At 43.8% G+C, this 144,179-nt stretch overlaps 2 protein-coding genes across 2 annotated transcripts in view; both read left to right on the top strand.

The window, feature by feature from the left end:
- B4GALT5 (beta-1,4-galactosyltransferase 5) overlaps positions 1-4,002 on the top strand; it is a 20,221-nt gene extending 16,219 nt beyond the window's left edge. Inside the window, exon 6 of the mRNA XM_048497257.1 lies at positions 781-4,002. Coding sequence (XP_048353214.1) covers positions 781-928 — 148 coding nt within the window. The 3' untranslated portion in view covers positions 929-4,002. The remainder of the gene's footprint in view (positions 1-780) is intronic.
- A 79,084-nt stretch (positions 4,003-83,086) lies between these two features.
- PTGIS (prostaglandin I2 synthase) lies at positions 83,087-138,029 on the top strand. The gene is given in 12 exon segments (XM_048497897.1): positions 83,087-83,345; positions 93,386-93,509; positions 95,190-95,330; positions 95,333-95,363; positions 102,448-102,469; positions 102,624-102,767; positions 104,614-104,768; positions 112,519-112,700; positions 117,677-117,845; positions 119,581-119,762; positions 123,515-123,666; positions 137,175-138,029. Coding segments are annotated over 12 exon segments (1,578 nt in total). The 5' UTR covers positions 83,087-83,259; the 3' UTR covers positions 137,365-138,029.
- Positions 138,030-144,179: the final 6,150 nt, after the last annotated feature.

Genomic DNA, 144,179 nt, shown 5'->3' with positions numbered 1-144,179 from the left:
GTTTTAGAAGTTTTGTATATGTTGGGAGCTCCGAGGGGCAGCATATTAAATTCCGTAAATCAAATCAGTTTCTCCTCATTCCCTTCATCCCTTCAACTCTAAGGGGATTTCCCCTGTTGCGGTCTACAAGATCAGGACTCTCTGTGTGTCTAATCTGGTTTGGAAAGCAAATTCTCTCTGCTTAATAGTGCTTTAAGCTGTGACAGGATTTTCACTTTCCTAAACTAAACACCTAGCCCGTCAGCTGAAGGCTTGCATCTGCGTGCTGCTACAGGTTCTCTGTGCTTGCAAGAACATTAAATACTGGACAAGGCTTCCCACTCACTTTCCAAAAGGAAGAGCTGGACAGAGAATTAGGCATGGCCTCATTTCACATGGTCATGCATTGATTACCCAAGTTGTCCCCTATAAGGGAAGAGAGCAAATAGGAAAAATGGAAGGAGTGTAAAAATGTTTGTGCCCATAGGGATCAACCCACATATGGGAACCCACATGAATATCTTAAAATCAACTTTCATGTCACTAAGGCTAAGCAGACAATTGGCCATACTGTTGTTTTTATTGAGGTGCTTCTGAAAATATTCCTGTGGCATACAAAACAAATCTGCTGTGTTTGATCCTTTGTCCAAATCTCCATTTTATTTCTTGACTTCTTTTGCAAGTAGTGATGGGAGAAGTAGTTTTAGTGTCATTGAGTATTCTTGGAGTGTATTTCTGTAGGGATGGATTTCACCCCTCACCTTGGACTTAATGCCTCTGCTTCTTTCTCTCTTGAAACAGGTATGCACTGCTGAGGAAGTCCAAAGAGAGGCAGGGGCTGGACGGCCTCAACAACTTGAACTATTATCCAAATATTACGTACGACGCCTTGTATAAAAATATAACTGTCAACCTGACGCCGGAGCTGGCTCTGGTAACTGAGTACTAAGAGAAGAGCAAAACATGTTGCTACCTTGTTTTGTGGGATTCTCCTGGACAAGAAAAGTCTTATGTCTAATGAAGGATCACAGTATTTTGAAGAATAATACTGAAAAGCACGCACACAGATAGTCTGTGACTATGGCCCTCCTCAAACTGATGTTGTGCAGTGAGCTTGGACTTCACTTATTTCTGGGTTTTTGTTTGTACAAGAACAGCGGCTTGACCTTCTGCTTTGCCCCTGCATTCCATCTCCTTAAACAATCTCCAACACCAAACTGTACTCAGATGTGCTTTTCCTGCCCATTGAATCAGTTTGGCCGAAAAGGACCTTGGCTTCTTGACTTCGGGTGCCGGGAGCAATCCTGTAGGCAACGGGCCCTAACGAAAGATGAACTGCAACTTAACAATATCATTCTTCTACATCTGTGTCTACATGGGAGGGGGGGGGGATTGTTTCTGTTTTTTTTTTTCAAATTGACCTGCTTGAAGAGAAAATATATATATATATGTACAACAGAATCGCTTCTTAAAGAAGTGTAGGTGTAAATAAGCTGTATAAATTGCTTTCCTTTCTTCTTGAAATTCTTTTACAATTTGAAAGTGAAGGTTTACAACTTAACATGATTCTCATAGACTCCCAGCTGTGCAGGCGCTTCAGCACACCATGACGGCGCCCTTGTGAGTAAATTAGTTCAGTATTACTCACCTGGCTGGTTGCAGGATTAGGAGCTTGTTAAGATGTGATGCTTAACACCATAAAAGTCACAACAGAGCTTACTTTGGGGTAGGAAAAATGGTTTGGGGGGCGGGGGAGAATAGGGATTAAATTTATAAAAGAACAACACCCACACCCACCCACCCATCTTGCACCATTTTGTATTCAATGTAGCCTTTCTGGGCCTTTTTCTGACAGTTCAGCATATTCTGCCATAAGTCCCGTCGCGACAAACAAACACCTGTGGAATACGCGTCCACATCCCTTCTGCTTTGCCTTTGCAAGGGATGGTCTTTCCAGCAAGCTGTCCTAGCTTTTGCCTACTTTTGAATCCCTTCACATTCTCAGTTCAGTCTGAGTTTGGGAAGCCAGCTGCAAATTACTATAGATCATGATATCACTGTAGATTTTTTTTTTCCTCCCAAAAGCTATAGTGATTCCTGTAACTTAATTTTTGCGGGAGGGAGGGGTTTTATGAATAGTATTTTGATATTTATTGTGTATACAAAATTGTACACTGAATTAATTTAGGCGAAAGCTGTAGTTTAGAGCTCTTGGTTGTGGTAATTAACCAGAAGGAGTATTGCACAAACGTTGGGATAAGTTTATCCAGACTTCAGATTTATAAGCAGAAGAGTGAAGGGCATTGAGATGAGTTCAGGGGGAGGGGGAAATGTGAGCAATGGGCAGAAGTGCTTGGTCCATATTCTCCATCCAGTTTTTGTTTGAAGCTGTCATCTTAGATTTGTGCCTTTTTTCGTTTTGGTTTGTGTTTTGGTTTAAAACCGATCCATCTGTTTATACATTGCGTACAAGCCTTTTTTTTTTAAACTGGGTTCTATAATTCTGGTAAATGTGTCTTTTTTTGGATTGCTTTTTAATATATATTTATAGACAGATTGTGAGTACTTAACCTCAGAAGTACTTTGATTTCTTTTACTGCACTGTTGCCTTTGACTTCCTTAACTTGCATAGTTTACATTTAGTTTCTTGGTTTGATGGCTGTATGATCCCCCATATACATCTGTTGTGGGTGTGAGTGACCAGGCCTCCTTTCTTGTGTCTAAAAAGTTATAAAAATGTGTCCTCCTTGTGCATGTACATACATGCATGAGTTTGAAGACATGTGTAGAGCTTATCAGCCCATATGAAAGGACAGCAAGTCTGCCCCTGAGAATGCTGGTAGGTGTGTAAATTTGGTTAAAAGTATTTGAAATAAGTGTGCTTTAAAATACTTCGGAAGGGAACCCTTCATAGCTGCTGCAGAGCAGAGGTAAGGATTTGAGTGGGTTAATTTTTAATGACACACGTAGCAATAAAGACCACTAAATTTTGATTTTTCCCATATGGATGATGCCTATACATATACCCTTCTCTTCCTTTTCCCCTGGAAGTCCTAGAAAATTAGCAAAAAACCCCACATTTTTGTTTAATGGTGCTTCAGCTGAGGAATGTATTTCAAGCTGTCTGAATTTACCATCATGTACTTTTTGGATAAATTGTTCGACTAGAACAGGCTGTCTACCACTTCAGATCTCTCAAGCTTTTTAACATATGTAGCCATCAACCCCATTTCCTTGAATAACACGACAAGGAATTACCTCTGCTCAGAAATGCACTTACTAAAGATCGACATGGAAGGGTCAGTTAGATTTCCTAATCAATGGCACTCTTGGTTTATTTTGGCGTCCGGCCCCCCCATCACATTGCTTTCTTTCCCTCTTTAAAAATGTGGAATCTTTTTTAAAATGTGCACTGTTAATCTTATCAGCTAAGTCAAACGCTGTATAGTTAATGTAATTGTTCAGAAACATAACTGTCAAACGCATGTGATACGGTGTAAAAAAAATCATCTGTAAAGTGTACATAACTTTGGCAGCTGAAATTCAACAAGGCCACTGCCCCCCAGTCCCCATCAACACTGTCTGCTAACACTGCTGGAGGGGGGGTAAAACATGATAAATGCCTCTTTTTTTGTATGCGCCATGTGGGTCTTTATTTGCTACAACTGTTGAATATCCACCATTTTGGGGGCTTTTTTTTTTCCAAAAGAAAAACTCTTCTTGAAAGAGTTTACCAGCTGAGCAACCGCCACATATTTCCAAACGGCTCCTTTCACAGGGAACATTAACCAAACCACCCTTAACTCTGTTCCGCCCTGTTCTGTTTGAGCTTGCTCTTATGTTTTCTATGAGGTGCCAGGGGTACATTTTTGCACTGAAATCTAGTGTTTTAAAACACACACAATTTTCAGCAAAGCAATCCTTCGTGTCATTGCATTTATTTTCCCATGTGTTTGTACATTTTTGTATTTGTTAATTTATGAATGATTTTTTCAGTAAAAAGAATACATATTCAAGAACTGGGATATTTGAGTAATGTTGGTTTATTTACTTGAGGGGAAGTTGGCTTGTAAAAGACTCAAATGTACGATTAGTTCACAGCAAACTGAAGCAGCTTGCTTTTGAGGTAACTCTTGTTAGCTTCACTTTCTCCACACTCCCTCATTCCTTCAAGCAACAAATGACGAACCTCAGATTTTAACCATTTTAACCAATTTTTTCCTTGTGTGTTTGTGGGGGGGGGGGGCGCCATTCCTCATTGTTCAGGTAAGTTGCTTGAGTTTGTGACAGAGGCACAATGCTTATTGTCCTTCTGCTGTTTGCATCTTGCTAATGCTCTGAGACAGCAAAAGCCCAAAGGTATAAGGTCAGTGATGGCGGACGTATGGCACCCACGTCAAAGGTGGCACGCCAACATTCACCAACACCTGACTACAGTTATTCTCCCTGTTTGAGTCGGAGTCAGTTTTGTTTGATCATTCAATGTTTCTTTATATAAATCATAGCACCACACATGGCTGGACTATTTTTTTTTAATGAATGAAATAATTTTTCCTTTTGGGGGGAGAGGGGGGATATGGAAGCATGAATTTTTGACACACTGAGCCCGAAGGATTCACCATCATTGGCAGAGATTCTACCAACCAGCTAGAATTATTCTGATAAAATTAACAGGCCCTGCGGGCAGGAAATAGGTGTTGATTTTAAGATGCTGGGTGATTTATATCTTATGCCCTGGCTACATTTTAATAGAGAGCCAGAATATCCCTTAATAACCTAGGGGGCAAAAAATCCAAACTTCACATACACGCTACAAGGGTCAGTGCTATCAGTCACAGACCAGGAAAGGGATTTGGGCGTCTTAGTTGATAGTTCCATGGGAATGTCAACTCAATGTATGGCAGCTGTGAAAAAGACAAACTATGCTGGGGATCATTAGGAAAGGAATTGATAATAAAACTGCAAAGATTGTCACGCCCTTATATAAAGCAGTGGTGCAACCGCACTTGGAGTACTGTGTTCAGTTCTGGTCGCCACATCTCAAAAAGGATATTGAAGAGATAGAAAAAGTGCAGAGAAGGGCAACGAGAATGATTAAGGGACTGGAGCACCTTCCCTATGAGGAGAGGCTGCAGCATTTGGGACTCTAGTTTGGAGAGGAGATGTCTGAGGGGGGGATATGATTGAAGTCTATAAAATTATGCATGGGGTAGAAAATGTTGACTGAGAGAATTTTCTCTCTCACACAATACTAGAACCAGTGGGCATACATTGAAAATGCTGGGGGGAAGAATTAGGACTAATAAAAGGAAACACTTCTTCATGCAACGTGTGATTGGTGTTTGGAATATGCTGCCACAGGCGGTGGTGATGGCCACTAACCTGGATAGCTTTAAAAGGGGCTTGGACAGATTTATGAAGTCGATTTATGGCTACCAATCTTGATCCTCTTAGATCTGAGATTGCAAATGCATTAACGGACCAGGTGATTGGGAGCAACAGCCGCAGAAGTCCATTGCTTTCACATCCTGCATGTGAACTCCCAAAGGCACCTGGTGGGCCACTGTGAGTAGCAGAGAGCTGGACTAGATGGACTCTGGTCTGATCCAGCTGGCTTGTTCTTATGTTCTTAACCTAGAAACGAAGCAGGGTTGTACCTAGTTAGTATTTGGATAGAAAATCCCCAAGGAAGACCAGGATTGCTGCAGAGACAGGTAATGGAAAAACCACCTGTTCATCTCTTGCCTTGAAAACCCTATGTTGGATCACTGTTCATTTGTTGTGCCTTGATGGCACTTCATTATTATAATTATTAGATTTTAATGACTGCATTTGTGTTGTGTTTGGGAGACTGCCTAAGGCAGGTTCCCCCTGCAGAGGCAACATAGTTTTCTAATTATCTCTAATTAACTTTAGCTTAGACAATGCAGCTCCGTTCTGTCAGTAGTGACGCATTTCTCTGGCACGAGAAGTCCTTTCCTGACAGCCCTTGAATCTTGGGCAGGGTTTTAGTGCCAGAGGAAGGCACCACTGCTAAGGGAATGAACGTACGGGATCCAACTTCATATTTCTTTGCTCAAGCAAACAAGTTTTTTACTTTGAAGACTGCTAATGCTCAGCTTCCCCAGAACACTAGCAATTTTTCCTCTGCTGCCTCGTATTTACCTGCCATGCAGTTTTAAATCCATGATTTGGCTAATTGCACATTGAAAACCTGCATATTAATGGTGAAACTGCAGAAGGCACATCTCAAAAGTAACGTGAACAACAAAACCAGGCCTACCAAGGAACCCTTTCTCAGGAAAACTGTATCAGTTTCTAGTAATTAAATTGCAGTATTAAGAACATAAGAACAAGCCAGCTGGATCAGACCAAAGTCCATCTAGACCAGCTCTCTGCTACTCGCAGTGGCCCACCAGGTGCCTTTGGGAGCTCACATGCAGGATGTGAACGCAATGGCCTTCTGCGGCTGTTGCTCCCGATCACCTGGTCTGTTAAGGCATTTGCAATCTCAGATCAAGGAGGATCAAGATTGGTAGCCATAAATTGACTTCTCCTCCATAAATCTGTCCAAGCCCCTTTTAAAGCTATCCAGGTTAGTGTCCATCACCACCTCCTGTGGCAGCATATTCCAAACACCAATCACACGTTGCGTGAAGAAGTGTTTCCTTTTATTAGTCCTAATTCTTCCCCCCAGCATTTTCAATGAATGCCCCCTGGTTCTAGTATTCAAGAATCCTATGACATACTACATACTGTTTGTTCTGTGTATAGGTTATTCTTCCCCAATGAGCTCAGAGCAGATTACAGCAATATATCACATACATCAGTCAAATCAATTGCACATTCCTATGCTATCCCAGCACTATCAGATCTGAGAGTGAATATTCCAGTACTGCCTCCCATATCAAACATCTTCACATTTGCACCGGGGGAGGGGGGGAGGCCAGCTCAATGGATATTAATGGTATCTTCAACCATAGGCCTGGTGAAACAACTTCATCTTACAGGTCTTGCAGAACTGTGCTAGGTCTGTACTACCTTTGCCTGGTTTCACCCTCCCTGTCTCTCAAAATGGGTTGAGGATCCAAGCTTTTGACAAAACTGCCTTCAACACATATAATGAGTTTCATGTGATGATATGCTCACAGGTTGCAATACGCTGCACCTTGGATGTTTCGTAATTCCCTGTATACGTGTGGCAGGGAGTGTCAAACCAATGGCTGGATTTAATCTGGCACTGTTTACTGAATATGCCCATAGCTCTAATTCAAGGAAATGCTTTCACTTCGTTCAGTCAATTATGTTCCTAAAAACCACTTAACGTTTGGTAATGTGACCTGCCTTACGGAAGCTCTTTGTTCTAGTTAAGAAAACATAGGCAGTGACCCACTTGGATAAGAAAATGGCCATGTGACACATGACTGTGAGCTGGCACAGTGAACTCATTCTCAGACATCCACACACATCTCAGATCATTGCATCAATGGCTTCTAAGTTTGGCTAGTTTCCCTGGGCTAGAAAAGAATGAAGGGATTCTGTAACTAACTACAATGCTTGTACATTTGGTCTCTTGCTTAATCTGGTGCTCATGTTCATTTCTGTGACTTGGAGAACTGCAAAGGAGTCAAGGGATTAGCCTTGGTGTTCTGTGTAATACTCTCAAGAGCTTAACTAATCAGATTGTCTAGTGATGCGGGTGTAATTAGAAAGGATCTGGGAAGGAACTGTATGCACTTATAGAAACACAGAGATAGAAGGGGCCATTCAGGCCTTCTAGTCCAGCCCCCTGCTCAATCCTGGATACGTTTCTTGAAAACAAAAACCCTCCCCTCCTTTGCATGCCACCCCTCCCTCCGCAAGGGAGGGGTGGCCACCTCCCTTGCATGCCTCCCTTCACTCCCTCCCCTCCCTTGCATGCCACTCCTCCCCTCCCTCCACTAGGATGTGTGGGCCATGTCCAGATGCCGAGCCCCCTTCCCTCCCCTCCCCTCCCTTGCATGCCACCCTCACTCCCTCCCTTCCCTTGCATGCCACCCGTCACTCCTCTCCTCCTCAATCTTGTACCTTTCTATCCTGCATTGGTTAGGCCTCAAAGTACCATCAAGTCATTTCCAGCTTATGGCAATATTATGTGGCTGTAGCTTCCTTGATTGAGTCAATCCAGCTCCCACGGAGTCTTCCTCTTTTTCTGCCACATTCTACTTTTCCTAGCATTGTCACTTCCAGTGACTTTTGTCACTGGAAGTATAATAGCCTCAATTTGGTCTTTTTAGTTGCTAGGGCGAGTTCAGAGTTGACCTTGAACCCACCAATGTGTCTCTTTTGGCAGTTCACAAGATCCACAAAATTCCCTTGAAACGCCACATTTCAAATCAATTGACTTCCTCCTTGTCAGTTTTTCTTCATTGCGCAACGTAGTAATAGGGAATAGTATGGTATGAATTTTCCTGCTCTTTCCGATTTCTTGGGTGCAGTCTTCCTCCTGGCTGAGGATTGAGCCAAGAAACAAAAACTTTTAACCATTTCAGTCGCTTCGTTGACAGCTCTAAAGTTCTGGTTTCCTCAGTAGTCACCTCCTGATATTAATCTGTAATCCTGCTTTAGTACTTTTAAACAATTGTTTCAGCTGTTCACTTTTGTGGCAGTAATAGGGCATCATCTGCTTACCTCCAGCTGTTAATGTTCCTTGCACCAATTGTCCTGGCAGGTGAGGATGCTTCTTCTGATGACATCATGGAGGTACCACTGAAACCTCCATACCTACCAGGATTCTCAGGGAGACCTTTCCAGGGATTTGATTACCCTTGGGTAATGAGTGACCATGCTGCTGATTATTGGTTTCCCTCTTGTCCTTGGCCATATTTTCCTCAATTCCCCCCCTGGTGGCCACCTTATGCTCCTGTGGGGCAATCTTCATCTTTGGGTTTGGACTGCAACCTGGCACATACTGTTCATTCACAGGACAAGTGTCCTTACTCACCTGGTCCATGCTGTCTCCCATCTTTTCCTCCTCCTGGCCTCATCAGCCGATTTCCATCTGGGGACGATTTGTCTCCTTTGGCCTTGGTTGAGGGCTCTGTTCCCATCACCTGACAACAACTTGGGTCCTATCCCTGCGGACATTTCGCCTTCTGATTATTTGAGCTTATGCTCTGAGCATCTCATCAGGATGGTGAATACCCTTAAATTTACTTACCAACCTCAGAGGATATGGCCTTTGATGGCCAAAACATCTTTAATGAAAAGACTGATGATGGCCTTCACAGCATCAAAAAGGATTCGGCCATGGCTAAATCACTGGGTGTCACATCTCAGGCTGCTCCATTTTATAAGCTGAGGTGTTTTCCTAAGCACAGTTTTGTCCCAGGGCAATCTCTTTACCCTTACCAACCTTATGGCTACAGTGGTAATTTCCATCAATTCTATAATTCTCCAGGGGTCTCTAAAAGGTTCCCTCCATCCCAGAAGGGTAAGAGGGCATCTCACTTCCCATCCTCCTCCAGATCTAAACAAAAGCCAAAAGCAGGACTAGAACCTGGGGTTTTCTGTAATAGATTGTTTCCCTTTTTTATGTTTGTGATACTATCACCCCAGACTGTTGGGTTTTGCAAATAATAAAGAGTAGTTATTTCCTTGACTTCTCTTCCTGACTACTCTGAATCCTAGTTCTGTTCTGTTGACACCCCTCTACTGCTCTTGCAGGTAGTGGAGGCACTATTGAATATAGGAGCAATGCCCCAGAACATTTGGGAGGGGCTTTATGCTCACATTACTTTCTGAAAGACAAAATGTCTGGGGGAAAGCGACTGATACTTGATTTGAGGATGTTGAATAAGCATCTTAATATTCACAAATTCAGGATGTAAACTTTGCCAGATATTATCCCATTGCTATTCCCTTCCACATGGTTTGTCATATTGGATTTATGGGACACATATTTTCTTACTTCCATTCACCCTGGTTGCAGACATTTTCTCGGCTTTAAATGTGGGTCGTTTGTATAAGAGTATACTGTCCTACCATTTGGGTTGGCCACTGGTTCCCAAGTTTTTTCGAACTATGTCACAGTGGTTGTCTACCACCTTGATTTACAAGGCTGTACTGTTTTCCCCACCTGGATGACTGGTTACAGGTAGGGGAATCACCTGAACAGCTTCAGACCCAAGTGGTCACTGCACTGGGAAAATCCCATCTTATCCCAGTTCCGTGGCTGGCCTGTGTGCCTGCACAGAACACCACTCAATGAACAGCAGTTACAGGTAAGTTCAATGTTGTATTTTCTCCATATTCTGTCCTAACAGTGGACTCTTGTTCTGAGTTTTTTTGCACAGATTTTGTAGCACACCCATTAAAACCATTTAAAACCAACCGTAGATTTTCATGACTCACATAGTCAAAAGCTTTGCTGTAATCTGTAAAACACAAGTTGTTTTTTTATGAAATTATCTTGTAGCAGAGTTTGGATTTATACCCTGATTTTCGCTTCTGTAAAGAATCTCAGTGCGGCATATAAACTCCTCCCTTCTTTTCCTTTCATCTTCCCACCACAACAGACATCTTGTGGGGTAGGTTGGGCTAGGCTTAGGAGTGGGGAAACAAATCCAGTCTACCAGATAAGAGCTTATGTGGAGAAATGGAGAATTCAACCCTGTTCTCCAGATTAGAGTTTACTGCACTTAACCACTATCCCTGCTCCAGTCACCAACATAAATTTGCAATATGATTAGTGCCTCTGCTCTTTCTGAATCCAGCTTGAATATCTGACATTTCTCATTCCATATCTGTTAGCATTCCTTGCAAGATTTTCAGCATCACTTTATTTGTGTGAGAAATCAATATAATAGTCAGATAGTAGCTGCAGTCTTTGACATCTCCTGTTCGCAGAATTGGAATATAGATTGAGCATTTCCAATGTGTGGTCCATTGTTTTGTTTTCCACATTTGTTGGCATATTCTTGTTAAGATTTCGATGGGCTCAGTTTCTGTGGCTTGAAAAAGCTCTGTTAATATCCCATTTACTCCTGGTGTTTTGTTCCTTCCAATTGCTTTGAATGCTGCTTTCGCTCCACTTTCTAAAATTGCAGGTTCTTTTTCAAAAAGTTCTCCTTTGAAGGAATCTTTAGTTTTTTTCATCCTTTCATCTCCTCGGTGTAGCTCTGCGGTGTAGCTTTTCTTTATTTTGTCCTGTTCAGTTATTGTATTTCTGAGTTGATCTTCTGGCATGCCTAACTGTGCTTTAAATATATTCCTAGACAGTATATTTTGAACATGTAGGTTCTCTCCAATGTGAATGGTGTCAAATACTGCCCCCTGAACAATTTAATTGCACTGGGGAAGGCAATGGTAGACCACCCCATAAACATAGTCTGCCTAGTAAACATTGGGATGTGACATCACCCTCTGGGGAAGAGCAGAAGTGACTGAGGCTCCATCACCATCTCCTGTGCTTTTATAAGCGCAGGGTGGGATTGGGGGCATGGCCACACCCAAAGTGGCGGAGCCCCGCCCCCATGCTTATAAAAGCAAAGGAGAGGAGGACGGAGCCTCAGTTGCTTCTGCTCTCCCCAGAGGGGAGGGAAGAAGGGACTGCCAGGTGGGCTGGGGGGCAGAACTCCCCCCCCCAAGCCCTGTCCCCTGAGCACTTCCAAACTGCATCAGATCTGGGCCCCATAGAAACTGGTATTATTCACAGGTTTCACCCACACGCAGCCCCACGCCCCACAACTGTTTGAAATTATTTTTTCTCCTTCTCTTCTTTTTCCTCCTCCTCCTCCTCTCCTCCTCCTCTTATACTCTGCTCTCCCCACTGTAGCAGGCACTGAGTGGTTTTCATCACAAAATATACATCATAAAATATTGAACATAATATACACAATAACATGCAATATGCTCTAAAACCTGCATACATGGTGCATAATTAAATCCTGATGGAACTTCTGGATGACCCAACCCTACCCCCAAACCCACAAAACAACAGAAAAGAAAAACAAAAAGGAGAGAAAGGCAAGGGAGAAAGGGGGGAGAGTAAAGGCCAGCGATAATGGAACTGTAATAACCCATTACTATCCTCAACTATAGGCCTGGTGGAACAGTTCAAGACCCGCAGGGCCCTGATTCAATGGCTGAGGGATCCTGAATTAAGGTCTTGGTTACATGAGTGGGGTCAGCTGAAACCTCAGTGTTAATAAACAGACCATTAGAACCTGCTGAGACTTAACTGCCTTTCGCTGCAGTTATCCTTTAAGTATCCTTCAAGTGTGTCTCATGATGAGGTGATGAAAAACACTGTTAAATAATAAGTAAATTTGACTTAATTCGTGATCACTTTTCCATGGAAGAGGTGCGTCTGTTTATGCTTACTTGTGTTTGGCAGTTGAAACTTTTTACAACCTGAGCTGCTTTTTCCTGTGAATCTGTAGAAAGGAGGAAAGCTTGTACCCAATGAAGTCCAGACATACCAGCTGCTGGCAGCACAGGAAAATGGCTGCTCCTGTTTTGAGAATCTGTGACTCCACCGCCCACATTTACTTGCTCCACAAAGACTCTCCGGCCACTGCGTGCTCAAAATATTCTGTGGAGCTGTGGGCTGCTGGAAGGTTATGGAGCACAAGTTCTGTGCGCTCCCCTTATAATATACCCCAGAATCCTTTGCTCCATGAGGAGAAGCTGTGGTTCAGTGGTCGAACATCTGCCTTGAATACAGAAGGTCCCAGGTTCAATCCTTGGCATCTCCAGGTGTTTGATGATGTGAACAACCTGTACCTGAAGATCTAGGAGAGCTGTTGCAGTCTAAATAGACAATACTGCCTTTTATCGCCTGGATGGTCTGATTCAGTTTAAGGCAGCTACATGTGTACATGAGCAGGGACTTTGTGATTGATGGTCAGGGTTTTCTCAATAGTCGGAACTAACATGTATTGTGGTTAAGTAATTAGAATAAGCTAGGAACTGGTAGATCTGTTTGCAGATCTCTACTCTGCTATGGAAGTCCACTGTGTAACGTTGGGCCAATTGCACACTATCTCAGCCTAACCTACCTCATAGGGTTAACTGCGAGGATAAAGGGAGAAACAGACACACATGTAGTGCTGTCCTCTTCAGAGGAGGCTATTGAGCACAGAAGCCAGTCCCTTTTCTGTGAGTGATAATGCTCTTAAAAGCATGACCTCATTCCTCTTAAAAAGGATGCTGTCTACCATAATAGCACATAATTTCAGAGCCTTGGAGTTAGGTAATATCACATTTTCACCCAACTCTACAATATTCCGTGATCTGCATGTGGTGCATCTTTTTCTTGTTTGTTTTCTGTGAATTGCAAAGCTGGCTTTTAAAAAATAACTTCCTCTAACCCATTTCACTCATTAATAAACACGTGCAGCAAGCCACCTCGCGTGACTGAACACCTGGTGAGGAAACACCTTGTGCAACTGAACACCTGGTGGAGGGAAAGCAATACTGAGTACGTTGGCCCTGCCTTTTGGTCACACTTGAGGAAAGCGTTTGTGTGGGCATTTCTTCCCCAGGCTCAGCAGCACTATGCTCTGAACACTGCTGGTGCTGAGGAAGGGGGTGTACATAAGGGCAGTGCTTCCATATGTGGATGCCATGCTCACAAGCCAGCAAGTGGGAAGAGGATGAAAACAACATGCTTTTCCTCCCCACATGCTCTGACAATTTAGAAGGCAGAAGTTGTCTGTACACATTTTTTCTTCTTTTGCCATCAAGTCATGCATGGTTGGCCATTGCCTGCCTTCGCATCACGTCCCTGGTGTTACTAGGAGCTCTCTCGTTCAAATGCTTGCCAGAGCTGACCCTGGTTAGCTTCTGAGATCATTCTAGCCTGGGCTATCCAGGTCAGAGAACTCTTGATCTTTTGAAATATGTGCATCGATTGCAGCAGTGGTGTAGTGGTTAAGAGCAGGTGTACTCTAATCTGGAGGAACCGGGTTTGATTCCTCGCTGTGCCACCTGAGCTGTGGAGGCTTATCTGGGGAATTCAGATTAGCCTGTGCACTCCAACACAAGCCAGCTGGGTAACCTTGGGCTAGTCACAGTTCTTCTGAGCTCTCTTGGCCCCACCCACCTCACAGGGTGTTTGTTGTGAGAGAGGAAGGAAAAGGAGTTTGTAAGCCCCTTTGAGTCTCCTATAGGAGAGAAAGGGGGGATAAATATCTTCTTCTTCTTCTACTACTTCTACTTCTTCTTCTTCTTGTGTAACATTCAACATCTGTGATTCAAACTTCCCATTGATCCAAGTATGGGCCCCCATTTTAATTTGCAGAGTAAACATGTCATATCTTTGATGGTAGGCATTCGAATAAGGAGGCACAACAGTTTCGAGTGGGAGCACAGTTTAATCAGTCTGGTTCATTCTCTGTCTGGAACTGCAGTGACAGCAACTTCCTTTCTCCCTGTTGCTGCCCACACAAAGTCTTGGAGTGGACTAGGGCAATCTAAAACATTGGCAGGGATTAAAGGAACAGAGCTGTCCAAACACCACATGTGTGTTTACTCTTCTTGAGGCAAAGAGCGCTGAGGAAAAGCATGAGATCAATACTTCCCATTTGCAATAAGTGTATAGGAGTTTCAGTCTGACTTGGGGGCGAGGGGGGGGGGGGGAAGCTGCCGCTGCAATTGGGGTTGGAGCAAGGCATTTTGGTTACTGAAGCAAACAATTCAAATATTGTCTTCATCCACAGGAAATACATAAATAGGTCACCTTTAATGGTGCTAGAGGCAGCTCCCCCACACTGTCCTTTCATGAAAATATTCAGTTCGTGGAAACAAAATAGAGGGAGTTACATCTGGCATAAATCACACTAGTTGAAGTGTGTAAGCCCTTTGCTCACAAGCCCTTTGGTGCCCTGGACATCAATGTATTCTACCTGTAGCAACCTGGGAGAAGAGGGAGTCACTTCTATACTAACACAAGAGAGGTAGTCTGGGGCCATTTTAATTCTGGAGATGAGAAAATGCAAATGGCATTCTCCTTCTTCTGCTCATTTACATGCAATAGCTGTCGATGGAGAGGTTGCCAACCCCCTTTTTAAAGTGAGAGTTTCTGAGTAATGAAAAATATCCCAAACTAATTTCTCCCTCCACCCCAGCCTGGCATGTTACCAACATTGTTCTGGCCTGGAAACAGATCGTCAATTAGGAAGAGCACCAGAAATGAAGCTACAATATTTTCAATACTTTCCTCTGGGTCTTCTAGGGGATGCATGAGGTACTCATCATTCTCATATTACTTTTTGGAGATCGCTGTGCCATGTAGGCCCTGACAATTCAAGAAGTGCTTCTAACATCTCTTGAGGGGAGCTTTAGCTCATAACACTGTGTCCCCCCCCCCCCTTCATATTTGGGAAATAACACCTAGGGTTGGCACCGTGCATCTCAAACAATAAACATGGTCATTTAAACTTACATAGTTGTGGGATATAGCAGCCCTTTCCTTTCCTTTCCCTATAATCTGATGCCTCCATTCCTTTTGGTGGCTTGCAAAGCTCCAAGTGTACCACAGATGAAGCTAAGCAGGGTCAGCCTTAGTTAGCACTTAGATGGGAGACTAGAAAGGAATATCAGGGTCACTATACTGAGGAAGGCAGTGGCAACACACCTCTCAAGAGCCAGTGTAGTGTAGCAGTTAACAGCAGGTGGACGCTAATCTAAGAACCAGGTTTCATTCCCCATTCCCCCACAGGAATGGTGGACTCTTATCTGGTGAACCAGATTTGTTTCCCCACTCCTGCATTCCTGCTGGGTGACCTTGAGCTAATCACAGTTCTCTCAAAAGTCTCACAGTCCCACTGTTAGGTCTTGATCCTTGAATCAATAAACGGACTCTGGTTTGTTGATCAGTAGTGTTTATTGGAAAGGTAATGAAGCACCCAGTTTGCAAGAAACCAGCTCTGGCGAACCTGGCTTCTGCTGTCCCCTTTATTCAGAAATAATCCCCCCTCCCGTTTTCCCAAAGAACGTGAGAGTTACTTCGCAGCCTAGGTGCCCCAAGGTCAGCAACAGATAAAGATAAAGCCATCCTACAACCACAGAACAATGGAAACATCCCATTTCCCAAGGGAGTAGAGAGTGTCAGGGATAAGCCTAGTTATCTACTAAGCGTGTGAAGCCATAGAAGAAAGCTCAACGAAAGAATGTTTATAGCAATGGTAACATATTGCAAGCTAAGCACATATATCTCAAAGCACTTACCTTGACAGGAATGCCTTTCAATCACCCAGATACAATTAACGCCCATATAATACGTAGCCATTATATGGAGTTAGGAATGCACCTCAATCAATTCAGTGCAATCCCTGACGCCCACCTACCTCACAAGGTGTCTGTTGTGGGGAGAAGAAGGGAAAGAATTTTGTAAGTCTCTTTGCCACTCCTTACAGGACAGAAAGGCAGGGTATAAATCCAAACTCCTCTTCTCTTCTGTTTCTTGCCTTGAAAACCCTACCAGGTTGCCCTAAGTCATTGATGACCTGATGGCATTTAACATACACTCTATTATTATTATTATTATTATTATTATTATTATTATTATTATTATTATTATTATTATTATTATTATTATTATTATTATTATTGTAGATTTCACAGCTGCCAGATCTTTAGCTGGTTGTTGGCCTTCATTACAATTCGAGCCTCACCCAGAGGGCTAGGAAGTTGTAAAGTATCGACGTAGTATTCGTGCGGATCCCAGCAGGGGTGCCTTCTGAATTTGACAGATGTTACTTTTGTCAATTCGAAGATGTTTTAAGTGCTGCCCTAGTGTATTTGGGATGGCGCCCAGCGTGCCAATTACCACTGGGACGACCTCAGCTGGTTTGTGCCATAGACGCTGAAGCTCGATTTTCAAATCACAGTATCTAGTGACCTTCTTGTGTTCTTTTTCAATGACCCTGCTGTCACTGGGGACTGCTATGTCGATGATGCTCACTTTCTTGTCCTCGATCACGGTGATGTCTGGTGTATTGTGTTTCAACACTTTGTCCGTTTGGATTCGGAAGTCCCACAGGATCTCGACCTTCTCATTTTCCATTACTTTCTCCAGACAATGTTCCCACCAGTTCTTAGCTGTTCTTATGTTGTAATTCTTGCATAAATTCCTGCGGATCATCTTGGCCACTGAGTTGTGTCTCTGATTTATTATTATTATTATTATTATTATTATTATTATTATTATTATTATTATTGAAAGGTTGAGTCAGCCTTGAGTTGGCTACCTGAAACCGATGTCCATTGGGATCAAACTCAGGTTGTGAGCAGAGTTTCAACCACAGTACTGCAGCTTACCACTCTGCATCATGTGGTTCTAACTCCTTTGGCTTGGTTTTTTAAAAGACTTTTTCCCCGGGGTGATTTTGGAGGGCTGACTCTTATAGTTGTTTCCTTGTATATTTCTACACTGCTTCTTTAAGGGGAGTGTAGGAGGAATAAAGTCAAAGAACTGTCATTGGAAAGAAAATAGCTGCTGATGTCACTCAGCACATCCTTGTAATGGTTACAGAGTGCTGTAATAGGGGCTAGAATAGTTTTCATGCTCCTGTTTGGGCATAAGGCAGTAATAGTGGAAGAATATCTTTGGATTTAGCCCCCCCTTTTCCCCCCTTCTTTTTTACAAAATGCTCAAACACAAGATGGAAGGAAAAATGTTTTCCACAAGAAGGTGTGCCTCTTTGGATCCAACACAATGCTTTACAGCGATTTATTTATTTTATTTAGAATATATCTGTGCAACCTTTTGGGAGTCCTGCTCAAGAACGCTTACAATGAGAAACCTTCACCTACATCTATGGCTGCCATCTTCATAAGCATTTCATGGTAATATGTGTTTCTCTCTTTGGGACAGATGTGTTTCTCTCATTGTGTTTCTCTTACTGTGCCATGGAGAGAAACACATCTTACCGTGACATGCTTATGAAGATGCCAGCTGAAATATCAGGAGCGAAAACTACCAGACCACAGCCGTATAACCTGGAAGTCCATAACAGCCAGTTGATTCCAGCCGTGAAAGCCTCTGATGATGCACAGTAAAAACTGTTCCATATATAAAGATTGGCATGTTGACATTAAGCCAAAGTCATGTTTAGAATGGTAGAGGAGGGATCTCTGCTCAGAGGAGAGAGTTGATAGGTCACCTTGAACCTGTCATTATCTCTCACAATTCTTGAAGGGGGAGGGGGATCAGTTTCACAGAGATAACTCTGAACTTCCCGGAGACAATGAAATACAAAATTTAAGCATAAATGAGAAAGCGGCCTGAAAAGTTGGAAGAGGGGTCCAGATCGGAGGGACAGAGGTAGGAGGAACACAAGGGCAAGGAAATTCAATTAATGTGATGCACAACAGGGCTAGGAGCCAATGTACAAATTTATAGAGAAAGGAGATGTGCTCATGTTAATGAAGAGTGAGATTTATTTTTGTACCCTCTTCTTGCCAAAGTCCTTATACATGCCAAGGATGATGAACCCCATTGCAGAGCTATGTCTCCTCCCTCAATTATCCCCCCCACCGAATATTTTTCAGCCAGGCAAACTCATGGTGCTCCGGGAAGATTTGCCAACTGCAGTATTCTTCTATTTGGTCCAGTGGAGAGGTGAAGAATTCTGTTTCCAAGATCACGGTCAGACTTTGCTTGACACAGTCCTGCATGCAGAAGTGGAACGCCAAAGGCTGAGGTCTGTAAATTCCCTGGATGAAATGGCAAGGGAAATATATGCGGGCATCTCTGTTTCTTTGGGGGAAGACTGGGGTACATATAAAACAAATAATTATGTATGCATGATTAGGAATTTGTCCCCAGGTTGTATGCCCTGCACAATGTTGGGGCCTCTTGGGGACATTAGGAAATACTGATCAGTAGAGAAACAACATTGTGTGTTGGTTAGAGTATTGGACTAGAGTTTCGGAGACTTAACTTCAGACCTCCACTCTGTCATGGAAGCTTGCTGAGTGACCATAGACCAGTTCACACTTTCAGCCTAACCTACCCTATAAGGTGCTTGTGAGGATAAAACAGAGTGGAGAATGATCTGGGTCTCCCATTGGGAAGGAAGGTGCGCTACAGATGAAGTTGACAAATATTAGCCAGCATGGTCAGTGCTTCTGTTAATTCATCGGTACCCTGCTTTTTTTCTTCAGTGGCGCCCCTCATCCATTTTATTTATTCGTTATTTTATTTCATCAGATTTATACCCCACCTTTCCCGACCAAACTCAGACTCAGGGCGGTTTACATACAGGGTTAAAACATTGAATGATTCTAACACAATATAAAACTTAACATTAAAAACTAATTCTTAAATCTAAAATCCACAGATGGTGAAGCAAGAGCTTCCATGACAAGTCAGGATCTGAACCTGAATCTCTCAGATCCTAGTTCCAGCAGTGTATTCCAACTACTATGCCCCACTGTTGCTCCACATAAACATAGCTGTATAGATCAATTTTCTTGTCTATCGGCCAAATAGCTAGAAAACTGTCTTATGTTGATGTGTACATTCAATGGTATTAATCTGTAGCGACTGTTTTCCAAGATGGCAAGGATGTAAATAGAGTAATTTGTGAAGGAGGGTGAGCAGAAAGTACATTTTCTCAGCAAATACTTTTTTAAAAGTCAAGACAAATGCTTACCTTTCTTGTAAGAAAAGGCCTTTTAATATGGCAAATAGTGAACAAGGATAAATAAGTTTAACTATATTTGTATGTGGGGTATGTTCAGGCAGTTTCTAGTGGTCTTTCACAAGGGTATGAGACAGAATGGAAGCCTGTTGCTTGAAGCAGTTGTTTAATAGTCAGCAGATATTGACTTATAAATTATGCCTCTTATTTTCCTTTGGGTCAGGTAGACTTATGAAGCATCCAGAAGTAAAATGGATGAAGAAACTGGAAGCAGGCATGAGTGAGGCAAAGGAAGGTTCCCAACAGATTTTGGCTTCAGTAAAAGCTAACACGTTCTATGTCTAATTAGAACCTCTCTGATCAGAAATGTTAACCCTCTGAAAACCAGCGCTAGGCCCAACAACAAAGGGATGCTTGTTCCATTGATAGCGGAGCCAGGAGAGAATCCCGCTCCTGGAATATGTCTGAACTAAAAACGATTGGAAAATTTATTCTGTCTTGTATTTGTTTAGGTAGAAACTGATTTGTATTAGGTAGAAATAGGATTTGTAAGTTTCCCTGTATTTGTGCTTGTATGGAACCTCCTTGGCCCAGGGCAGAGAGCCATCTCTGCCCCACCCGGACTTATCCCATTCACGTGTAAAGTCTCCTGATGCACGCGGACAAAGGGAAACCTCAGCCGAAGCGCCTTGCCCTGCCTAATCTCGTCAGCAGGCAGATAAGGGGACTCACTTCATCGCTCTTTGCTTCCTGACCCCGGACACCTGGAGAAAACCTTTGTGTGTCCCCCGTCAGTGGACACGTCATCGCCTCGCCCTGCTCTGGCGCGAAACTTGAGAAGGGGATGCCTATCGGACACTGATTGGTTCCTGCATGTTGCAAATGAATGATTGGTTGTTTTGAATGGTGGTGGGCTGTCTTTGATTCTCCCGGGCTCCCGACGGGAGAAAGTGTACTTAAGGTGTTGTAAGGCTGCTAGGCAGCGCAGTGTTTGTGCGGAAGGGAGGTGCTGACACTTAGGTCAGCATCTCAATAAATCTCTTTTATTTATCCGAGCCTTGTCGGGTCTTGCTTGGGTTCCTGGGCGCTGCCGAGAGCGGGATACCTCTGGGACGGAAAGTGTTATCCTGAGCAGCGCGGTAACACCATGACCTTGTTGTTGATCTTTCAGACCATCTGTTTGGCCCCTCTGTGAACAGGATGCTGGATTTGATTGATGATTGTCTGATCCAGAACGGTTGCTCTTCTGTTCTGAAAAGCAAAGATCAACAGCAGAAACTAGCTTGTATTTATTAGTAGTTGCCAAAAAGGAACAAGAATGTAGATGAAATACAGCAGGATGAAGCATTCAAGCTTTGGAATGGCAGGGAAAGCATTTCCTGCCAAGGGGACAGATAATGTGTTACGGAAAGCACACCCTAAAGAAGAATTGGAGGTAATATGCAAACAGTATTTGAAGGCTGTTGTCATTTCTCTGAAGACAGCAAAGCATTGAAACTGATGGTAGTAAAGAATCCTCATGTGTGACTAGGATTGCCAGCTCTGCGTTGGGAGAGCCAGCGTGGTGTAGTGGTTAAGAGCAGGTGGATTCCAATCTGGAGAACCAGGTTTGATTCCCCACTCCTCCACCTAAGTGGCAGAGGCTTATCTTGTGAACCAGATGTGTTTACACACCCCTACTTTCCTGCTGGGTGACCTTGGCCTAGTCACAGTTCTTCGGAACTCTCTCAGCCTCACCTACCTCACAAGGTGTCAGTTGTGGGGAGAGGAAGGGAAAGGAGCTTGTAAGCCACCTTGAGTCTCCTTACAGGAGAGAAAGGTGGGGTATAAATCCAAGCTCTTCTTCTTCTTAAATATCTGGAGATTTTGGGAGGGAATGAGGGAAGAGTTTGAGGACGGACTTCAATGGGACACAATGTCATAAAGACAGAGATGGGATCCAACCGGTTCTCACAGGTTCCCAAGAGTAGGTTACTAATTGTTTGTGTGTGCTGAGAGGGGGTTACTAATTGGTGATTTTGCCACGTGATTTTTGCCTTAGCTACACCCCTCCTCTCAGCAGTAGCGCGCAGAATTTGAAGGTGTCTAGCAGGAGGTGCACCGGCGAGCATTCATCTCCCGCCCAAGGACCGGCGCAGTGGCTGCATCCTTGCCACAGCCCCGCCCATGAATGCCCCGCCCCCGGAATGCCTGGCCACGCCCCCATTGTGCCCCACCCAACCCCATTGGAGCTATGCCAGTTTGAATCCCACCACCATGGGAACCTGTTACTAAAATTTTTGGATCCCATCACTGCATAAAGACCACCTTCCAAAGCTGTCATTTTCTCCAGATGAATTAGTTGTAATCTCAAAGGGATTAGTTGCAATCTCAAGAGATCTCCAGCCACCACCTGGAGGCTAGCACCTTAATGTGTGACACTTTCAGTGGTCCAATAATATATGGGTGTTTGTACTGCATCTGTGCCTTTAGAACAGGCAAAATGATCTCATGTGTATATTGTCCCTACCCATTTTGTATTTGCTTACCGTATTTAATCAGAAGGAAGAGAACTCTGTTGGGAAGACAGTCCACTTAAAATATTATACACACACATACACATAATTATCAGATATGACAGTAACCTGTATGTGAACGTAAGATAACCTCACTGTTTGTTTGGTAGCTTATACTTGTGATGAAACCTAGTTGTGCATTTGAATAAATACTATATTTTTGAAGCGTGTGCCTTTCCTATAAGGAACCTCTTTCAAGGTAGTTTGATTCAGAAGCAGCATCAACACAAGAGAACAGTAATAAATGAAGCTAAAACAAGTCCACGTTTGGAAGATCAGCCAAAAAGTGGACAGCAGGTTCAATAAAGTTGTCAATTCCAGCTTGAGAATTACATTGAAAATGGAAGGTGCTGCCTGGAAAGGACAGAATATGGGGACAGAGCTCAACGGGGAATGCCACAGATTCCATACGCTGAAGCTGCCGTGTTCTCCAGAGGAACCGAGCTCCTGGAATCACAACCGATCTCTAGTCTCCTGTCCCCTTCTGGAGGTCAGCAACCCCCAAAATCCAATGATCTGGCTAAAGTTGCATGTGTCCCCGTTTAGAAAAAGTGATGACGCTTTTCAGAAGCATCTACATATAGTTGTGAAACTACAAGTATGTTCTGATGTAATGTTCTGAAAAGGTCCCCAAGAGAAAAAAGACGAACAAGTTTATCTCTCTTAAGTCTCAGTGCCAACTGCTTTTTCCGGTCTCTGCCCATTCACTCTGCCCATTAACTCAAATTTTTAAAGGCGTGGCATCGCACCAACTACAGTACTAGATCAAATTCAAGGTTTTGATACTGACTTTTAAAGCCCTAAATGGTCTGGGACCAGTGTATGTGTGAGACTGCCTCTCTTAATATACCACGCCCAAAGAGCATTATTCTCAGAAGGATCTTACTGGTGGTCCCTGGCCCAAAAGTTATCGGGCTGTCCTCAATCAGAGCCAGAGCCCACTTGGCTCTGGTGCCCACACTGGTAGAACTCGGTCTAGTGAGATACAGGCTCTGTGGGATTTGTTATAATTCTGCAGCGTCAGTAAGACAGTTGTTCTGTCGGGCTTATGGTTGAAAACAGCAATGGTGTCCATCTAACTGGCCTCCCCCTCCCTTCTTCTTCTTTAGTACCTAAATATTATGAATTTACTGAATTTCCCTTTCTCTGCATCAAGATTTAGGGCAGTGGTGGTGAACCTATGGCACGGTTGCCAGAGGTGGCACTCAGATCCTTCTTTGTGGGCACGCATGCACAGAGTTTGTCATGTGGGGGGGCTTGCTTCTGAATAAACCCTCCTAGGGTCATAATTCACCCATTTGAAGCATTGCACGGTTGCTTCAAAGCAAAGCCACCGACTACCACCAAGCTAACTCCTGAGTAATGCGTGCCTCGGAGCTAATCGTTTTTCCTAAACGAAAACCTCAGTATTCAGGTTAAATTGCCGTGTTGGTACTTTGCAATAAATAAGTGGGTTTTGGGTTGCAGTTTGGGCACTCAGTCTCGAAAAGGTTCGCCATCACTGATTTAGGGTCTCCCTTTGTTCCTCTCTAACACCTCCTCTGTGTGATATGCTTGGCTATTAAAGTTCTTGAAGTTTTAGCATTAAGTAATAGTAAAGTTTTAATTGTAAATATGTAACGTTAAGTGTGATGTCAACTGCCTCGAGCCCAACTTGTTCAGAAAAGGCAGGTTAGAAATCTAAATAAATAAGTAAATAAATCCATTCATTCTCCGCTAGCATCAGAGCTGTTGTGGGGATTAAACAGGGAACAGAGAATGTGTGCTGCCCTGAATTCCTCAGAGGAAGCAGCAGAGAGACAGAGATGGTTGTTTCCAGAACTGTGGTTTCTGAGGCTTTCTTCACTGGCAAAAGTCAAGAACAGGAAATATATGTCCTTCCTTCCCAGCACGTTGTTTTTCTTTACAGCTGAAGGTCACATGTAAAGTCATAGGATTTTTACGCATCCCTGACTTCCATCCTGCCAATCACAGGACTGGGAAGCTTTCCGGTGGAATGTGGTGGTTTTTATGTGATAACCTCTCCCTGAACAATCAGTTCTTTTTCTGAAAGGGTCAGGGTGACAGCTTTTTGCGTGGGAAACCCCTTTCCTTTCCCTCTTCAGAGGAAATAGAGAAGTTCCTGGCTTTGCTATCTTCGGATACTATAAATACATCGTCAGCTTTCTTCTGAAAGGATTCAGGGCTTACTTGAATCAAAGTGTTTGACATTACTAGAAAAAGTATTGGACACTCTTACCTCCCAGGATAGATAGATATATAAATACGCACACATATAATTCGTTGATATTTATGTTGTCTATACGCTATGACCACTAGCACAGCTGTTTCAGAGATCACCTCTTCCACCAGTAGAAAAACTGCTAAGAACCATCTCACGCTATAATGCGGTGCTTATGACTGAAGAAGCCTACGACACTGCTTTTGGGAGGGGGTTTCTTGTGAGCATTCAGCTGAGGGTTTTTTTCCCTGCGAACTTGTGAGCAGGTTCACTTGATGCATGGACTGGTTCCAATGTACTTTCACTAATGTCGGTATTTGAGGGGAAAGCTGGACAGCCAAAGAGAAATGATATGCTCAAAGTCTAAAAAGAAACTAAAGAACAGGCAAAGGGCCTGGCAGCGATATTGTGCTGTTGCATCCATTAGTTTTGTAACTTTTCCTTGCCCAGATTACAGTGATTGGGCATCATTTAGCCATCCTTACCATATAGGAGCTCCATGGATTCCTGTGGGAAAGTTAAGAAGATGATTTTGGATTTATACCCTGCTTTTCTCAACTGTAAGGAGTCTCAAACTCCTTCCCTTCCTTTCCCTACAACAGATACTTGCGAGGTAGGTGTGGCCGAGAGAGTTCTGAGAGAACTGTGACTAGATAGAGGTCAGGAATGGTATGGATATATGAAGAAAAATTACACTGCCTGGCTCAAAAGAACAGCAATAAGGCCATAATCTTTGATAGAAATGATTAAAAGCACTATATCTAATAACCCAAATATCAACAATGGAAACAATAATGCAATACATGAACAACACAAACAGACAGAGAAGGAATCCCAAAATATGTGCAAAAGATGAGTCTCTGTATAATGTCCCTTCCGTGAAATCAGTAGAGGCTTGCGATTCAGTAGAGGCTTGAAGTACTCCAGTGACCAGATCTCACCTGGATACCATCAAAAGAGATGACCTGGCCATGCGTAAGCATGAATAAATATAAGTTGGAAGTACTCAAGTTGCCCGATGTTCAGCTGGATGCCACGTCAGGAGATAAGTTCACATGTGAACATCAAATAGATATCAGCAGTAGTGCTAACCCAGGTAAGTTAAACACTTTCGACCTTAGTCTTCTTCAGCCACAACAATTATATACAGAAGGTACCAAGGCATCTAGCACAAAAGCATAACTAAGAAGATGAAGCATCAAAATTCTCAAACCAAATGCATCTGAGCATAATGGATGAAGCATCCCCAATAATCTAGTGCATCACGCAGGCTGTGTAGATTTAATGTCCAACTCTTGTTAGACTGTGTGAGGACCGTACCTCCTCTTCTAGCTGAGACCCCTTTGACAGTCAAATTCCCTTCTTATGTTGGACTTTGTTGTTTTAATAGGTACCCCCTTTCATAGCCAAATTGCCAGGGGATCAGAAATTTGGGAGTCTCATCTGGGCTCAGCCAGGACACTGGACATTCCCAGGAATGAAGAAGAAAGGTGTTGCTACAGAGAAAGGATAACACATACAATCTCCCCCAGATCAGTGGCATGTCATTCTCAATAACAAAAGACTTTTCAACACTGAGACATCACCCAATATCCTGACATACCCCACATGTGTCTGTCAGTACAAGCAGGTTGCTATTTCATTACCCAACTCCCGGTTCCTTTTCTTTTTTTGGTTGCTCAATCAAGAAAGGCATTGATGTTATTAATTTGCCATCTTGTTTCAGGAGCTATGTGACCTCAGCCAGAGTTTTGTGCCCACGCAGATCTAGCTCACTTGAGCCTAATTAAAGTATGGTAATCATGTTGCTGTTGGAATAAGCGACTTCTGCATGCCTGGACACTGGGGGGTGCTGTGTATCTCACTCTAACTGTGATGTTGCCTCTCTTGCTTGCCCTTCTTGTCTGGGCCAGGAGACTGCCCACTAACTTCCTTTCTTCCCCATGCTGGTTTCACTTCTGTTCTAGCCTTTGACCTGAGTGCATGGTCAATGGCAGCCTGCTCAGTGGGTCTTTCCCACTGTAGCATCCTCTCACCTGCACACACGTGATGGCGCGTTAGTTGTGCCCACTTGTCGTAGGGAAAGTAATCTCTTTAGACTAGGGTTTCTTTCTATCTACCTTTTTCCTGGAACAAAGCTGTGAACTGGAGATGCTTGAATAAATGTAAGTTTTACCTTTTACATTTATCTCTTGGGAAGTTTCTATAAACTGCACTTACACACACTACTGGGCAGATCCATGACTCTAAACTAAACTAAATCTAACAGTTGCCTCCCTAAGCTGTTTGTGGGTATGCAGATTCAGCACAAAATAGCCCAATGAAGGTATTTTCCCATTTTTTCCCACTGAAGTTCGACGACAGTTAACTCTTTATTTTGATTCAGTCTGAAGTTGGAATGGTCAGACCTCCACCTACCATGGGGTCCTTCAGTCCATAAAAGAAGGACCCCAGAACCAGCAAATGGTTCCTAAGCTCTCTGGTCCAGATCTCTGCTGGGCAGAAATCTCTGATTTCCTTCTGAGAACTCTGCTGCACTTTGCAGGATTTCTCTCCTTGTTTTGCCAGCTCTTATTTTCGGCATTATTCAGGCCACTTCAGACCTGCTGTCGTGCAAAGAAACATACCTGATGTCTGACTGAGTAGCAAAGGGGCAGACAGCACAGCGCTGAATTCCAGGCTTGGCCCAGCCGAGGCCAGCATTCATCTCTGCACTCCTTCCTGACTTCACAACCTTGTGGAATTCAGAGGTGGCTGCAATGTTGGGGGCTTGGGTTTAATAGACCCCAGACATTTTGAATTTCTGGCCCCTTTCCCCCCAAAAAATACCAGTCTAGGGGTTCAGCTTTTTTCAGTTTTTAAAAAATGTCCACGTCTCTTAAACCCAAACCTGAAAAATACTGGGCAAAATTGACAACATCAGGCTATGAACCTGTGACAGAATTAATAAGGCTTCACATAATATGTTTTCATGCAAAAATGCCACAGGCTAGTGGTGGAAAGAGAACCAGCGTGGCATAGTAGTTAAGGTGTCGGACTGGGATTTGGGAAACCCAGGTTAAAATCCCCACTCACTGCATGGAAACTTGCTGAATGACCTTAGGTTAGTCACACACTCTCAACCCTGACTCTGGCTAGTATTTGAATGGGATACCTCCAAGCAGTGGTGGGATCCAAAAATTTTAGTAACAGGTTCCCATGGTGGTGGGATTTAAACTGTGGCGTAGCACCAGTGGGGCTGGGCGGGGCGCAACAGGGGCGTGGCCAGGCATTCTGGGGTGGGGCATTCCTGGGTGGGGCTGTGGCAAGGACGCAGCCGCTGAGCCGGTCCTTTGGCGGGAACAAATGCACACAGGCGCAGGCTGCCATGCACACTGGTGCACCTCTTGCTAGACTGCTTCAAGTTCTGTGCACTACTGCTGAGAGGAGGGGCGTAACTAAGGCAAAAATCACGTGGCAAAATCACCAATTAGTAACCCCCTCTCAGCACACACACACATAATCAGTAACCTACTCTCGGGAACCTGTGAGAACCTGCTGGATCCCACCTCTGCCTCCAAGGAATACCAGACATCTCTTGTCTTAAAAACCCTACGGGGTTGCCATAAGTCACCTGTGACTTGTCTCAACACCCACCCACTCATCCCCCCCAAAAAGTTGTGGAAAGATTGCAGTCTAGATTAGAGGATACATCCTGGGGAAGGAAGAAGATGAGGAGAGAGAGGAAGAAAAGGAACTTGTTAACTGCTTTCCCACTCCATGCTGTTCTTTGACTTCAGAGGTAGAAAACCAACCGAGTAGGGAGTGTGTCTCCGTAGAAGAACTTCACCACAGATTTCAAAGCCCTGTTCTGCTGACCCCGGGTCTTCCACGCCAGATGGCTGCGTTCTACAGAAAGAAAACATCAACTACACATAACTCACTGTCAGGCTGTTTGGGCCTGAGTCAGAGACATTTATCTTTCCCTGTTTCTGTGTTAGCTTCCTGGCATTTAACAAATATAGTCTATCCTGTGTGTGTGGGTTTTCCTGGTGAGTTCTCAATTTGTTTTCCTCAGCTAGCGCTAGATAGGAACAGAGGCCAACTGAAGCCAGTGTGAGGTTCTAAATTTATTGTGTATTTGTTAATTTTAGGGTACAGAAGAGTTCAGAATTCACTGAATAATTCTATTTCCAAGTGTTGATTTTATCATTCTATATTTTAGGAATAGTTCTGAATGTTCAGAATCAGAATAGTTAGAATCTGTCTGATGCTTACAGAAAGCGGGGGGAGAACAATCTATAAGTAAAGGACGAAAACAGAAACATCACAAATAGCTAACATGACAGTGGGAATGGGGATCCAAAGAGGCTTACAACACTCTCCTCTTATCCATTTATCCTCATAACAACCCTGTGGGATAGGTTAGGCCAGTGGTGGCGAACCTTTGGCACTCCAGATGTTATGGACTACAATTCCCATCAGCCCCTGCCAGCATGGCCAACTGTAACCCTAACCCTAACCCAACACTAACCCCTTCACAGTTTCTTGTTATTATATTACAGTTATGATAAAAGTATTACATACAAGTATCTGTCACAGAAGCTGACCTCTAACCCTAAACTAACTTCTGCCCAACTTCTCATACCATATTTACTGGAAAGGAAGTTGACCCTGAATGTAAGTCAACTCCGTTAAAGAAATAATTATACACCAAGGAGAAATTGGGGGGACATAACTATCACTTGGAGTAAATATTGTACTTAAGGTGACATTAATTGAACATTGGAGCCAAGATAGAAAGCAACTAGTTAAGAAATGAATTCATCCACCACTACTGAATGATAAAAAAAACCATAAGTGTATATGTAAGCAAGCAGCAGAAAGAACTTCCTGCACATTCATTTTATGTCATCCAACAAAACATTCTGCTGCAAAAGGGTTAACTTCGAGTTCATTAATCCTTTGAAGACCACCAAGAGTTAAATCTCCCTTCAAAAAGGATTAGAAATGGATATGAGCCTTTTTATCCTAATCAGAGGATAGATGTATTGCGAAGAATGCTTATAAAGAATGCAGAGGTACAATGCTTGGGGCAGAAAAACCAGAATCTGTAATGAGATAAGACTCCTATGTCCTCATTCAGCCCAGGGGTTCCACTGTTCTAAACTTGTGAATTAACTCAAATGCGGCAATCTGACATAATTTCACCTTGAAATTTCTTTGTTTGACAAAGCCAGCTTTGACTCTCAAAAGTGTAAATCCTGAACTCTTGTTGCTTTCTTAAGATGCTGCTGGACTCGAGTCTAGCTGTTCTACTCCAGGCCAACACCACTATCCCCTGAAACTATTTTGATACAAAATTATATATAAGCTTTGCGTTTCCACTGTGAATTGCTGAGAGATGATTTAAAAAGTCATGGCTGAAAATATTAGTCTTCACAATGACATTTGTAGGCAAGCTGATGTCTAAGATTTGTTATGCCCTGCCACAAATATTACAAATCCAAATAAAAGTATTGCTGACCCCTGTGATCTACCAGAAACCTTTCAGTTTGATTGCTGTTCTGCTATTTCACTCCCTGATTCGGACAGCAGGATGGTCTAGGGCAGTGAGTGGAAAGAATGGCGCAGTATCAGCAGATAGGCATAAGGCAGGAACACCAGTACTTGAATCATTTTGTAGTTGTCTTGGCTGATGTTTTGTGCTCAGCTCTTCCATCTTCTTGCCAGTTATTGCACGATGTCAGAGACTTTGGGGGAAGCTTTCTGGGTCTCTGTTGGATTCATATCTGGTTTCTTGAGCATTAATCTTGGGGATGTATGCTGCTAGATTTTGCTTGTATGCACATGAAGCAATGCCAGGCAGGTTGGAGAAAGAACAGAAGCTATGTTTCCTTCCACCAGTTAGCATTAGTTCGTTTTGTAAGGAACATGTGGACGTGTCTTTGCTTGAACATACTGGCAGGCAGTTAGGGCAGATACATATATTAGGGCATTTTATTTGCAACATTTATACCCTGTTTTTCTTCCCAATTGAGATTCCCGAGGCAGCTAACAAGACAAAGACAATACATCTTAAAAACAGACAAAACAGAACAAAGAAGTCTTCAACTGCTGACAGAAGATACTAATAGAGGGGGACAGATGAATATCCCTGTAGAAGTACCACAGTGCCTGTAGAAGTCCAAAGGAAATGCTTTGCTGATGCTAGGTGGCAGTTTGGTAGGGCTGCAGAGATAGATGGAATAGAGACAGGCAAGTATGTTTTGTCCCTGTATAGTGACAGATAGCCCACCTGTCCTGAAGACCGGCTGGAGGAATTATATCACCCAAGACTAAGGGTTTAGATTTACAAGCCAGAGATTAGTCGGGTGGATGGATCAGATCATCTCTCTGTGTGACTGCTGGTTCAGGATCTAAGACTGCTCAATGTTTCAAGCTTCACATAAGCAGTTTCATCTTTTACTCTCCCCCACATCCCTCGCTGCTATTAGTTCTTGGTGAGGAAAAAGACACGCTACTCCTCTCATTCAAATGTGTACAGAAAGCAGGGCTTGAGGGCAGAGTCTCTGGAATTTGGCTTAAAATTCCTCCTTTCATAAATTCCTTCCCATTTTAAACTCTCTTGCTGTCTCAGTTTGTAAGGACATGCTTCCATCTTGTGCTAAGTTTGTTACAGGTGAAACAATGAACCAGTCTGTTTTTGGTGCATCTCTGGTTTCAAAGTGGTCCCTTAATGGCTGCTCTCATAACGGCATTGCCTAGGCAATAGAGTTCTGCCTTTTGTTCTGGTCTCAGCAATACAATTGCTCCATGGGGAGAGAGAAGCTGTCTTATAGTTAGCTTGTTAGCAAATTCCGCAGAGAAAAAGTTTGCAATTTGAGTCAGAGCCTTCCTTCTCTCAACTTGTCTCAAGTTTGCTGCAGCTGCTTTCTGAACCGTTAAAGCAGACTTCATTTCTGACTAATCACGTTTGTGTAACTTAGTGGCAAACTTAAAAATAAAGCACCCCGCTCGGCATCTTCAGCCTGTTTTGTTCCAGCATCTGCCAACTGCCTAAGTAAATCTATCAGCTGGCTCATCAGGTTTCTAAAGCATTTCCTCTTCGGCTGTTTCCACACAGCCAAAATATCCCGGGGTGAGCAAGAAAAATATCCCTGTGCAGCCGAGAATTCCGCACAGCTCCCGGTGTTAACACGGGCCTGCCCCAGTGTTGCCCCACAATATTTACCTTAGCCCAGAATTTAAAAACATCACCAGTTTGGAGATTCTTTTTTAAAAATCCCGGTGTGACCCTGCTTGTGCCTGCTACAGTGCAAAAACGAATCGAGAGTAGGATCGGTTTATTTTTCCCACCCCTGATCGCCCCACCTGACATTGATCCAAGCTGCCACTCAAAAGCAACAGCCAATCAGAACGTGGGACACCGGGCATTCTCAGATCTGCTTCTGAAGTAAATACAGAAGTATTTACAGAAGTATGGGAAGAATGAAGGGAGCGGGATAATCCTCATAAGAGGAAAGTTCAGGTCAAGCCTTATAAGAGGTGACCTTATAAGAGGAAAGGGCAGGACAAGGGCAGGAGGAAGAGGCTGATCAGCAGTCCCTACAGCTGGGGAACTGTGTGGCTCCCAAGGGAGAGGCAGCCAGTGAGTCCTCCTCCCTCACTTCTGAGACCCTGGGGGATTCAGAAAAGTCAGGAGTGCTGGAAGATCCCGCAGAAGACCAAGGGAAGGAGGCAGCCCCATCGCTCGGAAGCAGAGGCCTAGCTACCATGGGGACATTTGGGGACAAGTGCCCCGGGCACCCCCTTGTGGTGGGCGCAAAAATTGCAGGTTCATTTGTGGCTTTTTCTATTTTTCAGGTTCTTTTCCATTTATGGCCTGCAGGGGGTGCAGTTCTTAGGCTAGCGGCACCAAAATTTCAGGCTATTGTCAGGTGACTCTCCTGATGATACCAACCAAGTTTGGTGCAGTTTGGTTCAGGGGGTCAAAAGTTATGGACCCCCAAAATGGGTGACTCCATTGTTTCCAATGGGAGCTAATAGTAAATGGGGTTGCCATTTTGAGGGTCCATAACTTTGGACCCCCTGAATCAAACTTCACTAAACCTAGGTGGTATTATAAGGATAGTCTCATGCTGATGCCACCCAGGTTTGGTGAAGTTTGGTTCAGGGGGCCCAAAGTTATGGGCCCCCAAAAGGGGTGCCCCCATCCCCCTTTGTTTCCAACGGGAGCTAATGGTAGATGGGGCTACCCTTTTGAGGGTCCATAACTTTGGGCTTCCTGAACCAAACTTCACTAAATCTGGGTGGTTTCATCAGGAGAGTCTCCTGAAGATAGCCTAAAAGTTTGGTACTGTTAGCTTAACATTGCTCCCCTGACAGGCACCCTCAAATTTTCCCCAAGTTCTCTCTTTAAATCCACCTCCTTTGGAGTGGATTTAAAGGGAGAATCTGGGCTCCCTAGATTAAAAAAAATTGAAAGTATTGCTGAAGGCTTTCAAAACCAGATTCAACTGGTAGTTGTGGGTTTTACAGGCTGTGTGGCCGTGGTCTGGTAGATCTTGTTCCTAACGTTTTGCCTGCATCTGTGGCTGGCATCTTCAGAGGTGCATCACAGACAGAAGTCTGTTATAAGAGAAGGCTGAACACAGTGTATAATAGACTTCTCTCTGTGATACACTTCTGAAAATACCAGCCACAGATGCAGGTGAAACATTAGGAACAAGATCTACCAGGCCATGGCCACGCAGCCCAGAAAACCCATTACACCAACATTGAAAATGATGCCGGGGGGGGGGGGGGATCTACCCTGAAACAGCATCACTTTCAATGTTGTTTAAACTAGGGAGCCCCGGGTGTGTTCAGATTTGTGTGTTGGGGCATGTTCTATAATGCGATGGTGACTTTGAGATGACTGGTGCAAAAAATGTTGTTTGGTTGTGGTGGGGGAGGGGCGCTGCCCATATGCGGGGGGGGGGGCTCAGATTTTGTCCCGGACTCCATTTACCCTAGCTACACCCCTGCTTGGAAGCACTAAAAAAAAGACCCTCCTCCCCATACTGGAGGATGCTGGGAGAAATTTGGCCACTGTCAGAGTGACCTTGGTGTTTTTGTCCTCTAAAATAGTCCTGACCACGTGGTTTGAGGACTGAAGGAAAAAACCCAGAAAACCACAACACCCTGAAGGAGTATTGGAGTTTTTACAAATGTCCAGATTCTGGTTTCTCATTCCCTCTTATACAAGTCACATGAAAGAAGGATATGTTCGATTGTCTCTGGTTCAGTTTTGTTACAGGAGCAAAGCCCTAAATGATAAGGAGCTTTAAAAGTATACTAGATCCCAATTCAATCTGATAGGCTTTAAAAGTCTAATCCTTTTAGCCAAGTCTAATTGTTTCCTGGCTCTAGAAAAATGGTTCAAGAAACCACCTCCGTCTTAAACAGATTTCAGATGGGGCAATTCTGTAATTGTAAAACCAACAGCTATTTAGGAATTGAACCATATTGAGCAAGAAAAACCCATGGGGACTTTGAAGTGCTGCTTTCTCCACTCTGGAATTCCGTATCAACACACACACACACACCTTTTTATTATAAATCATATTTCCTTGATGCGCGTGGGAGTGATTGTAAGTATCTTTAGCAAACAGGTATATCCGGTCTAACTTGGCAAGGCCAAGGACAAATTGAAATGTGATTGGGAAGGCTTTTATCTTCTCAGTGTTTGAAGACATTCTTGGAAATGATGAGGAGGGCTAGGCTGGCTTGCTTCACACCTTGACTGTCTTCACACCTAGACTGTCTCAGGGGACAGTCTAGGGGATCACACCTTGACTGCTTCACACCTTGCTTCACACCTTGACTGCTTCACACCTAGACTGTCTCAGGATTAGGGATGAACCTTTATTTCCAGATGTTATGGATCATACTTATCAGTTTTCCAGCATGGCCAATTGGCCATGCTGGAAGGGGCTGATGGGAATAGTAGTCCATAACATCTGGAGTGCCAAAGGTTCGCCACCATGGGTCTAGGGGATTGGTAACTGCCTACATAAACAGGCTGGCCTTGGGCCAGCACCAGCACAACAGAAAGGAATTTTCCTCTCTGGGGACTCCCTTTGCAGTTGTGCTTCTATTGCTCCAAAGCAGCAAGATGCAAAGGAATCAAGAAGATCTGGATATTACTGAGGGGAAGGGAGAGTCCATAGCTTACTACTACAGCACATTTTTTGAATGAAAAGAACTGCAGACAGCAAAACTGGGAAATACCTTTGCTAAAAGGACTGGGGCTAGTCTATGTCTGGTTGACTACCTTATATACTCGTGTACAAGTCTACTTTTTCAGCACATTTTTTGTGCTGAAAAAAAACCCTTGACTTATACGCGAGTGAATGGGTGGTGAGTGAGTGCGGGGAACAGGTGGCAAGCGAAAAAAAGCTGGGAGCTGAGGGTGTTTTTCTGCACCTGCTCCCTGCTATTTGGACACAAAGGCAGCTCCCAGGTAAACCTTGGGCTGTTGCTTCACTGCACTACAGGTGGCCAGTAGCTTCATTCACAGTGAATATTCAGTGAATAGGTGTGAATATTAAATTTATATGTTACAGAATTTTTGTTCAGGCCAGGAAGCTCCATGAATGCTAGGGAGCCATACTCATTGGGAAATCCGCACCATTAGAGCCCATGGTGGCAGGAGTCTCCCCCCTCACACAGGGTGCCCTGGGGTGCAGCCACTACCAGCACCTTTCTCGCCCCCCACCCAGTGTTTTTGGAAAGCAGGTGAGACTTCTGTCCAGCTGAGCTTGCAGACCTGCAGCAAGCATCTTCACTGTGTAAGGATAAGCTATCCGTGTTGAAGGAGAACCAGTAGGGACTTTTTAAAAGGGGTGTGTGTTGAGCATCTGTTGAGCATCTGAAGAGATACTGTCTGTGAAAGTTATATATTCCACTTCAGAACTTTTAAAGTTATTGTTGATACCATACTGTTTTTCTTTGAAATAAATATTTAAAAACATTTTTATTGGTATCTATTTTTATTTTTGAAATTTACTGGTAGCTGCTGCATTTCCCACCCTAGACTTATACACGAGTCAATAAGTTTTCCCCGTTTTTTGTGGTAAAATTAGGTGCCTCGACTTATATGTGGTTGATTTATACACGCGTATATATGGTAGTTCTTATTCTAAGGCAGAATACAGCCTGGTAACATAATAGGGGTAGGGAAGAGGAAATAGCTCAGAAAGTTTTCATCAGAAATGTTCTTTGTCCAGTCTTCCTTGTTCAGTGACTAACAGCAGCATTAGAGCCGTGGGGTGGTTTTGATTTGTCAAACTCTATGGGAATGAACAACTTCAGCCCTCTCTTCAGGGCCACACCTGGCTACTGTTGCTATTTTTAAAATACCGGGAACAGAGAATCTCAGCTCTGAGATAATACTTTGTCTCATTAGACCCCAAGATTCAGCCATTCACTTCACTTCTTTGAAATTACTAGCCAATGCCAATGTAATAATCATAAGAAAATAACAGGTGTCCATCTAATCAGGTATTCAATTTCACAATGGCCATTCAGTAACCTGGAGGACTAGCAAACAGGGTGAAAAAGCTAGCCCTTCATAGCACTTGTTTGTCGAGTTTTACTGCCTTCTGGGCGTGGACATTCCCTTTTGTGGCTGAGGCTAGTGACCACTGAGAGACCCATTCTTCCAGAATAGTCAAAACCCTTCTAAAGCTATATATGCTCATGGCGTTCACTTTACCCGCCATGGACGAATATTCCTGAAGACCATTAAAGGAATGCAAAATCTACACGGTTTCTGTGAAAAGTTCCACAAGGAAGTGAGCTGATGTTTGCTTATCTGTGAATCATATACTGAAAAGTCAAAGCCGATTGTGAACAGCTGCATAACCAGCATATTTTTTTTCTCACATACATTCCACCACTGAACTAAAATCTTACCACACAATCCTCTCTGTTCATTCATGTTCTAGATTCAGGAAAATCAAATCAAAAATTGTGAGAAAGGAAAGGGAGAAGCAAGATGCAGATGCATGCAGGCAGTAATGATTGTCAATCGATCTGCAGGATATGGGGCAGAATAGAAACAGCGGCAACAGAGAAAAAGACAGAAAGCCAAGGAAAGGACGTGCTTCTGCTTCATTGATAACTCGAGACTGATTCAAAAATGCACGCACATCACTTTATTTTATTTATGCTATTTAGCGCACGGATAGCCAAGGATAACTGCGTACACCTTTGGAATTCTGACACAATAGAATGGGCACAGCTGCAACGAGGTAATGGCTGATGCAGAAGGCAGAGCCAGCCACAAAATGGCTACCATAGCTTACTTTCAGTTACACAGTGACACTGTTAGGATTTTTGTGCGATTGTGGCAGCTACTAACAAAGAAATGTTTTTGAAAATCTGCACAGCCAATCAATTTTCCAAAGGCCAATCAGAAAACTCATTGGGTGAAAGCCCCACCCAGCCCTGCCCACTTTCTAAAAACATTTGGTGTGCCCCAAGAAAGATGTCAACAGGACTATGATGCCTTCAGGCACCATATTAGGAATCCCTGATTAAGAGTCTGCTTCTCTCACTGAGACTCAAGGTGGATTACAGGATATTAAACAGGGCCTTCAGACTATGTAGAACAATAGTGAATAATGCCGTACACGCAGGATTACAGAATTAGAAACCAACGCAAACAACAATGGAGGAAGTAGATTAAAAAGTAAAGCCAATGCAGTAAAATGAAGTGATACCTACACGAATTGTTCAGTGGACTATAATCCTATTCCATTATAGAGGTGCCTTCCAAATTGTTCATTCTACTAGTGTTCTGATCTCTTTGTTAAAAAGCCCTCATTCGGAAGTCACCATGCTCTCAGATCAGAGAAGCTCTGTAACTTCTGAAATCGGGCAAAGTGCACGTTTTCCCTTTCCTTCGCAGGGAAAGCAAAGGGGATTAGGATGTGTCATGCTTCCTTTGGGTCTTTCAAATCATCTCCATCTTCCTCAACCCACACAACAGCTCTTTCGGTCAGAATCAAAAGGTTTTTTTAAAAAACTTTCGCACTGCCGGTCTATTGATTGACTTGTGAAATTGACACGGTCTATTGTATTATCGATGGACCAGTGCACACACACACACAAAAGGCAGCAGGCAACCTCCCCAGATGGATGTTGCACAGAAATTAAAAGAAAGCAGCCTGCGAGCAAAATGGCAGATAGGCTCAGCGTGGCTGGGGACTCTTCACAGCAGGAGACTTTGCAAAGCAAACAGCTGCACCATAAGAAGTAAGTACACACATGGCCTTTGATAGCAGGCTTCACAGGTCACAATTGGCAATAGGGTTGGTCAATACTAAAAAAATTCGGTAAAATTCGGATTTGGGTATTTTGGGGCATAAAATGATTTGTATACCTGAATCCGAATTATAGCCAATTCGGATATGCTCGAAAATTCGGGTAAATCCGAAAAATTCGGGTCCGTTTTATTATTTTTTTGAATTTTTGGTGTTTTTAGACGTTTTGGCCTGCATGGGACGCAATTTTAAAGCTAGCGGCACTAAACTTTCTGGATATCATATGGGGACTATCCTGATGATTCTCCCCAAGTTTGGTGCAGTTTGGTTCAGGGGGGGGCAAAGTTATTGACCCTCAAAAGGGGTGCCCCATTCCCCATTGTTTCCAATGGAAGCTAACAGGAGATGGGGGCTACACTTTTGAAGGTCCATAACTTTGGACCCCCTGAACCAAACTTCACCAAACTTGGGGAGTATCATAGGGACAGTACTTTTATGATACCCTGAAATTTTGGTGACAGTAGCTCTAAAAGTGCACCCCTCACAGTCACCCAAAGAAATTTCCCCAGATTCTGTGCTCTGTAGTGGCTGGCTGGCTGGCTCCATTGCAGCCAATGGGAAATTTCTGTGGGAGGGCTGTGGAGTGCACATTTCTCATGGTAAACCCTCAAAACTTTCAGGGTGTCTTCAGGAGAGTCTCTTCATGACACCATCCAGGTTTGGTGACCGTTGCTTCAAGGGGTTCAATGTTATGGGTAGGGTCCATCTCCCACTGCCCCCATAAGCAAAGTTCCTCAAACCTGGATGGTGTCATTCAGAGACTCTCCTGAAGATACCCTGAACGTTTTGTGACTGTACCTTGATAAATGTGCACCCCACAGCCCTCCACCAGAAATTCCCCATTGACAGCAATGCAGAAGTCACTGCAGAAAAAAGAATATTGGGCAAATTTTTGGGGTGCCTGCAGGGGTGCATTTTTAGACATATCAGCACCAAAATATCAGGGTCCATATGAGGGTCCATAGCTTTGGCCCCCCTAAACCAAACTGCTCAAAGGTGTAGCCCCCATCCCCTATCAGCTCCCATTGGAAACAATGGGGGATAGTTGCACCCCTTTTGAGGGTCCATACCTGAACCAAACTGCACCAAACTTGGTGGGCAACATCAGGACTGTCACCTGATGATACCCTGATAATTTGGTGTCGATACATCTCAAAATGCGTCCCCTGCAGGCACCCCCAGAAATTTGCCCAAGATTCTTTGTTCTGCAGTGACTTAGCTGTATTGCTGTCAATGAGGAATTTCTGGTAGAGGGCTGTGAGGTGCACATTTCTGAAGGTATGGTCATTCAGGGTATCTTCAGGAGAGTCTCTGGATGACACCATCCAGGTTTGGGGAATTTTGCTTCAGGGTTTAATTCTATGGGACCTCCCAAATGGGTAGGGCCCATCTCCCACTGTCTCCCCTGAAGCAAAGTTCCCTCAAAACCTAGATGGTGTCATAACCAGAGACTCTCCTGAAGATACCCCTTCGAAAGTTTTGTGGGGTTTACTATGAAAAATCGTGCACTCCACAGGCCCTCTATCAGGAAATTCCCTTTATTGGACAAGCAAATGCACGCTAAGTCACTGCAGAACAAAGAATCTAGTGCAAATCGTTCTTGCGGTGCCTGCAGGGGGTGCATTTGTAGATGTATCAGTACCGGATATTTCAGTGTATTATCAGGAGACTGTCCTGATGATGTTCTCCTGTTTATGCAGTTTATTAGGGGGGCCAAAGTTGGCGGACCCTCAAAAGGGTAGCCCTCATCTCCTTAGTTCCCATTGGAAAAATGGGATTAGACACCCCTTTTGGGGGTCCATAACTTTGGCCCCCTCTAAACCAAACTGCACCGAGTCTTGAGGGTATCACCTCAGGACAGTCTCCTGATGATACCCTGAAATTTTGGTGCCGATATGTTTACAAATGCGCCCCCTGCAGGCCGAAACGTGAAAAAAACACCAAAAAATAAAAACGCAATTCGGCTGGTGATCTGAATCCCATGGATTCGGATCTGTTAGGATTCGGACAGCTCAGATTCGGACCTTGCTCATCCGAATCCGTCTGAATCAATGCAGATTCGGTAAAAATCCAGATTCGGACTGTCCGAATCTCCAACCCTTATTGGCATCAACTGTTATTGCATGGCCTGAATGGTTGTCTCTGTGTATAAAGTCCTGTCAAGTCACAGCTGACTTATGTTAACCCAGCAGCGTCTTCCAGGCAAGAGACTAACTGAAGTGGTTTGCCATTGCCTTCCTCTGCATGGTGTCCTTGGGGGTCTTCCATCCAAGTACTAGCCAGGACCAACTCTGCCCCTTCCGCACATGCAGAATAATGCACATTCAACCCACTTTCACAATTGTTTGAAAGTGGATTTTGCTATTTCCCACAGTAAAACCCAGCTGCAAAGTGCGTGGAAAGTGGGTTGAAAGTGCGTTATTCTGCATGTGCAGAAGGGGTCTCTGCTAAGTTTCTGAGATCAGACAAGATCAGGCTATCCTGGGCCATTCCCTTTGGTCCACCTTGAATGGTTACAAGTCAATACGTTCATTTTGTATGTAATGCCCTTCCCAGATTCTTCCCGTGAAACCTGTTATCTACGTATCATTACTTAACAGGCAGTGAAATCTTGATCAGAGTTACACCCTTCTAAGCTCACTGAAGTTTAGGAGGGTGTAACTCTGTTTAGGATTGCACTGAAAATTATCTGTAAACAGTGGTAAAGCACTGATATGCTAGCTCTATGAAGCTCCATCATACTTACTCCTTACACTCTTCTCTCCTGAGACTCAAGGCAGATTATACAATGAAACAATACAATTTGAGCAGTACACATGCAATGAACAACTCAAAAAGGGGGAGATTACAAAATTACAGAAACAGGGATGCAGTAGGGTGTAGACAGTGAACAACACCATGAAAACTACAATGATAGGATGACTCCATTCCCTTTACAGAATTAAACTCTGAGGGGAGTAGATCAATCAAGAGAGTGACTGATTCTACTGGTTATCAGCCTGAGTGCTGAGTTTAAGCAGTCATACACTGACACCACATGGGTTTGTTGGATTGGGGGGGGGGGTTAACCAGGACTTCCTGAAGAGAGAAAAGAGTTCTAGTATATCAGTTTGTCTGGATTGTAGGGATTTGCAAGTATTGGCTGCAAGTTCTGCAGAGATGATCAAACAACTTCAAATAATCTCCTCTCAAATCAGAAAACAGTATGAAACAATAAATTAAAATTTTAAGACGAGATTAAACTATCAGAATTTCATACCAAACAAGACTTGAAGAGGGAATTACAGAGTATCAGACAGGAGATAATATTGGGTCTGGCTGCCTTCAAAGGAGATATTCAGGAGAACACACAAGATATAGTGAAAATAAAACAGAAACAGCAAGAATTTGTCAACTGGACAATCAAGATAAAACACTGGTGGAAGCTGAGGAGAACACTGAAGTACTAGAAGTTCAAGACAGTTAACAATCTTCGATTCAGAGGAATTCCAGAATATTGGCAAAAAATATCTTGAAGAAGAATTCTGTGAGATCTTACAAGAACATTTCCCAGTTGGAGATGACTTTCCTAAAACTGAACAAATTTACAGAATTATTTTGAGATTTGCCACAAGAAACAGAATACTGAGAGATGCAATAGTGAAATTTGCACATAGGAAAACTGGAGACTCTATACCTAGAAAGCAGTGATCTTAACCACTTGTTGTAGAAAAGACTGAGATATCAATCTTCCAAGATTTGTCAAGTACCAAGTACACTTTTGAAAAAAAGAAGTGCATTCAATTTTTCAAAGATAAGTTTTACTGAAAAAATAAATTAAATATTATTGTAAAATACCGTATGCTGATTCAAAAGCTACCAGGCAATTAAAAAGAAAAAAAGACAAGCACGTTTTTAATATGTACGGATATCGTTAATTAATTTCAAATTTAGTAGTTATGTGATTGCAGAAAAGATTGAGTGAATTTATTTATCAAGATTGTTTTAATTTTAAGTTGTATTTTGTGTTTCTTTAGTATAACTGATTACCAGTGCAGATCCATCTACTGTTTGTATACTTATTATCTTTTCCCCTGTATCATTTTTTCTGGTGTTATAATGCTTTGTGAAAAATTAATATATTTTTTAAACTATCTGTTTTTCAACTGTTTTAAGCTGGTCCACCAGGCTAAGAATTTGATTTAAATATTTCTTTGGATCTCCCATGACGGACTACAAGAAAATATGATTTTTTTTAAAAAAGTGCTGTTTTGTCTAGAACAACTTATTGTTTATAGTCAAAGTGAGGCAGAAAGTCCTAGAAAAAGTGGAGTCACCTGATTGGCTGCGGCCTCCTGCACTGTGATTGGCCAAATAACTTTATGAAGCAAGAAGAAGAGGATCTTAATTCCCTGTCAGAAGAATCTGTGAGGCTTTTGGGTCTTGAACGTTCCTGCTGTTAAGTGCTGTGTGCCTTAATGGTGTGTGAAAACTAAACATCTCTGAGGGAAGTAGTCAGTCAAAGTGTGGGACTGCTACTGTTATCAGCCTGAGTGCTCATTGAACACAAATATATACACAGACAAATAACACTGGTGGAAGGGTTTATTGGAAGGCCAAGCTTAGGGCCATAGTAAACCAGGATAGGAACATCTTTTAGTGAGAGAATGATTCCTGTAAATCAACGGATCTGCTTTGGTTTACCTCAGTAGAGAGTTTATGTTTTATTTCAAGGATTTTTCCAACTGTGTGGGCTGCGTGAGGGTACTGCGTATCAATACCAAGTCAGTGTTAGGACCCTGTATGAGAAGAAGCCAAAAGTACCATCTGTAAAGTTAAAGGAACTGTACAATCTGTGAAACATCTAATAAACTGTAACCTTTAAGCTGAACTGAAATATTGAAGCTGAACAATCATATTAAGTGCTGCGTGTGGTGCTCTCCCACTGAGCCACAGTCCATTTCTGAAGAGACTGAAAGGTGTATTCAAGTCACAAGGCAGGAATCCTAGAAATGGCACCCAACCTGCATTCCCAAGAAATGAGCAAGAACTGTGCTGTTGCATGCAGGCACCAGGTGCAAACCCACCCTAGGTAAAGGCCAGATCAATCAGAGCAGAGCGAGAAAGAATAGCATCCCCCCTTCAAATAAAATCTGGATGTGAAATCTACTTTGCATACTGAAAATGCTGGAACAATTCCTCCCTTTCCCAAGAATCCTGAGCAATTTCAGTGACTCTCTAGCTCAGGGGTAGGGAACCTGCGGCTCGAGAGCCGCATGCGGCTCTTCTGCCCTTGCACTGCGGCTCCACAAGCCGAGCCGCCGGCCCCATCCTTGCCTGCCCTGCAGGCAGCAGGGCAGGCGCATCCATGCGCTTCTCAGAATGAGCGGAGTAAAAGGTAAAAAACCCCAATATATACAGTGTTATCTTTATTTTAAATGTCAAAAATTATTTGCGGCTCCAAGTGTTTCTTTTCCCATGGAAAACGGGTCCAAATGGCTCTTTGAGTGTTAAAGGTTCCCTACCCCTGCTCTAGCTACTTGCTTTGAAGCTGGCAGGGGGCCACAAGGAATTGCTCTGTTTGGGAACAAGGCAAACTGATGGAAACTTGTGAAATGTAACCAGTTTGCATGCAGACTGGAAGCCAATACCATCCTGACCCCATAGATGCTCAAACAGCTGAGATAAAGAAATTTTAGTTGGGGTGGGGACAGAGGTGGGATTCAAATAATTTAACAATTGGTTGTTTACAAGCACCATTTTAACAACCGGTTCTGCCGAAATGGTGCAGACCTGCTGAATCCCACCACTGGGTGGGGATAATAGTGATTTGCTTCTTGGGGAATGACCCTCCTCACCAGTGCATTTACAGGCATACCTAAGGTCTTCACAACAAGCTACGTTTGAGATTATAGCCAGAATGAGAGTGAAGAGCTTTGAGCCTTTGAAATGTGCTATTAAAGGATTAGAAGAAAGGGTTTTCATTGTTTCCCAATGCAGATGAAAACAAGTCATATTTGGGGGTGAGGTGGGGGGACACGCAGAAGCTAAACTGCTCTTGTTGGCAGGACAGGATAGCACTTGCAACAGTGGTTTAAATTACAGGTGGAAAGGTGCAGGCTGGATATTAAGGAAAGAGTAGTTCAGCGGTGTAGGTACAGTAACAGTAGTTCAGCGGTGAAATCAGCTGCCTAAGGAGGTGGTGAGCTCCTCCTCACTGGCAGTCGTCAGTCAGTGGCTGGACACACACTTGTCAGGGATGCTTTAGGCCAGTGGTGGCGAACCTATGACACGGGTGCCAGAGGTGGCACTCAGAGCCCTCTCTGTGGGCACGCGCGCACAAAGTTCATCATGTGGGGGGAATCGCCCCCCCCCCCACATCTAGGCTGGCCTGAGCCGCTGGGCTCCATTATTAGCATTAAACCTAAGACCTAGTTTTGGGGAAGCAGTGTAGGTAACCCTGTTAAGCGCTGTTAAACCCCACTGATTTTCATGCGAAGAACTGAAGTGCAATCCTTTACCTGGGAGTAAGCTCAGTTGCTGGCAATGGGGCTTGCTTCTGAGTAAACCCTCCTAGGGTTGTGATTCACCCGTTCGAAGAGTTGCACAGTTGCTTCGAAGCAAAGCCACTGACTACCACCAAGCTTACTCCCGAGTAAGCCAACCGAGTAAGCCAAACTAAAACCTCAGTATTCAGGTTAAATTGCCATGTTGGCACTTTGTGATAAATAAGTGGGTTTTGGGTTGCAATTTGGCCACTCGGTCTCGAAAAGGTTCGCCATCACTGCTTTAGGCTGATCCTGCATTGAGCACAGGGTTGGACTAGATGGCCTGTATGGTCCCTTCCAACTCTATGGTTCTGTGGGTCTAAATTCATAACATTCAAAGTCAATGTGAGGCCACCACCTGCTGGTATGTTTGAACTATGACAGTCAAGGGAAAAGTTAGACATCTGACATCCCAGCACAGCAGGAAGTTACCTGATGCAACCCCCATGGGTGTAATGATTATGTCCAGGCTCCGGATGTGAGTTTTTAAAAAATAAAATATTTATTGAAAGTAGAAAAGAGAAATAGTACTGCCCAGTGCAGTCTGTCTCAACAAGAGCTATCTCTGTCTCTTCCTCTGCCCTCTAAGTTCTGTCTCTGCCTCTGTCTCTCTCTGAAATGCTCAGAGCAGAGAACCTCCTTATATAGAGAAAAGATCATCAATCAAATACAACTGACAGCTCCAATCTACCTATGAAATCCTTTTGAAGTTACTTCACACATAACTCAGAAAAAGCGGGCAGAAGCAGATACAGAGATTTCTCTATGGTTTTTCTCTGCCACTTCTGCTGAGAGCCTGACTGTCTTATCAGAAAAGGTAAACGTGCCTGCTACGCTTTCGAGCTTCGAAGCCTGAAAGATGATATCACTTTGAAAAGCAGGCTTCTGTACAGCTTAAGATGACTGTAGGTCAAAATGTTTTCACAGATAGAGCGATTTCACATTTATAGCTTTTACAATAAAGAAATTTCGGATAGTATCTAATTCTTAGCTTAACTGAATTAAACACTTTGTGATACAACTTTCCTTAACTTACAATCTCTCTTAACACTTATAAAATAATACTTAAAAGTTATATATAAAAGTTGAATCCAAGAACTGGATTCAAAGTTCCAATTTTCTTATGAAAATGACCAAGTCACTTTGGCCCAGTTTCAGCCTCATTTACCTCACAGGGTTGTTGCGAGAACAAAATTGGAAGAAACCATGGCTGCAACCCATAATATTCCATAATACTGTTCCTGAAGGTCCACAATGCCCTAGGAGCAGGATTGGCGGGCATTTTGAAAAGATATCTGAGCCTCTGCATAGTGGAATTCTATAGTCTGTGATAATAAGTTAACTTGAGGAATAAATTCAACCTGAGTCTGTTACTTAGAAAGGAAATAGAAGTTCTTTATTGTAAGAGAATTCCATACTGGATAGGAAAGGCAGAGTAGAGGCTTCTAACTATCTATTTAAACTAGGGGATGGAGGAAGATTGCAGAATGTACGTCCACCACTCATGATGGACAGAATGAGAGGCAGAAGGGAGGTGAATGGAAGGAAGATACCCCCTTCTGGGTCACAAAAAGAAAGCAGCAGGAAGTTGAACGAAAGGCTCCCTTTACTAACTCTCTACTGCCCTCCAGTGAAACTCCAATGTTTGCACTAGCATTAAATAACATTGCACAGTCCATGCCATCCCACAAATTTACACAGCAGCTGGAAGGAAGAGGCAAGAAAGTTGTGCTCCATAGTGAGAAATCCATCCATCTGCGAAAATGTTCCAGTGCATTCAAGCCCATGTATGCTGCCGTGAGCTGCTTGGAGAAAGACTGCTATAAAAACATATTACAGAGATGTTACAATCAGTGTGAAGAGCAGCTTTTTCTTGCATGTTCCCAAGGAGCAGTTTTGTTCATCCCAGCAGCGTCTACTGTCACATGACCACATGAAGCTGCCTTACACTGAATCAAACCATTTTGCCCATCAAGGTCTGCACTATCAGACTGGAAGAAATTCTCCAGGGTCTCAGAAAGAGGTCTTTCACATCACCTGTCATCCAATCCTTCTAGCTTGAACCAAGGATTGAACCTGGGACCTTCTGCTCTACCACTCCCCCACTTAACCCCTTGAAGGTATATTCTAGTCCTTCCTCTCCCCCCTCCTCCGCCAGTAGCTCTTCTGTACCTGTATAAAAGCATTCAAGAAGGGCCTATGGTTGAGGGTAGCAACAGTGTCTAACATAGCTGGCCTCTCTATTCCTTTCCCTTTCTCTTCCCTTTCTTTCCCCTTTAATTCATTCCCCTTAGTTATTGTTGACTGAGGTGCCATACAATGACGTGGCTAAGTGGTGTACAGGGGCTGGAGCCCTGGGAACCACTCCCTATGGTTGTGGGGGTACACTGCAGGGCCGCATCTCCCCGAACTGCACCTCATTTCCCCATGGAGTTTGCGGGACGGGCACAGTTGGGTGCCGTTTTACTCAGCTATGCCCCGGGGCCCTTAGCACACTGTGTCGTTGGTCTGTTTTAATTGTAAAGCTACTGTTGTAAACCACCCTGTGCCCATTTATGGGGAAGTGTGACTAAGTCAAACTATAAATAAAATAAAGACTTGAAGGATAGCAATATTGTCGTGGTTGCTTAGCAACCTTCAACATGGCCAATCAGATTTCAAAGAACATTCATTTCTTAATGCCACAGATACTACTTCTATTATTGGGGGGAGGGGGGGAGAGTTCCACCCAAAGGTTTTTTTCTTTCAGATTTTTCTGAGAACATGGTGCTTTTCTCAGGTTTGTAGAATATCTGTCTTGTCTGGAGCACCTTCCCTATGAGGAGAGGCTGCAGCGTTTGGGACTCTTTAGTTTGGAGAGGAGGCGGCTGAGGGGGGATATGATTGAAGTCTACAAAATTATGCATGGGGTAGAAAATGTTGACAGAGAGAATTTTTTCTCTCTTTCTCACAATACTAGAACCAGGGGGCATACATTGAAAATGCTGGGGGGAAGAATTAGAACTAATAAAAGGAAACACTTCTTCACACAACGTGTTATTGGTGTTTGGAATATGCTGCCACAGGAGGTGGTGATGACCACTAACCTGGATAGCTTTAAAAGGGGCTTGGACAGATTTATGGAGGAGAAGTCGATTTATGGCTACCAATCTTGATCCTCCTTGATCTGAGATTGCAAATGCCTTAACAGACCAGGTGATCGGGAGCAACAGCCGCAGAAGGCCATTGCGTTCACATCCTACATGTGAGCTCCCAAAGGCACCTGGTGGGCCACTGCGAGTAGCAGAGAGCTGGACTAGATGGACTTTGGTCTGATCCAGCTGGCTTGTTCTTATGTTCTTATGTCTCTTCATGCCTCTAATCTGCAGATTTAAGGATCAATACTCAGCAGCTTGGTTCAGAATTACTTATTGAAAAGGGGAGAAAAGGAGAATGATGTGAACTGCCTTAAATGAAACAAATAATGAAGTCAATTAAAAAAATCAATATTTGCATTCATTGCCCAGTGTCTTAAGAGTAGTAGGTGTGTGACCCACAGTGATTAAGAAACCAAGACTCTAATTGCAGCAGCTGGGAAGTTCATGTTACTAAATTTGGATTCTCTGATTCTTTTAGAAATTGAGTTCTCCGATTCTTTTAGAAATTCAATAGAAGAAGAAATCTGGAGAACAGCGTAGTAGTAGTAGTAGTAGTAGTAGTAGTAGTAGTAGTAGTAGTAGGAGGAGGAGGAGGAGGAGGAGGAGGAGGAGGAGGAGGAGGAGGAGGAGAAGAAGAACTCAAAGGGGCTTACAATCTCATTTCCCTCCCCACCCCCCCAACAAACACCCTGTGAGATACGTGGGGCTGAGAGAGCTTCGAAGAACTGTGACTAGCCCAAGGTCACCCAGCTAGCGTGTATTGGAGTGCGCAAGCTAATCTAGTTCACCAGATAAGCCTCCACAGCTCAAGTGGCAGAGCGGGGAATCAAACCCGGTTCTCCGGATTAGAGTGCACCTGCTGTTAACCACTATACCACACCGTCTCTCAAGGTGTACTCTTCTTCACCACAACCATTAAAAGTCCAAGAGTCAGATTCATTTTATTAAATGCATTTTTATACTCCCCTTCCTCCAAGGAGCTCAGGAGGGCCTACATGAGTGTCTCCTTCATTTTGTCTTTACAGCAACTCAGTGAAATAGTTTAGACTTACTAGGCCAAGGTCACCCATTCAGCTTCATGGTAGCAGTGGATTTGAATCTGGGTTGTATTGTTGAAAGCTTTCATGGCCGGATTCAACTGCTTCTGGTGGGATTTCCGGGCTGTGTGGCCGTGGTCTGGTGGATCTTGTTCCTAACGTTTCGCCTGCATCTGTGGCTGGCATCTTCAGAGGTGTATCACAGAGGGAAGTCTGTTACACACTGTGTCCAGTCTGGGTTGTCAAGGTCCAAGCTCACTCCTCTAACTACTATACCACTTGGATTTCACCTTTGCGTTTTTGACTACCATCATCAGGGTATGCACGATGGTCATGCTGAGGCTCTTCTTTGGGATTCTGTCGAAAACCCTGCAAAACCAAGAACACCGCTACCGCAATGGGAAAGCGTAGATTGCTTTCACAAAACCGCCAATGCATACGTCTACCACTAGATGGAGCCAAAGGATGAGAATAACTCACCCTGTTCACAAAGTTGAAAATATAGTGTCCAACCAAAAGAGTTAGAGGTTGGGTATGTTTTGGAAAAACTCACTAACATATCTTAAGATATACAAGTGTGAACTGCATTACCTTTAACAAGGTGTTACGAGCCTATAATTAAATTTCAGGCTCCCAGGTAGGCACCCTTGCTGCCTTCCTCTACTTTCCGTACATTCTGCACCCTTCTGCCTCTAGAAGGGTCACCCCTTCATGAATCATTCTATTTGTATGCAGGGGTTACACTAGCAGAAAAGCTCTTCACAATTTCTGGCTGAGCAGGGAAAATTGGAAATATAGAATAGTAGGAGATTGTAGGGTTGCCAGGCCCCCTGCTATACTAGAAGACCTCCTGCTGATGGTTTCCATTGCCCAACTCTGCTCAGAGTGGTGGTGGGAGAAATATATTGTAAAAAAAATCCTTCCTAGTACAACCTTTTCAGATACCACCCAGAAGTGACAGTGTGTAGCTCTAGGAATTGTTGGAAACTCTGTGGCCGTTTCTGCACAACCATCAGTGTTATTGGCAATGCTGCAGCAGCGGGCAGGCGCTCCGTGGACAGGTAGTGCATCGGCTGAACCGCAGCGCTTCACATGGCTGCGTTTTGCAAATGGTGTTCTTTTTTCCCCAGGGTAGACATCACGGGCATTCGATGCCAGGATTGACCAGTGTGGGTTGCCATTGTAGGGGGCGGGCTCTGCAGCACCGATTCCTGGGGGGGGGGGCTTCGCATGATGCCGGCTGCAGAGTGCTGTTTTTGAAAAGACTCATTCCTTGAGCGATTTTCGAATACACCATTGTGGGGCCGCTGGAGTGTTGCTGCATCGCTGTAGAGTTGTTTGTGCAGCGGCGGCCATGAGAGCTCCCGGCCCATAATGCTGTTTTTACTGTCATTTTACTGGCTTTTTTGGCCCGTGCGGAATCGATCTGTGGCAAAAAATATGATTTCTGCTTGTTCCTAAAGCTACCAGTTTTCACTTCAGGATGAAAGCTATACATTGCCAGCATCCCATGCACCTCTCCCCCCCCCCCACCTCCACCCCCAATGTCTCCACCTCTCAATTCTCCCCCTGATTTTAAGCTCCTCCTGGCAACCCTAGGATGCTGGACAAAAAACAGAAATTCATTTGGGCAGATTAACTTGTTGAACTAGTGTAAGCTAGAGACATTGCATTTGGTCCCATGGATTTGTAAACAGGAAATATTGGGTTAGACCCAAATGGATTTGTTCTACCTTCCACAGGGGAAATATGATTTTCCCTGATGCAAGAGACTCTTCAATTAGCTGAACAGCCTTTTGGTGGTATTTTGTGCTGGAAGAAAGTGGTCCTGTTAGTGAAATAAATCTACAGGATCCAACCCTAATTCAGGGGAAAACATGGGTGTTTACAGGGCAGCCCAGGGAGGATGCTCCCCCTTTCATAATACCATGGACCAAGTTCACCTTTTCCTTTCCTCATGCTCCAGGAGGAACTGCATGCCAAGCAAAGTGTATTTGCAGTTTGCTGGCTCTGTCAACGCTGCGATAAAACATCTCTTATCAAGACAGATAACCATAATATTTAGCTCTGATGAAGCAAGACTTATTCTGACAGATATCAAGTTCAGCCCACCCAATTGTGAGGCCCCCCTCCCTCTTGTGCCTGGGCCCCGCTTGTCTCACGTTTAATACTTGGAACACCTCCATTCCTCCCTCATTGCAAAGAGGTCAGGAGGAGGGTAGCCTTAACAGTAAACCATGGAAGACGGAGGACAAGAGGTCATGGAAAGCCAAGCCATCATGTAAATGTCCCAAATACTGTCAAATCTAGGGCTATTTAAGGCCCATTTGTTTTTCTCCTGGCAGACCTATGGTCTTTAAACGTTTTAATCCACTACTTGTTGTGATCCTCTTGAAGTTAGATTCTACAGAGACGCTGGCATTTGCCTAGCACTGCTTCGGCATTTGGAGAAATACATTAGTAACGTTACCGTGCAGCCCCAAACAGAGTTGGACTTAGGAGAGTGTAACCAGAGGTGGGATTCAAATAATTTAACAACTGGTTGTTTACAAGCACCATTTTAACAACCGGTTCTACTGAAGTGGTGCGATCCTGCTGAATCCCATCACTGGGTGTAACTCTGTTGAGCATTCCACTGCCAAACCAGACAAAACCTGAGTAACACATATAATTTTTAAAAAGTCTATATCACAGTTCTGTAAGCGCTTTAAAAAGCCAACTAGAGTTCTTATAGTAGCAGAGGAATATGTGAAAGTACTGAGACAAGGCCTGCTTAAATGTCAGAAGCCACAGATATGGCTAAAGAAGGGCTCAACAGGATAATACATGACACAAGTAGGGACAGGGGCCTCCAACCCATGTCCCACATATCACTGGAGAGTTAACTTCCTAAGCACCCTGGGGACTGATTTGGCTCTGTATTGTAGTACAGGGGCTACAGCCTTCCTTGCAGCATTGTTTTCACAGGCCGAAATGGCCAAGCAAGGTCTGTATGTGATGCTACTATGTCTATTACGTAGACTCTATTTTTTAAAAAGCAATCTGCTACAGGCCGGAAACCACACAGCACCCCAGTGATTCCGGCCGTGAAAGCCTTCGACAATACAAATCTGTTTCTCCTTCCTCTGCTGGATTTTGTGAGTACCAGCCTGCTTGGTCATGAAAGAGTTACCTTGCTGTTTAATCAGTTGAATTGCCTTGTAACAAACAGGGCACTGAGTTTCTGAGTTCTTTCTAGAATGTAGATGCCTCTTGCATAATTAGTAAAATGTTTGTTTCGGGCATCGGTGGATATGTGGGAGCAGTAATAACCAAGTTGTTGATGATTAAATCACTTCCTCGGCTATATCCTAACCTTGTTTCAGAAGTCATGAACAGCTGTACGTTAGAGCCCAGATAAGTACAGCTGCAATTCTAATAATGCTGATCTGAGAGTAAGCCCCAATTAACAACATGGGACTTGCTTCTGCCTAGACCCGCTCTTGCTCGCTCCTTGCAGCACAAAATGGGATGTTGATTTGGGATACTTTCCTTTCTCCAAATTTGCCTCCATTTGCCTCAAACCAGTAAACAGAATTTCTCTAAACGCCTTTAAAAACTGGCACTTTAGTGCTATTGGAGAACCGATAGTCTGCTAAAAGTCTAGTTAATATAAATACAGCTGGAAGGGCAGCTCAGTGTACTTGTGCCCTCAGGAGAACTGGTGCATTCCCCAGTGTTTATTGAATGTTTTTTTCTTGCAGTTCAGCCTGCCTCTGGTTGTTTCTCTCCCTTTGCAGAGTGTTAGTGTGCGTTAGTGCTTGTACTCCAAAGGGCTCTTTGTTATGTTAGTGGCCTGCAGTCCGTTATTGCCTTTTGCAAATCCTGTTTCAGTAAAAGTTATTGAAAGCAAACTCCAAAGCATGGGATTGGATTATTTATTTGACTCTGCCAACAATTGCAACCAACTTTCTATTTAAACCAGGGAGAAAGCACAACTAGAAATAAAGTACATTTTGGCATATGGAAATGTTTATGTTCTGTAAAAAAAAAAGGAGAATAGCACGCATATACAATGTTTGAGTCCATGAGGAACTGAGGGTATGTTATTCCATACAACTTGGATAGATAGCTTTGGCTGTAGCCATGTTGACAGCCTGCCTTAAGGTTTATGATTCAGAGTCCCCAAAATTCAGATCAGGGCTCTGCATCTGGAAATGAAGGAGTTACATCCCAACACTCTCACACTAAATGTCTGGCTAGTGATAACTGACTACATTTATGACCCACAAGAAGTTTCCAGCATAAACACGAGAACTTCCACAAACACCTCCAGGTTATTCCCTGAAAAATAAGACATCCCCTGAAATAAGACATAGCACATCTTTGGGAGCAAAAATTAATATAAGACACTGTCTTATTTTTGGAGAAACACAGTATTTACAGCAAAGACTCGCTACAAAGCCCAGTCCACAAAAGCTTATTCTAGAATAAAAAATCTTGTTAATCTGATGTTTGTCATCCAGTGAGATTTCTGATCTTGTGTAGGAATTTAGACTAAACAACAGACTAAAACAGCTGAATGTAAGGATAGAGGATCACAAGGACACAGGAACATCTTAAGATCACATCTATGAGACAAGTGGGGTCTGCATTCCCAAGCACACCAAAGCATATTCCTGACTTCTGGGCTATCAAGATCAACGGCTGAATGACTGCCTTGGCTGAAGTTCATTAACATTTGACAAACGCACGTCAAAGCTCAAAACAAGTGATACACGTAACAGAGGCTGATAATTAGTTTAAGTCTGTATTCTCCATAGTATGTCCCTGGACTGAGCTTTAAAAACAGGTTTGGCTTAGCACCAAATGAGAAAGATAAACAATTTCTACAGTCATTATTGGGTTCGTGTACAGGTCCGTTCTACACAGCATAAATATATATATATATCTGGGGGACATCTTAAAAAAAGGCGACTTCTTGTTTCTCCGCACACCCAAAATAAGATGTCTTGGGAAGTCACCTCTCATGTTTGTTGTGACCAGCACAGGGGTCAAAGGAGAAAAGAGGCTTTTTCCTGCCTGACCGTTAAGCTGTCTGGTCAGTTTCCTACTCAGGTTGCATCCAAAATTTTGTGTGTGCTGGTGAAAGGATTCTCCCTGCCGCCATTTGCTGAAGGTTGGCCCCAGGATGTTTGCTCTGCAGGCTCTGATCGTGGACACTTTTTCAGCCTGAAGAGTACATAGTTGTACTCAGCTCATCCTGCTGATTTTGACAATATATAGTTTTCCTTTCCTTTTTTTTTTTTTGAGGAGCTGCATTTGAAGAATATGAAAACCTTACCCATTCAGAAGATGGATCTGTATAGTGAGAAAAAACTGAAGCCAGCGCTTTTCAAAGGCCGGTGGACCTGTCTTCTGATCAGCTAAGACCTGTATTTGTGTCTGCGTATCTTTAATTACAGCTCCTCCAAAAAAAAAAAAAAGAGGATTGGAGCCTGCAGAGCAAACGTCCCGAGACATCTGTCAGCAAATGGAGGCAGGGAGAATCCCTTCAGCAGCACACAAAATGTTGGGCACAAGCTCAGGAGGAAACTGACCAGACAGTTTAACAGTCAGGCGGGAAACATAAGGTGTCTCCTGAACTCCTAATCTCTGCACAACCAGGCAGGAGACGTCTTGCAGACGACTTGAAGGGAAAAAGTCCTCCTCCTACCGTCTTCAAAATATGACAGCTTGGGCTGAAATAAGATGTCCTGAGGACATCTTGAGGAAAAAGCTGTGCAGAATTCCTCTCTAAGATATCCTTTTTGCATCTTCAAGATATCTTATTTGTGCTGTGCAGAACAGACCACAGAAAAACCAGACATCTTAACGCAACATTGTCAGAACAGATCTCTCTCTTATACCCTAGGAAGGTTTCCAGATGTTTCTCTGGGAAGGAACATCTATTATTAGAGTCAGAAAAAAATTAAGCAATGTGAAAATGAAACATAGAAGCCATAAAATATATTGCATTGGAATAATGGGTTGAGAGTTCAGAGATTGTATACTGTCTTCCGGCCCTGTCTTAATGAGAATTTTATCCTCTGTATAATTGAGCACAAATGTTTAAAATCTCTTTTGGCAGAAATACAACAGCCACAAAAAAGCCACAGAAATTAAAAGTGACAATCCATGATCATAAATCTTCCGTAAGACTGGTGTAATGACTGTGAAAGAAGAAGGCTAATACATATCTACACACTCCAGTCCTGTGACAGTTTCCAATGCAAGAACTCAGGAAGGAAGTAATTTATTAGTTTTAATTCTGGTGCATTGTAAGGCAAAGGCAACACAGTGTGTTAACACACTGCAAGCACTTCTTCATTCACATCTAGACATAAGAAGCTGCCAGCCTTACACAGAGTCTGGGCATAGTCTACCGAGCCTGTGTTCTTTAATAATATGTTATGCTCATTGTTCTGATTGGGAAAAAATAGCAGAAACCACTGTTATTTAATGTGAAGCCTTTTGGTGAAGGCTGAAAGAAGATTCCTTAGATGCACTGGAATGCAGACTTAGGGTGTAGGCAGGTGCTACTTTCCCTTAACCCCAGCAATTCACACTGTGCCTGTGTAACCTAAGCTTATGGGTTCTGTGGGGCAGAACTTGGAAGGAGTTTGCAACAACTAAATTTTAAACAAAAAAGTTTACTTTCTTTAACATATGCCAATGATCAAAGATTAACATTTAACTTAACACTCCAAGGTCCTGTTCAAGTTTCATTCCAAGTCCTTCTAATTGCAGTCTGATAATGCCATTCTTCCTGCTGGTGGTTGGCTCATGGAGACTCCAGAGGCTTGGTGAACTGGATTCAAGATGATGAAGGTCTCCAGAAAAACTCTCACCATTTACATACACAAAAACCCTGAAACAATAAATTCTAGCATTTACAATATAGCAAAAATTAACAACTCCCTTCCCACTAGTTCCCAACAACATTGCAGTTACCTTAAACAAGGGCCGTTTCCGCACGGGCAATTCATGGCGGCCTGGAGACGGTAAAAACACCGTCTCCAGGCCACCATTCGCACGGGGGGCGCAGCTGCAACGCAGCCGCGCCGCCCTCACGCCGCCCGGCCGGCCTGAAGCCGGCGTTTCCCCAGAGCTCTTCCCATTTTGAAATCGGCGCGCATGAAGTCGCTGCCGAAGCTTAATGGCAGCGCTTCTACATGCCGCCTCCCCACCTACAGCACTAACTCCACCTTTGTCCCTGGCTCAGCGCCGCCGGTGCCTGGGATTACGCTTCGCCCCGCGCCGCTGGAGCAGGTGCGCCAAGAGGCCATGTCCTCAGGCCTCGGGCGATGCTGGAGGCCTGGGACGAGTAGAAGTTGGTCAGGCTACCGGGTGCTCCGCGGCGCCGGCTGCCCAGCTGCTTCAAGGACCATCCACGCGGACGGTCTCCAGCTGCTCTTCGGGTCGGGCTAGCCGCTACAATGCCGACCTCGCTGTAATCTCCGCCAAGCCGCCGTGCGGAAACGGCCAAGGTGTTAAGGGCTTATAAAAATCAATCAAGGTCCCAGCCTGGTAGCCTTGCTTCCTCTGACCTCATGAGTTCTGCAGCCTTTTGCTTCTTTTCAGACTCCACCCCTTTCTGGGTCATCCTATTCTTAACACAGGGGTTACATCTGCAGATGTTATGGTTGTACCCTCTGAAAGGCAGGCAGGCTTTGAAACTGGAAGTGTGCAAGACTGGGAGAGAAACAAACAGTGGGAGCAATGGAGTCCAGCAAAGTAAGGTCCAGGAGTGAGCAGAGTTTACCTCCCCTTCTCTGTAAGGTATCTTTCTGTTTAGCTGTGAATGGGTGTACACATGAAAATATGAGAAAGTTTATTCCCTATAAAACAGGAATGATATCACCTATCTGCCGGACATTTGGCAAAAAGGATCCCTTGGAGAAAGGGGTATAATCTCTGAAAATTTCATACCAACTGGATTGTGGGGGAGAGTTAGAGAGCCAGTGGCTGACACCCAACAAGAGACTGCGGGGAGGTCATGTGTGTGTGTGTGGGGGGGGACCTATTGCATCAGTGTCATGATGTCATTTCCAGGTTGCACTGAGACGTGATGCCTTGTTGCTCTGGGATTACGCAGCAATTCTGTGGTTCACCTCAGAAATTACTTCACACTGTCATTGCAATGGTATTTTTTCCCCTTCATTTTTCCTACACTTGCCTACTGAGTAAGCAAGAGATTGGGGGTTGCCAGCAAAAGATCTCTCCCTGTAGCTATAGTGGAAGACTTGACAATCCTAGCCAGAAATGTGTTTCCTATGGAGAGCAGTAGAAAGAGATACCGTACATTGGAGGGGCGGGGGGGGGACCAAGGAGTAATGTAGTCTACAGAACAAGACTGAAACAGACTGAATATGAACTGAATTTAAAAGGGTGTAGGTGGATGCGTTCATCTTTAGTGTTTCCAGCAAGAATAATGTTTGGACTTCAAACAAATGACTGTAATTTTCTAGTAGGTCATATACAAGTAACAATTGCAAAGGCTTTAAATAGATGAATACTTGTAGCAGTTTCCATTATTTGGTTTTGAATCAGAAATACAGGTTTCTCCTCTGTTCTTTAGCAGTTTTAGAATTAGACACTGGAGGTTTATTCTCAACCATGAGTCATTTCATAATCATGGAGCTTACTATGCTTTCTGGAGTTGAATTGCTCTTTCCACTTATGTAGAGTCAAACTCAGTCTGTCTCTCCACTAATAATCTGCGACTTTGGGTTCTTTCTCACAGCATAATCCTAGCCAATCAATAATCACATTGTGAATAAGATGATGTCACCTTTTATTCAGCCTGTGAGAACTATGTGCCTTTATCACTGAGGACTGAGTTGGATCCTCCATTTCTTCACAAGGCACTACAAAGGCAAAACAAGGCAGTTAAGAGTGGAGTTAAGAGTGGAGGCAGTTAAGAGTGGAGGACTCTAATCTGGAGAGCCAGGTTTGACTCCCCACTCCTCCACATGAGCAGTGAACTCTTACCTGGTGAATCAGGTTTGTTTTCTCTGATCCTCTACAAGAAACCTACTTTGGGCTCATTGCAGTTTTCCAGAACTCTCTCAGGTTCTTTCTGCATGGGCCAATAAACCCAGATGAGAGATGGGTTACATGAACCTGTCCTCGCCCCAGGCTGTTCCCATGGATAGCCAGCCATACGAATGGGGCGCACACCTTCATACTTAAGGCGCATTTTGTTTTGGGTCCCTGCCCTATTTTTGGTCTCTACTTCGCAGGGAGACAGGACTGCCCCCAGGGCCATGTTAAGGCCCGTTCCCTCTGCGTGGCTCCGCAGTTGCGAGCTGGGGGCTGCGATTCTCTAGTTTGATCCCAGCCCCCGAATGCGCCTCACAGTCTTGGCCATTTGCTCAGACGCATGTTAAAATTAAAGAATCACACATAATGCAATTCTTGTTTAACCTGCCCTGTCAATAGTGCGGGTGAGGGGCAGGTTAGACCCATGTTAGTGGCAGGAACTGTGCCAAGTTCCCGCCCAACACAGGTTTCGTCCTGCCCTTAACCCATGTTTATTGGCTCGTGCAGAAGGAGCCTAAGCCCCACTTGCCTATTGTGGGGCAGGGAAAGGAAGGCAACTGCAAGCTACTCTGAAACTCTTTACAGGAGAGAAAAGCAAGGTATAAAAAACAAATTTTCTTCTTCTATGCTCATGGTGCACAAGTAAGAGGGAGTGTGTATGGATGTTTTGTATGAAGCCAGACAACAGTATCTTTTTGCATTGGAACAAGGCCTGTTTTTTTTAAATAGTTCTGACTTTGGACCCTCTGTTTTGTTGATTCTGCCCTCAATATGTCTTTAAAGATCTGTGAAGAATTGTGTTTTATTATTTCATTATACTCTTTCTTCCAGGGCTTTGTTAACTCACAGTCTAATCTTTCCTGTTCTGTCCTCAGTGAACAAGCTGAACAATGAATTTCCTTTCTGAGGCTTCAACATATCGACACATTTTTCCTCATGCCTGCCTTGCCTTTTTTATCTTCTTGTGAACTAGCAAATGTCACTGTCATCTTAAATTATGAAAGCAACTTAAAGTGAATTTAGCCCTCCAAATTTGAGGTGGGTATAGCTTAGCAAATTCTGAGTATCTTTTTTCATCACTTTAATAAATTCTCAGCGAGGTAATAAGAAAATCCAGGCTTGGAATGTCGATGGACCACCAGTAGAACGATGAATAATAACTTGTGTGCTATAGACCTTTCTCAGTGTGTGGCTTCAGGCTGAGCTAAGAGATGGAGACATCTGTCTGAGTATAGACAAAGTGATTCCTTTTTGTCGAATGTAGACAAAGTTCATGCCTCTTTGTTGCTATTACTGGATTTATCTGTAGCCCTTGATACAGTAGATCATACTGTCTTGTTGAGGTGTTTGGAGGCAATGGGTGTGACTCAACTCGTTGAAATCATTCCTCACCGATCAGCCGCAAAGGGCTGCTGTTGGAGATCAGTTATGATCAGTGTCAGTGTGAGACTTAGCCTGTGGCACTCCATGGGGCACAATCCTCTCCCCCATGCTTTTCATCTCTATGTAAAGCACTCGGGCAAATCATTTGTAGCTTTGAAGCTGGATGTCATCAATATACAGATGACACCCAGCTCTATATAGCCTTATCCAAATCCCCATGAGGAACAGAACAGGTCCTGAATAATTGCCTGGCTGCTGCAGTAAATTGGCTGTTATTGTTAAACGGACAAATAAAAGCACTTTCTTGCAAGTTAATTCTTAAAAGTGTAATCCCATACAATGCCACAATTCACTCACAGGCGCAGCCCAACATAAGTTCTCTTCTGCACCATATAAAGGTGTACGGTGGGATGCTGATAATGTAAAGAATGTAAGCAGTCAGATTACAATGTATAGACCTTCCCTTAGTTATTTCAGATGATGCTCTTGCGCAGTTGTGCATCTTTTCCTTTCTTTTTGTTTTTGGAGGCACAGGTCCAGCAAGGAAGTTCTTATGGTTCTCACAAGCAGCTAATTTTGCCACCGAGACATTTCAGTCAACAAGGGCAGGATGGTGAGCTACAGCCCTGACTCTACCCCCCAAAACAGCCTGTTGTACCAACATTGTACCAACATAATCACAGTTTATTACATTCCCCTCTTCCCGATGTTTTTGACAATTGTTGGCCACATGGTATCTCTGAGCGGAGACAAATTTGGCCCAGGAGTCTTGCGTTGCCGACCTCAATCTTGTTGATATCATGGCTTGCCAGATGACCTGTTCCAACTATTTGACTGGCTGGTAGCTTTTGCCATATCTAGCTGCCCTTTTTAATTCTCTCCTTTTGTTCAAAGCTCTGAAGTGGTTGATAGACTAAATTCCTGTGTGACAACAAGTATCCATGGCTTGCAGAATGAATTGGGAATGGGTTCCTGACGCCCAAGCAACAGAACATTTTGTTAGTTCTATGATTTTTATAAAGCCAAACAGAAATGCCTTAATACATCAGGCTTTTCATAACAAAAATGTCAGCAATATCCCCACCCAAAATACCAACTCTGTTCATTCTCCAATATTTCAACGGCTGTTCCATTTCCCTTCCTGTCAGCACCTCAAACCATGAATTTAGAACAAATTTTGAGTCCAGTAGTACCTTAGAGACCAACAACCTTTTCCAGGGCATAAACTTTTGTCTCTAAGGTACTACTGGGCTCATTATTCACATCAATTTTATGTGAGAAAGTTCACTGATTTTTTAGGCTGCCTATGTACTTTTGAACTATTTGCCTATCTCTTGGAGGCTAACCGATGGTCAATGAAAACGGGTCTCTGAACCCTTACTACAGATAAAAGACTTATAGTACAACATTGGAAAGATAAAAGCCCACCTCTGATAAATCAAGGTATTGAGGACCTTAGAACTCAATCAATATTTGGACAGATAGCGTATAGACAGCAATGGTGCTTGAATTTATTTTTAAATTTTGGGAAACTATACAAACTTATGTGTAAATTTACCACCACTGTTGCTATATTTTTGTCTTTATATTATACCTTTTTTGGAAGATTTTTCTGTTTTTCCTGTTTTTTAAGGATGGGGGAGGGGAGAAAGGTGTTACTGGGCTCGGACTTCATTTTGCTTCTACAAACTAACACAGAAACCGATCTGAAACTGCTGATATGTTAGAGAGAACCTTGAAAAGACTATGGTCATTCAGCATCAAGCCCACCATTAAACTGTCTGTTCTAGTGATTAACATCCAGACCATTTCTAAACCTAGTTGAATTCTGAACCTGAACTCAGATCTGTGGTTCCCTATAAAGGGGTTGATATCACCATGGCATTGTATCCTCAACAATCTTGGATTTAAATTTGCAACTTGGCTGTATTTTTTCACTATTTATGCCCTGCCTACATTCTATATTCTGTCTGGTTTGCTTCTCTGCTGATCAACAGGCACAAATGATATTCAGCCTTTCCAAAACCAGGACTACTTTTAACCACAGCATGTAGCATGAAATCCATTCAGTTTAACCTGTGCAGCATCTCACATATATCCTAGTCAACTTATTAAATTCTCTGTTAAAAATTTATATCTCACTTTTCCTTGTGGCTCAAGGTGATTTATAATAATAGAAATATATTCTGCTAAAACTAGGGTTGCCAAATTGCAAGTGGTGACTGAAGATCTCCTGGGATTACAACTGATGTCCAGGTGAGAAAGATCAGTTCACTATGAGAAAATGGCTGCTTTGGAAGGTGGACTCTATGGCATTATGCCCCACTGAACTTGAGGGCACAAATTTATGTTAAAATCTCATATATCAGCATGACCTCCTCATTCCTTTTCAAACAGTAGAAGGAAAATGCATTCATGAATGCCAACTTAAGAATGGTGCAAGCAGTATCAGTGGTCTTCAACCTTGGATGCTTTCAAATGTTGAGAACAATTTGATTGCTGAGCATGAGGGAGCAATCGTAAAATGGCTACCATGGTTTCTTTTTTGAAAAGATTATGGAATCATAGAGTTGGAAGAGACCACAAGAGCCATCAAGTCCAACCCTCTGCAATGCAGGAACACCCAATCAAAGCACTCCTGACAGATGGCCATCCAGCCTTTTGTTAAAAACCTCCAAAGAAGGAAACTCCACCACACTCAAGGTAGTGCATGCCACTGTCACAGCCCTTACTGTCAGGAAGTTTTTCCTGATGTTTAGGTGGAATCTCTTTTCCTTGACTCCTGGTCCTAGTCTCTGGAGCAGCAGAAAACAAACTTGCTCCCTCACTAACATGACAACCCTTCAAATATCTAAACATGGCTATCATGTCACCTCTTAACCTTTTCTTCACCAAACTAAACATACCCAGCTCCCTAAGTCTGTCCTTGTAGGGCATGGATTCCAGACCTTTGACCATTTTGGTTGCCCTCCTTTGGACCTGTTCCAGCTTGTCAGTATTCTTCTTGAATTGGGGTGCCCAGAACTGTGCACAATATTCCAGATGGCTGCAGCACAGCTTCTCCGATCCACCAGTTGAAGGCCAATGTGAGTATACATCTTTCTATTTGGTGATCAGTTTTTTAAGGCTCACAACCAGAAGCTTGGAAACAAAATACCTAAGCACAGTGGAACTATTCAGATATTATGCTTGGTATATCATGAAAGCAGGAAGAAAGGTAACATGACTCGTGTTAAAAGACAACATATTCCTTTTCAAATAGGAAAAATGCCTCATGATCACACAAAAATGCTGGCCTGTACCTAGTCACACAGTTCTTCCCACCAAACAGCATTTCTTTTAGTGAACGTGGGGAGGGGGCATGGGGATGCCAGCTTCCAGGTGGGCCTCTCTGAATTTCAGCTCAGTTTCAGACTACAGAGATCTGGTCCCTGGAGAAAATGGATGCTGTGGCATTCTACTCCACTGAGGCCCAATCCTCCTCAGGCTCCACTCACAAACATCCAAGAATTTCCCAGACTGGAGCTGACAACCCTGTCACCCCAAATCACCAGCCAGTGGCTGGTGGGATCTGGCAACCTCAAAAGATAACAATTTATGCCCATTTCTGCAACCTACTATAGATTTTTACTTTACCAGAATGTTGATCTTGAGGGTGTCCTAAACACCAGAAACAACATTTGGAGAGCTAAGTGAGCTGTAGCAAGGGTGTGTGTGTGAGAAAGTCCCACTGCTTTAAGTCCATGTATGACTGGATACATGCAGAGGTGGGATCCAGCAGGTTCTCACCAGTTCTCAAGAGTGGGTTACTAATTATTTGTGTGTGCCGAGAGGGGGTTACTAATTGGGTCCGCTTTTCCATCTCGGCGCCTTTGCCTCCTTGAGAGGCATACTGGCTTTTAATTTGAAGGTTCCATATAGCAATTGCGACTAATAATGTAACTCCCTTTCAGGTACTGCAATTCATTGATTCTCAGCCTTTCGTACCTTTTATCTCACCAGTCTCTATCAAAGAACCTGTGTGTTTCACCATTGCTGTGTTCAAATTTGTGAGTTGGGGCATTTTCTATAATGTGATGATGATTTAGAAATGACCTGGTGCAAAAAAAAATTGGGGGGGGGGGTCGTGGTGGAGTGGCTGCCCATGGGGGAGCATCCAACTCAGGTTTTGCCCAGGGGTCAGGTTTGCCTAGGTACGCCTCTGCCCCCTTTGCTGAGGGGGGGGCTGGTGAGGGAACCTGTTACTAACATTTTTGGATCCCACCACTGGATACATGCTCCCTATTTTTGGCTCTCTACAGTGCCCAGTGTTAACAGTGCCCAGCCCCACCAAGAAGCAAATCGATGCTTCTATGAAATGACAGGAAAATTAAGGAAAACCTCTGATTCTTGTTGGGAGATCCACACCTGGTGCATGTGTATCCCTTGAAAAGTAGCAGAGTGGCACAGAGGCTGAACACAGGGAAGCTTATCTGAGCACAAACACATGGTTGAGCTTGCTAGAGAGAACTTCAGACACAAAAGAAAGTCAGAGTTATTTGTAGTTTCTAATCTAATAAAAAGAGTATTTATTAGTGAACTCCATTCTGGATAGAAAGGTGGAGAGATAGGTTCACTATCTAATCTAATCTAGCTGGATGGAGGCGGATGCGTCGGAGACACATCCTCTCCCTAGGCATGGTGAAGGTAAGAGTAATGGAGAGGTCCGAGAAGAAGGCGGAAGCAAGGGAGGAAGTCCCTAAGAGTATCAGTCCCTAAGAGTATCAAAGGGATAGATTCAGCATGATAAAGTAAAGGTGACAAATTCCTAAGTCCCTATCTAGCCACTAGCTCGCTAGTAAAAAACCCCTCTGTAGGATGAGGCAGGAAACAGCGTAAAGTCCCTTTCTTCCAACAATTCTAAGGTCTTTTGTTTGCAAGAATTGGAATGGAGACATTTTGAAGGAAACTGCAAGTTATCTGAAAGGATTTGCTTTTACACATTGCTTCTGTCCCATTGCAGGACGAGCAGATTTCCAAAACAATACAAACACCAGGTCTCCAGAAAGGAGAATGAGCTGAGTTCACCCTCCTCCAGTTATAGTCAGCTGCAGTTCTCTTCAGCAAAAGGGAAGATGCTGAAACGTCTGGAAATCTGTTTTCAACTAAATTTTAACAGAAACTTTCCGTGGAAAAATGTGGGGAGAAGAAGAATAACATTAGACGAGTCATTGGCAATACAAACACAGAGGTGTAATTAAAAGGGATGTTGAGGGAGTGGGAAGAGATATGGAGGAATTGGTCATGACCTCAAAGGCCCCCAGAGACCCAAAGCCACAGAGAGAATTGCAGAGCAGGCTGAAGCACAACTGGAAACCAGAGAAAGTGACAGGGCTAGGTGTGGCAGCTGTGGCTTCTTGTACTGGAAGACCGCTCCAGCCACAACATTCAGTTTTTCTTGACTCTTCAGAGCCAAAAAATTCAAAAGAAAGTGATTTCGCCATGAATAATGTATTCGGTTGAGTTCTGGGTAAACTGCAGCAAAGTTCCAGACAGAGAGAATCTCAGACAAGGGCTGATTCAAGGATCTTTTCACATTTTGAGCTCTGATGCCAATGCATGAATAATTGTATGTTTACACTGTAGTTTTCACCCATGTAAAATACTCAGAGGGAAACTGCAGGAAAATATTAGCCTCTCCCCAGCCCCAGATTTTGTATATTTTCTTTTCAAAAGTTGTCATTCCCTTCCTTGTTTACAGTGCTGTGCAGGCTTTTGTATCTGGATTCCTGTACACACCTATAGAACAAAAAAGCCCCAAGGGCGTATTTAAAATGAAGACTTAAACTGTTTTAATGACAGTCTTTTCACCCCACCTCAATGCACCTTGGAAGCTGTCATTTTGAGCAAAGTGGTGGGGCCTAAAAATCTTGAGCAGAGAACTAAGGGCACTTTCGCACATGCAGAAGAATGCACTTTCAATCCACTTTCAATGCACTTTGCAGCTGGATTTTACTGTGTGAAATAGCAAATTGCACTTGCAAACAATTGTGAAAGTGCATTGGAAGTGCATTATTCTGCATGTGCAAAAGTGCCCATGGTCTTTCACTAAAGTGAAATTTTCAGCATTCTTTGGGAACAGCCCTATTATTTAAACTGATAGAAAAACTGAATTCTTAAAAAGCTATGACTAAGCAGTGTGATGTCAGTAGTTCTTGTATTAAAAATGTGTCTGCGGAAATTCAGATGTCCATTCCCTTCTTACTCACTTTTGGTGCTTCCGTTGGGAAATTTCTTATGTATTATTCATTTCATTTAATCTTTCGTTATGTGCCAGGCTACCAGATCAGGGTGTTGTCTTTAGCTACTCTATGTTCAAACATTAGATCATTGTTAATAATAATGATCCTAAACATTTTGTTCTAGTACAGAGGTGTCCAAACACTGCTCCAGAGATCCCTGGTGGTCTTTGAAAGCTTATTCAGAGTGTCTTGGCGAGAGGATCAGTAGCAGCAAACTGAAACATAATTCATTGCTATGGTTGGTCTTCCCCTGTCATGCATAACTGCAGGAAAACACTGATTTGTTTACAAGTGGATTCTCAGATCCTGGACAGTCAACACTGCGTGATAACTGGCGGTACATCCTATTTTATTTATTTCAAACTATTTCTACCCCATCCTTCCCACTAGATGTGGGGCCCCTGGCAGTTTCCAAAATATGCCACAAAACATAAAAAGGGAACCAGCTAACATGAAAAATATCAGGTTGTTTTTCAATGGGCTTTCATGCACTTCCTGCTTCCTGTGCGGCTGTTCGCTTTGCAGTGGGGTTTTCCCAATTTTTTTTTGTTTCAACAGGGATCCCCCTGCTGCAAAGAGACCCCAACCCAGCTGTCACTTTGCCTGCCCACCACTTCCTTGGTCTTTCTGTGCAACCTCCTTCTTGGGAGTTTGCCTGCCACCCTATTGGAGGGTTGGGGGAGAGGGGTGTCTGTTGTCTAGCATTACTTTGCTAGACTATAAATCTCATGTCCATTTCAAGGGCCTATTGCTCAAGCAAAGAGTTTAAATTTTTAAAAAGGAACCCCTTGCCTCAAATGCACTGTGATCTCTGTCCTCCCTAGGCTCCATCCCCAGATCTCCAGTCAGCCCCCCCCCCCCCGCACAATTCCTTCAAGTGTCCTTGTGGGGGAGGGGTGGCAACCCTATTATGTTCTAATATAGGAATGCTGACTGGTTTGTTAGCTTCACCCCTGGGACACAAAGTTTTAGTGGTGGGAAGGAAGGAAGGAAGGAAGGAAGGAAGGAAGGAAGGAAGGAAGGAAGGAAACCTTTCCTCACCTGATAAAATTAGCTATTGCTAGCAGCAAATATGGATTTCTGAGCAGACTTTGGTTAGTTTTGAGCCAACCTGATTGATTCCACAATCAAAGGCCTGTTATGCATGCAGCACTTATCCCGAGGCTCTTTGCTCCACAGTGGGGTCTCCTCATGTTTCTCCATTTACATGCGAGGAAGCGTCCCACTGCCTGCTGCATGGCTTGCAGTCATTTGGCTGCTCCCACTTCCAGGTTTTTTTCAAAGCCTTTTATTGTGCCATCGCTACTGTGATGGTACATTAGTGTTAATTTGGGGGTGGGGTGGAGGTTAAAAACCACCCGTTGATCCCCCAGAAATTCATGCAAAGGGTAGGCAGGGGAAGAGAGGAGTAGAAATCCCAAAACCAGGGAAAACGTTGGAGTTTGCCCATTGTCAGGAACGGTGAGGCTTCTGGGATCTGCCACTCCTTAAGCGTGAGTGTGTCTGCAATCAAAATTCTGCCCAGAAGGAAACGTACCTTCACTTGGAGGCAGAGCACTAGTGCATAATTAGCCAAATTATAAACCAACTGCAGTTAAGCATCAAATCTGAATGCAACTATAGGGATTCCTCAGGCTCACCTATAATTCCAGAAGCCAGGACCATTTTTGATTGGGAAAACATCGCCGGGGGAAGGAGTCTTTAAAGACCTTTTTCCTTTTGCTGAAGTCTCAGCTTGAACCAGGTCCCTCAAAGCTGATGTCCAGGATGTTGTTAGTTTTGTTCATGGGACTCCCAACAAATTGTGTCACCAGGCCCTTAGACAACCACTGTACACATGTATCCGTGTAACCGAACTGGCTGGTTGATGCAGTGGCCGGTTATGCTCTCTACTAAATCCTTCATTTGCTGTAGGGCAGTGATGGCGAACCTCTTCTAGAAAGAGTGCCCAAATTGCAACTGAAAACCCACTTATTTATTGCAAAGTGCCAACATGGAAATTTAGCCCATTACGTTTAGAAAAAACGTTTGGCTCCGAGGCATGCGTTACTTGGAAGTAAGCTTGATGGTAGTTGTTGGCTTTGCTTTGAAGCAACTATGCAACTCTTCGAACGGGTAAATCATGACCTTAGGAAAGTTTACTCAGAAGCAAGTCCCATTGCCAGCAACCAAGCTTACTCCCAGGTAAAGGATCACACTTTAGTTCTTTGAATGAAAATCAGTGGGGTTTAACAGCACTTAACAGGGTTGCCTACACTGCTTCCCCAAAACTAGGTCTTAGGTTTAATGCTAATAATCGAGCCCAGTGGCCCAGGCCAGCCTGGGGGGGGCATTCCCCCCCACATGATGAACTCTGTTTGCGCGTGCCCACAGAGAAGGCTCTGAGTGCCACCTCTGGCACCCGTGCCATAGGTTCACCACCACTGCTGTAGGGAGGTTTTTTTTATGGTGAATCATGAACGCCTATCACTCTCTCGTCAGCAACAAATCTTAAAAGAAGTATTTTTAAGCATTAAAAAAGTGAAAGCAGATCACTGGGACATAAATGATGTCACATAAATGATGTGCGAAAAACTTTGACAACTTTGATGTCCATCAAGATGATTCATGACTAGAACACAATGCGAAAGGTATTGGCTGAGTCATCAGGAATTTGGAATGAAATTTCTGACCTGTCTCACTGGCCATGCTTTATGTTGGTATACTTGTATTTTAAAAAGCTGACTCGAGGAAGCTGGATCCCCCACCCCCACCCCCAATTCCCTCCTTTTGGCTCACAGATAACAGGCTGTAATAAATTCACATTTGTTTAATTTAATGCGAAGAGAAATGGTGACTGGAGAAATGGCTAAAGGAAAATAATTCATGGGCAGAAGGGAATGGAGGCTTTGTACTTTTAGGGAAAAAAGTTTCCAGGTTCCAGATTAAATAACACATGTCACATTATTGCCGGAGTTCGGAACCATGGCCTAAATGTAAATATTAAAGCATGAATAAAAGTTATTGCATAATGATCACAGGTTTTGCAGAAATCAAGCTTATTCTACCCTGTTCTTGGAGATGAAGAATAATATTCACATGGCTTGAAGGCCAATATTCACATGCCTTCAATAAATGTACTTGGAATGAACAAAATGGCCAGTTACTGCAAATCTCTTAAACAAATTTAGTGATTCATGTCCAAAACAGGATACAAGAGTTGTTTGATAAAAGCAAGATGGATTATGACTCCAAACAGCTACCCAGAAAACAAGGATTTCAAATAAAGAGGCACAAATGAAAAATGAATTGGGCCAAGTTCAGGATGTTCTTTTGTAAGTTAACCAAGTATGTGGCGTTCTGTGGCAGGACTGATTATATTTAACAGGCTTTGTTCAGGGTGGTCTGTTAGCTTTCATTTCTAAAAAGTTTGTTTTGGTTGCTTGCTTATCCCCTCCAACAAATCCATCACTTAAGGTTTTTCTTTAAACAAATCCCATATCTTGCCAAAGCAAGCTTCCTGAATTTTTAAAAAGAAGTCAGATTGAGAACCTAAGAATTGCCTTACTGAGATGAAGGATACAGTAGCTTCAGTAGTTACCAATCATATGCTGGGAAATTCCAAAGCATAACAAAATACTGGTAGCCACTTCCTGATTTTGTATTCACCTTTTATAATCTGTATGGCAACAAATATGAAAAATCAACAATGACCCACAGTCTGGAAATGTTCAATCAACATGAGAGTTCTGAAAAAAAGGAGACATTAAAGACTACAGCAACAGTTGTACCATCTTGTTAATTTTAAATGATGCTCAAAATTTTACAACAAAGACTGCTTTAAACAAAAGTTCTATTCGGATGACTATGCAGATGAAGCTAAAGAGATAGCCAGCATGGTGTAGTGGTTAAGAGCAAGTGGATTCTAATCTGGAGAACTGGGTTTGATTCCCCACTCCTCCACCTGGCAGAGGCTTGTCTGGTGAACCAGATGTGTTTCTGCATTGCTGCATTCCTGCTGGGTGACCTTGGGCTAATCACAGTTCTTGAGAACTCTCTCAGCCCTACCAACCTCACAAACTGTCTGATGTGGGGAGAGGAAGGGAAAGGAGCTTGAAAGCCACCTTGAGTCTCCTTTCAGGAGAGAAAGGTAGGATATAATAAATAAATAAATAAATAAATAAATAAATAAATAAATAAATAAATAAATAAATAAATAAAATCCAAACTTCTCCTCCTCCTCCTCCTCCTCCTCCTGCTCCTCCTTCGCCTTCTCCTGCTCCTTCTCCTCCTCCTCCTCCTCCTCTTCTTCTTCTTCTTCTTCTTCTTCTTCTTCTTCTTCTTCTTCTTCTTCTTCTTCTTCTTCTTCTTCTTCTTCTTCTTCTTCTTCAGTGCCTTTAATACATTTTAGTACATTTTGTTTGGTTCTAATAAAAGGGTTGTGATACAGAGGCAGACAATGGTAAACCACCTCTGAATGTCTCTTGCCTTAAAAACCCTATGAGGTCACCTTAAATCAGCTGTGACTTGGTGGCAGTAAGCAAGCAGATATTGTGCAGCTTTTGTTTGATTTTTCTCTAGACTAGAGTGGATGCCTGCAACTTTTCGTGAAACTCATTTTACACTCAGTTTCACCAAATCTATGGAAAAATACAGCATGCTCCCTAGGACTACAATCTGCAGATTTGGGACTTTTGAATTGTGCCCTGAAACATTCCCACCTCCACTTAACTAAATGCCCAGTCTGATGAAGAGTTCTGGAGAACCTGAAATAAACTCGCGACTTGATAAAATGTTGGTTGATTGTAATAAAGGGTAGCAAAGAAATCACTGTCGTTTTAGGCTGTAATGTGATTCTATTTTAAGATCCTTCCTCGTGATTTTTAAAGGTTCTGTAGAAACGATGGGTTTTTAAGCAGCTGCTGGCTTTTCATGACATTTCCTTGAATTGTTAAAATTAGGCCACGCACAAACTTTTTCATCAAACGTCGTTCAAAAGGCAAAACTTTTGCGACCGGAACCTTGAGGCCACAGTCTTAATAACTCTGTATAACTCTGAATCACTTTGTGGTATGTGGGTTGGAAGTTGTACTCAATATCAAGTTGGAGTGCATATGTTTGGCCTTAATCACACATCTGTTTTGCAAGCATGGACTCCAGAGGTGATGAAGTGTTAGCCTCATTCATTCCACAGAAACCCTTTTTTAAAGCCATGCTGATGGGAGTATAAATTGTAGACAGAACAATCAAAAATGACCTGGAGTACATTTGTTGCTGATTTATGATTGTTTTACTGGGGGCAGGGTGGGAGGATTATATTGTATTCACCACTCCATATGTTACACATCATTTATCCCCAAGCTACAGTTAATACCGCAAAATCATGTTCAGCAAAACAAAAACACTTCTATGAATATGATGGGCTGCAAATCATAACAAATGAGAGCCAACTGGTATAGTGGTTAAGAGCAGCAGACTGTGATCTGAGGAATAGGGTATAATTCTCCACATGCACATGGAACCTGCTTGGACTGCTTGGACAGTTTTCTCAGAACTCTCTCAGCCCACATAGAGGCATGTAATAGCAAACCACCTCTGAATGTCTTTTGCCTTGAAAACCCTGTGGCTTGATGACACTTTCTACCACCACCAAATCAAATCAATATTTGGTCCTGTTTTGTTTCCTGCTTTTCTGTTTCAGTCCCCTATGATTATCAGTGTATCTTATTTAGGTGTGTGATGGACACTTTCAGACTCTTCTGCTCCATGGTGGCGAAATCTGGGAATGGGCATCGCCACAGAGGAATGCTGGCATCCGATTGGCAGGAGGGGGCAGGCGGGGGCATTTGGGGTGTGTGTGTGTGGAATTGACATTAGCCAGCTTCCACTTGGGTTTTAGTGCTGGGAATACAGTGGCCAGGGCCTCAGACTTACGCCACCCTATGGAGAGCTTTCAGGCAGCGGGTTTTTTTTCCTTTTTGGCTATCCCCCTGAAGTGCCTGAAAACCCTCTGGAGGTGGCATGGTGGCAGATCCATCCTCAGCCTTTGGACTGGGCTGAAAGAATAGGACTATATGCATTACCAATAGCAGCATGAAATGCTTACTAGCACAGCTCTCAAGTTCTTGTAAGGTAATGTTATTACTTTCCATTCTCAGGAATTCTACAAACATTAGGTCTGGAAATCATTAGGAATGTGACGATCCATCACATAAGGGTGTTTTTGTTTGTTTGCTTCTTTTTGGTGCTGTTAATTACATTGTAGAATTTGTTCAAATTGATATTTTATTTGTAAATAAAAAACTGTTAAGCAGCAATTGTATGCTATTCTGTCATAATATGGAAAGAAGTGAAGTGCTTGGATTTATACCACACTTTTCTCAACCATACGGAGTCTCAAAGCGGCTTACAAACTCCTTCCCTTCCTCTCCCCACAACAGACCCCTTATGAGGTAGGTGGGGCTGAGAGAGTTCCGAAGAACTGTGACTAGCCCAAGGTCAGCCAGCAGGAATGTAGCAATGCAGAAACACATCTGGTCCGCCAGATAAGCCTCTGCCACTAAGGTGGAGGAGTGGGGAATCAAACCCATTTCTCCAGATTAGAGTCAACCACTACACAATGCTTCATTGGGGCAACATTTGGCTTGCTCAGTTACGGTTGTGACACCCACACCCACCTCAAAAAGCCCCAAAGCATCTGAGAAAGTTGTCAGTAACATAAGGCATTCTAAGTCATTTCTACCCTTTTCATCACCCAGTACAATTATCACTGAACCCAAGTCGATTATGCAGGAAGCTTGGCAGTGCTTGAAGTTTGCTGGACACACCCTAATTCAAGGGTGAGCATAACTTCTGCACAATTTTTCCACTGTGAGCATAGGCCAACCAAAATAACATCTGGATTATATTTGAACGGAGGCAAAAAATGGCTTTTCGTCCCAAGAGGAAGGAGAAAACAGATGTCTTTACAAAAATGCAAATGTGGGTTGAGGACACACTGAACAAATGTGTCCTCAGGAAAGTTAGTCATGATGGCTAAAATATAACTGCCTTTTGTTAAAAATATTAACGATAGCACTAGATGATATTCTATGCTGTAAAGAGTGTTTAAGAGAGGAGGCAGGGTTCGTTCCTACCTGGAAGCACATTTTCTTATCCAGAATTGTCTGGTCTGCACTATATTTTATGGTGGGGGAGGAGGCACTATCAATCTCCACTTGCATCTGCCTGCCTTCAAAAAAAATGGGGGTGTGACATCATCAGCTGAAGGGATATCATCATGCTTGCATATCTCGGTTTGCTTTAGCTGCTCCTATTTGTAGGGAAAATGTTTATGTAATGAAGTCATACTACCTTGTTTCCCCGAAAATAAGACCGTGTCTTATATTAAGTTTTGCTCCCAAAGATGCGCTATGTCTTATTTTCAGGGGATGTCTTATTTTTCTGTGTTCTGTTCGACGGGCATGCTTCCAAACAAAAACTTTGCTACATCTTACTTTTGGGGGATGCCTTATATTTTGCACTTCAGCAAAACCTCTACTACGTCTTATTTTCAGGGGGTGTCTTATATTTGGGGAAACAGTATTACCCTGGGGTGGAAGGTGGGGGGGGGGGGGAAGTACACATCTGTGTCAGTTTACACTCATAACCCCTAAAGTCTGGACCTCTTGGGACTTGGGAAAATGAGAATTGTGCTGGAGATATGGACAAACGGGAAGGAGAGGTTACAAAAGCCAAACAACCAAAGGATCTGGAGGAGACATTGGGAAGGACAAAAGGGGGCTCTATGGCAAGATCCAGGAGCAGTATCACAGCAATGTAGAGGAAAAGGGAACTATGAGAGAAAAAAGGAAATCTTACAGAAGTCAGATGTTAAATCACCACTACCAATCTTGAAATAGAGTGTTGACTCCTTGGTGCCAGAGATAAATTACATGGAACAGAGTGAAGTGTATGGCTAAATCCCTAGCCCAGTAGACTTAACGTTTTGTCTTTGAAGAATGTGTGTGTCCTGTGATAGAGAGGTTACAATAAGTGACCTTATTTGTCAGTTTTGGGATATAGGAAACTTATTTCCATGGCTAATATTTGTTTGGGACAAAGCTAACTGTGAAATGACATTGTGTTGATATCCTGATTAACTCAAAAACAGCTATTCAGTATGTGCTTAAAGATGTGTTTGAACTTGAGAGATGAGGGAGGAGGTTAGTTTGCTGTGTTTGAGGTGTTAAGAATCCCTTTAAGTCTTCTGTAATATTTGACATATGTTGTTAATGTTAAGTTTGTCAAATTGCTTCTTCCCTTGGCCTGTTGGCATTTTTTCTCTGGATTTGAAAGTAATAGGAAGCTTTTAGCTACCCCCTTTTCTATTTTGGAGAATAGCCCAAGACCCTAGACAACTTACCCGGAAGCTGGCATAGCAATACCCATATCACTCTTGACTTCGGAAGAAAATGGTTCCATTACGAAGTATAATAGCTGAGGAAGCTGCGAGCTCCTTCTTAGGAGGTCAAGATGTGATTTATATTTTTTCACTCAAACAGATGTCCCCAGATGTTTCACCAGTCATGTGGTACAAGATGCATATGGGAATATTCATTTCTGCCTGGGTTCATGGATTCCTCTTTGTAAGCTTTAAGTTACTGGGAAGCGTACGCGGATCAAAATAAGATCTGTATTAAATTTTAACAGGAGCATGCCAGGCCTTTCTGTCCAAAAGAAGGGTGAGAGAAACAGATGTCTTTACAGAAAACCAAATGTGAGTTTCTCGGCTCAACATGTTCTCAAGAAAGTTATTCATACTAGCTGGAAACCCACAGGGCATTTGATTTATTTCCCAATCGCTGATCTGCTGTCAAGAGCTTAAGTCAAGCATCAACCATCATAATAAAGCAAAAGGAGCCACCTCATGAAATATTTTTTTTCATGAAAAGCATTCCCCAGGTGTCATAACTAATTGACTAAAATAATGAGACACTGGCTGTATTAGCAGGCTGGCTTCAATTGATTGATAAGATGTCAAGATAGAAAAGGACTAGTGCCAGAGATTTACAGAAACTGCAGACCTTCCCCCAAAGACAAAAAAAAATGACTTCCCTTTTCCTTGTATAATTGACTGATTGTTGTTGGTAGAATTGGTTCCCCTAATGCATAAAGATAATGTTGGCCAGTGGGGCTTTGTATTTATCCACCACCTTTAAAGACACGGAAGCCTCCAGAATTCCCGACCCCTGGCGTGAACTGCAGAGGAGACATCTCAAAACTTTACCAGCTACACTGACTTGAATCTGAATGGACTATTTTAATGTGTAACCTTCATAAATATAGCAGCATACAATCTGTGTTCAGATGATCTTGCATCTAGGGGATCATATTTTTACAGGTACCAGAGTTCAAGCCTACTCAGAATCCACATTGGTTTTACCCAGATGAGTCAGAATATCCTTTACTCTGAATTAAGCGAAGATTGATTTATGGTTTTTCTTCCATTCTTAGACATTGTCACTGAGAAACTTTACTGAGAAGATAAAACTAATCTTATGTCTCTCTTTTTTTAAGAGAGTGTGACAGATTTGGTAGATGAAGAAAATGCTGTGGATGTAGCATGCCTTGACTTCAGTAAGGCCTTTGACAAGGTCCCCGATGACCTTCTTGCAAGCAAGTTAGTAAAATGTGGGCTAGACAAGGCTACTGTTAAATGAATGTTAATTGGTTGATTGACCAAACCCAATGATTGACCAAACCCAAGCATCCGATGAACTTTAACCTGCACAATCGACATGAATATCTTCATTCAAATGAGCCAGTCATTTGTAGTGCAGATTCTCCAGTTGAGATTCAGAGCCAAGAATATTGCATGAATTATTTTTAGTGATTTGAGTCTCTGATTTCTTAACAGTGACTCATGGTTTGTAGAAGGGAGTTTATTTTTCAAAAGTGTCTAAAGTAGAACTAAAAAGAAGCAAATCCTTTGCCGACAGGCTTGTTCTAATGGTAACAGATTTTATACACACACATGTAAAATGTCATTAAAAGGGCTTCATGCGTATCTGTATATCAGAAGGCTTCTAATATTAGATTGCTAATCTCTGGAGAAACAAACACACCGCAAGACCAAAACACAGACAAGTCCATGCAATCAAGTATTTACTTCTATGATTCTTTTGCAGCCAGTCATCCAGTGATACATCAACCCCTCAAATTACTGTGGTGGTCAAGAGACCAGTCAGGATCCAGGGACTAACCCCCATTTGATTTAGTCTCTGTGTTTCAATACTCATTCATCAATGAGTCTGCAATATCCTTACGCAAACTGGGCTGAGAGACTAGCTCAAGGTCATCCAGCAGGAATGCAGGAGTGCAGGAACACATCTAGTTCACCAGACAAGCCTCTGATAAGCTTGTCTGTTATGTGTTATCAAGTCACTTCTGACTTACGGCAATGAATGAATGAATGAATGAATGAATGAATGAATGAATGAATGAATGAATGAATGAATGAATGAATGAATGAATGAATGAATGAATGAATGAATAGCCTTGCTCTGGTCTTGCAAACTGAGAACTGTGGCTTCTTTTATTAACTCAGTCCACTGCATGTCGGATCTTCTTCTTTTCCTGCTGCCTTCTCCTTTTCCTAACTATTTTCTTTTCCAGTGAGCCTCATCTTCCCATAATGTGTCCACAATATCATCATAATGTGGCCTCACTGCTTAGAGTGTTCAAAATGTTTAACAGATTTAATCTTGATTTAATATTTTACAACAACCCTGTAAGGTAGTATAGCCAGTGCAATGATGACAGTCCTTTTTCTTGCTGAGTTTGCAGATTGGCTGAGAAATACATTTCTGTTCAACTGTTCTTGAATTCTGTTGCTTAGATCTTCATCTTGGTCAGTTGGTTGGACAGTTACATAAAAAGGTTATATTAAGAGTTGTGATTGCCTTTCTTACCTTGCTGTTTCTTCTGCATGTTATATGTACCTGGTGATTGATGATCAAATTTGAGTTGCACTGGCTGGTGTGTGGGGGGGGGGGGTTATTTGGGGTGGGCGGTTACTCTCTTCTGGCCAGCTTTATTTCCTCAGAGCAGTTGCTTGGGAGGAGGGCTTGGAGGCTGTGGGAAACGGTGGGTATTGTTGCTGAAGCACAGCTAGAAGAAAAAAGACTGTGGCAGTGCTGCTGAGTGATGGGGCCAACCGAGGGTCATCTATTACTGCTGAAAGTGGCAGTCATAGCTTGTCTTTGGCTACACAAATGTTTGCTTCCTTCTGCTTCTGGCCTCTTTGATGGCCTCTCGTCTTCACCTACCCTGCCCTATTCCCTTAGAGCAGTGACCCCTGGGAATTTCCCCAGTGACTGTAATAGCCAGTCCTTCCCTGACTAATCAGTTTAAAATAACTGACAAAGACGACGGCCATCTTATTTTACTTCCAATCCCGTTCTTTGCCAAGAATGGCTGCAACCTACAATCCTCCTTAAGGCTTAAAACACTGTTTCGGAATCTTTTAAGGTCTTTTTCTTCACTGACATTATTTTTTTCCCTCTAGATGAACTGTAGAATGGGCCCAACAAAACAAACGTGTTAGAAATATTTACAATTCTTGGTGGCAAAATCATAATGCACTTTACTCTGTGGGACGGAGGCATGTTGTGTGGTTTGTTTTATGAGGGACACAACTGAGAGTCTCTAACCAAAGTATGGTCTGGAAGCCAAAATTCTAGTAGAAAGAAGAGAGATGCAGTGTACAGAGGAAGACCGGTCTCATAAAACTCAGTTTGTTTCATGGTTGCTTATGAAGGAAGTGGTTTTGGTGGCTGGGGTTCATGTCGTCAGGGAATCAGTGCCTTCTAGAAACAAAAGATAAAAACAGGTGATAGTTGTCAAGTGCTAGCCCATATGCACAATCCAAAGTTCTGTAACTGCTCTAATGTGCAGCAAATATGCCTGACTCGTTTCTTTAAGTGTAAAGGGTAGTCTCAGCAAATGGAAGGATATCCTCTTCAATTAGAAAATGAATGCCCTGCCTCTCCAGAGAATCTGCTTGAGGTGGCCCAGAAAGTGAAATAGACCATAACAGTTAAAAACAACATAAACATCCATAAAACTAACAAGCCGTTAAACTACCCTGCCTTTAACAAGCAAACTGTTAATCAATCACCAGATTCTGAAAAACAGTGTAAAGCATTTAGCAGCCTAAAATAATTTCGTAAGGCAAGAAGCAGAGCCCAAAAATATTCTTTAAATCTCAACCTCCTCTGTGCTGAAAAAAAGAAATGTTTTGGACTGGTACCTAAAAAAGAGTAGGACAGTCACCAGGCAACCCTCAAGGGGAAGGCATTCTATAAGTGGGGGGCTACCACTGAGAAAGCTCCGTCTCTGATGGATATCCACTTCACCTTTGGGGCCAGACATAGAGAGCAGGGTTTCTGAGGAGGATCTTAACTGGGGAGCTGGACCCTATGGGCAGAGGAGGTGCTTCAGGTAACTCGAACCCAAGCCCGTTAGGGCCTTAAAAGAAAGGACTGTTTAACAAAACTGTTCCTCCATTAAACTGACTGAGGAAGCCTTTACAATTTCAGAAACTGCACATGAACCTCAAAATTTCTGCACCATAATTGCGGGGGGGGGGGGAATAAATATTAGATAGCTAGAATTATCTGCATCAAGTTATTTTGAACTGTGTAGCATTTTCTCAACTGTTTGTTTAGGATTTACACTTTTACAAATAACAATACAATCATAGGTCCCCTGTGGATTTAGGATAGGGATTCTTAACCTTTCATTTACACCCACCCACTGAGTATGCAAGCCGCAAGCTGAAAATTAGCACGTAAAAGCAGCATTCTGGATCAAACAATTTTATTTATGTGTGTATATTTATAATACAATTCACAGATTTCAGACCCACTCCCAATGCGAACCTTGTGCTTGATACCCATCAGCTCTGTGAGCTCCGGGGAAATACCTGGTGATTTTGGCTGCGGAATCTGGGCAGGGTTGAATTTGGGGAAGGGAGTATACCTCAGCAGGATATAATGCCATAGAGTCCACCTTCCAAAATGGCCAGCTTCAAAAGAAGAAGAAAACAAAGAGGAGGAGGAGTTTGGATTTATATCCCCCCTTTCTCTCCCATAAGGAGACTCAAAGGGGCTTTCAATCTCCTTTCCCTTCCCCCCCCCCACCACCACAACAAACACCCTGTGAGGTGAGTGGGGCTGAGAAAGCTCCGAAAAGCTGTGACTAGCCCAAGGTCACCCAGCTGGCATGTGTTGGAGTGCACAGGCTAATCTAGTTCTCCAGATAAGCCTTCTCAGATGAAGAGGCAGAGCGGGGAATCAAACCCAGTTCTCCAGATTAGAGTGCACCTGCTCTTGACCACTCCCTGTCACCTGGGGATTGATTGCAATAGCAGGAGGTTCCACCTGGACATTAGCAATCCTATTGTTAGCCCACTCCATAATATTAGGTTTGATGCCTCTTTGCTGTTTGCCATTTTTTCAAGGTCTGGGAGAGAAATTTAAGATATGGGATCCCCCCCCCCCCCCAGGACATAGTGGCGAATATATATATTTTCAAAAACCCTATAATCATTTGGCTGTCCAAAGACAATGCAAATAAGTAGAAGTAGCTGCCTAAAATCGTTAATTCTTCCCATTTGCCCCTGAAAGTTCTGAATGCCCCACTCCAAGAATTTGTACATCTGTTACAATTTGATATTGTGGCGGATTAGAAGCTAGTAACTTAATTGTAAGTACATTGTAAGAGAGCAGCAGTGGCATAGTGGTTAAGAGCAGGTGCACTCTAATCTGGAGAAGCAGGTTTGATTCCCCACTTTGCCACTTGAACTGTGGAGGCTTATCTGGTGAATCCTCAAATTAGCTGGTGTACTCCAACACATGTCACCTGGGTGACCTTGGGCAAGTCACAGTTCTTCAGAGCTCTCTCAGCCCCACCCACCTCATAGGGTGTTTGTTGTGGTGCAGGGTGTGGGGGGAAAGAGATTGTCAGCCCCTTTGAGTCTCCTTACAGAAGAGAAAGGGGGGATATATGGTTTCCCTTCCAACTACTGACCTTTCTTCTGAGATGTGACAAGATTGAGCTATATCATGCCGCCGGTTCCCTCCCTTCCCTAGATATACTATCCCCACCCCAACCCCCAGAAATGTGGGGGTCATCTTAAATTATCATAGTTACAACTATGTCCCATAACAAAAATCTTCTTGGGGGTGGTATGACACTTTCATGGGGGAATATCTTGTTGAAAAGTGTTGTTTGATATTGTTGAATATCTTGTTGAATATCTTGTTGAAAAGTGAGATATTAATCTAACAGATATAAAGGTTTCTAAAACCTTTATATCTAGGTTTTCAACAGTCTTGTGAACACCACTTTATTGACAGATTTTTTTTAAAAAAAATGGATGTGTATATGAGGTAAATCAGAACAATGGGTTTCCTTTCCTTTCTCTCGAAGTCTGTGACTTTAAGCCTTGAAAGAATTTCTACTGCATATGCTTGCCAAGAAAAACTTGTCGTTTCTGTCTTTTTTATAATTAAAACAGCTTCAGACTAACTATCACAGTGTAAAACAGCCGATTTAAGTATTCTATGTTCCAAACAACAGAATGTAAATAACCCCTTATTTGTAATTTCCAGGCCCAGTATATAGCAACCTCTAAACTAAATGGGAAAAAGAAGTTAGTTCTGCACTGGATTTCCAGCATCACATTTTCCACTCAAAACAACCCAAATATTTTCCCATCTAAGCCTCATTTGTAAATTTGCCAAGAAACAAGTGAATATGCGAGCATCGCCTCCAGCTCTGAACGGAAATGTTACACATATGAGGTACTTGAGTTCTTAGTTTTCTCCCAAGGCAACATCTGGGTTTAAATATATCGCAGCATGAGAAAAGGTACCTAAATCATGTGAAATCTTCTGAGAAAGTATCACATACATCTTTGGCATCACAACCTGGAGTAAGGGTTTACTAGCACTGCATTCTGAAGAGTTGGGTCTCACAGTAGGCAGCATGTGGTTCTTTGGAACAGCCAAGGATGAAAGGAAGCTGGTACATGTTCCTAAGGAGTACCAAGGAGAAAATGTGGAAGCCTATATGCTACTATATATGCTATAACCTATATGCTACTTTGAGCCCCCCCCCCCAAACAAGACAACACCAGTAAAAATATGTTCATGCCCTGCATCCATTCTTCTGTTCCATCTTCCTTCATTTCTGCTCCCATACCTTTATTATTTTTAATGATATTTTGCTCCTTTGCTTCTGATTCTACCCATCACAGCACTCCATACTGTGAAAAACAACACACACACACATCAAGGCCACACGAGTAGAAATGATCTCCTCACACAGGCCCCTGCAGTAACTGGATTCTCTAACTGTCAAGCTGCAGAAATCCCCGATGCCAGAGAATATAGGTCAGCGAATCATGTTTAAAATGGACCATCTTTTTAACAGAGCAAGGTTAGAATGGCCTTGATGTGAGCTTTACCCACTGACTTATTTCCACATTTGTTGACATATGTGTGGAAAGTCTCTTTAAGGGGACATGCAAATGTAACTGACTATCAATACCTGCTTAGAAAAGAACAGGAGCAAGGTGAGAATTTCCTTGCAGATTCATGTTCTGAAGCCTGCTTAATAGCAATTTAGACCAGAGAAGGGGCAGGTGGGAAACAGGGTGTTAAAACGACACAGACAACTACCTCAGATCAAAAACAGTAGTAGAAGCATTTCATGTCATGCTTCTGAAGTGACCTTGAAGTTACAAACTTTATTTTTATACATCGTATCAGCAATGAGAATAATTCATGCAAAAGTGGAAAACTTCATCTATACCTACTACAGAAAGTTACTGAAGCTATTGGAAGTAGCAGAAATGGCACAAATTACTTTGTTGATTTAAGAAAAGAATCTATCTAAATTCATCAATAACTGGAAACTTTTGATTGATTTTTTTATGCAAGACAGAAAAAAATGTATTGATGATTTGTGGTTCTGAGGAATGCAAGATTATGGGTTTAGTTATAGTAGAGAAAATTGTGAATCTTTTGAGGGACACCATTTAAGATTTAATGTTGAATTTGGTTGGAAACTTTAAGAATAACTATATTTGGTGTAGATAAAATCGTAATTCCTTTTTTCCTTTCTTTTTTCCTTTTTGTATTGTGACTTTGCGAAGTTTTAAGTGTTGGTTTTTGTATTTTTTAAAAACCATAATAAAATAAAATTATTAATAAAACAATCAAAAAAGGTAGTCGATAACTTAGGCTTGCCTATAAAACCTGGGTAAGCACAGGCAGATGACTGCTTAAAAGGCATTACTGGTGTCATTACTCTCCTCCAAGACAGAGGGACATCATGCCCAATAAGACCGTGATCCCAAGCAGAGTTATTCCAGGGAATAGTTTTCTATAGGCTTGCACTGTGTCCGGTAAGTGATTATAGGCAATACGGTCTTATGAATATACAGTGTTTATGCAGAGGTGGGATCCAGCAGGTTCTCAGAGGTTCCCGAGAGTAGGTTGCTAATTATTAGGTATTAATGCCGAGGGTTACCTAATTGGTGAATTTTGCCCACGTGACTTTTTTGCCCCTTGAGTTTACTGCGCCCCTCCTCTCCAGCAGTAGCACTACCTGGGAAACTTGAAGCAGTTTAGCAGGAGGTGCACCATTGCGCGTTCGTTTCCCACCCAAGGACCGGCGCAGCGGCTGCGTCCTTGCCCCAGCCCCACCCAGCAATTCCCCATGCCCGGAATGCCTGGCCACGCCCCCGTTGTGCCCCTCCCAGCCCCATTGGCGCTATGCCACAGTTTGAATACCACCACCATGGGAACCTGTTATCCGCCCTTTGGGGATCGGGCGGTATAGAAATTGAATAAATAAATAAATAAATAAATAAAAATAAAATTTTTGGATTCCACCACTGTGTTTATGGAGAAAAGCTGTTTACTGAAGGTGCAGTGCCAAGGTAGCATTCTCAGTTGGCTTGGGGAAAATGTCCTGTACTTTAATCACCATGTGGAAATGGGCAGCGGAACTTTTCATGGCATGGAAGTAAATTCCAACATCTGTTAATGAAGATATTTTCCTCCAGGGCCGCTGGCAACCTGAAGCCAGAGCCTGACTCCTATTAAGCCCATGAAATGTGTCTGAAGGTGCTTAAGCCAAGTGCGGGGATTAAGAACTGGCAGACACCAGAACTCAAAATCTGCTTGAAGGTTGCATAAAACATTTTGTTTTGAGACGAAAGAACAGCTGGATAATGAATTCCTTTACAATCTGGCCGTTGGAGTGCAAATGAAACTGCGGGTTTGTATAGACTCCCTTCTGAGCAAATTGCACTGAAATAGCACCAACTACTTTTGAGTAAAGCGAGGGCCAGGGTGCATGTTTACAACTTACTTGTAAACAGCCAGGTGGAGATTTGCACTTAATTAATTTCTGCCAGCCACAGTTATTGAAACATGCCAGGATATTGGGAGAAACAAATATCCTGTCCCTTTAATAGAAGATTAGTGGGGTGTTATTTGCCAGATGACCTTATTGACCTCCACTACCCTCAGGTTGCAAGACCTCCTAGGATGTTTTGGAATTCATTAATTCATAGGGTCACCATAAATTGGCAGCAATGGGTCTGCAGCGGATCAGCTACCTTGGGAGTCCCATCGCATCTTAGAGACCAGCACTCGTGTCGGGATCTATGAGCTTTCCAGAGTCAGAGAAGAGAGTTTTGGCTTGCCGGAGGTGCTGCCCACCAAAAAATCTCGTTGACCTTTAAAGTGCCAGAGGAGGACACGAACCAAGACAAGGAAGGGGGACTCCTTCAAATGGATTTCGGGGCCACGCCTTGTTTGTGGGGGCGGGTGGAGAGGCTGAAGTCAAGTGGTGGATCCGAGGCTGTGGGGGCTGCGTTTTAGCCCGGACGGGAAGAAGGGCGTCCGCTGGGCACCTGCCTGCCAGAGCCATCCGGACAGCCGGGCGCAGGGGCAGGGCGGGGTGCCCCGAGGCAGAGCGTTCCCACGACGGGGAGCGGCGGCTCAGCCCGGGGGCCGGAGCAGGGGTATCGCTTGCTGCTGAGACCGGCCTGCCATGGACTGGGCAGCCGCCGCCAGCGTGCTCGGGGTCCTCCTGCTGCTCCTGCTGCTGCTTTGGGCTTCTCACCTGCGCAGGTGCCGGTGAGTGACTCGCTTCCTTTCACCTGTTCCCCGAAAAAAGGGCCGGGGGGGGAGGGATCCTCCACGAGGCCGAGGGACCTTCCCGGGGGAGGGGGGTGACTGTGCCCCCCAGCCTTCAGTCCCCCCATGCCGGACACGTGGGGTGCTCACCCGCGGCTGCTCGCCCGGTGCGCGCATTTCCCACTTTCCGAGGGGCGCCACTCTTGGCCGTCGGTGGGCAAAGTCTGGACGCGGGCGTCGCAGTCCCGTTTTCCACTCCACGTTTGGACGCGTTCGGGAGTACACGCGACCAGTGCCAGCGAGGCTCGAAAGCGCTTTGGGATGTCAGGGATGGAAACGACCGGAGTCTTTCTGCTGGCAGAGTAGAAACACCCAAAAGCCGTCTAATCCACCCCACACTTCAAAATCAAGAGCATCTTCTACCCACCCGTTTCCGACACATCCACCCGGTGCGATGCAATCTATTCAGAAGAATCTAAAATGAGAAGTTTGGGGTTTGGGAGGCGGCCTTATAATAAGTCAGACTAGCAAGACAAATTTACTCTGAGCTACTCTAGCATGGTGTCGTGGTTAAGGTATGAAACGGGGATCTGGGAAACCCAGGCTCAAATGCCCACTCTACCGTAGAAACTTGCTGGGTGACCTTGGACCATTCACTCAGCCTCAGCCCCGGCAAGTATTTGGATGGGAGAGCACAAGGGAGACCAGGGTTGTGATGCAGAAGCAGGCGATGGCAAACCACCTCTGAACATCTCTTGCCTTGAAAACCCTGCAAGGTTGCCCTGAGTCAGTTGTCACTTGATGGCGAAGGAAGGAAGGAAGGAAGAGGAAGGAAGGAAGGAAGGAAGGAAGGAAGGAAGGAAGGAAGGAAGGAAGGAAGGAAGGATAGCTCTGCCTAGGATTGCACTGTAAAGGTTGATCTAGTTTAGGGCTATTGATCACTTTTTTAAAAAAAGATTATCTCAGGCCCCTTCCGCACACGCAAAATAATGCGTTTTCAAACCACTTTCACAACTGTTTGCAAGTGGATTTTGCCATTCCACACAGCTTCAAAGAGCATTGAAAGCAGTTTGAAAGTGCATTATTCTGCATGTGCGGAAGGAGCCTCAGATTTACAGTAATTATTATTTTACATTTTAAAAAGTACACTAAACTTCAGATGAGACAAATATCCAGCTTCCAGAACTGTAGGCAAAAATGTTACCTGATTATATCAAACATGCTAAGACTAAATTTAGGTTCTGCCAGACATCTGTAACTGCTTCAAATTATTCTCTAATATTCATATTTTTATAAGAGTCGACACATGGAAAAATTACGTCAATCTCTTGTGCACGTAAAGGCATTTAAGTCACACATTATAGTTCTTTATTAAAATGACAAACAGTAGAAACTCTTAATGTGTTTCAAGACTGTGTGGTATTTATGTTACAGTAGATCAACAATTACGATTCTGGAATTATTTTCTGTTAACTGTCTTTGTTAATTTATACATGAAAATAAATGATAACCCAGATTACATAATCATTTTAAAAGTGAAACCGAAAAACATATTAGGTCTTTGTGCTTTTTTTATGTTACCCATGCATAATAATTTGGTGAAGGTTGTAAATAATAATTAATGCCTATAGTTGGCAGTTGAACAAATAAAAGAGAATCAGGTTTTTGTGTCTGTAATGGCTTGGTGTGTAAATTTCACTTCAGTACTGAGGTGTGCTATGATTATCCCAGTCCAACACCAATGCTGATGTCGACACTGTTAATTTCAGTCTTTGTGACTGAGTTCCTCTTAAGGAAGTCTGGGGGGGGGGGGTCAGTTCCAGCAAAGGCTGGGCATTTGCCAAAGCCCCCAAAACACTAACAAATCCAGCATGCTGGCAGTACTATTTTATTAACTTGGCACAGGGTACCCAAAGGCTTTTGAGGCAACACAGAACTAATTTCAGTTTTTACATCCTACAAACACTTGCAAGTTAATGAGGTCCAAATTTATTTTTTGTATTTCATTTACAGTCAATCTAAATGAGTATACTGTATACAATGAAGCAATATAACATGCACAACAGATGATGCCCAAAACATCTTCTTAAAACTGGAGAACAATGCAATAGAAACAGTATAATATATACAGTAAAGCAATCAAAACTGCCTGAAGTGGAAATGCACTGCAGTTATCTTTAAATCATCAGGAAAACGCCGGATGGTTGAATCATATGAAATCCGAAGATATCTGGACCTGAATGGACAATATATGATATTGGACGCTTACCTGTCTAAAAGATTGTAGAGTTGTAGAGTGGTTATATATATTCCATACTGCAATTGATATATAAGTTACTTACCTGTTGAATGTAGAAGAGTTACTTACCTTTGAGTGCTGTATGGAATTTGAAGATTTATCGCATGAATTATGCAAATATATTGATCAAAGATCAAATAAATTAGACAAAGAGAAGATACAGTATTCGTTATAAAAAGTTTATTGAATTTTCACAGCTGTAGTGCAACAGTTCACTAATATTCTTGTTTCATATTTCCTGCTGCACTAATATATTAGTATACTTATGGAAATATGACAGATGCTCAAGGTGGAATCAAACCTTAGCAAAAAAATAAAAGATGAAAGTAAAAATATACAACGGCTTCTATACTTCCAATTAGTTTCAAGATTAAGGAGAATTTAAAAAAACAAGAAAAGAGATAAAAGTATTGACAAAATTTGAAAAGGGGATTTCACAGCAAAATGAACATTTATTAGGATGCATATATGATTTGTTGTTGCAATTTGAAACCGAACAAGTGAAAGCATGTGTGTCAAGCGGATGCAAAACTTTGAAGGGGAAATACCATTTCGGCCATGCGAGTATTTACGGACCAAAGGAATAACATTTACAGCCTGCCAAGCTTTAAAAGAAAACTGGTATAAGATGTTTAATTGTTGCTATATTACTCCGAAGAACACTGAAAAAATGAATAAGAACTACAAAGAAAAATGCTGGAAATGTAAAAGAAGTGGATGGCTCTGTTTATCATAAGTTACGGTTGTGTAAATAAGTGAGAATTTTGAAGAAACATACAGAAAGACAAAAGGTCTTAAAAGTTAGATTTACGAAACATGCTAAGACAATGCCACTAGGCATAATACCAAAGAGCATCTCAAGAACCTCAGAAGAATTGTTCAGGTAGTGGACGATAGCAGCCAGAGTGGAATTCACAGTGAAATGGAAGGCAGAAGAGTATCCTAATCTTGAAATGAGGGAATATGCTACAATGGCAAAGTTAATTAATTTTCTTGATAACAGTTTGAATCAAGAATTTCAAGGAAAATGTACTCATTTTATTCTTAAAAATAAGATAAAGCAAAATATATTTAAACCATATATTAGGGTTTAGTAGGTTGGAAGAAATGACGGAAATGGGTTAATGGGGGGAAAACTGTATGCATTCTTAAAATCTGCTAATTGGATATCATAATATACTTCTTGGAGAAATATGTAAAGAAATCAATGATAGTAACCAACTTTTAAAAATAGAATTTTATTAATCTAAATATGTTGGCTCTCTAGTGCTTAGAACTGAATCTAAGAACATTCATTTTCTTTTTTTAATAAATCCCTTATTAATTTTTTAAATAAATCCCTTATTATTGAAAATATTTTTTTAAAAAAGTTAGAGGTGGATTAGTTCTTCCATTCCTTGTGGTACTAGGCACGTTGTAGCTGCAGTAACAAGTTATAACCAATTCTACATCCAACTTCTCTTCCAGATCTTTCGATAACACAAAATAATCCTTTTAGCATCCGGTGGAATTTGATACCCTGTCATTTCATGAATTAAACATGCCAGCCAACCTTGCTAAAGGCAGTGTATCAACCAGAAGGATGTAGATTGCACGATAAATAAGGAAAATAATAATTTAAGCTTATTTCAAGGGATTTCACCCTCTTCCATCCATCAAGAACAGCTTTCAAAAGGACCTTATATAAATGTAGGTTATATAAATTTCATATAAGAACCCTGAGGCTCAGAGCAGCAAGCTGCAGTACTGCAGTCAAAGCTCTGCTCATGTCGTGTGTTCGATCACAACAGAAGTCGGTTTCAATTATCCGGCTCAAGGCTGACTTAGCCTTCCATCCTTCTGAGATGGGTAGAATGAGTACCCAGCTTGCTGGGGGTAAAGTCAGATGACTTGGGAAGACAATGGCAAACCACCCCGTAAATAAAGTCTGTCTAGTGACTGTCATGATGTGATGTCACCCCATGGAATAGTAATGACCTGGTACTTCCCCAGGAGACTACCTTTACCTTTAAATTTCACATAAATGAATGCATTATCATGTCACGAACACTGATTGTAGTTCTGGTCATTCCACTTAATGAAAATGGGGAACAGAGAAAGACACAGAAAAGCAGTTAAAATGTTCAAGTGCCTTGAGGGTTAACGAGTCTGAGGTATTGTAGTATGGAAAAGAACAGCAACTGGGTGGAAACATTGGAGAGGTTTATACAATTATGAATGATCGGATGGAACAGTTTGTTTTTCTGCACCCTGTTAGCAGAGGCGTAGCAAGGGGGGAAAGCATCTGGTGCACTGGTGCGTTCTCCACCCCTGCCATGCCCAGGAATGCCCCTGCCATGCCCCTACCACGCCTTCGGAACGGCCATAGAATGTCCTCACCACATCCCCACAGGGGCATGCGCTCGGTGCGTTGCCCCCCCCCCCGTTCCCTTGGAGCTATGCCTCTGCCTGTTAGTAATGGGGGTCTGCAGCAATACGTTTGGTATCAGCCCAAAACAATTGATATGCTTTAGGGGTTAAAATGTTGCACTAAGATTGGGATCTCAATTCAAATTCCCCTGTAAAGCTGAGGATAAAATAGATGAGAACCATATGAGCTGAGCTCCTTTGGGTTGGGGGGTAGCTGAATAAAAAATTAAAAGGTAAAGAAATATATCTTCATTTAAAATATGCAACAAATACACAATCCACAGTTTGGGTAGCTATAAGCAAGGTTTGATAGCTTGATCCCCTCCAAATATTAGACTCTGCATTCACACTGGGGAAGTCCTCATGTGGAAGCAATCAAATAATTTCCCTCTTTGTAATGTAGAAAATCGTCACCTGCCCTTGAAAATGATAGCAAATAGAAATGAGGGCTTGGGGCATTCATGGATTTTATAACATTGACTGAACAGGCTCAAACTGTTTTCCAAACTCTTGGTGATCGTAAACACCTTTGGTAACATTACATTTATAGCTTCTTGCTTTTGAATCATCGGGCAGGGTTTGCCGCCAAGATGTCGCTGTGCCTGCCCATTTTTAGAATAGAGTTGACCACAGTTTACTTAAACAGAGTTATTGGTCAACAATGGAAGAGTGTGTGGTCTGCTGTTTTTTGGCAATCACGAATGCAAATTGCTATTTCTGCTAAGCTTTGTCAACTCAACAGAGCTCTGTGACTGAAGTCATTGTCACACACCGGATTAAGGCTCAGTTTCCAGTACTAGTATGGACCTTTTCAGAGAAAAGGGAGACAGGGCTCATTCAGACACTGAGAGTCAGGGTGGTATACAGGCTAGAGAGCAGGACTAGTATCTAGGAGGCCAAGCTTTGAATCCTCGCACTGTCACAGAAGCCTGCTGCATCATGCCTTTGGGCCAGTCACGTACTCTCAACGTAACCTACCTAGCAGCATTGTTGCGAAAATAAAATGATTTTAGGGTCCCCATAGAGGAGAAAGGAGGGGTATCAATGAAGCAGGCAAGCAGGCAGACAAGCAAGCAAGCAAGCAAACAAGCAAATGGTTTGAGGGTATTTTGAGTTTTTTGCAGGGGTGGGAGGCCTAGACCATGGTCCCCTCTGCTCAGCACTGGTCCCTACCTACCCATTCCCAGCATTCATAGTTGCCTAACAGTGCATGTAGCTTGGAGTCCAGGTGGCTGAGTGATTGCAAGTTGGTAGGCAGGGGAGATATGTGGAGGGGGGGCTTCTTGACATTTGGCCCCACTAGAAGCCCTAGATTTTCTATTCCTGTGCTCCAGGAAAGAAGACTGCAACCAAGAAATCAGAAGGAGGTTGAAACTGGGAAGGGCAGACATCAAGGAGCTAGAAAAGATGCCGAAGTGTTGCTGGCAGCCAAGATCAACATAATTCACACCATTGTATTCCTCATTACTGTATACAGGCGTAAATGTTGGACAATGAAGAAAGTTAGGAAGAGTTTTGATTCACTTGAAATGTGATGATGGAGGGGAGTTTTATGGTGGACCACCAAAAAGACAAATAAGTGGATTCTAGATCGAACCAATCATGAACTCTTTCTAGAAGCTAAAATGAGGCTATTGTACTTTGGGCTGATGACAAGTCAAGAACTATTGGAAAATACTATAAGGTTAGGAAAAGTTGAAGGCAGTAGAAAAAGAGAAGAATCCATCAAGACTTCACTTAAGGTCTGACCAAGGTTTTTAACTATAGAATTGAATGTGCTTAGGAGGATCCTTTCCCCAGACAGCCTTGCCAAGTTGATGACCCAGGTATCTCCCACTTAGCTGGACTGCAAGGATATTGGTTAGCCATCAAAGGAAACACAGAAAGGGCTGATTCCATCCTTCCAGTGCTTATCTGAGAAAATGCTTAATTGTCCAGGTGAATATTTCCTGATACTTGAAGACAGTTGTTTAGCTCTCCTCCTTTAAGAGCCTCTCCTTGACTAGAAACAAATGATAGCAATTCAAAAGCATCCCAATGCAAAGTAGAATAATAGCTGTTGAATTTAATTGATGCCAGACTTCCAAAGGTCCATCAAGGCCCCTCTGGTTCCAAATAAAATTCTTGATGGGTAGGGAATCTCTGGGTCCTCTTCATGCTTGATTCCTCTTGCTTAGTTCACTGTGGGCCGTTTTTCTACCTGGACAGGACACAAACCATCAACAAGACTCATGAAAACAAGAAAGGCTCACATTTCTTCTCCATCAAAACAAATAAAGAACATGCCTGCGAGATTCTTGATGGGCAGGGAATCTCTGGGTCCTCTGTCTGCTTAATTCCTCTTTTTGTGGGGGGAGAGGGGCACTTTCCCACCTGGCCAGAGGACAAACCATTCACAGGCTCAAAAAACTCCAAAAACCCAAGAGAGGCTCAAAATTCTTTTTCTGCTTTGTGGAGGAACCCAGAAGTTGCTTTTAGTTAAAATGGTTAGCAAATCATGATTTGTGCAAAAAATCCCTATGTTGTTCCAAATATGGCAAATTGGCTCATAATGCAAACCTGGAGAAAATGTTTATTGTCACTGCTGGACAAACTTGTCACGTCTAATTTCCTGTCTTTAAGTTGTGCTGCTTCTGATAGGAAAGAAAGGGTGGAGGGCAAATCTGAGATATTTGGTGCAGGATGGGAGGGGATGGAAGCCTTCCTTCTTTCCAGGGACTAGGGTTGAGCTGGCATATGTTTTTAATAAAAGCTGGCAAAAGGAACATATCCATACATGTGTTACTGTGCAGGAAAAGCAACACATTTCCATCTTTGCATATAAAAATAAAAGCAGATTGCTTTGACTAGTTCATACTTTCAGTGCTAACTTCCTCTGGCAGGGCTCTTATGCCTTTATCAGCCACCTGACAGGCAGGAATAGAAAAGATGAAGAGCCCTCTTGCTGGCATGTAGTCATGTACGGTTGCCAACTGGCTTGGGGAAAATGTCTTGTCCCTTTACAGAGTCTAAAGGCCTGACTTTTGGCAAGCTTAAGTGATGGTCTGTGAGCCAGCGTGGTACAGTGGTTAAGAGCAGTGGAGTCTAATCTGCAGAACTGGGTTTGATTCCCCACTCCTCCACATGAAACCTGCTTGATGGTCTTGGGCCAGTCACAGTTCTCTCAGAATTCTCTCAACCCATGCAGAGGCAGGCAATGGCAAACCATCTCTGAATGTCTGTTGCCTTGAACACCCTGTGGCAGTGGTGGCGAACCTTTGGCACTCCAGATGTTATGGACTACAATTCCCATCAGCCCCTGCCAGCACGGCCAATTGGCCATGCTGGCAGGGAGACTAATAGGTAGGTATCCCTGCCCTGCTGGAGGCTCTGGGGTTACGCCACCAGCCCTCATGGGGTCACCGTAAGACAGTTGAGACATGAAGGCGCACACACATACACACACTCTGGTGTAAGACTCCAGAGCAGGGGTCCCCAAACTTTTTAAACAGGGGGCCAGTTCACTGTCCCTCAGACTGTTGGAGGGCCGGACTAAAAAAAACTATGAACAAATTCCTATGCTCAAATGATTGTAAAATGTTTGATTTCACCTTTCAGCCTTTCTGCTCTATGGTCTATTTTTTAGAAGCAGTGACCAAAGGAAATTATGTCAAGTACAGGGTGGGCTCCAAATGATATTGTTGGGGAGGCTGTGGAATACCTTCCCCTGTAAAAAAAAAAAAAGCAGAACTTTCCCAATGGGAAGCCCATTCCATCCTAACCTGGCATCAGGCTATCTTCCTGGGGTTCTTTCCTCCCTAAGCAGCCAATGGGCAGAAGCGATTCCCTTGGCCAGCCTGGCTTATGCCAATGGGAATTGGTGAGAGCGGAACAGAAAGCCTGAGAGCAACAGCCACCTGGAGTAGCTGAGGAGGGAGAGGCCGGAGCTTGGGCATTGCCACTTGTAAAGGTTTCCAACTCTGGGTCAGAAAATTCATGGAGATTTGGGGGGGTGCCACATCATGCTAACTTTGCAATCCCAGCGGCCGTTGGGGGCGGTTCCTCTCCTTTCCCTCCCGAGGCCCCCACTGCACATGAATAGGAGCCATAGCCGCCACCATGCCTGGCCCCAGGGCTGGATAAATGCAACTTCAAGAGGGGCCACATTTGGCCCCCGGGCCGTAGTTTGGGGACCCCTGCTCCAGAGCTTTAGGGGCACCAGAAGGGGGCTGAGGAACCTTGTCCAGAGGTAGGAGGTGTCCTCCTGACTTTAGGATTAACCCAAGGCTGCCACCAGCAGGTAATTGCCTGGAAGTTTCTCTCTCTCAGAGTTGGGAGTCTTGCATGAATGACTGGCAGCTGGAGCTGGTGGGTCAGCTCCATTTACTCTTTGCTTCCTTGAGCCAACAGAGCTTGACAAAGGGAGCTTTGACCCTCGAAAGTTCATACCCCCAAAAATCTTTGTTGGTCTCTAAGGTGCTACTGGACTCAAATCTATTTGCCCTGGAGCTGTAGTTGCTGTCTAACAAATTCTTGCAGAAAGCTTACTTGTCTTTATATTGAATGAAGATGATCCCAAGGTCCAACTAGGGCCCAAAAAACTTTTGGCCAGCCCTGGCTAAATAGGATGTTGTTTACCAGGTGATGTTGTTTCCTTCCATGCTATGAAAGGCTTCAACTGTGCCCCCCTCCCCCATAAGACTATCAAGGGTCTGCATGTAAAGTGCCTTTTCTTGATGGGACTGGTTGTAATCGGTGGTTGATTTTTAAATTTTATTTATTTAGAAAAATTATATCATGGCTTTTCAGAGACCTGCTTTTCTTGTCTTTTTCGCTGAACTTTTATTGTATTTTATTGCCTTTTTATGGATTTTATTGGGTTTCCCAACATTTCCAGTTTTTTCAAAAAGCAGCCTCAGAGGAGGAGGTGATTTAGTTTGGTCAGTCCTCCCATCCTGACATCTTTTTTCCTGGGATAAATCACCACTCCTGAGACATTTTAAGCCTAATAGGGGAAAAAAATGACCTTTTCTACCAAGGTTTCAAGCAGTCAAAGAGGAAACAGTGTAGAGGAGACGTGCCCCCAAGTGCCACACCCACCTGTTCTGAGAACAAAAATCTTCAAGATCTTCTGGATCTCAAGCCTCTGCCGACTGAGATGCTCCAGCATGTCTGGAATTGATTCTTTTATAGTTCTCTGCTTTTGTTATTAGCATTGTTTTTGGATTGTGGTTTTAATGTAATTTTGTGTGGTTAGCTGTAGGATTGTGAATGCAGGAGAAAATGTTAGATTTGTGATTTGGGGTGATTAAGCAATACAATTATGAAAAGTGTATATTGTTCTTATTTACAGGCTCCCAGGAGAACCACCACTTGATAAAGGCCTTGTTCCGTGGCTTGGGCATGCTTTGGAATTTGGCAAAGATGCTGCCAAGTTCCTCAATGCAATGAAGCAGAAACATGGTGATATTTTCACAGTAAGTATATCCTGTTCATTTTCTGTGGCTGATGAGGTTTACATTCTGCAAGGTCTGTCTTAACTCAGGCACCAATATTTGTATGGATATACATATTTTTTCCTCCCGCACTTTGCTGATGGAACTCGGCATGTCACCCCTCCTCCATGCCATGCTGACGCAATGCTGTGTGGTAAATTAAACTGAGGAAACTACTGGTCTGAGAGCTTTATGTCTTAATGAGTTAACTTGGAGCTGGTTTGCTCAGCCAGGGCAAGGCTGCTTTAAAGTTCACACAAGTTGTGTTGCTTTAGAAAGGAAATGAATGTGGCTAGGGTCGCCAGTGTCCAGGTAGTGGCTGGAGATCTCCTGGCATTACAACTGATCTCCAAGTGAATGAGATCAGTTCACCTGGAAAAAAAATGGCCACTTCGAAGGTTGGACACTGTAGCATTATACCCCACTGAAGTCCCTCCCTCCCCCAAACCATGCCCTCTTCAGGCTCCACCCCCAACATCTCCAGATGTTTCCCAATCTCCAGAGCTGGCAACCCTATTATTGTCAGGCTTTGTTTAGCAAGCTTTGAGGATAGGGACATGGGAGGCGTTGTCATCTGCACCACAGCATCACTTCAAAGAAAACCCAGAAATTATATTTATTTATTTATTTATTGGTTATATTTCTATATTGCCCTCCCCCGAAGGGCTCAGGTTGTTGGGTGTGGGTGTGTGTGTAGAACAGAAGAGACAGATTCTCAGCTGTTTTTTTTTTATATGAGTTTACTAACTATAAAGAGAGGGTTGCATGGAGTTAAAAAAATCTTTTCTTTCCTGTTACACATCTAAATTACTGTATGTTTGGTTACATTTTGCTACCTATCTGCTGTCTCGCATGATGTCTCTACCTCGTGTTTCCTCTTTGGTGTCATGTCTGCTCAAACAAAGAAACAGAGTTAACTTTATAACTTCAGAACCATCGTGCTAACAAGCTAGCATTATAAGCAATGGCTATCTCACTGACCAATAACTAACCAATAGGTCAGGTCGTAAACAGTGACTTCAGCAACTCGTTTCCATACGAACAGTTAACCTTTCTATAACTGAGTTGTGACAGACACTTGCAAAACCCCAACACAGGTAGCTCTAGGAATTGCCCAAAACCCTATGGTAGAACTTTAGAGTTTACAATGATTTCCAGAGTGACCCGGTGTCTCTTCCTGGTTTTCCTCAGAAGTCACATCATCATACACAGAAGAGCAGTTTTTTTTTAAAAAAAAAATGTTTCTTCAACTGCCACTTCAAGTGGGCAACAAGGACTGTCTGCAGGAGACCCTCTTGAGGTAGTGGCAAGTTAGCCATCCCATTCATTGTTATGGAACTCCATGCTATGATGAGAAAGGAGGGGAAAGCATTCTAGCTATCTATCTTGGCTACTGGCTAGGATGGAGAGAGAGATGCGGAGAGAACAGAACTCATATTGTGAGAATAATGCTTGCAATGCATTTTTCACTTTGCTATGTAAATGATAATATAATTGCTTTTGTTTTGTGGTGGTGGGCAATGAAAATGGTTGAACATGGAATCTAAAAGCCACCATGTCTTTTTCCCCATACTTTTTTTATTTTTGTAAAAAAAGACATATATTTCCTTTCATTTATACATAGCAAGATTTTGTGTCTGGCTTGTTTTCTTTATATTGAAGATTAAAGCTGCAGGCAAATTCGTTACAGTCTTATTGGACCCCCGCTCCTATGATTCAGTGCTTTGGGAATCCCGCTGCAAAACTGAACTTTAGTCAATATACCGCATGCTTTTAATGGACGAAATGTTTGATGTCCAGCTTCACCAGATTATGACCCTCTAATACAGAAATTATGCTGAGGCAATAAAGTATTATTATTATTATTATTATTATTATTATTATTATTATTATTATTATTATTATTATTATTATTATTATTATTAAAGTGTGAATAATAAGAAAACCAGGTCATTATACCATTAGATCCTGTGTGCCACATTCCAGAGCGAAACAGACTGCATAGTCATTTAAGCAAGAAAATGAGAACAGTGAATACAAACATTTTTCCAAACAGCATTTCTTAAACTGGGTTCTGCAAAAAGTGTTCCATGGTAGGCTGTATTTCATTTATAAAGATAGGATAGCTTTATAAAGCTATAAAGACAGGAGCCTGGTCACTTTTGTGGGAAAAGGGATAGGAAGAAGAAGAGTTTGGATTTATATCCCCCTTTCTCTCCAGTAACGAGACATAAAGGGGTTTGTTTATTTATTCATTTATTCATTATTTATTCATTTATTTAATTTGATAGACCGCCCACCCCCAAAGGGCTGTGGGAGGTGTGCAACACAATGAAACGCAATGTGGGAGGTATACAACACAATAACATGCAAAATAAAACAAAAGTAAAATCAAAACCAGTAATAATTTTAAAACGGTATAATTACATGACTTCTCGCAACAAAGAGTCAAAGAGTTATGACTGCCCATGAAATCTCCTTTCCTCCACACCCCCACCCCTTGCCCTGTGCAGGATGGATGGGCTGAGAGTGACCCGAAGGTCACTCAGCTGGCATGTGTTGGAGTGCACAAGCTAATCTAGTTCACCAGATAAGTCTTCACAGCTCAAGTGGAAGAATGGGCAATCAAACCCAGTTCTCCAGATTAGATGCACCTGCTTTTAACCACTACACCATGCTGGCTCTCTTATGTGTCTGAAAAGTTGTCTTACTGTAGTGGTTAAGAGCCATGGACTCTAATCTGGAGGTCTGGTTTGATTCTTCATTCCTCCACAAGAAGCCTGCTGGATGTCTTTGAGCCAGTCACATTTCTCTCAGAACTCTCTCAGCCCCATTACCTCACAAGGTGTCCATTGTAGGGAGAGGAAAAGAAGGAGTTCATGAGCCGCTCGGAGACACCTTACAGTAGAGAAAGGCAACGTATAAATCCAAACTCCTCTTCTTCTCCTCCTTTATCATTTTATGGGATTGAATTTGAGCAATCTGTTGTGATTCTTAGAGGGGCATGATGTTTGATTTGATTTACTAGTTTTGTATATTGCCTCTCCCTATACAGGCTCGGGGTAGTTACCCACATTTCCAAACAGTTACCCACATTTCCATGTAACAATTTAAAACTTACAATTCCAACTTCACAATTTAAACTCAACGACAGTTAAAACTACTACATCCAGATTTTACCACAAGTGACATCACATCTTCACTGGTGACTGCCCTCCTGTCCCTGCCCCCATATCTGTTCTCCCAGATTAACTATTAATTATGAAATAACTGGTTGCCCATGAAGGGTTTGGTGGCTAGAGAGCAGCAGTGGCATAGTAGCTAAGAGCACTGGCTAAGAGCAGGTGCACTCTGATCTGGAGGAACTGGGTTTGATTCCCAGCTCTGCCTCTTGAGTTGTGGAGGCTTATCTGAGGAATTCAGATTAGCCTGTACACTCCCACACACGCCAGCTGGGTGACCTTAAATGAATCACAACTTTTGGGGCTTTTCTCAGCCCCACCCACCTCACAGGGTGTTTGTTGTGAGGGGGGAAGGGCAAGGAGATTGTCAGCCCCTTTGAGTCTCCTACAGGAGAGAAAGGGGGGATATAAATCCAAACTCTTCTGCTTCTTCTTCTTGAAAACATGTATTCTGCATAGTGTTACAATGAAAAAAAAGGGGGGGGGGAATCTTCAAGGTGGCCTACCCTTGCATACATTAAGTTCTTCCCCACAGATCAGATTCTTTCCCACTGGATGGTCATTTGACTTGCCAGGAGATGTTCCAGATTTTTGGCAGCCAGCTTAAATGATGATACTTCTTCCAATAACACAGGGGAGAAGTTCACATTCCTTCCACAAATCAAACTTGCTAAAACTCCCGCTTCTCTCTAAAAGAGCTTGGAAGGGCAGCAATAACGCTCAAAGGGCAATGCAAGCATATATCCATCCAGCAGTCAAGTATACAATGACAGGACTGAATTTATTGTTTTTCCCCCTCTAAACAAGCACATTTTTTGCTGTGATGAGAAAACTACAAATCATCTCTCTTGGGAATGTCAATCTAACACTTCTCCCCCACACAGGTGGCTGCATTAACACTTTGCTGGACTAAATCCCCTGCACATCAGGAGATAATTCTTCTGTTGTAGCTTTATCTATTGTAGAGCCACCATGGTATAGTGGTAAAGAGCAGCAGACTCCGATCTGGAAAACTGGTTTTGATTCCTGCACTCCTTCACATGAAGCCTGCTGGGTGATCTTGGGCCAGTCACAGTTCTCTCAGAACTCTCAGTCTCACCTAGCCCACCATGTTCCAGGACGGGGGGTGGGGGGTGGGGGTTGAAGGTGATTGTAAGCCACTTCGAGACTCCTTTTGGTAGAAGAAAACAGGGTATGAAAACCAGCTCGTTTTCTTAAGAACATGTTTGCTTTTCATAGGAAGGGTGTTTTTGAAATGGGAGGGCATTCTCCTTTGTCATCTCCCCCTCCTACATGTTCTAGATCTGGAGGGTTATATGGAGTGATCTCTAGTTTCTGAAATATCACATTGTGTTGTTTCATAAGCTGTAGAATCTGCAGACCAAAATAGTTTCATCTTTGATGCAATTCTGCTGCAGCCCTAAATTAAGGTGACCAGCAGTCCCGATTTTCGCGGGACACTCACAGTTTTGCGTAATGTGTCCCGCATCCCGCCGGGCTTATGCCATTGTCCCGATTAGGCAATGTGCTCCTGTGGCGCATGCAGCGGCTGGGGCAGACATTCGGTGAGCCTGTGGCGCTCCCGGTCAGGAAACGAAGGCAGCCCTAGAAGGCACTCGCGGCTGCGCGGCGGTGCCTTCTGAAGCGCTCCCTGACTCTGACCGGGCACCGCCGCCAAGCGAATGATAAGGCACTGCGGAATGTCGCGAGGTCTTGTAGCAGCCCAGCTTTTAATAGGAAAAATCTGGTCACCTTACCCTAAATACCCCCTGAAATGCTGTTCCTGGGAAATGGGGAACACCCTACAATAACCTGCTGGAAGTCTGAGGTCTGCCATGGGAGGGGAAAGTGGTAGAAAGTTCTGTAGCCCTTTATCACCTATGGAAATATTAGATGGGATATCACCCAAGCCGTTATCTAAACCACCTGATATTTCATAAACTACATTTTGGTTCAGTTATACATTCACATTCTTGTCATGAGGAACTCAGCAGCAGTAGAGATTTATAGCTGTGACTCTTGAAAGGAGCGTCCTAAAGGATATATTTGAAGGGCATCTGGTTTTATTTAGTCATAATTTAGCATCTCTGTTGCAGACATTAATCTCTTTACAAGCCACATCAATCCCTTTACAATCAAGTGGGGGTGGAGAGAAGTAATGTCAGAATATAAACAGGCAAACCTCAGAGTTTACACTGGCAAATGAAAACACAAATACCACAGAGAAATGATGAAGCTGGGACCCACACAAACTTCTGGATAACCCTGTTTACTGCTCATAAGAGAACAGAGAACAAAGGGGACTGTGTGTTTGGGGAAAAACCTCTATTGCCAGCAATTATACCATCTTCAAACTTAGTTAATCTAAAGATAGCTAATAAGAAGCGATCCTTTCTTTAGCAAGCCAGTGTGGTATAGTGGTTAGGAGGGTGGATTCTAATCTGGAGAACTAGGTTTGAATTCCCCACTCCTTCACATGAGTGGCAGACTCCTATCTGGTGAACTGTTTCCTCACTCCTCCACATGAAGCCTGCTGGGTGACCTTGAGCTAGTCACAGTTCTCTCTCAGTACTCTCTCAACCTTTTCGAGACCGAGTGCCCAAACCACAACCCCAAACCCACTTATTTATCACAAAGTGCCAACATGGCAATTTAACCTGAATACTGAGGTTTTAGTTTAGAAAAAATGGTTGGCTCCAAGGCGTGTGTTACTCGGGATTAAGCTTGGTGGTAGCTGGTGGCTTTGCTTTGTAGCAACCGTGTAACTATTCCAACAGGTGAATCACGACCCTAGGAGGGTTTACTCAGAAGCAAGCCCCATTGCCAGCAACCGAGCTTACTTCCAGATAAAGGATCACGCTTTAGTTCTTCGCATGAAAATCAGTGGGGTTTAACAGTGCTTAACAAGGTTACCTCGCAGCTTCTTTCCCAAAGAGCCTGGGTCTTAGGTTTGAAATGCCTAATGTCGAGCTTGGCGGACCCCAGGCCAGCCTAGATATGTGCGTGTGGGGGGGGGACTCTGTTTCCGCGTGCCCGCAGAGAGGGCTCTGAGTGCCACCTCTGGCACCTGTGCCATAGGTTCGCCACCACTGTTATAAGGTGTCTGCTGCGGGGAGAGAAAGGGAAGGAGTTTTTACTATACTTTGAGACTCCTTCTAGGAAAGAAAAGCAGGGTATAAATCCAAACTCTTCTTCCTCTCTTCTTTATTAATGGCAGTCTAGTTAGCCCACTGGTTTTCAGACACACAAAAGAAAAGAAACTTTTTAAACGTATAGCCAAAATAATCCATGGATTAAATTAACTTGCTTACAAAATTTAACAATAATAGAAACTCAAGGTTAACTAATTTCAGAATATAATTTTAAAATGGATTATTGCCCAGAGAGGAGAAACTACAAACCAAGATCAGTATTAATCAATGGGGTTCCTTCAGAGTCTGCACAAAACTTCTAGCTTGTCTCCTTGTCATCAAGATTGAGTTCTTCTTCCCATGACTGCCCTTCAAAGAACAGCTCCCTCCCTTCAAAAGGTAATCCTTATTCTACCCACTTTCTTCCCCCAAAACACTTCTCCTATAAATATGTCAAGGTGGGAAAAGGAAACAGTAAAAATCATTCGGCCCTCATTTCCTGTATGGACATGCTGGGGGTCCTCCTTGCTTCCATCTTTCTAGGTTGCCTACATTAGCATACTAATAGCTCTCTCTCTACCTGTGTTTTAAGTGCCATAAAGTTTGGGTGCTGTGTGGTTTCCGGGCTGTATGGCCGGATCCTCTGAAGATGCCAGCCGGATCCTCTGAAGATGCCAGCCACATCCTCTGAAGATGCCAGCCACAGATGCAGGCGAAACGTCAGGAGAGAATGCTGCTAGAACACGGCCATACAGCCCGGAAACCACACAGCACCCAAGTGATTCCGGCCGTGAAAGCCTTCGACAATGCCATAAAGTTGTTTCCAACTTTAAGCCACCCTAAGAATTAATGACCTCCCAAACATCCTATTGTTAACATCCTTGTTGAGATGTTGCAAATTGAGAGCCATGACTCAATCCATCTCATCTCATGTCAGGTCTTCCTCTTTTCCTTCTGTTTTCTACTTTTCCTAGCCTTATTGTCTTTGCCACTGAGTCTTCTTTTCTGAAAATGTAATCAAAGTACAATAACCTTAGTTTAGTCATTTTAGCTTCTAGGTAGAGTTTAGGCTTGATTTGATTTAGAACCCTTTTTTGTCTTTTTGACAGATCACAGTATTCATGAAACTTTCCTTCAGAGCCACATTTTAAAAAGAGTCAACTTTCTTCCTGTCAGCTTTCTTCTTTTTCCAACTTTCACATCCATACATAGTAATAGGGAATAATATGGTATCAATAAGCTTGATTTTGGTTGCCTGCAACATATATTTGTACTTAATAATCTCTTCTAGCTCCTTTATGTCTGTCCTTCCCAGTCTCCTTCCGATTTCTTGGTTGCCGTCCCGTTTTTGGTTGATGATGGAACCAAAGAACAGAAAATCTTGAACAATTTTAATCTTGTTTGTCATTAACATGAAAGTCATTTTTTTTTTTAGCAAGTAGGAAGTTCTCATTCCTGCTTGAAAAATGTTGCCACCTCCCCTACCCATGGGAAGAAGAACCTTATCACTTGAATGTGCTGAATGGATAAATGAATTCAAGTCGACAGTAGCACAAGCACTATTCTAAGCCATGCGTCTGCCATGCGGCGCTGCAGCAGATCGTTCAGCAAGGATATCTATTATAGGCACAGAGAGGTATTTTATTTGTTACATTTTTAATGTCTTTTCTTTTATCTTGGAACTGAAGGCAGTATCCGTAGTATTCTCAAGAGGTCTCACGTTCAGGTGCTGAACGTTTGTACCTAGACCTGAGTGGCTGTTTTACGCTCATTTCAGCCACACTTTGTTTATAAGTTAACGGCAAGTGCTCTAGCTTTCAAAGTCCTGCAATCTTACCGATATGAGGGTTTATGGGTTCATTAGTGATCTAATGTAAGGTGACCAAATTTTTTACTCCTGTAACGCGGGGGCGCGCGCGCCCACATGCGCGCGCACCCACGCGGCCCCAGGAGCACACTGCCTTTTGCGGCGCTCCCCGGTCAGGAAACAGGGAAGCCCCCCAGAAGGCAGTGCGGCAGCGCAGGAGGCGCACGCGGCCGCAGGAGCGCATTGCCTAATTGGGACAAAGACCTTGTGAGGTAAACCGAGTCTGAACAACTGGCCAAAAATTGCCTAGTGGGTGTCATGGCTGAGTTGAACTCCAGTTTAGTCAATCCTGTTGTTCTCTAACCACCACCATGTCATAAAGATAGCTGCTGTGTAATAGCAAGAGGTTCTTGTGTCGAAGTTTGTGTGTTGCTAAAGGATGGTGGTGTTCTTATCACAAAGATCACAATTTCATGGCTTAGAAACTTCACACATAAATGGTCGTAAGCAACAAATTGAATTAGTGTCAGCTGAGGAGAATTTCTCTTCGCATGAGTGGTTCTCCTGTGAGAGTTTACTTCAGGAAGTCTGCCTGCCTGAGCATGCCAAGAAAAACCGAGCACAACTAGTCCCTTAGGGTGTCATCAGAATAACAACAGAAGAAGCCATTGATCCAGTTTTGTTGAATGGAGGTAGTATAATATAGAGACAGTGTCAGACCTGGATCTGAACAGGCCTGGTTTTAAAATCTCTGTTAAGGGCCGGTCTAGACAAGATGGGTGTTCCCTTGTTCACCTCAGGGATGAACTGCCATTTTAGAGAGTGAGTTCCCAAATGCCTTTTAAAGCCTCAGTTCTAGTCAGGACCGCTGTGTTGTCAGGGGAGGAAGGGATCTAGCATCCCCCAGTACTATTTTTGTAACCTGAAATGGTGTGGAGTGGTTATTTGCTTCACAATGTGAACTTTACTCCTACAGGACCCTGCAAAGCAAAAACCTTTCCCCTCTAACGAAGTCAATGTTCTTCAATTTGCAAACCATTCTGCTTGCTGACCCAGGTAAAACCAACCAGCAATGGAAGAAAGAAGGCCTGTTTCATCTTGCCTATAGTGTGATGTTTAGGTAAGTGCCAAATTCTAAAGCCCTTTCCCCACATGACAACAAAGTGACCGTCTCTTCCTCTCAATTGGCTGTAACTTGCATTATGAAATCTTTAACAGATTTGTGCTGGGCAATCAAAATCACATGCACTTGATCTTATTCTGCCAGCCTTCAGGATAAGGGTAATTATTTACAGTGTGATTCTAAGCTAGTGTGACCAGATGTCCCGCTTTTGGCGGGACAGTCCTGCTTTTAACCAATTTGTCCCACATCCTGCAGGGTTTTTTAAATGTCCCGATTTTTGGAAGGCTGCCACACTGCCTTCTGGGGCGCTCTCCTTTTCCCGCCCTGTGACAGGGCGGGAACCCCAGAAAGGCAATCGCATCTGACATATGCCTGCGTCCGCCTCAAAAAGGTGAAAATCTGGTCACTTTATCCTAAGCAATGTTTTAAGTATTAACCCTTTTAAGTATTAGAACCAAACAGCGTAATTCAGCTCAGGATGGTATTGTCAGTTGCTGAACGGAAATTAGTGTTGTGTGACACAAGCATCAAATCTCTACATGACAAACAAAACAAAATGAAACATCAAATGGACATTTATGCTCACTGGTGCTTAGAAACTGTACGTAGTTGTGACAGCCCTGTAGAAAACAGTGTATTGTATACACATTTTCAGTGTATTTTATACTGCTAGTTTACTATCTGTTTTTTAATTGACAATTCTTTTGGAAAAAATCAGCTAGTAAACAAATAACATGTTATTATTTTAGTAAGCCGTTTTGTACATAATGTATGGAGCAGCTAATACAATAAAATACTTAATACAATAAAAATGCAGAATCCATTCTGCAGAATCTGAAAAAGATGGAATAATGTTAAGGATGGAATTCCAAGAACCCCCAGACCTGCTCACAGCCTCATTCCCTTCCGCCCATCCTCATGTCTCCCTTCAGTCTCTGTGTCCTTCCTCTGCCTGCTTATGAGACTGCCCACTGCCCATGCTCACAGCCACCTGTGCTGCCTACAACCCTTTCCCTGGTGTCATTGGAAAGTACATGCAGCTGGGAACATGGGTAGTGGAGTGCTAGCAAGTAAAGGGGAGAGGGGACTGAGAAAAATATCCACTATATTGCAAAACAAAGAGTGTTTACAAACTTCCCTGCCCTGTTACAGCCTATGTGGTATAGTGGTTAGCGACTAGGACCAAGGAGATCCGGGTTCAAATCTAAACTCTGCCCCTGAAGTTTGCAGGCTGAATGTGGACCAGTCACGCTCCCTGCCAAACCTACCTCACAGAGTTGTGAGATTGGACAATGGGAGAACAATATAAGCCATCTTGGGTTCCCATTGTGGATAAAGGTGGCAAGGACACATAGGAAGGAACATTTGCACACTTCTACAAAACACAGGTAATTTAAGAGCTACCTGAGCTATCATAGCCACTGTGATGTAGTGGTTAGAGTGTCGGAGTAGGATCTAGAAGACCCAACTCTGAATCTCACCTCTGCCATGGAAGCTGGATGACCTTGGGCCAGACACATAGACTCAGGCAGACCTACCTTACAGGGTTGTTTTGAAGGAGAGAAGAACAATGTAAACTTTTGAGTCTCCACCGAAGAGAAAGGTGGGGTATGATATTTGTTTATGAATATATTTTTGGCTAAAGTTCACACCCAAAATATGATCAGTAGCAGTTGCTTCAACCAGCATTGCTGCAGCTCTTTGGCAGGAGGCAGAGTATTGCATGTTCACAATTAAAACTACGGTTAGGTATTGTGAGCACAGCAAGATGTGGTGTTGGTGAGCGGAATGACCAGTCTTACCTCTCGTTTTTAACATTTCTTCATCTCCTTCCACTTCCCAGAGCTGGATTCCTGACATTGTATGGTAATGAAAGCAAGAATTATGATGATGCCTCCAGTAAACTGAAAGACTTGGCACATTCACTGGAAGTCTATAATGAGTTTCATAAACTGGACCGTCTTTTGATGAAAGCTGCACGTTCCATGTTGAGTGCAGGTTGGTATGAACGGCCCGGTCCCTTTCCACTTGCTAGTATTTCAATGCTGCGCTGGAAATATTTGGCGTAATTCATCCCCTAATCTTTCCCAGCAAGAAACTCCATGGGGATGTAACTGGAGGCCAGTTTCTCCATGTATTCTTAGCAGAGACTTAATGGATTGAAAGTCTGCCCCAATCTGAAAAGTTTAGGTTCAGGTGATAGATTTTCAGATGCTCACTGCAGTTCATCTGTTGTGTCCCCCAGAAGAATCTTGGGAATTGTGGTTTGGTGGAGATGCTGTCAGAAGGACAGATTCTGGGGTTCCTAGGGCGTGTGTGCATTGAATGCTGTCAAGTTTCTTCCAATTTATGTTTACTCTATTAATTAAGTACCTCCTAAACATCTTATCATTAACAGCCTTGCTCAGGTGTTGCAAACTGAGGGGTTTCTTTATAGAGTCTATGCATCTCATGTTGGGTCTTCCTCTTTTCCTGCTGCCTTCCACTTTTCTAACATTATTGTCTTTGCCGCTGATTCTTATCTTCTTATAATGTGACCAAAGTACAGTAGTCTCAGTTTGGTCATTTTAGCTTCTAGGGAGAATTCAGGCTTGTCTAAAAACCATTAATTTTGTCTTTTTGGCAGTATCTGTAACACTCTCCTCCAGCACCACATTTCAAAGAAATCTATGCGTTCTCAATTGCCCAACTTCCACACACACACACATACACACACATTCATACCATAGTATGAATTATCTTGAACTTGGTCACCATCAACACATCCTTACATTTAAGAATCTTTCCTAGCTCTTTCAGCACCGTTCTTTCCAATCTTGATCTCCTTCTGATTTCTTCGTTGCGATCTTCTTTTTCGTTGATAGTGGAGACAAGGAATAGAAAATCTTGTAAAATTTCAATGTATTCATTGTCAAACTTCATGTTGTGGAATTCCCCAGTAGTCATTACTTGTCTCTCCTTGATGTTCAGCTGTAATCGTGCTTTGGCACTTTCTGCTTTAACCTTCATCAGGAGTCATGTCAAGTCTTCACTGTTTTTAGCCAGTGGTGTGGTCTCATCTGCAGATATCAAAACGTTAATGTTCCTTCCACCAATTTTAACTTCACCATCATCTAGATATAATCCAGCTTTCCTTATATGCTCTGAACACAGTTTGAAGAGTTAGGGAGATAAAATACATCCTTGTATTGTCGAAGACTTTCACGGCTGGAATCACTGGGGTGCTGTGTGGTTCCCGGGCTGTATGGCTGTGTTCTAGCAGCATTCTCTCCTGACGTTTCGCCTGGATCTGTGGCCGGCATCTTCAGAGTATCCAAGATGCCAGCCATAGATGTAGGCGAAACGTCAGGAGATAATGCTGCTAGAACACGGCCATACAGCCCGGAAACCACACAGTCCCCCAAAATGCATCCTTGTTTGACACCTTTACCAATTGGTAACCATTCTGTTTCTCCATATTCTCTCCTAACCGTGGCCTTCTGTCCAGAGTGTAAGTAATGCATCAAAACAATCTAATGCTGTAGCAGAACCATTTCTTTTGAAACCAGTCACAGCTTTTCATGATTCCACATAGTCTTCTGATTGACTATTGAAGATTTGATTGGCTGTGCAGATTTTTTAAAAAAATGTTGCTTTGGCAGCAGCTGTTACTACATCACAAGGAACTACACTGTGTTACTAAAGTTAAGCTGTGGCAATCATTTTGTGGCTGGCTCTGCCTGCTGTGGCAGCCATTTTCTTGCTGTGCCCACCATGCTATGTCAGAATTCCAATGTGTCCACAGGCTCAAAAAGGTTGGGATCCCTGCCCCAGGGTTAGCCCCTGAAGCTGCCCTTTCTTTTAGGGAAACTGCAGTCTGGAGATATGTTGTAATTCTGGTAGAACTCTAGACCAGACAAAAACGATAGCAGCCCTGTGCAGTAGCTTTTGAGGGCCCCCAAAAGACACCTGTTGTAACCCTGTTCTACAGTTGTCACAGCACCCCTCCCCCACCCCCGCATAATATCCCAAGCTATTTCTTGTCCTTTGAATTTCATTCCCATAGTTGTAGCCTTTCATGACTCCTGCTGCTTCTCACTTCCTTGCACCTGGCTTTCCTAGGTGCCAAAGATAGCACAGCTCAAGCTGGGGAAAATATCATATCACATTAACAGATATGTAATCCCCTGAGGAGAACTGGACTGTGTGCAACACACGGGTAATGATGACACCCCAGCTTGCAAACTTAAACCTAGTGGGCAAAGGGAAATTATGATCAGTAGATGGCACCATTGCACAGCCTTTCAGTTCCATTGGCCTCATCAGCGTTTCAGAAACCAGTCACCGTGGTTGTCGTTTAAGAACATAAGAAGAATTTTGCTGGATCAGACTAGTGGTGCATCCAGTCCAGCATCCTGTCTCACACAGTGGCCAATAAATTATTCTAGCGGCTAACAATAGGGCACAGAGGCTGAGGCCTTCACAATGTTGCCTCTTGGCACTGGAAATCAGAGCCCCCGGCTTCCGCACATGCAGAATGATGCACTTTTCAATCCACTTTCACAATTGTTTGAAAGTGGATTTTACTATTCCGCACAGTCAAATCCAGCTGCAAAGTGCATTGTAAGTGGATCGAAAGTGCACTATTCTGCATGAGCGGAAGGGGCCAGAGAGTTACTGTTTCTGAATGAGGAGGTTCCCTTTACTCAGTAGCCACTGGTACAGCTATCCTCTATGAACCTGTCTAATCCCTTTATAAAGCTCTCTATGATTTATGCTTGTGGCCACCATGACATCATTTGGCAGGGGATTCCACATTTTAATCAACAGTTAATTAAATCACCAATAGTACTTCCTTTTGTGCATCCTGAATCTATTACTTATTGACTTCAGTGGGTGAAAAGTTCCTGTCTTTTGGAAGAGGGAGTGGGAAAAAAGATAAAGTTCTCTCCATCTATTCTTCAGTTCAGACTGAAATATATAAGAATACTACAGTACTTTTATTAATAATTTTATTAGTATCGACGCTGCAGGCTTTCAGGTTACACAGTTTATAAACAACAATCCAAATCCTCCCCAAAAAGTTACTTAGCATCTGAGTGAAGAAATACTTCCTTATGTATGTGCCAGGTCTACTGCTTATCTGATTTATAGGGTGCCCACGAGTTGTTATATGGGAGAGGAAGACAAAGTTATCTTGTGTAAATGGTATAAGGCTCAGCCGTGTCCCCATATCCTTTGCTAGTGTCCCCTAAACTAAAATGTCCCAGACTCCTTAACCTTTCCCTATAGGGACGGTATTAACACTCTGCTATAATTTTCTCTCCCTTTGTCAGTGCTATAATATCCTTTTAGAAGATACATTGACCAAGAGTGTCCTCAGTATTCCAGAGTCTCGCCATAGACCTATACAAGGGCATTATAATACGAACCATTTCATTTTCAGTCCTTTTCCCGATAATTCCTAACACTTTGCCTTTCTCGCTGCTGCCTTACACAATATTTTCATTGATTGATGCCTTGTGACCCCAGTATCTCTTTCCTGGTCAGTTACTATCTTTGTATGGCCAAAAAAAGTTTAGAAAATGCACTGTTGTTACAACTGGAGATTAATTTTAAAACAACTCTTGTCACTTCTGCTTTTCAAAACAACTCCAGAGGATAATGAGGCCAGGCATTTGCTCAAATCCCCAAACTGACATCAGACTTGGCTGCCCTGTCAGTATTGCCAGTTTTATTTTTCAGTGAGAATTTGGTTTGCAAACATCCTCTCTTCAGGGTTAAGTGGGTCCAGCAAAGGTTATTCGTCCAGCATTATCAGATTTAGCTGATGCATTTGAAACACAGACATGTAAGAGTTGGAAGGGATCTCAAGGGTGATCTAGTTCAACTCCCTGCATGACTCACAAAATTCACAATTACCTCCCACGCACTCCCCCAGGGACCCCTGCTCTATTGGGTAGTTTTTATGTGACAACTGTCTCTCCCCCCCCCCCCACACACACACATATACACTATTACCCAAATCATGGAAATTTGAAGAGAGACTTTCCCTTGGAGGATAAATTTGTGTCACTATAACCATCAGTATGTTTACATATATCTTATTTTTTTAAAGCGCTGGATATTTGGATGCAAATAGGCAAACAGGAAGGGTAGCATCACCCTGGCATTCTGAAATGCTAAATGAATTTCCCATTACGTTTTCAAAAAGGGTGCTTTCCAGACACATACTCAAATTGGGCATATCAATTACCTCCTCTCTTTTCTTCAGGCTTGCAGGGAGATGGGATTGAAGGCACTTTCCAAGAGTTGGCAAGGGGTAGGGAAACTTTTTAGACTGAATGTTTTAAAAAAAACCTCAGTGCCTTTCTGGGAAGGAGCTGGAGTGTTGAAAGACAAAGCAGGAGGGAAAAAGAAAGTGGGGATTTTAGCTGGCTGGGCCCATTGGGAGTAAGCTGACTCCCAGTAAGGCTTCCAACAACTCTGGGGACTTCACTTCATCCCTTGGGTGGAGAACTAGTCATTCGTGCCAGCTAAAATGGTCTGACATACGGCTGTTTTACATGGGTGCTTGAGACAGAGAACAGACAAGTTCAAGATTCATAGAGGTCAATCATGGACCAATCTGGAATCTAAAGGGAAGCTTTGCGAAGTAGCCAGAAGAGAGTTTGGATGCAGACCTGCTCAGACAGACTAACAATGTGTGACAGTTTTCCACTGATGAAGTCTAGGTTTCCCACTCTGACTTCTGGTCAGATATCACCTGCAAGTCCCTCCCCCCCATGGGAATTCACCTTCCAAGCACGTGGGGTCCAATTTAGGTCAGAACCAAAGCATGAAGGGAAAACGGGGTTCCACCTTTCCCCCAGTTTCATTTTTTCTGATGTGAAACAGCCCTAGGAGGTACTGTTTGCCCAACTAAGAAAATGTATACCCCATTCGTACATATGTAACCCCCTTTCAGGTTGGAAGAACCATTCTCACAAAGGTTTTCCAGACTGGGGAAAAACTTGAAGCATTTTCTGTTAGAGAACAGACACAGAGGAGTTTCATATTTTACACACCAATAAAATAAAACTGTGGAGAGAACTCATTGCCACCAGAGGGAGGGATTGGCTATCCTCGTGATGAACGTACAACTGATTGAAAATAACACACAACACTTTATTTGTGGTAAATAAAATTGGCCGTAGCCGTTTGCATTTATTGGCAAGAAAGACCAGATGAGCGTGAGGCGCAGCATCGGGGGTCTGATCTGAAAGCAGGGCAGCCAAGCAGGCTGTCCCAAAAGCAGCTTGCCTCAAACCCGCTGTTTGAGGAAAATGAACTCACCCTTGAGTTAAACGGGGTGGCAATGAAAGGGGGGAATTCCAGATGGGCGGGGGGGCCGCATTCTGAAGAATCCCCCATTTGCTGTGGGGGGGGCGCAAGCGGTCTCAGCCCAAGCCTGGGCTGCCAGACCCCAGGCTTGCTCCACCCCTACCTCATAAGGAGGTTCCCAAAAGGGGGTTAGCAAACAGCTTACCCCAGGCAAGATCAGTCCCCCATGTGCAAACCGCCAGATGGCTATGACGAGAGCAAAGCAAAATCTTGAGCCCCTGTACCTCTTCAAGCAGTAAGGGAGTGGTGGGTGGAACGATTTCAGCAGCGGGGCAAAAGAGGGCCTGCACAAGACCCAGCCCCGCCTTATATTGTGAGGGGGTGGCCCAAGCGACTGACGTCGAGGTGCTGTGCCCTCGTGCCAGCTGCCCGCCAGTCAGCAGGCTCACATTTCCTGACCTCATCCCAAGGGAACTGGCCCGCCCCCCGGACGAGCTGGAAGGGAAGGAGGAGCACGCCACCCTTCCCCTGGCGGCAAATGGCAGCCACTGTGAGTCCCTGCCACCCCCTTATGAAACAGAAACAAAGAACCTTTATTGGCATAACAACATTATATACACAGATCCACTTAACCAAGTAGAGGGAAGCTAAAATAAATGGACAGGTAGAGAAGGCTGATGTTCAGGATTTGCTCCTAAAGCGCTGTTTTATATACAGATCCAAAAATTTGGTGACTGCATCATTTACATCACTACTGGAGCTGTCCAACAGGAAGGTAATCTTTTGTAAGTCAGATGCATACTCTTTTTTGAGTAGCAGAGGTGACAGGTGTTTGACTCTGGGTCCTGTGTAAAGTGGACAATAAAGTAGAATATGATCTATAGAGTCTACACAGTTCCCATTGCATATGCATAGCCTTAGGTGGTAAGGGGTTTTAGTGAATCTCCCTGTCGATACGTCCTGACTGATGGAAGGGAGCATTGCAGCGGGCCAACAGCATCATTGCTCTCATGGAGCACTGGGCACGGTTATACTGGTGCAGGTATTGAAGCCCCTTATTACCAGTGTGGAGGTGATGCCTAGAGCTAAAAGAGGGCAAGTGCTGGAAGCCTTTTGCACCGGTAGGATCCTGGCGTTCCTGAGTCAAACAGCCTTCTCCTCAGAAGCTGGAAGAATCTCTTTAGATGGTAGCATGGCCAGATAATCCAAAGAATAGCCCTAATTTGTTAATTTTTTGTTTCTATAATGCCCCACCATTCCGAGTGACAAGAAGTCTTGAGAGCAGCAGTGGCGTAGGAGGTTAAGAGCTCATGTATCTAATCTGGAGGAACCGGGTTTGATTCCCAGCTCTGCCGCCTGAGCTGTGGAGGCTTATCTGGGGAATTCAGAATAGCCTGTGCACTCCACCACGTGCCAGCTGGGTGACCTTGGGCTAGTCACAGCTTCTCGGAGCTCTCTCAGCCCCACCCACCTCACAGGGTGTTTGTTGTGAGGGGGGAAGGGCAAGGAGATTGTAAGCCCCTTTGAGTCTCCTGCAGGAGAGAAAGGGGGGATATAAATCCAAACTCTTCTTCTTCTTCTTCTTCTTCTTTATATGACAAGGAGGCTGCATCGCGGTTGAAACAGATGCACAGCCAATATTTGAGCGTGGCAAGCCATGCTCTTGTCTCTAAGAGATGTTGCCGGTTTACGGAGGCACAGGGGTGGCCGTAAAAGAGTGCGCCATGAGGTGAGGCATGCCCAAAAAAAGTTTAAATAAGAAGCTGAGATTGTATGCCTGCGGCTCCAGCTGTGTTGGACCAGGAGCCTATCCAAAGTGGGACTCCATATAATAATTGCTGGGCCACCTTGGTGTTAAAGACTTTTAATGCTGCAGGCACAAATTGATGGCCCTTGTTATAGAAAAAACGTAGGATTGCTGATACACTGACCATGGAGTTTGTAACAGCATGGTCTCTGTGGCTGGCCCAACCCCCTCTATAATGGAGGTGCACTCCTAAATATTTAAAGCATTTGACCTGTTCCCCTAACCCTTATGGTTCAATCCAATCTCGTCATTTCTCGGAAACTAAACAGTGTGGTACTTGGATGGGAGTCCACCAAGGAAGTCTATGAGGTGGAAGGCAATGGCCAACTACCTTTTCTTCTTACTTACCTTGAAAGCTGTTGCTGAGGTCACCATAAATTGCTGTGACTTGAGACCACTTACATAGGTAAAAGAAAACTTATGGGGAAGGTTTTGGTCTGTCAATCTAACTGGAGCTGGTCAAGTTAGAGAGGATCAGCCTTCCAAAACTATTCCAATAACAGTGGGTTCTTCACGGCCTCACAGGGCTGAGAACAAAGATAATCTCATGTATGCGCTCTGAAATCCTTGTAGGAAGGCTACGGTACAAGCACAGTTGTAATAAAACAGTGTCTGTGTTTCTGCCATTGCTAACTGCAGCAGAAAAGAAGGAATTTGGCAGCATCAAGAACAATCTTTGGAAGTTATTATCGGTGAAAAGTTTGAACTGCAGAGCAAACAGAAGTGTTTGGCTGGAGAGCTATCAGCAGCACTTGGTAGATCTAGGAGTGAATGAAGACATGCAAACAAGAGCAATGCTGCTACAGCTTTGGAGTACTCAGGTACAGTACGCCCCACCCCCACCCACCCCATTTTCAGGATTTCAGCTGTCTCTTCACTTTCCTACCTACAGATTAGCAACTGTGAGTAAATGGCATTTCAGCAGAGTGGGGCATGCAAGACTTTTATCTGGTGAACCAGGCTTTTTTCCCCCACTCCTCCATTCCTGCTGGGTGACTTGGGCTAATCACAGTTATCTCGGAACTCTCTCAGCCTCACCTGCCTCACAAGGTGCCTGTTGTGGGGAGAGGAAGGGAAAGGGTTTGTAAGTCCCTTTGAGACTCTTTATAGGAGAGAAAGGTGGGGTCTAAATCCAGACTCTTTTTTGTTCCCACACTTTGGCTTGTGTCCAAGGACTTACACCAGCATGGTGTAGTGGTTAAAAGCATTGGACTCTATCCTGATGAACCGGGTTTGTTTCCCCACTCTTCCACATGAAGCCTGCTGAGTGACCTTGGTCCAGTCACAGTTCTCCCAGAATTGCAATTATAACACTCCAGACTGGAGCCCAAGACTATTAGAATTTCCTATGACTGAGGCATTATAAGATTTTTCCATAATTAGCTCAATGTATTATATTCTTTAAGAGGACATGACTGTGTGTGGAAGATCTGGGTGCCAGTTTAAACAACTCTCCCACAATTGGTTTCAGTCATTAAAAAAAAGTGTTATAATTGCAGTTTGAGGACTGGTATCGAAACACTGTATTATTGTGTTACTTTTGTCCATTGAGGAAGGCCAGTTTTGGCCAAAATATGTGTTTTTAAGGGTCAATAAAGTGTCCCATTGGACCCTTCTGTGTATTGTAATTGTGATATTGTGTTTATCAGGTAGGCCAGTGGTGGCGACCCTATGGCACTCCAGATGTTCACAGACTACATGCTGGCAGGGGCTGATGGGAATTGTAGTTCGTGAACATCTGGAGTGCCATAGGTTCGCCACCACGGCGGTAGGCTATTACAAGTGTAGACTTTAATTTGTAATAAATCCATATGTGTTTTTGATATTTAGCAGTTTTATATTTAATGGCCCCTTAAACAATATCTTGACCTTTTAGGTACTTAATTCTTGTTTTATAGGGTTAAGTTTGTTCCCCATTTTTGTTTGTCAGAAGAAGGCAACTTCATTTCTTCTTGTGACGTCAATGGAAAACGAACCAAGAACATGTCCTAGAACTCACCTGATGTTCTGTCTTGCCAAAGATTACTACTTTTCCACCACAACTGATTTTTTAAAATGAAGGGATCCCTGAAAACCTGCCCTGGGTTTCCTATAACGTAACTTAAAAACCACAGCATTGGCTTATTGTTGCTGACAGAGAAAAAAGGTGCATTTCCCCAAGTCAGTCAGCCCCAAATGAGAATGCATCCTGCCATTTCCCAGCAGCTCCAGACAGCTTCCCTCAGAAAAAAACACAGGAACATTCTGGAATGTCAAGAAGGTAGAAGTGGCTTCTATTTTTCTGAAAACTCTACTCAACCCGTTTGTTCCCCGCATTAATAATTAAAAGCCAATGTGTGGGTACATTCCCCTCTTGAATGCCTGCACTTTAATTAAAAAAAAGTCACCCTCCCTTTCTTGAAAACTTGAGAGGAATGCAGCCCCCTGGCCCCCACCCAAATGGCATGAATTATTCAAGCCCTGCACTCCACAGCTGGGTTTAATGTACTGTAGGCACACTTGTAAGCAACAGCAATGCTGTATTGCATTTCACTTAATCATCACAATTTTAAAAAGAAAAGCCTTGAGAAGCACACAGAGCTGATCCATCAAATGTTTCGTTTACCCTTCATTTGGCATGGAGTACGTCGGCCAGGCTCTTAAAACAGCTCTGTCATCTTGGGATGGTAATTTCCACTAAAGCCAGTGTTGGTTGGTTCTAATCAGAAGACAAGATTGTTCACATTTTTGTAGTGCGAACCTCCCCAAGTCAATATATTATGTATTTGTTTAGTTCATACAGATTAAGCAAATTAGTACAGTGTCATGGGTGCTGTGATGTCACTTCCAGGTTTGTGCTGCTCTCCCTTCTCAAGCTTTGACCCTAAACTGCCCTCAGAGATTACCACTGGAGGACTGGAAACCCTAATCTGAACTGTTTGTATAGACCTGCAAATTACTTACAGGCAAGTGAAGCTATTTGCCTGTTACCCTCCTTGTGGGTTATCAGCCTGTTAAAGAGGTAGTACACAATAGCCCCAAACTTTGCTCCCTCAAAGCCAGAGCTGGTGGAGGTGAGACAAGAAGTCCATGAAGCATTAAGACTGGATATTGTTTCAGCAGTTTCTGGAACAGAAATGAGGCTTAAATATTGGTGCAGGCCAGAAAATTGGTGCAAACCTTACTTGGGGAGAAATGGACCACACCTGATCCTGGAAACTGGCACTCTTTTAGCATTCTGTATTCTGTTGGCACTGCAGTTGGCATCTCAGGCAAGGTGGGGTCTTGGGCAATTGGTTGCCTAGGTGATCTTCACATCTGAGTCCCTGTTGGACACGGGGGAGAATCCTGTACAGCAGCTCCTTATTTGCTGATCCGGAGACAAGGTTTCCAACAATAAATTCTTTCCATAAGATAAATGATTCACAGCCGAGCAAATCATATGCATACCCTCTTCTGAGCACATTCCACAGTACAAATCACACGGGTTCTGGAAACTCAGGAAGTTAGACGGAGAGGCTGGAAAAAAATGCATATCATTCAAGCCTAGCTCTTTGTAATTCCACATGCAATCTATTCCTGGGTGTCCCTCCTCTTTATACCAGGCATCCCTTTGACCTGTTCAGAAACCGATTCGAAAATAAAATTTAAAAATCAGTCATGGCCCCAGCCAACGATGCAGGAGTAAATTGCCTCCTGTGTTTGTGTGTCATATCATACGGTTCAATCCATGCCTGCAAGTCAACTCTTATGCTACAACTATGATGTTAATGGATGCTTCTGAAGGGAAGACGTAAAGGGCAGCTGCAGGGAAGAGAGTAAAACAGACTCCCAGGGAATGTTTTTTCCAAGGCAGTGGCTGAGAGAGAAGGCTGGGCAATAGAAGACAGAGGGATTGACAGAAGGCAGGGAGAGAAGGTGGAGCTGCACACCAAGAGATGGAATGTGTGTTCTAGGTACAAAAGAGGAAGCATCCATTTCACATATTGATTCAAAATGGCCAGCCGTTTTTTTTACTGCTTCCAATCTCTCCTCCATATAGACATTTACTGCTTTGAAATTCGATACCTACCAGTCTTTCCTTGCAGACCTCAATGATCCAGTAATCCTTATCTGAAAGAAAATATGCCTTGGTGGGGGAAACAAACCTATCTAAATATACAGCCACTGTTGCCCTAATGCATAACATCATGTAATCTCCCCAGGTCTTTCCAGGTTTGTCAGTTCATGCATAGGAGCCAGATATCCCCACTCACTGAAGCCTTTCTGTTTCACGGGTGCTACCTTTTCCCAAGCTCAACTGCAGTTGACTAGGAAACGCTGGTCCTTTCTCCTAGTGGACCACTTTCCTGTGATAATGGTCGATTCCCCACTGGCAGAGTCGACCTAGGTTCAACCTAGGTATTCCCCACAACCGCTGAGTTCGATGTGGTTCCGTCCCAGCTTCACCCCCTGTCAAATTTCTGACTCCACTAAGAAGGTACAACTTTTTTCAGCAAACCTAGGTCGAACTCAGGTTGAAGCTGGTAAAGTGGGGAATCTTCGAGGAACTGTTCCCTCTGATCAGCCAATCACAGTTCAATGTTTTGGGCATGTGCAGAACAGAAGATTCGCGGCAGGGAAAAGTGCGCCTTTAAAAAAAAATCCTTCTTGTATACGAAGCGATGACCGTATGAAGCGATGGCCATGTTTACACGCTGCTTTTAGCTACATAGAGCACTGCTTTGTGGTTACATTGATGTTATGTAAAAAACAAAAACAAAAAAGGGATGCACGTTCACGTTCCCATGGTAACACAACAGCCAATCGGGGACAAAGAGTAGAAGAGGTGCTGAGATGATCCCACCCTCTGAGCTCAGCTCCCGTGGGACGAACTCGGCTGCTGTGGGGAGTAACAATGGAGTTGACCTAGGTCAGTTCCTTTTCAGGGAACTGGGTCGAACCTAGTCAGAGGAATCGACCCCAGAGTGCTTTTTTGAATGCCTCTGTGTGTGTGTATGCACAAAAAAGCTTTTTTCCCAACTCACCTTATCCTGCAAAATGACCCCATACCTTGATACATCTGATGTGCCCATCTTGATCCATGCCCCAGTAACATCAAGACAAGACTACTGGGATGCATTGGACATTGGCCTCTTCTCAAAATCAGCTCAGGAACTCCAGCTGATCCCAAATGCTGCAGCTTGACTATTAGTGGGAGCAATCCCTTCCGCTCCCATTCTCCATTGATTGCCAAGTTCAGTATCAGGCACTGGCCCTTCATGGTCTTGGCCCCTCTTACTTACAGGACCGCCTCTTTCCCTGTGTTCTGCCGTGATGACTCTGCTCCTGTCAGCAGGGGTTTCTGCAGGTGGGTTTATTGTTTCGTTGTGTAATGCCTCCGTCATGCCATTTTCTATTCTCTGAAAAATTATAGTCTGTTTCTACTTAGAGCATTTAATTTTCTTTTGCAGCTTTGAGGCCAGATGCCCGTTTTAATTCATGGCGCTTGACCCGTTCTTTCTGCTATCGTCTTCCAGACAAAAGAACTGTTTGATCCTTCAGGTTTCTGAGTCAAGTGTTTCATTCTGGGAATAGGGTCATTAATAATGCACAAGCACTTGAATGATATTTATCAACTTTTCACAGTTATCTTTCAAGAACCAGTTCTGTGTTAATTTCTGAACTCAAACCTTTCACATTAGGATGAAATAAATGTTCTTCTTTAATGAAGATGATATTTACACTGATGGGCCTTTGCTTCTGTGTAATAAAGGGGATGCTGTTACTGGTACATGAGCCTTTAAAAATGACTGGTTTCCTGTTTTGGTATTTTTAGAGCAATGCAGGACCTGCTGTCTTCTGGCTTCTGCTTTTCCTTTTAAAACATCCCTCAGCCAGGGCAGCAATTCAAGGTGAAATGGAGGGAATATTTAGAACAAGAACACAAACAACTGGACAAGTGCAGATGACCAGCCACGAGATTCTGGACCACACACCAATTTTTGGTTAGTAATTTAACCTTCAGAGCTTGTTTTGGGCTGCCTGGTATTTCTGGCAAGAAATAGTTCCGTGTCCCCCTGTTCCTACTGAATCTTGAAAAGTGTTCTTCATCCATCATACCTTCTTCTTTAGAATATTCCCAACCTTCTTGCATGCCCCCAAGACCATTGGATTTCCCCAGTACACCTGAGCATAATTTCAATGGACTCTCTTTTTTCAACTTCTTTGCAGGAATATCTTAGTCTGAGTACTGACCTCCCTTCTCACTAACATTTCTTGATGCTTATTGGCCTGTGTGTGGGATCACATGAAGAAATTCCTTAGCATTCTAGGCAGACTTTGTATTAATAATATGAATAGTAGTTTAATTGACTTTACACAGGGATTAGGTGAATTCGTTAAAAAGTGCCAGTGTTGGTAAGTTGACAGTGGAGCAAGCTTGTTTTCTGTTGCTCCAGACTAGGACCAGGAGTAATGGATTCGTGCAGGAAAAAGAGATTCCACCTAAACATTAGGAAGATCTTCCTGACAGTAATTCTCAGATCCTGAGGAAGTGGGAAGATACACGATGAGGTAATAATTTGGCCAAAGAAATACTGAATCCCAAGTATTCAAGATTTTTCCCTTCAGATCATACAGGAATATGTGGTAAAGGGATAGGACAAGTCACCCACTTTTTACAACAACCTGAATTCTGATGGTTTGATCTGAGAACTAAAATTTCTTTGCCAGAATCAGTATAATTCTGGCCTGCTCGGTCTCTTCTAACTCTATGATTCTGTGGTTCTAACGGATATTTCTGCTAACTCCCAGTTCCTCATGCATCTGGTGGGAGAAAAATAATCTTTAAAAATTGCCACCAATACAATCATAGAGTTTCTAGCGAATCCTAGAAAGTACTAGTGTCACTTCTAGATTTTTCTTAGATGTAACCTCACATTTTTGCAAACAACCTCCCCAATCTCCTGCTGGTTTCCAGATCACAACTGACAACCCTAACCTACTTTGTAGTTGTAGCAAATTATGGAATTCCCTCCCCAAGGAATCTGTTTCTTCCTATTATTGTCTTCCTCCAGTGGGTAAAGACTTTTCTATTTTGTCTGGCATTCCCTCACTTATTCTCATTGACCCTTCCTCCCATTCATGTGCTTGTGTGCTTTGTTTTAATTTTTTTCTATATATTTGAAATTTTAAATAGTTTTAAGGCAAGATCAACAAGAAAGCCTCCCTTTGTGTAATAAAACCTTAAGATAGACCCTACCATCCATGTTGCAGAGGACTTGATAGTTGCCACGTGGATATCCCAATTTAGAGTCTCAATTAAGGTAATCCTGAGGTATTTGAGGGAGTTACACTATTTAATTGGGTCCATATATGTGTTTTAATCTGATGCTTTCTTTGTTAGTTGCCTTGGGGACTTTAAGTTGGGTGAAAGGGCAGCTTTAAAATGTTTTAAATAAAATAAGGAGAATCAGATCCCAAAAGAAAAGAGATTGTCAGACATCATCTTTCTTTTCTTTTCTTGTTTAGTTTCTGAGGAAACTATTGTTTAGTTTCTGAGGAAAAATTAAAGACATTTCTGAAGGATTTTCGAAGCCATGACAGGGCAGCGTTTTGTTAAACGATTTGTACTGTTGGAAATTGATCAATCCTCCATGTAAAGACAGCCACCTGCAACGTTTTCTCCTGCATGTTTATCGGATGCAATAATTCTCCTCTTTGGTTCTCTTGTTTGTACAGACAGCTTATTGAGTGAAACCCTGCGTTTGACTGCGGCTCCTTTCATCAGCCGAGAAGTCCTTCAAGACATGCCTCTGAGACTGGCAAGCGGCAGAGAGTACAGCCTGAGAAAGGGAGATAGACTTTGCCTGTTTCCTTTCATAAGCCCTCAGATGGACTCTGAAATCTATGAGGAACCAGAGGTAACTTGTGCCACTCTGAATCATGGTCTTTGTGACAGTCTCCTCTGCAGATTCCTTTCACAGTGTGGCTTGTCTAAGCCTATACAACTGAGAACGCAAAGTGCAGCAACCTTGAACCTGCTATATAATTGCATTCCGAAAAAAATGAAACACTATAATATTGTCACAGAACGATGCCTGAAAAGAAACGATCCCCTCAGGGCAGGATTGTCCACATTCCAGGGTTTTTCATGCACATCATTGCATAGAAATTGCAACCTGCTGTGGAATCTAGTATCCTAAGGATTTCAGCTTCCTTTTAAAAACATACATGTCTAGTCCCCAAGAGTAGGAAGATAGATTAATATGTGCTTGAAACCTCAGAACCCAAGAAGAGAAAGAGACAAGGCCAAGGATTTTCAGCAGTATTTGGAGACGGTTTGGGTGCCCCAGAGAGTGCTTTGTTTAGCCCAGGCTGCATGGCCACGGTCTGGTAGTTTTTGCTCCTAACATTTCATCTGCATCTATGGCTGGCATCTTCAAGGTGCCAGTCATAGATGGGGGTGAAATGTTAGGACAAAAAAACACCAGACCGTGGCCACACAGCCTGGAAAACCCACATTGCACCTGTTAATGTTGAGTGCCTTCTATAAAAAGATGATGACTAACAATCCGAGTACTAACAATAGATGCAGGCACAGAAAGTGCAGTGGGCAGAACTTTCTCTGCAGTTCACATTTTGGGTGGTATTGCCCAGTCTGACCTCACAAATCACCCCCCTTCTATTTGGACTGGTGGAGAGAAGCAAAAGGGTGGGTCTAATTCCATAAGGCTTATGAATCTTGGGTGTGCTGAATCTACTTGACTGGTCTGCTCTACAAAAGTGCCCTGACTATATTAATGCTTGCTTCGTTTACCAGGAAGAGAAGAAGAACCATGCTGGACCAGAGTAATGGTACATCTAGTCCAGCATCCTATGTCCCACAGCAGCCAATCAGTTGCTTTAGAGGACCAACAAATAGGGTGCAGAGGCAAAGGCCTTCTCCTATTGCTGCCTCCCAGTCCCAGCACTAGATATTCAGTGGTTTGCTGCTTCTCAGTGCGGAAGTTCTTTTTAGTCACTGTGACTAGCAGCCATTTATGGGGAACTGGATCTGTCTGATCCCCTTGTAAAGGCTGGTGGCTGTCACTATGTCCATTGGCAGGGAATTCCACCATTTTATTATTGGTTAAGCTTTCTTTGGTCTGTCCTGAATCTACTGTGTCAAAGAATCTGGTGTTGTAAGATAGACAAGAGGTACTTTGTTCACTTTTTCCTCTCTGTGGAATTACCATATCTTTGTTATTATACTTCCAGAAACGCAAATGTACAATAGCTCTGTGTGTGAGAGTGTGAGTGTTAGTGTGTGCGCACGAAGTGCTGTTAGCTCCAACCAGGGGCTTCCAAGACAAGTGAAAAGCAGAGGTGGTTTGTCTTTGCCTTCCTCTGCGGTCTTCTTTAGAGGTCTCCCTTCCAAGTACTGACCCTGCTTCGGCTCTGAGATCTGATGAGATCAGGCTGTAGAATGCGGCCTTCCCTCCCAGTAGTTCTGTGTGTACATTTCAAACATTGCAGAAGTGGCTGTGTAGGCATATACACCTATGCACCATGAAATTCTGCATCTGAATCACAAAAAGTTGCTTTTCGTATGTATAAACATTACTCCGAACCCTGATCACTAAATTTGCAAAATCCTGGACAATCCCTGTATCAGACAATGAGAAAGTTCTGCAAGTGAAGTTAGATCTGAAATCGCTTGACGGCACACGCAAGGAAAATCAGCCATGTGCAAAATGCACTGAGAAATATTATTTGCTCGCAAGCATGGTGCTTGCAAACCTTCCCAGAAGCAAAAATAGTAATTCTCTGGATATGTATTTAAGACCTAAAAATGGAATTGGGTAAACAATAGCAAATGAGAGCCAGTGCTGATTTATTATGATGAATGGAATTCCTCCTTGCCTGTTACTGTGGCAACCTAGTGCATTTTTAAAAAAATATAGTTCTGTGGCTTCCTCGGTTCCTCTAAGTTTCAGCTCTGCTCCCTTATCAGTTTTCTCTTTGTTGACAGAAGAAAAAATATTTTTGCTTCCTCTTATGCACAGCCTCCCAGAGCCTGTTAACAGCAGAAGTGACGCTGGCGTTTGAGTTATGCAAGTCTTTTTACATTATTGTATGTAAGGTTGCTCAGTGCCTACTTCCATCCCAGGAAAGAAGGAAATTCTTGGGTTCCTTTTTTCCTGTGGCAAAGAGGAAACTCCAAGTAATCTAGCTAGCTTCAAAGGGTGGCCATATTGGTTTGTAGTAAAAGAGTTAGATTCAAATCCAGGAGCATCTAACATACAGAACTTTGGCACACTAAAGGTGCAATCTACAGGAGGGAGGTCAAAAATGGGGAGCCAGCATGACACGCACACACACACACCCTGGCATCAGTGCCAGTCCAGATGGTATCTTAGTCCAACACTCTAATCATTCCATCACATTGGGCCTTTCTGCACAACACAAATAAAACGTCTTGAGGACATTATAAAAAGTGTTTTGGGGCATAACTCTGAGCAGCTTTCTCCCCCAAGACATGTCCAGGTCAAGTTTTTTTCTCCCAATCTCGGTTTTTCAAAAGTCACTGAACTAGGGATATTTTTCCCCAGAGTAAGCTGAAGACTTTACCCTTGCCTACACAGAGCAATTTCTGTTTATTTTTCCTGCCTTCCCCCTACCCCATGCTCGAGCTCTCTCATTTTTGCAGCAGAATGCGCCAACCATTTTCTGCAAGCTTCAGGAACCTCAATGCTGCTGCCGCCATTTGCAGACTGTTCCCACAGAGATTTCCTCTGCTAGAAGAAGAAGAAGAGTTTGGATTTATATCCCCCCTTTCTCTCCTGTAGGAGACTCAAAGGGGTTTCCAATCTCCTTGCCCTTCCCCACTCACAACAAACACCCCGTGAGGTGGGTGGGGCTGAGAGAGCTCCGAAAAGCTGTGACTAGCCCAAGGTCACCCAACTGGCGTGTGTGGGAGTGCACAGGCTAATCTGAATTCCCCAGATAAGCCTCCACAGCTCAAGCGACAGAGCTGGGAATCAAACTTGGTTCCTCCAGATTAGAATGCACCTGCTCTTAACCACTATGCCACTGCTGCTCATCTGCTTGCTATTTCTGTCTAAAATGTTCAGAAACAAAGTGTGTTTTCCCTGGCAATCCTGAGTATGTGTTGTTGTTTATTTTTGTTGTTGTTTTGTTTTGAGGGAGGTGCCTTTGTAGCTATGACTACACCATCTATGAATTGCAGCCACTTGGAGGGCTGGTCTTCCTCCCATTAAGCAGCAATGGATAGACCTGTCCTCCGCAGACTTTTTAGACGGAAATAGCAAGCAGATGAGCTGCTAGCAGAGGAAACCTCCATGGGAACAATTTGCAAATAGCGGTAGCTGTATGGAGACTCCTGAAGTTTGCAGAAAATGACAGGCGCAATCTGCTGCAAAAATGAAAGTAAGAGCTTGAGCAGGGGTGGGGAAAGCTGAGAAAGAACTGTTTCAGTTGGCAATGGTTTATTTGTCCACACTGTGCTAACAAAAAAAGCCAAAATGTTTTTTTTAAAATACATCTGCAAGATGTTTGATTTGTGTTATGCAGAAAAGACCTTCGTCTCTCAACATCTAACCTGTGTCTCACAGGAGTTAAAACTTCAAATTGCAGGAAGGGTTGCCTCACTGTATTCTTCTTATTTTTACAGAAATTCAAATATGACAGATTCCTCAATTCAGACGGTACAGAAAAAACAGATTTCTATAAAGAAGGGGAAAAGCTCAAGTATTACAACATGCCCTGGGGAGCAGGAATAAATGTCTGTATTGGAAAGTTCTATGCAGTCAACAGCATCAAACTGTAAGTGGCTAGGGGTCATTGACAAATTGCCTGCCTCTCTGTTCCAGTATAGAACCACAGATTCCAGCCTGGGATTATCGCAGAAATCAGATCGCTCTCATAAACAAAACCAAAAAAATTAAATGTTTTTCCACTTCCATTTTAATTTTTTATCTGTGAGGATATGGATTTAATCCATTATTAAAATAGTTCATTTTTATTTATTTATTACAAAATTGATATTTGTGTTTTATGGACAGCCTGTCTGGTCCCATAGATCAAATCTGCACAAATTATACTCTCCCTGCCCCCATGCTGAATTTTGTGAAGTTCACCAGCCAACACTGTATCCTACCAAAAGCTTAACAACTGCCCCTTCCTTTTCTCAGTCCCAATCTGGCAGCAAATAGTAAGATTTGGATATTGTGACTCCTTCCCTTAGCCTCTGTCTTTGATACAGAGACTTTGTCCAACAGAGAAAGATTTATTTCCTAAGAGAAAGACTGTCTCCTTTGGAGAAACATGTGGTGAAAGGGATTACAGAGGAGGGCGACCAAAATGGTAAAAGGTCTGGAATTTATGTCCTATGAGGAGAGACTTAAGGAGCTGGGTATGTTTAGTCTGGAGAAGAAGGTGAAGGGGTGACATGATAGCCATGTTTAAATATTTGAAGAGATGTCATGTTGGTGAGGGAGCAAGCTTATTTTCTGCTGGTCCAGAGACTGGGACACTGAGTAATGGACTCAAACTACAAGAAAAGAGATTCCATCTAAACATTAATAACTTCCTGATGTCAGGGCTGTTCAACAGTGGACTACGCTGCCTTGGAGGATGGTGGAGTCTCTTTCTTTGGAGGTTTTTAGACAGGCTGAATGGCCATCTGTTGGGAGTGCTTTGATTGTGTGTTCCTGCATGGCAAGCAGTTGGACTAGATGGCCCTTGTGGTCTCTTCCAACTCTTTGATTCGATATAGAGGAGTAGCTACGGAAGGGATTACAGAGGGGAAGTTAGTGTATTGTAGCAAAACTAAACAGGAGTTCAGTGGCACTGTAAGGACTGAAGATAATTTAATCCAATATGAGCTTTATCCAATGCACAGAGTTGATGAGTTTCAGCCAATGGGAATTTCTTTGTTCCATCCAATCCAGGGTTCTAAACTGATATCAAGCCTAACTTTAGGACACCAGTTTAATAGGGTGTAAACAAACTGCAGTTTGCCACAGGGTCAGCATTCAATTCAAACAAAAGGGAGCTGGATTCAAAACTTCCTGGTATGACAGAGTTTCAAAGGAGGAGGTGGGAAGTGAAAGCATGAATACATAGCAACCAGCTCTGTTCCTATTCTTAGCTCCAATACAGCTAAATGCTGCCCTTGTGCGCTGGTGGCAACCCAGGTTGGGACATTTCTGGAGATTTGGGGAAGGGACCTCAGCATTTCTGGAGCATTTCCTAATGCCTTCAATACAGTTCCTCATGTTGTGGTGACCCCCAACCCTAACATTTATCCATTTTACAGATGAAGAACACTAATGCAGAGTGTCTTAGGTGACCCCTGTGAAAGGGTCGTTAGATCCCCAAAGGGGTCGCGACCCACAGGTTGAGAACCACTGTTTTAGAGTGTGAATAGTGTCTACTACTGTGACAATATAGCAATTTGACCTCCACCTGCAACTGGGAGTGTTAGGGTATTTTTAGGTATGTATTTTTGAGGCATGTTTTGGTTTTAGGCATGGTTTTGGCATGATTCAGGTATGTTTTCAGGGATGTTTTTGTTTTAGGTATACTTTTAGAATTTTTATCTGTATATGATGCTCTTTTTATTGTAATGTGAGAAGCATTTTTAGAAGGTTGTAACCTGCCCTGGGAGGCATTTGAAGAGTGGGACAGAAACCAACTAAATAAAATCAAATAAACCAAAATTCGAATATATACGAGGGTGAAGTCATAACAATGTTCAACAGCGCCGCCGCTTGTTCTTTTTGTGCTCTCTGACGCAGTGGCAGAGAATGAAAGCTGATAGCAAGAGATGAAAGTGGTCTGTCTAAAGCAATTAGCTGTTCAAAATACGCACAAAACAGCCGAAGAAAACCAAAAGAAGAGTAGGAGGCAACAGCTAACAGATTGTAAAGCGAATAGAAGTGAGTTGCATTTCTATTTATAAGCACTTCCAGTTTGACCAAAAGCTTCATTCTACACCAGAACCAATGGAAACGAAACGAGAACGAAGGGCAAACTTTTGGGTGCTTCGAGGTTGCTTCATAAGGTTGGGGTTGCTTACGTGACATATTCTTCAGCAAATATAGAACTGCAAAAACAACTGGCGGTATTACATACCGATGGTTAAAGAGACATTTGATCGACTATGGGAGTTTATATTTTCAGTGGGATGCTTTTTTCTTCTTTGGTTTATTTGTTTCTTTGTTTTGCTGCTTCTTCCAGGAAGGCAACCTAACCTCAGTTTCACATCTGCATGTCGGCTGAGCATTTAACAAAAGATCCTGATGAGACAAGGTCCAAGATAGAGACTTGTTTCTCTTACCCCCTCTCCCCAAATTATTTTTTAAACATCCAATCTGATGAAGAGTTCTGGAGAACTCAAAAACCTGTACATTGTTGTTTGGGATATTGGTTGGTCCCAGTGAAAGGTGTGATATATGGCTCTTCGTTCATGCTTTTGATTTGGGCCTGTTTGGCTACCATCTCTTTATTTTCAAAGACTTGTATTCAGCAGCCAAGGTGTGCTATTCACCTGTATGTTGAAATCCTTTTTACTGACAATTCTCAGGGGAACCCTGTTACCAAGTGATTACACATCAGATAGGATTACATTCTTCCCTGGTATGTAATCAATGACATTGGCTGAATATTTACCAAGTAGTAATGAACTTATTCCACCTGTTAAAATACCACATGGTAGGAGGGTCATCTGTAATATCCTGCCAATTAGTGAGGAGCATTTCAAATGTACCAATAAACAGCAGACCAAGGATGCAGTCAGATATACCTTTAAAATGCCAGTTTCAGTAAAATCTCATTGTTGTAAATGGGATTTAGCTTGCAGACTAATCTGTAATTACATGACAGGAAACTCCACAGCATAAACAGGCTTGCTCATAAATAAACATGCGTTGGATCTGACTGCCCCTCATGATTAACTTAATAATCAATTCTGTGGTACCACCAATCAGCATTTTAAGTCCACAGTCCCATTCACAGACTCTTAAGTTCTTTGTATCTTTCTATTTAATGATAAAAGGCTATACTCTGTCTCAGGGGAAAATGACAGTGTGGTTGTGAGTCATGCTGCGAAAGTGAAAGAATCCTGTTTCCACCAGGGAAAATAGTGCAGATTCTCTTTTAGCATTAGAGAATCTTATTTAAGCACCACTTAAATATAATATAAATGGCCTTTTTTCAATATAAATGGCCTTTTTTTCCCAAAGTTTGATGTTTAACAGTGCAGGCAATAATGGTTTTGATGAAAGTGGTGCTTAAATCAGATTAAGATTCTGTAAGGCTAGAAGAGAATTGGAAGGGGGAAGGCAGTCACTGGGCGTTTTCGCACACACTGTTTGTTGCAGATCTGGCATGTGAGGTCGTCGCAGTATCACACATCTGTTCAGCACACCTTAGCGAGAATGGTGCGACCCGCACGTGCCACATTCCGGCCGTTGTTCCACATTTTCCTTATTAAACCGATACTTACATTACGGCTTTTGGAAGCATGGTTTCCCCAAATTTGAACACTGGATTAGCGAAACAAATATTGGGCGAAAGTGGATCGAGCAGCGAGGGTTCGCCCAGCGTGTGGCAATTTGATCCATCAATGGGGTCGCGGCGAGATTCTGGCTGCTTTCGCTGTTCCTTTTGCATCTCGCACAACCTCCCCCCCTCATACGGATTACGTGCGTTATTAAGCCTTGCATTTCGACCCACCGAACCTCTGTGGCCCGTTACGCGGTGATATTTGCCCAACACGGTGACTTCGTCAGCTTTCGTTTCCTGCCAGATTACAGCAGTAGCGTTTGAAAGAGTCGTTAGCGGGATGGGGAGGAAACTTCAGCGCACAAACAATCGGCCGCCATTTCGGTGAAGTCAGGGTAAGGCGTATCATGGCGGCGGAGGAGGCGAAGGACCTCATTGCCGTGTGGGGAAAAGAGGAAGTTCAGCTTCGCTGAAAGTCCCTCGATACCGCAACTGGGCGTGTTTGAAGGGTGGCAGATCAAATCTTGTGAAAGGGGCACAACAGGGCGTCCGTTAGGGTACAGAATGAAGAGCAAAGACTTTGAAAAGGACTTTAAGCGGATACACCAGCACAACAACACTTCAGGGAATGGGCCTGGGCGATGCCCTTCTATGAGCTTCGAGCAGATGTTGGGGGGGGACGGAATCAACCCCGCATCAGCTCCGACAGAGATCGCGTCAAGTGACGCTTCTCAAACTGGCGACGCGAGGATTCAGCGTTGGGAGCAAGAGACTTTGGAGACCATGAAGCCTTGAGACCTGCAGGTTTCCACCCATCCCCTACATCCGGTGAGGTTTCCTATGCTTCTGCCTGATACCCGGATACGGCGCTTGCTCTGTTATTGCCTCTCTTGTGATGGGGCACTCCAGACTCTACTAGCAGCTTCACTTCTGGGTTGGTTTAACTGTGGTCCCATTTCATGTCTATTTCTCTGCTAGATGCGGATGTGCAGAATGCTTGCATTCCAGCTGTAGCTGTTGTTGCACAGTGCAGTGGACTACAGGGTGAATCCTCGAATTCTCCCTCCTCATAACGGTCAGCGGTTCTGCAACGCCCAGCTACTGAACTTGTAAGCTTTTTAAGCCAACAGTTTCCACCTCAGAAATCAGCAATTCTCCAGAGGGCGATGCCATGAATCCCTATGCAGATGAGTGGTGAGAGTTCATTGGCTGTTTGGCCACCTGCTGAGGGTGTAGGCCATGTGCTGGCGGTGTTGCGACATCCTCCATCACAGTCGTGTATAGCCAAAGTGGGGCGGGTTAAAGAACTGCTTGTTCTTGATGGAATTTGCCCCAAAACAACAGTGCACATTCAATGGTTTCCCTGCCAGGAGAAGCGATGCAGGAGCAATGGTCCCTACAGGCTTGAAGCGGACATGGCGGTGACCACAACAGGATTACTCTTAATAGCATTGCATGTTGGTGCTGCGTGTCTGCGCCCTGCCAGGGTGGTATTAACATGGGCGATTGATAGCGGTAATGCACAGCATCACAGCAGCTCCGTTGGTCTTGTCCAAAGGAAGAAAGTGATAGTGGAAGCATATGTTCTTTCTCCTTCATGGCAGCTCTCTTTGCAGACACCTCTGGTGACGCAAGATGATGTCATGACCATCCTGGAGTTCTGTAGATTGCAAATGAAGGTGCGTTGAGCACGGCCCCAACCCATAGCGATTTTGTGGTAGGCACTCTGAGAGCATAGGACAACCCTCCATTGCGACCGAAGACAGCATGCGCAAAAAAGTGGGCTGCTCCATTCGTGCCCACTGAGCTCTCGCAGCGATTCTCAAAATGAATGCTAAGGGTTTCTGATTCGCTTATCTGCGCAAACCCTGGGATGCCCTATGCAGAATCTGCTCATGTGCTCAACAAGAAAGTGTGTCTCCACCATGCGAGCCTGAGGGTAGATGACAGTGGATTCATAAAGTTCCTTCCATCACTGGCTAATGGTACGCTGCTTTCAACTTAGCGATGTCCTCTTACGGAAATCTCCACACCCTGCCCCATTAAAGGAACGACTTCACCAAAATGACTGCTGACGAAGGCGTGTGCGGCGATGTTTGGAGTGCTTCGCTGACTTTCGCGAAAACCCATGGGGTAGAGCAGAGTCGAGCAATGGAGAGGCTTAGGATAGGCGAAGGGAAAAGGGAGGTGGCGTCATTCGTAGAGCCGCGCAGAGCAAAACAGGAGCTGTAAGCTGAGGCTGGCCATCGACAGGGGCGACGCGAATGCGGCGAACCCTTGTGAAGCGGCTTTGCTGCAGCATATGGGGCTCCTGGTGGCAGGGTGCTGCGGGGGGTTCGTGGAAGCCTCTGCTTTCCTGCGGTCGCATCACAAACGCCTTGCCTGCCCCAAGCGTTTCAGCAGTGCCTGCCCACTTGGCCAGAAATTGCTGGCCAGGCACAAATCTCATTGGAGATCGACGGTGACTTATCCCACTCTGGCTGAGGACATACCCGACTTGGAGGTCCTGTGTGGAAAGGCCCGCGGCGCCCTTCCATCTGAGTGGAGGACCTGATGATGGTTGGAGGACCTCTGAGCTGTGCTGCACTCGGGTGGCTTGCCAAGAATCACAACCAATGCGCAAGCTTGAGGAAGCCCAAAGCAAGAATGGACCTGAGAGGACCTCCCCTGTTATTTCTCTGTCTGCCACCACTGCAGGGCAAGCCCCCACTTCTATTACGCCAAAAGGTTAGAAAGCGTAATGCGTTTTAGGCATCTGAGTTAAATTTGTTTTATATTTTTAAAACAGGCTACACGCTGGCTGCCCTCTCAGGTAGGTTGCCGGGAGGATAGAAGTCGTAAGGAAACGAGACGATCCCTCTGCTTTGCGAAGATGTAACCAACCAGCGTCCCACCCACCCACCCACCCTTGTTTTCTCTGTCTGCCACCGCGGCAGAACCCCCCCCCTGCTTTTACATAGGCTATGGATGTGCGTTTAAGCATCAGAGGTTAGTTAGTTTTAATATTTTAAAGGGCTACGTCCCTAGCCAATGTGGTAGGTTGCCATCAAGGGATGGTCGTGGAAAGCAGACAATCCCTCTGCTTTGCGAGATATGGCTCCAACCAGCACGACCCACCCACACCTTGTTTTCTCTGTCTGCCTTGCAGCCCAGAACCCCGCTTTACATAGGCTGAGTGATGTGCGTTTTAAGCATCAAAGGTTAAGTGGTTTAATATTTTTAAAAGAGATTTTACGTGCCACTGCCCACTCTGTGGTGGGTTGCCAGAAGGAGAGGGATAGTCATGGAAAGCAGACAATCCCTCTGCTTTACCAGAGATGTAACCAGCAAGCGACCCACCCACCCCTGTTTTCTCTGTCTGCACCACCACCGGCAGGACCCCCCCTGCTTTTGCATGGAAGGCTAGTGATGATAGCGTTTTAAGCATCAGAGTTTAATTTGTTTTATGTTTTATAAAAGCGTTATACATCGCCTGTCCTCTCAGAGTTGGTTGCCAGGAGAGGAAAGGTCATGGAAAACGAACAATCCTCTGCTTTGCAGAGATGTAACCAACAGCGATAATAAACCATATGCACAAGCATTTGGCGTAGTACGAGTACCCTTTATTGTGTGATTTAAGCAATGCATTTACAGCTAAGACCAACTGAGGGCAGCGGGGAGATGGGTTAGGAAGTTTAAAGTGCTTGTTTGCTGTATGCAGCAGCGCCATGTGGTTGCCTGCCTTCTCTGCAGCCCTCCAGCTTTGCCAGGGGAACCTCCTGGCTGACCCCTTCACTCCTCCTGTTCATCCACTTCTCAGCCACAGCCAGCCTGGCTCCAGATCCCCTGTCTGAAGAAATTGGAACCATGGAAGATATAACACTGAGTGAAAAAAATTTAGATGATGCAAGGCGAGGGTCACCAGTTCCTGCTGCTTGTGTCCCCTTCAGAGCTCTTCAAGTACCGCCAAAGAGCCATCCCGCTCCATTAGAAGAGTACTAACTAACACCGCCAACCAGCTTAAACAACCCCGGCCCAGTTTTCCCATGCTCACACAGTTGGCATCCAGCGATGGCTCTGTCTGAGTGCCAACTTTACTGCGATGTGGTGGTTTCTGTTGCAGAAGCCCTGCGATGGTTAGAGCCCCCCTCTGTGTGTCCCTAGACATTCCTTGCAAACATGGAGAGATTGCAGAAGAGCCAGTTAGCATTTGAAGATGCATGACACCTTTCTCGGTAACATAGACAGCGTTGGCATCAGCGGCAACACCCTTCCCAAAAGAACATGGCACTTTCTGGGTGGAAACACCTCATCTTCACTGCACTGCACCTGGGTGGCCCCTGGCTCCTCTCCTCAGCACTTGGTTTTGGTGGTGCGTGAAGCTGCTCCACTGAAGGGAATAGGGGGATGCATGGCTTTAAGCTCCAGATAGCCACCTTACATCTAATTTTAAAATTAGAAAACTCACTCCCACATTCAACAGAGCCCCTGCTGTCATTGAACAGGGAGAGGCCAGCGTATTCAGGGCTCCCATCCAGACAAGGAGGTAGGCGTGGCAGAGCTGATACCAAGTTCCCCTATGTCTTAACTTTATCAAGGATTTGTAGTTCTTAAGTTTGCCCATATGGGACTCCACACATCAAGTTTCTCAAAGGTGGGGCGGGAATATGAATTAGCTCTTCAAAGCGTCAGCTGTTGGTTAAAAGAGTGTAACAACTTTCTGCACGTTGATGGGTAGAAAACTTTAAATACAAGCAACGGGGAGAGGCGGTGGCCTGAGAACACTCCACGTCACAATGCGCTCCACCATGATTTTAAATGCGCTTTGCAGCTAGACCATAAAGGCCAGACCCCGAGAGCATGCATGTGCGAGGGAGGGAGATAAGCGGTGCTCCCACATGCCGGCTTTAATTTGCATGACTAGGGAAGTGCGGTAAAGGGAAGAGGGAAAAGGTGTGCCCTCCATTTTGCCCCCCTTCACTCTACTGCAGCACATGCTCAAAGGGCATCACATTCCCCTCTCACTTGCCCACCCTCAAGAAGACTGCACTTAAGCGTGGTTGGATCAGACACAACCTTTAAATATATAGGGCTGGCCGAAATGAAACACAGCAATTACATTTGGGCTTGTTCGCGGGGAACTGAATTGACAAAGGTAAGGTTTCACATCACCAACACAGCGTTGCAGGGGAAATTTAGTGCACCACCGGCCAGGGGGTGGTCACAATGCCGGCTATTAACCTCAAAATCCGTACCTTTGCGAAGATTAGCATTTGCTACCTGCAGATTTGCTTTCGTTCCACACAGTCACACACCTCTGTCGTTGTGCTCAAGCAGACCAGCCCATTGCGCCAGAGTGCTCTGTAACAACACTAAAGTAGAAGTCCGCACTCCTTCAAGCTAAACTCACAATCTCACTGATTGGTTGGTTCTCAGTTAGGTGCTCCAGATTAAAAGCTAGCAGGTGCATTTGAAACCAGAAACTGGTTTGTCACTGCAAGAGCATGCTGTGAAAGAATTACCAAACTCACCCCCCTTCATTTCCGATGTCTGCTGGGACCACCAGCCTTCATGAAGCCAAGCCTGGCGCGTGAGGGAGTAGTGCTTTTGGCCTCCCAGCGGCAGCTTGGTTCTCCACCGCGGGCGGCTTCTCCAGCTTTAAAATTATTACTTACTCTTTTTTTGAAGCGCTTTCCACTTGTTTTCTTGAATCTGAGTGGGGCTCCTGTTTATTGTCCCCTCCTTGCCGCTACATGGCCTTGCTGAGGCGGAGTATATTTTCCTGTTGGGAGCCTTCCGCTACCACCAGGTTGCGACACCACCTGCTACGATCACCCAGACAGTATCATCGCCTCCACCTCCTCTTCCGACCAGTTCACACCCACGAGGGCGACATAGTCGACCCTTAAGTGCTTTCCCACTGTTACTGAAGGGTGATAGAATTTAGCGAGGGATAGACCTTGAGGAAACCCGCACAGGCGCCTTGGAAGGGCAGCCCTAGTGAGCTAGCGAGGAAAACTTGGCGTGAAGCGTTGCATGTTTAACGGAACTTCCTGTCCCTCATGCCTCCAGCGCACAGGCTGTAAAAGCTGCTGTTAGAGTGCTCCCAACAAACAAAGCATCCATCGCGTTCTGCCCAACAGGAGTCCTGGCGGTGTCCCTATGAACTTCAGGTGCACAGTCCTCGCAAAGGCCTCACTGTTCCCACACATACCTCACTTAATAATACAATTTTTAAGCCAGCGTTTTATAGGTCGGGGCTGTCGCGACCCCATCTTGGAGCTTGCCCAGGGACCATTGAATTCCAGGGTGATTCCCCGGTACAAACCACGCATCTTTTTTTCCGCCTCCCAAAGGTAGCACCCGTGCACCCACTAATCAACTCATGAGACAATTCCTTTTAGCAATTGAAAGGTGGTTCACCTGGATGCTGTCTCCGAGTGTGAGTGGAGAGGGGAGATGTCAATGGTAGAATTGAAGACCCGCAGGCGTGTAGGTTTGGTTTATCCGGTGGAAAAAAAAAAACTTTATTCACGGAGAAAATAAAAAAAATTTTACGCACATTAGCACACACACCAATGGTACACCAAAGACATGAGCGGAGGAGACTACCTGCTGCACAGAGCGGTTTGCAGTAGAGGTAGGTGGCCAGGGCATTCCTCACAGCCTTCCCCCTTGCCAGATGCTTTGATCCTCAGAGTAGGACCCCCTCACCCTGGTCGAGTGCTATGATGGGACTGCTGCTCTTCCCATCCTGAGTTAGCAGGGGCCAGTCCATCATTCACTCTCCGAGGAGGAGTCCTGATTTTCAGCACCAGCATAGGTTGTGTAGAACAAACACAAGGAGTGGCAAACCAGGGAGTTAACCCTCTCCCACCCTTATGGGCAACTTGTGCCACAGGCACTTCCACCTCTAATCTCCCCTTTAATGCAGCCCGAAGGTAGCAGCTCCACAACACATCTCTGGCCCTGCTCATATCATTCTTCTGTTATGTACAGAGCTCTATCGGCGTTCAAATTTGGATGAAGGTGGCTGGTTTTACAAGCCACCTCCGCGCTAAGGGGAAATGCGCCATCCCACTCAAAATCAGCGATTAGGACAGCCACGCTCGCGTGAATGGACAATACAGGGTTAGCGTAACTGGGAAGAGCACCCCTGTCCATGGCCTGTGTGAAATGGCAACCCCTGAAAATAATGGCGGCGTCATTGGCTTCTGCGGGGTGACCAATGTCCACCTCAAAGAGAAGCGTCCTTTGTCATCATGCAAGCAGCCATAAGAACAAATGGAGGCCAACCCTCTTCCTGTTGATGTAGTCCGCCCGAGGCGTCTGGATGGAGTTTAGAATCTGTATGCTGGCACCCATCAATTGTCTCCGGCCTTGACTGTGGGAAGCCTATGTTGGCAAATCCGGGCAGCATAACCTGGAGGTTGTTTGGGAAAAACAGGAGCAGTTAGTGTCATGGCTTCATTGCTCTGTGTCTCTGGAACAGCGGCAGGGGTGAGGCACATGGAAGTGCGCTTATGGGGACGCATTCTGCACGCATGCCCTTGCCATGGGCGCTACTCTCCTCATCAGAGATCCTTGCTCCTGAATTTTTCTTCATTTCCTCTCTTCTCTGTTTTAATACAGAAAAGGCTGGAGGGCCAATTGGCTGAATGGCTCCTCCCTTCGGGATTAAAAATCTGGAGGCTCCTCATTCCTGGTAACCGCTGGCACTGCCAGGACAGGCCCCAGTTTAAAAAAGATGCTGCAGCACTCAAATTCACTTACCATAAACCTGCCTGGAACGTGGTTGCCCAGTGCCTGGCAGCTGTATCAGCCCACAGATGTACAGTAATGCCAGGCGCTTAGCGAGAAACAGCCTCTTAAGGAGTGGTGTCGGATTGGAAACCATTTACCCAAGATACTCAAATCGCGAAAACAAATTAAGTAGCGCTATATCTGCGCCTCAACCCCTCGCGATCCCGCGGTGTAGGGATATCTGCCCCTGGGTGGAACCTTCCCCAGCCCTTCACTCCCAAAAACTTGGCCCCAGAGATGTTCCAACATTTTTGCCCACTCTGACCTGGATACAAACGCCCACAGCTCCCTTTTTTCTTCCAAGTAAAATTAGATATGCATACCCACAATTCCCTGGGCGGTCCGCTCTGGTCGGTTCCGGAGCGAAGCATAAAGGCATCCCGATGACGCGTTGTTGAAGCCTACCCACCACCGAGGAATTAAGCTCCCCGTCCATTTCGAGATAAAATGAAGAAAGTAGAACATGTTCACACTGCCCTGGATTCTGTGTAATCAAGAACTCCAGAAAATTGAAACTGCAGAAATACCTCAGGGCCACTAGACCCAAGAGACTGCGCTATATACTGCAAAAAAAGTGAGAGTGTGCCGCGACCTGGTAACGCCATCGAAACCGCTGTCCAGCCCTACCACCTTCTCCACTGGATCCGCAAACCCGGACAATAACCCTCTTGAACAGGATTGTTCTTCCGCGGCTTACACAGAATTCATGGACAGCCACCAGCCCGGTGGTGGTGCCCACTCCAAAACTGCTACAGTTTCTACGCGCCCTGATCCTGGGAGTTGGGACTGGCCCAGATACCAAATGGCCATCCCCACTTTGGCATCTCGAGGGCAACGCGAGCAGCATGCGCAGGCATCTTCATGTGTCTTGGCGCTCAAATGCTGGTGCTAGGCTGTCAACGATCCCTCTGGAGCGTTCCTCTGCCTCATCGCGGAAGTTCTTGAGCGATGCATTCCTCATAGTTCCATGATGACCACGCGGATTATACCCACCAGTCCCTTGCTCACGGTCTTGAAGCGGGTACACCCAGCAATGGCCTTGGCGCCAAGGGAAGCTGACGGCATATAAACTCCAAAGTATAGCGAGACTCTGGCGCCAGCCTAAGCCCACTGGACCGAAGCGAAAGTGCAGAAGCCTGCGCGCAAACTATCATGCACATCCGGTAAAGCGTGCATGAAAGGCTTGTCAGCGGTGAGCGACTCCTCGTCCAGTGGCAAGTACAGAAGCGCGTCACAACCTGTAGAAGAAGCAGCTCACTGTCTCACTCTGTGTCCGGAGGCATTGCTGTAGCCTGATGGCTTTCCATCAGAATATTAATGCCCACAAAAGCGGTTCTGTACCAGCAAAGTGCTGAGGCACAACTGAGTGAGGGCAACCTTCTACTAACCAGGTAGCAGTACACCTCGACTCCTTGGTAACGCGAGAACTTCGAGGGCCTACTGATGTATGAAATGGCTGGCGAGATCACGCGTCTCAATCAACGCGAGATGTGTCCGAGCTAGCGGCGTAACCAATCAGAGTTTCATCCCACCTAATGTCACGATCCTCACGCGGATGACAGCGAGAATAGCGTAACCCTCCGCGAATTGGCCCTGACGCAAGGAGCGTTTAGCTTCCACCCCGGACCGCCCCAAGGAACTCGCATGCGCCAAGTAAGCCAATCAGGTCGTCTGCTTTTACGCGCATTTCCTGTGAGATGCCGCAAAGCTGCGGGACTCGTGAAGCAAAGGGGAAGAGATCTTTTGACTACAGGGCCATGTGCAAAATGCCATCGAGCGGCTGAAACTAAGCATTATTAAAGGCAAAGGAATCAATGCCGGTTAAGCACATATTCTGGAACAAAAAAAAAGTGTGATGCTAAAACGCCCATACTGGGACCCCTGGAGCATTTAAACAAAGTGAGGGCCCAAAGAAGATCGCGATTGGATTAATTCACACATCTCCTGACATCTCTCCCTGAGACAGAGTAGAAGTACATTATACTAAGGTGCAATACAAAGCTAACGTCTTCCATGCTGACCCTATTATTTTATCATTTCAGGTGTGTTTTCCTCCTCTTAAGTCATTTTGATCTGGAGCTGAAAGATCCTGACACAAAGGTCCCGGACTTTGACAAGGAAAGATATGGTTTTGGAATGCTGCAGCCAGGAAAGCCGTCATCTGCGGTTTGGCTTCAATACAAAACTGGAAAGATCAGTGAACTGGATGCTCCTCATTTCTCTCTCATATAACTGTCATTTTGGTAATTCCTCTTCACATTTTGCAAAGAAAAAACAAGATGCTTGCTTGAGACAAATTGAAATAATGTTATGTTCTATATTTTTCATCTTTCGTACTACAGGCGCACCCAGCACTTGTACTTGGACGTTTGCAGTGGAATGTGCGGTGGTGGTGTGTGTGGCAGCAGTCACTACTATGCAAATCTCCTGTAGTCTGTCTCTGAGGGACCACTTTGTCTTTCTCTCAGGCTGCGTGTAACGATGAATGAAGATCAAAACCTGGGAGACCCCCCACAAAAGGTGATGGTAGTACAGGGGAGTACTGCCACAACCCCTCCCACTCCAGTTTATTACATAAACAGTTTATGGGGTAGAATCCACCCCATTAAACCAGTTAAAACGGCATGGCAGGTAAATAGGCCCTAAAGTGTCAATGGATGATTTAGGAATAGCGGTGATTGGAAAGTTAACTAGGCCAAACATAAGGTTCCCATTTGTAAATAAGCAGAATCTGTAAGCTGTATAAGCTCATCTTTCTTCCCAACGTGCCCAGGTTGCCCCATGCAGCAGACCAGAAGATCTAGTGAAGAAGAAGAGTTTGGATTTATACCTCCCTTTCTCTCTTGTAAGGAGACTCAAGGGGGCTTACAATCTTTTTTTCCTTCCCCCCCCCCACAACAAACACCCTGTGAGATGGGTGGGGCTGAGAGCTCCGTAGAGCTGTGACTAGCCCAAGGTCACCCAGCTGGCGTGTGTTAGAGTGCACAGATTAATCTAGTTCCCCAGATAAGACTTCACAGCAAAAGTGGCAGAGCGGGGAATCAAACCCCAGAGTAGACTGCACCTGCTCTTAAACACTACGCCACTGCTAAAGTTACAATGGTGAAAAAGCCCAGGGGACTGATTGCCTTGCAAATCTTCTGCAGGTCCTTTTTGCCCTGTTCCTCCCATCTTCAGTCTATCAAAAGCTGTAATCATGTGTACTTTTCTTTAGGAGTACTCACTGAGAGCTCAGATCTGACTAGCCCACACTAATCAGATTTCAGAAGCTAAGCAGGGTCAGCCCTAGTTGAATGGGAGACCACCAGGAAGACTGCAGCTGCTATGCAGAGACAGGCAATGGCAGGAACCCTCCCCCCCCCTTCATCTCTGGCCTTGAAAATCCAACTGCAATTTGATGGGACTTTATAATACCATTCAGTGGGACTTGCTTCTGTAGACAGAGTGTGCGGGTAGCCTTTCGAGTGAGCACTGATAAAAATCATTGGTAAATTTCAGGTTTGTATAATAAAAACCCAGAAATGTTCAGTAAAGCCAAATAAAGCCGAAACCCATTGACTTTATTTGGCTTTTACTGAACATTTTCAAGTTTTTATTATCCACCCGCCCCCAGTGGTGGGATCCAAAAATTTTAATAACAGGTTCCGATGGTGGTGGGATTCAAACAGTGGCGCCGCCGCACACATGCACCTCCAGTTCCTATTGGGCAGGGAGGTTGCTTTAGTAACCCCATCTCGGCACTCAGAAAAAATTAGTAACCACTTCTACAGTAGTGGTGAGAACTGGTTGGATCCCACCTCTGCCCACCCCCCCAATCAGTTCTCTCCATTGCTGCTTCTCAAGTTTACATGAACTTGAGAAACCACTGTGAGAACTGCAATTGAATGCTGTTCTCAACTGCATCAAGAGCAGCATTCCGTTGTCTCTCCCCTGCCAGCTTCCTGTCTGCCACTTCTCAAATCCTCCAGGGCTTCAGAAACTGGCAGTGGGGAGACCAACTGAATGCTGTGCTTGGCTGTGCCAAGATCAGCATTCAGTTGTCTCTTCTCCCCCTGCCAGAGGTGCATGCCTTTTGGTCATGTGACGAAATGGCATGCATCTGAACCACACGCCACCAAGCTCTCCCCCGCTCCCCCCTGCCTCCTTGCAGGCCGTTTCCTGCTGTCCCCAGGCCCTGGGGAAGTCAAAAATTGGTCGGCAGGGAGGCAGGGGTTGGGATAGTAGACATTGTGAATTACTTCCTGGAAATGGTAATAAGACTGAAGTGCTCTTAGTTGATAATAGGATCAAGCAGGGAGTTTTAAATCAACCTGATCTGGGTGGTTTTCAGAGAGTAGTCATGTTGGTCTGAACTGGAACAGCTAGATTCAAGTACAGTAGCAACTTAGAGGCCATCAAGATTTTTCAGGATATAAACTTTTGAGAGTCAAAGCTTACTTTGTCAGATGTGCCATAGAGAGTTTGGACTCTTGAAAGCTTATAACTCAAAAATCTTGTTGGTCCCTAAGGTGCCCCCAGACTCGAATTTAGCTGGGTGAGGTTGCACTTATAATGGAACAGGTTAATGTTTCAAGGATGCCACCAATAAAAACTCTACTTTCTTCTCTGGCTTTACCCGGTTGGTGCAGCAGCTACGGCTCTGCTTTGAGAGTCATGATCTGGCCACAATCTGCCAACTGAGATATCTGAGAACTTCCTATGTATGCCTGTTATTGGGTGCTTTTGGCGGGGGGCGGGGTGCTATCTCCTTGAATGCTAAAATATCCTGACTGTAAATATTTGCCTGAGTTTTGACTCCAGGAAAAAATAATTTCTATTTGCTCAAACATGTAGATTGCAATCACCACCAGCACCACTGAAAGCACGGACTTTTTACGTTAATGCTGCCTAATTTGACTATGACATTAACTGGCCTTTTTAATTTATTGCTGCTTTTACTTGTATTTATTGCTGTTTTAATTGCTTTGTTAATTATTTTACCCTATTTGTTTTAATATAACTAGAGCATTATTAATAGTGCTGCTTTTTAAAGCTGCTGCTGGTTATATATTATACTTATTCAGTGCTTGGAGTTTTTAAAAATTCGATTTGTGTGGGACCATGGTTTCTTGGCAAACCACTGTCAGAATAATTAAGTGAGAAAGTGAGAAAAAAATTTTTTTATTGAACAAATAAATATTTAAACTATCCTGATGCTGCAGCATAGGAAATTTCTTCATATACACAAATAAATATACACAAGCAGAATATCTGCCAGAGGTGGGGTGAATTAGTTATGAAGAAGATGAGACATTTTTATATTCCACTTTTCTCTACCTGTAAGAAGGTTCAAAGCAGCTTACAAAATGGCTTCCCCTCCCCACAACAGACACCTTGTGAGGTAGGTGGGGGTTGAGAGAATTCAAAGACAACTATGACAAGCCGTGCATCACCCAGCAGGCTTCATGTGTAGGAGCGGGGAAACAAACCTGGTTCTCCAGATTAGATCTGCCACTCTTACCCACTACACCACTCTGGCTTTCTTATGTCTTCTGTTCCTTCTTCTTTTGAAACTGTTTTCTATGACAAAACAAGCAATCCCCTCTTGTTAAGATACCTTTCAGCAGGAATTTGCCTATTCATTTACTTATACCTCAGCTTTCTCCACAATGAGGACGTGAAGCTCCTTCCAACATTCTCCTGTCCGCCATTTTATCTGCCAAAAAAACCCCTTGAGACAGGTCAGACCAGGGGTAGGGAACCTGCAGCTCTCCAGATGTTCAGGAACTACAATTCCCATCAGCCCCTACCAGCATGGCCAATTGGCCATGCTGACAGAGGCTGATGGGAATTGTAGTTCCTGAACATCTGGAGAGCCGCAGGTTCCCTACCCCTGGGTCAGACTGAGGGGGTATTACTGACCCAAGATCACCTGCCAAATTGCCATAGCAGAATGCAGATTGAATGTTCTTCACAGGAAAGTGTCCTTAAAATGACCTTCATTAACCTTTCCCTATAGCAGTGATGGCGACCCTTTTCGAGACCGAGTGCCCAAATTGCAACCTAAAACCCACTTATTTATCGCCAAGTGCCAACACGGCCATTTAACCTGAATACTGAGGTTTTAGTTTAGAAAAAATGGCTGGCTCCAAGGTGCACATTACTTGGGAGTAAGCGAGTGGGGAAGCAACCCGTTACGGCGCTGAAGATGGGTAAAATCCGCGACCCAAGGAGGGTTAATCAGAAGCAAGCCGCATTGCCAGCAACCGAGCTTACTCCCAGGTAAAGGATCGGTGCCCAGAGCTAGTCTAGATATTGATATTATTATTGTGGGGGGGTGATTTTCCGTCCCCTCACATGATGAACTCTGTGCACGTGTGCCCACAGAAAGGGCTCCGAGTGCCACCTCTGGCACCCGTGCCAGAGGTTCGCCATCACTGCCCTATAGAGATACCTGACAGAAGAAGAATAGACACTTTTGAGTTGTGGTGTTGGCGAAAACTACTGTGCATACCATGGACAGCTAGGGTGACAAATGCAGAAGTCTTGAGCCTCATAAAACCAGATACATCACTAGAAGGGAAAATAAACAGGCTCAGACTTACATACTTCGGTCATGTGATGCGATCAAATTTGCTAGAAAAATCTATGATGCTCGGACTTGTCAATGGCGGGAGACGACCTGGACGCCAAAGAATACGATGGCTGGATACTATAAAAGCTGATACAGGCATGAGCATCAACCAGCTGAAGGAAGCAGTACTTAATAGGAAAATGTGGAAAGAGCTTGCATATCGGATCGCCAAGGGTCGAGAACGACTGAATGGATAACATCATATAGAGATAGTACTCCAGTCATATGCACGATTGTTGCAAATTCTTTTTTCTAAGCACAGACACTCTTGGGGTAGAATATAGACAAACCTGTTTTAACAGCTATTTCTGGATGACAATAAAGATTTGTGTAAATTTAATTTGTCTAAGTTTAATTCTGTTTTATTCAGTATGTTCTGCTATCAGAACACAGTTTTTTCTTGCTTGGCATGCATTTGTCCTCTCTACCCTGCACTTAATTCCCATGTTTTATAGCTATTCTGGGGACAGACACCATTAACAAATGCCCTTAGCGCCCTGATAGCAAAGTCTTTCAATCTGCATTAAAACATTCCAAGACTTCTGATTTCTAAGTGGCCCCAGCAGCGAACCTTTACAAATTACAACGGCGAATGGCAATTTAACATCTGTACATTTCTCCATTAGGTAAATGGGATGTTCAGATCATTTTGAAAGGTGGAGGTTCAACTCTGGAGCGATTGGATTTTGACACATGATGCGGCTGTGCGGCTGTGTTTGTGTGTAATGGACGGGGTATCCCAGAGATCCTGTCCTTAGCTCTCAAAGAAGCGTTTGCTTCCAAAGCCCAAGTGGGCCATTTATCTGCCTCTCTCTCTTCACCTGGATGAACAAGGATGAGTTGAATTGCATCTCACAGCAGAGGGAGAGAATTCAGATGAATTAACTGTTCAAGCAACAATTGAGGAATGCTGCTCCTGTATATGGAGATTCAGACTGATGTCTTGTCTCTGCAATAGGAACTTAATGTGTGGAAAGCTGTTTATGGCATGGAGAAGAATAGCATCACCTGAAAAATAGCACTTCATTACGCCTCATTTATTTATGTTATTTATAGTCCATCTTTCCATCTAGGACTGGAGGCGGATTACACAAGAACGCCAAGACAATCAACATCCACAGTGCAACAGGAGTTGACTCATAGAAACCTGGAAACCAACCAGGGGAGGAAGCATAGCCTCAGTATTAACTTATTAAATAAATACAAAAATTATGTTGTAGAAACCTGCTTACAGCAGCAGATGGTACTAATGACATACAGTGACAAGGCCTACAGTACCTAATCCTTCACTCCAGGCATCCTTGTGAATTATATTATTACAGTGTTGCCCTATTCCCTTTTGAATAATAAACATGAATAATAATTAAATAACTAGCGGGCTCGGACACGCGTTGCTGTGGCAATTGTCCTTCTCATCACAGTCCGCAACCCACACAGATGTCCATGCAGGTCCAATGATCCGCAGCATAGCCTTTTGGGGTGGTCAAATGGAATCCCTCTTTTCCTTTTCAATGCACATCGTTATATGGTGCTGTCCTGTTTTTTTAGTATAAGGTAATATATTCATATATATTATATATACATATATATACATATATATACATATATTCTATACAATAAAAAATTTTTTTTAAAAAAAGGTAACCCTTTCCATTCCACATCGGAACTGTCCAGAGTGTGAATCCCGCTGTCCATGAGGCTGGTTGACATGCACAGTCCTGGCTTGGGTAAGGAGGCTATCCCAGTCAGGCAGCAGAGGCAGGGTGGTGAGGCGTTCAGATCGAGGCCAGCTCCCTTAAAGGGTTCGTAAAGGGCCATGTGCAAAAGAAGCGAAGCCGGTAGTGTTGGTTTACCCCCACCCTGCAGATTTTCTTAGAAGAAAAAGGCAAACCCCAGCTCGCTTTTAGTAAAAGAGAGGTGTGGCGAATATGGGTGAGGAAGTGGGTAAGTGGTGGTTGGATGTGAGGGAGAGCAGAGTGAGGTGTGTTAGGATGAGCTGGATGTGTATGAGAGTATGTGTGTTGTGTGGTAGCAGTGGGTGAGGCACAGAGAGTGAAAGTTACCTGCGTGTGAGGGGGGGGGAACGCACCTGACATCTCACACAGCAAAGAGTGTATGTGTTTCACTTCCACGCATATTACCTAACAGTATTACCTATGTACTGTTTCCATTGCTCATCTCTGCCCATCTGCACGAACATTCTAAGCCCCCAGGCCACAGACAGACAGGCTGCACGAACATTCTAAGGGTGACAGTTAAACACAGCCAGCTTTATGGCCTTGTACGCCAGGAAAAAGATGTTTTACCTGGCTCAGGTATGGACTTTCAGTGATTTGAAGGTCCAATAACCTGCCCGCAACAGGGAGGAACGTCCTGTGAAAATTTGGGGGTGATCCATCCAGCAGCTTCTGAGGGAGACCATCAGGGACAAACA

This window comes from Sphaerodactylus townsendi, linkage group LG05, assembly GCF_021028975.2.
Source record: "Sphaerodactylus townsendi isolate TG3544 linkage group LG05, MPM_Stown_v2.3, whole genome shotgun sequence".
In the NCBI taxonomy this organism is placed as follows: Eukaryota; Metazoa; Chordata; class Lepidosauria; order Squamata; family Sphaerodactylidae; genus Sphaerodactylus; species Sphaerodactylus townsendi.
Note: the sequence above shows the minus strand (reverse complement) of the source record. Positions and strands in the feature narration are given on the sequence as shown.